This window comes from Chlamydotis macqueenii, chromosome 14 (assembly GCF_036417535.1).
Source record: "Chlamydotis macqueenii isolate bChlMac1 chromosome 14, bChlMac1.mat, whole genome shotgun sequence".
Classification (NCBI taxonomy): Eukaryota; Metazoa; Chordata; class Aves; order Otidiformes; family Otididae; genus Chlamydotis; species Chlamydotis macqueenii.
The window spans coordinates 2630552-2761138 of NC_141569.1; the positions used below are offsets into that span (position 1 = coordinate 2630552).

Consider the following 130587-nt stretch of genomic DNA (forward strand, 5'->3'; position numbering starts at 1 on the left):
ATCCCAGAGTTTTTGGCAGCCGGGGACTCCGGCCCATCCTAGCCGAGCTCCAGCCACCCCGCTCAGCTCAGCTTTCCTCGCCCTGTGGGGCCGTGGCCCTGAAATGTGCCCAGGGTGGGGGTGTGCACCCCCAAACGTGCACCAAGCGTGTGTAAGCACACATGGGAGCGCACCCAGCCACCTCCATACGCCGAAGGCTGGGCTCCCATCGCATCCCACAGCCCAGGAGGAGAGGGAAGGAGGTGAACGGCGTTGGACTGGGGCTGTGGGGCAGGCAATGCACCGGCGAGGAAGAGGAGGAGGAAGAGGTCAGTGCCAGCTGAGGTTGCGGTCACTGTGCGCACGGAGAATGGGTTGAGGACCGCGATGACGCCCAACAGGGAAGGCTCATTGCGTCTGCCAGGGCTCCCGGGGCCAGAAAACCTTTCCCTCGTTAGCCAGGACATGACTGCCACTCTCGGGCTGCTTGCATGACGCCCACAGCCTTCCTCCTCCCCACCACGCCCACTGTTGGCCTTGGAGTAACTAAAGACCCAACGACCTTTGCCGGCTGCCTGAGGCGCCGGAACACATGAACGGTAAACACCAGATTACAGCCCGGCTTGGCAGCCCCGCAAATCCCTGTAATGAGACATTTTGGGAGGGCCAGCAAGGTGCCTGGCTCATGATGGCACCTCAGCCAAGCCTGGCCTTCACTTGGGGACGACAGCACCAGTGGATCTTAGTCCCGACCCCATCTGAGTCCTGCTCCCAGCCAGGACGTTTATCCCTTCCGATCGCAATATCAAAAAAACTGAAAAAGCCCAAGTGACTGATGGGGCCGTAAGGACGCAAATCAATAGTTGACACTGCAAACGATGTCGCCGCTCATACTAGTGCCAAATTAAGCTGTTTACTCAAACTTTCCCCGCACAAGGAGAAGCCGGGGCCGGCGCAGGGAGCTGAAGATGGATGGCGTGCTCAGGGGCCTGGAGGTGTGATTTTTCTTGCCGTGACAGACAGTTTGCACCAACGACAGCCTTCCCCTCCTCGCCTTTGGCTTTGGAAGGTGGAAATGTGGCCAGGGGACTCAGAGAACACCCAGACAGTGGGACCCCATCCAGGCATGGTGACCGCTGGGGCCTGGGGCTCGCCTGAGCATCCTCCTGGCCAGAGAGAGCCTGATGCTCCTGTCCCCCTCCTAGGGACACCTGAGATGGTGGCAGGGGCCAAGGTGGCCCCAGGCTCCTCCGTGACATGTTGCAGGGACCAAGTGAACCAGAAAACAGGGAGACGTCCCAGCTGGACTCCCTCCCCAACCACCCTGAGCTGACTGCTGTCCCCAGTTGATCTGCACTGTCCCCGCGTGTCCCTGCCCCAGTGTCCCTGGGTGCCTCTGAAAGGGGACATTTATCCCTGGTGCCCCTGGACTCCCCTGCCCTGGGACATTTATCCCCGGTGTCCCTGCCCCGGGTGTTATTTTCCAGCATCCCTGTGCTGGGTGTTTATCTCCAGTGTCTGTGCCACGGCGTTAAGTGAATCACTGCTCCCACCTTGCTCTGCTGCATGGCTCCACTGCGCTGTGCCCGAGAGCCTGATGGCTACCCCAGCGCGCTCCAGGTCCTCTGGCCATTCCCTCCCCATGGCATCTTCCCCCGCTCCCCACCAGCTGGTGAGCTGATGGCCAAGCACACATTTCCAGTAAAATGTGAGGGAACACCAAAACGATCTGTGAATTCAGGTCAAATTCAGCCAGTACAGAAAGAAAGAAAAAAAAAAAAGAAAAACAGGGATAAAACACAGCAGCAATATTTTCCAGCCTAGTGCTTCCAACTTGGGTTTTTTCAAACTGGCCTTAATCTCTGGCTAGCAGAGCAAAAACCCACTAGCCAAGGCACGTAGCGCCCTGGACCCCCTCCATGCCTGGCATCGCCCATGCCCTGGGACGCCGGCATCTGGGACACGGTGTGACATACAGGCAGGATGGAGACCCAAGGATGGTGGAGCTGGGGATGCTCCCTCCTCCCGGAGCCGTGCAGGCGGAGAGAGGGCAGCGGGCAGAGGCGGGGGCCGGCAGCATCCACCTCATGCCTTTTAATAAAACATGAATTAGGTGCCAACGCGTATTAGATTCACTTCCCCGGTGACAGAAAATCAAAGGCTTCTCCCATCTTTTCTAGAGGCGCGTTCCTGATTGATCTGGAAGCAGCAGCTCAGCGCGAGGGAAGGAGTCTATACACACCGAAACAGCTCTTTAATTTCTTAATTTAATATCTGACACGTAAAGATTCTCATTAAGCCAGTCAATGAAGCCTGGAAATACAATTTTCGTGCAAACTGTCGCTATCATAACTTACACGAAACTTCAGATGGTGCCCTGTAAGCGGTGTGATTAAAACCATTCATCTTCCCTGTCAGTCGCCCGCTCCCACACCCCCCCAGCCGGCCCCCCGCCCCGCGCCGCCCATGCCCGCCGTGGCCAGCCGGGCTCGTGGGGCCGGTGGGCGCCGCAGTGACGATGGGCATCCGGCTGATGCTCTGTGCCTGCATCCCAGGTCAGATCCTTCGGGGGCACGTGGGCAGCGGTGGCTGGACCAGGCAGGCAGCGGGGCATGGGCGGCGTGCCAGGCTGCACCCAACCAGGCACAGCCTTCGCAGCGGGTCCCCAAACTCTGAAATCCCCCTACCAGGGCATGCGCAGGAAGGAGAGCTTCCCTAATTAGGCAAATTACTTCCTAGTGAGTCGCAGCTCTTCCCCGCCTTAGAAGAAAAAAAAAAAAAGCTACTTACTTCAGTGCTGATTAAACCCCAAATATTGAGACAGGGATTAGAGCTGAGACTGCTCCTCGGGGGGTGCCCCCCACCACGTGGAGCGGGGCCAGTGCTGCTCCCAGCAAGCGCCTGCCTGGCACCGTGCAGGACCAGGGAGTGCACGGGGCCACGAGCCATCGCCATCCTCGACGGACTGTCCCGTGGCACTGCCGATGTTGGGCAGAGCGTATGTTAACTGGGCTCGTTCCTCCCGCATGGGCTGAGGAAGAGGATGGCAAAGCTGCACGGGCGCAAGCCGGGCACAGGGCGTTAGGATGCTCTGCCATGGTGAAGCCTTGCAGAGACCCAGGGTGTCCCCTGAAACCACCCGTGAGAGGCAGCTGGGCAGGGCTCTCATCCTTGCCAAGACCTGAGGGTGGATTGAATGATTTCTTAGGCTTTTCTTCATCCCCCCCTCCCCAGTCCAGCCCTGCTGAGGCTTTCAGCTCCCAGAAACCTCCAGGAATTTCCCAGCAGCTGGAAACTCAGTGGTCAGCACCAAGCTGGGGGGGAAAAGCCACCCTGGGGACTCGGCAAACACTGGTAGATCTCACTGCGGTGAGACAGGTGGTGCACTGCACCTGGTGGGAGCAGGGAAATTGCTCCCTGGCAGCATTTCCCACCCAAAATCTCTGTCCTGGTTGCTGGTGTCCAACAGAGAAGAGCCAGCGAGAGGGGAGCAGAGAAAGGGACTCGTGAGCATCGCCGGATGCCTGGCCCTCGGGTTTCTGCAGACAGTCCCGCATGGGGCATGGCATCGTGGCCCTGCACAGACCCATCACTGGCGGTGCCTGTGGATAGTGTGTCCACTGTCCCCCCTCACCCAAAGCATGGAGCTGCCCCCTGCCTGCCCTCCCACTGTGGAGGGGGCACATCACTGTGTTGGGGATGGGTCCCCCAGGCACCCCAGCCAAGGTCCAGGTACCGAGAGATGCTGAGGCGAGGTGAAGGCTGGGAAGAGCCCCCAGCATATTCCAGCATCGCGATTGTCCCAGAGGTGCGTGGAGCGCTGGTGAGAAGAAGGTGGCCAGGTGGGCAGCAGGAGGATCACCCGCTTCTGCCCCTGTCCCGTTGGCTGCCAGCTTGGATGACTTTGACTCCGACCTCTCGCTAGAGACAGCACGGGCAGCCCCATGGCTCCAGTACCCAGGGCACCCCGATGCGGAGACCCCGCAGCCCCAAGAGGGCACCTTGTGGGTGGCACCCTTGGGGAAGGGCTCTGGAGGACACGGTGCCTGGTGCCTGCTCGTCGCGCTGGCAGAGCAGCTTTCCTTGTCTTTCTTCCGCGCGTTATCTCGAGACGTCGGAGCTGCCAGCTCCTGCCAGCGCTCGCGCAGCCTGACGTCGGTGCAGCTTGAAAGCGCGCGTGGCGTGTTTGATGTCAGGATTACCGGCTGGGTGTATTGTAAATGCTAAAATGAAATAAGAAGATTAGAGAAGAAAAGCGCTGCTCCGCAGCGTGCGCCTGCCGATTGCCTCCCGCTGGATTTTCTGCAGATGATGGGGGGCGCGGGGACCCAGCCTGGTGGCAATCATGCGGCAGAGGCAGTGGTGCCATGGAAAGGGTTAAAATGGGCCAAGCTGCTTCCAGCTCGCTGGGGCTGCATGCCACCCAGGCATGAGCGCAGCCGGAGCAAGGGGCAGGATGGACCCCTTCCCGGGTCCCCAGGGTGCCTGGCACGCCGATGCTCTGGCCCATGTAAGTATTCACTGGCTGCTCTGCCATCCCCCAGCCCGGGTCCTGGGGGTCAGTGAGCAGCCCCACATCAGCCCTGTCTCACCCAGCCCTGGGCTAGAGCGTGGTGGGGCAGCTGGGGCGATGCTGCGGCTGGGTGGGTACTTGCAGCCTCGTAGAGAAGCTGTAGGCTCTGCATCCCTTCCCTCCGTGCTGCATCCCTTGCCAGGGTGTGGTGGCACGGCTGCCTCCCAGCCTCGGGAGCTGGCTTTTAAGGGGGAGAAAGGCTTGTACCTCCTTGGGGGTGGGTGATGACACTCTGTACGTCTTGCCATGGGAATTTGGGAGTCTCCAAAGGGCAGATGAGTGCTCTCCTCTCTCCCACTCATGTGTCAGGACATCCTTGCCCATCCAAGCCCAGACACAGCAGCGGGCAGCTCCACACCTTTCCTGCATCTTCCCTCTCCCTTCACCAGCCTCTGGGAGAGGCCAGCAGGCCACAACGCCACAAACGAGTGCGAGACCCAGAGGGGGTGGAGGGATGGGGTCAGGCCCTGCCCAGCCACTCTCCATCTCCTGCTGACAGCAACACACCCCCTAGTATCTCTGCCAGCACCTCGGGACCCAGCCCCAAGCACACCAGCCTCTGTGCAGGCAGGAGGGCAGGGGGCACTGAATTTCAGCAGTGGCATGATTAGTCTTTATTTTCAGCTGTGCACTTGGCCTCCCTGATGGGATAAGTCCCGGGCTTGCGTCTCCTCCCAGTATGGCAGAGCATCCTCCCCGTGAATCCCTGATACCAGTGACCCCCACCCAGCCAGGGGACAGCTGGTCCCCCCAGGAGTAGTGCAGGGTCCCCTACCTACACCCCACCACAGCAGCACCCAGTCCCCCAGGACTGCACCCAGCATCCCGCATGCAGCAGCCGGGCGCATCCCATGCGCCGATGCGTGCCGTACCCACTCCCATGCTCAGCGCTGGCACGGCTGCCAGCCCGGGTGTGTCCCAGCAGCCCTGGAGCAGGCAGGGCAAGGGGACATTGAGCACCGGCCGCCTCCGGGGACCCCTCCCTTCCCCGCAGCAAGGAACCATGAGCAGGCTGGCGGCTGGCCCCGTGCAGTAACTGCGCGGGTACCTGCCTCCCCCGCTTCTCTCTCGCATCTGTTCTCAATCAAAGCAGCGTTTCAATCCGTTCGGGAGAAGGTTTTTTTCTCCCCCTGCTACCAAATGCTATTGTTTTTCTGAGGCGCAGCAGCTCGGGAGCAGCGGCTCGGCACCTGCCCGCGCCAGCTCTGCTCGGATGCGTGCGGGCAAGAGCCTCCAACAAACCCCTGCTCTGCTCCAGCCTGCCCAGAGCAGAGCTGATTTCAGCCCCGCAGCCAAGCACTGGGATGCCATTGGGGACACAGGGTTGGTACCTCCCAAAGGTGGTGGCGACTGGGGGCTCGACCACTTTTCTGATGCTTCTGACATCCACATGGGACTCCTGAGCGGGTGCCGGACAGCCATCGCAATGCCCATGCACGTCCACCATCCCGCAGGCGGTGCTGCCAGCTCCGGCATCCCTCCGGGCCAAGCTCAGCCCTGCACACCCTGGGGTGGGTGCAGACCCCCACTTGCCCCCCCCACGCCACCCTGGAGGCACCAGGGAGGTCCAGGTCTGGCTCCATCCCCTGCGGCGCTCACCCCCGCACGTTGCCGCAGGACCTCTGTTGCTTCTGCGAAATTAATGAGCTTTAATTGCCTGTAAACACATCCCCGGCAGCGCCAGAGCTGCCATGGGAAGTCGCTGGAGTCTGGAAAAGGGAATGAGAAAAGGGAATCGTAGCAACTGTTGCTACGGTTGGACTGACTGTCCCCCAAATCTGGCCGTGGCCGAGCGGGGTGGCATCATCGCCCAGCACCGGCCACAGCCCTGGGGACAGCAGCGCGGGGGGCACAGCGCTGTCCGTGTCTCCCTGCCCTTGGTGCCACCAACACCACTGCGCACGGTGCTGAGTCGCGCGGGGCTCAGCCATCCCACCGAGAGCCCCCCACGCTGGGATGTGGCCTGTTTTGGGGACGCAAAACAGCCCCCACGGAGGGGCTAGGCTGGCAGCGGGCTGGGGGAGGTGGGGAGGGGTCCCTGCCCTGGCCCTCCGCCTGCCCCCAGGGCTGGACGTGCGCTAATGAAGTTTGCAAAGGTCAGGGCGCTGGGTGTCGGGAGGCGGTTTCCGTAAATGCGATTTTCTAGCTCAGCGCCCTGTAACTCTCCCTGACGGTTGTGCTTAAATAAAACAAACTGCGCATTTTAATCACCCCCGCATGCCGCTCCCCGCGTCCCGCACGCCTCGCTGCCTCCCTGCCCACCGTGGGCCCTCTGCCATCTCCTTGGGCCCCATCCCGTGCCCTTCCCCAGGACAGGGTGGCTGGGGACCACCCACGGGTGTCCGGCATCCCTTCTGGGGGCTGTCCCCGGGACATCACTGCGGCACAGGGACTGATGTCACGCCAGCGCAGGAGTGGGACGCGCCTCTGTCCTGAGTGGGCAGGGCATCGGTGGCGCAGCGTGGGCTCAATGCCGCATCCGTCCCCTGCTCACCGCTCAGCCGGCCATGAGAGAGGTCCCGGCACACCGGTATGAGGCCACGCGTGCTTCTGTGCACATACATGTGTACGTTCACATGTGTAGGAATATGTGTGTGCACATGCAAGTGTGTAACCGTGCACACAGGAATGCATGTGCACGTGTGCAGATATATGTGGATCTATATATGCACATGCATGCGCACGTGTAGGCATGCGTGTATGTGTGTGTGCACTCATGTACAGCAATGTCTGTGCCAACAGTGGGTGTACAACACTGCACGTGCTTGCTTGTGCGTGCAGCTGTGCTTGCACACGCCGCACCTTTGCGCCCAAGCGCACACACGTGTGCGTGTCGGTGCGCACGCCACCTCCTCGTACCGTGCATTCGCAGCAAGTTTCCTCGCTGCCACCACAGAGGAGTTTTCCTTAAGCCCGGGTGAGGGCCGGGGCGTGGGAGCAGGGGGAGCAGCGGGAGCAGTGGCAGCCGGAGCGGCACGCGCCCGCGCTGGAGATAAGTTCCTGCCGCAAAGTTTTCTTTCCCTGCTAATTTTCTGATTAACCCCTGTCTGATGCGTCGGCAGCGGCGCTCCAAGGAGCTTATTCGAAGGCGGCGTAATCTTTCTAAGCAGCAAACAGGGGGCAGGGACGCTGTTCGGCTCCTGGCAGACAGAGCCGTGCGTCGGGAGGTAATAACTCTTGAGGGACGCGCAGGCGAGCGCTGACAAGCAGCCAGGAGGGCTGTGGAAATCCTTTCTGCGGATCAGCCGGGAGGATTCTCCCGCTATCCCCTAAAGCCTGCATGTCGCCTAGTCCAATAAAAGGCATTATCAGGAAGGTGGCATTTTGTTCCAGCGTATCTCAGGCCTCCAGCCCAGCCCCAGCTCTGCTGGCTTTGCATGAGAAGGGGAGGCTTAGGGCACGACGGGTGCTGCCTGCCAGGGATGTCCCCCCGCCAGCAGAGGAGTGGTGCCTGCTTTCCATCCTGCGCCTATGCTGGCCTTGCAGCACCCAGCCCTGCACGCACGGGCTCAGCATCTCCTGTCCCGAGAACAGCACCAACCACGCTGGATCTCATCACCCCTGCTGGATCTCACTCCCCTGTCTGCCTTCGAAGAGGTGCGAGGAGGAGGGCTGGGGAGTTTGGGGGGCTCAGAGCAGCTGGGTGGGCCCAACACCCTTGGTGTGCAGATGCCTCAGCCGCATCCTGGTCCAACCCTCAGCCAGTGGCGAGACTGGGCATCTAGGGGTATCCTGCCAGCCGTGGGGGTGCTGAGTACCTGTGGCTCCGGGAAGAGTGTCCCCAGGGCTGGGAAGAGCATCTGGAAGGGGGACAGCAAAGCTGTGCTGGGGGTACCGTGCCACAGAGAGAAAGATGGAGCTCGTGGTGCAAGAGACCACCCTGGGGTGGCCCTGGCCATCTCGTGTCCCCTGAATCCTGCTGGGTCCTGGATTCTACAGAAGCTGCCATCCCTGGAGGGGACACCGGCCCTAACCACTGAGCTAGCAGGGGGCTTCCCTGCTGCCACCTCTCCTGGCACAACCCCGGGGGGGGGGAGTCGGGGGGGCACCCATGCCTGCTCCGACCGGCTAATTTACTGAGCCGCTGCGCGCCGCGCTAGCCAATAACTTTGAGACGATGTGGAGATTTGCAGCCAAACCATCTCATAAAGAGATTTAGGAGGGTGACGAAGATAATTAAACATCCTTCCCCGAGTATTGACTTGCCGCTGAAAGGGGGAAAAATAACTACATTTTTCACAGTCCTTTTAAATCATCCTGATGCCCGGCTGGGGCACGGTGCAAACGAGCCCTGGTCTGCCAGCCGTGGGGCTGCTGGCACCTCAGCCCTGTCTGCCAAGCTGGGGAAAGCACGGTGGGGCAGAGCCGGGGTTCGGGCTGGCACAGGGCGCTGGGTTGGCAGCGGGCCGTGCTGGGAGGGAGGGACACTCCAGGGAGAACGAGGCAGGGGTGACACAAGGCCGGCTGCCACCCGAGCAGCTCTGAGCAGAAGGGTTAAGCTAAAAATAAGCAGCGTGAGGCAGTGGATAGCTGACACGCGTGTCCAGACATGTCATTGCTGTGTGATCTCCGTGTCAGTGATGGCTTTCGTGCTACCAGCTGGGTGGAGGAGTCACAGGTGCCTTCTGGAGGTCCATGCATGTAGCATGTTGCTGCTCCACACGTGTGTTTGCCCCATGCGACTCCGCATCATGCATGCAGTGTGCTGCAGCTCCGTGTGACCACGCGGTGTCCTCGGTGGGTGTGTTACATAGATCTGTGGGATGCAGGTAGCTGGAGGAGCATCCTGGGGCAGGACCTTGCCCTGCCATGACCCCAGTTGTAGGAGGACACTGGGGACCGGGAAGGGGCCCAGCGGGGCTGGATGCCCTGGCTGTGCTGGGTCCCAGCCTTCAAGGGGGTGTAGGGGCAGCATGCCCCCCGCCGCCCCGCACTTCTCCCTGACACCAGAAGCTCCCGAAGTGACAGGAGAAGCTCTGCACTGAAGCACGCAGGAGCTAGTGGTCCCCAGGTGCTGTGTGCCAATGTTGTCCCTGCCCTGTCCCCCTCTCTGGGAGGGATCCGGGTGGCCAAGGAGGCCACTGTGGATGGGCTTGGCTCTTCAGGCCCTGCCAGGAGCAGGAGGGATGCAAGGGCAGCACAGGGTAGGAGCAAGGAGGAAGAGGAGAATTTCTGGACCTTCATCCCATCCAAAGCATCTCAGAGTGGCAGGGGATGCCAAGCACAGCGGGGGCAAAGCCAGTGCTGATGCCACCCTGGGAGGGCACCTGGAGGAACGGCCAACACCCGCCAGGCACTGGGCTGGGGGTCCCAGCTCAGAAACAGCCCCAGGCCACCACCTCCAGCTGCGTGGGCAAGCTGGAGTGGAGCATCGGCGTGGAGCAGGGGGACACATCGCCTCTGCGGCTGGGGGCTGCAGGGGGGGCTGCTGCTCTCCCCGTCCCTGGGCCCGTCCCTTTCCCTGGCCCCTCCCTGCTGCTGCCCGTGTCCCCGTCGCTGTCGTGGAGCACGCGTGACACCCAGTGGGCAAGCGCCAGACTGCACGCGCCGGGCGAGGGGGGTCCACGGGCACGGCGGCCCTGGCCTGGGGATGTCACCCATGTGAAGGACATGTCACCGATGTGGGGGACACTGGGAGACATGACACCGATGTGGGGGACATCCCCCTCCCGCGTGGGATGGCGCGGCACTGCCCGAGGGAGCTGGGTTTTAACTCGATTGGGTTGGATGGGCACAAGGATGGGGTCACCCTTCACCCCCCAGGGTTCTGGGTCTCATTGGGGCCCTGAGGTCTCACCAGGACCCTGGGGGTCCCTACAGCTCTGGGGCTTTAGGGTCTTACCACAGCCGCAGGGCTCCCCGCAGCCCCAGGGCTCTGGTGTCACTGGGGCTCGGGGGGTCTCCCCAAGGGTCCCTGCAGCTCCAGTGTGCTCATGCTTTGCACCACCCCTGGACTGGGATCTCATTTTCCCCCATTTTTCTTGTTTCTCACTGTTTCCTTCAAAGGGGAGGCAACCTGGCCAGACCCAAGACAACCTGATGTCTCTCAGGGGCTTAACACCTTCCTGCTCCCATCCTGAGATGATCTTCACCTCCCAGCCACCGTGTCCTGATGCTGTGTGGCAACTGTAACCCTTCCCAGCTTGGGTTACTCCAAGCCAGGAATCCCTCAGCCCGTCTTTAGCTTTTCCTCCTAACTCTCTCGTTCATTCCCCAGGAGACAAACCCTGGTGGAAGGAGGATCTGAGGGGAGCCAGTGCTGCAGGGGGGGATTGGATGCTCTTCTCTGGCTCTGGAGAGGCTGGAAGCTCGTCCTGCTGAGGCATCCGAGCTCATTAACAGAGCCATGAACACCCACATGCAAAGTCCTGCAACCCCACTCTTGGTGTGTAAATCCCATATCCCAGCTCTAGACTCCGCCTTTCTTGGGCTCAGGTCTTGCTAAGGTGGCAGCTCTGATGCCTCCAGAGAAGCACCCCTTACTTCCTCACTCCCCACTGCTGAGCTCCAGCCGCTTCCTCCATAGAGGATGGGGAAGATGGAGCTGTCATACCTCAGGGACATCCCATGAAATGGAGATAGCCACTGCCTGGCTGGGAACTCAAGGTGGCTCCAGCGACAGGACGTTTGATATTCAATGTGCCTGCAGAGAAGTTAAATAAAATGTGACAGTGACAAGGCCACGTTAATCTGTTGCTTTACATTTACTACCGTCACCTTCATCTCCCTCCTTTGGGGTGTGCCAGCTCCCAGCAACATCATGCAGATCCGGATCTTGGGTCCAAAAGAGCCAAGGACTGTGGTAGACAGGGTTGGTTTGTGCCCTGGATGCTTGCAAGAGCAAATGGGTCACAGAAGCCCAGCTCAGCCGGTGATATGTGATGGTGACCAGCGAGCTTTCCATAGAATCATAGAATAGCCAGGGTGGGAAGGGACCTTCAAAGCCCACCCAGTCCAACCCCCCTGCAAGGAGCAGGGACATCTCCAACCAGATCAGGTTGCTCAGAGCCCCGTTCAGCCTGGTGTGAAATGTTTCCAGGGATGGGGCATCCACCACCTCTCTAGGCAACCTAGGCCCATGTGCTACCACACATTGTAAAAATTTTTTCCTAATATCTAATTTAATATCTAGATTAATATCTAATATCTTTTGGGTGCCTGCCCTGTTGTCGAGCTTGAACACTAACCCCAAGGCCTGCTTTAGAAGAGCAGAAAGCACTTTCTGTTCAAGTTTCCAGCCTGGCCCCCTGGGCAGAGAAATGCTCCCATCTCCCAGGTGCAGAGAGAAATGTGGCAGCAAGGGCCGGTTCCTGCTCCAGTGGTGCTGGGCAAGCAGTCTGCTCCTTCCCGCACCGCTGATCCGAGCTCCTCTGTCCCCAGGACTGCAGTGTCCTCCCTTCCTTGATCTCTAGATGCTCGCACGTGGACACACGGGCATGCACAAGCTCACACACACACTCCAGCAACGCCGTTTAGACAGCTCTAGACCATAAATCCATCCGGCCTTGCTCGCTCCCTGCTCCGCAGCCCCAAGGCCGCTCCAAGGTCTTTTCTCTGCATCATCCCCAACTCAGGATCTGCTGCTCCCTGCCCACTGCGGCAGCTCTTTAACCAAGCGTGGCGCGTGGCAGCTCTGCCTCACCCGCACCCATGGCAGCCCGAGCCGTGAAGCATGCAGCCCCATGACAAGTCGGTCCATCGTGCTGGCAGCCTTCCTCCCCAGACAGGACTTTGTGAGAGGCTCCAGACGCTTCCTGCTCTCCCTCCCGTGAGTTTTTGCCCATGACTTGATGCCTAGATGATGGCTGGTCCCAAGCAGGGTACCACGAGCCGTGTTCCCCATCCTCATCAGAGGGTCGGATGAGGAGACAACTGCACCCTTGCCTTGCAGGTGATGCTAAGCCTGGGGGAACAGGTGTGCAGCAAATGGCAGAGCCTCAGACCAGGTGGACCCCATGAAACTCAAAATTCTGGTCAACAGAAACCTCACAGACATCAACAAGATGGGCCAGATAAGCTCAGGTTTCATGCAGGCTGGGGATCGAGGGGCTAAGCAGGGTCCCAGTGAAAAGGACCTGGGATGAGGCCTCAGATAAGCTCCCTGGACAAGAGGGAGAAGCTGCCTCCTGAGCAACATGAGGAGGAGTGTGGCCAGCTGAGCAGCACCAGGGAGCCTGCGGCTGGGCACTGGGCTCATGCTGGCCCTCCCAGTTCAGGGAGAAGTGAAGGAGCTGGAGAGGGGCCAGTGGATGCTTCGAGCAGGGCTAGGGCCTAGGGTCTGCCAGCCGGGAGGAGGCTTGGGAGGGTAGGTGCAGAGGCAATAGAGCTGTGCTCTCTCCGTAGGGCACAAAATATAGTGAAGGACAACAGACATAGATTGCAGCTTCAGGTTGGACAGTAGGAATGGTTGGTTTTTTTTTCCTGGGGAGGAGGTGCAGCTCTGGGACATGCCACCAGGGAGGTGGGGTGAGACTGTCCTTCAAGACACAGCTGGGCAAAGCCACGGCTGAGCTCACCCTGTGCTGGTGGCATTTCTGCTCCAGGGAGAGTTCCCCAGGGGTCCCTTCCCACCAGCATCACCAGAGAGCCCAGTGGGGGGCAACCTCCCCACTGGCAAATCTTTTCTCTTCCCCACCCCGCAGACCCAGGACACCTTGACAGCCAAGGTCCTGTGCACTGGACCGCGGCCCCATCCCAGGCGTGCAAGGAGCCACGCTGGCCCGCATCCCGCTGATGCCTGAGCCCATCGCTTCCGATGCGCTGCTGGGAGGCCTGGCCGCTGCTCCTGGCAGGTGATCAGCTGATCCCGCCAGCGAGCTGGTGCCGCAAAGTCAGGCACAGAGATTGCCAGCGTGCTGGCGAGGGGAGAGCAGGGCCAGGGGGGACGGGGGGCTCCAGGAGCCGGGGGCAGCGCTACCCTGAAAGCCAAGCCACCTGCGCGCTGCGACCTGCTGAATAATAGAGGAGCTGCCAGCCAGCCGGAGAGAAATGTGATCCTGGTTATCCAGCCAGGGAAGACATCCGAGCTCCCGGCAGCTGCAATAGCAACTGCAGGCGAGGAGCCTTCCTCCCCGCTGCTCTGTGCGGCGCAGCGCGGCCGGGGGTGGCTGGAGGTCTGTGCCCATCACCGTGTGCCCGGGCGGCCGGTGCCCGCTCCAGAGGTGCGGGCTCAGAGCTGGGAGGATGATGTGAGCGGCGGCAGGCAGAGCTCAAGGGCAGAGCCGAGTTTCCCAGGAGGTGAGGCGGAAGGAGCCAGCCTGCAGCCGCTGCGCAGGTCTGGCAGCTCAGCCCCATGTCCAGAGGAGGGGAGATGGTTTATATCCCAGATGACTCCGACTTCAGCTCCTTCAGGGATCAGTGTGAGAGCCTGGAGGGCTGGCACTGTAGGTACAACAAGGCCGGCGTGACCGTGTGGAGTCAGGGCCAGGAGGAAAGCTGCGCCGTGCAGAAAATCAAGGTAAGCAGACGCCGACGGCTGCAGGACCACCAGCCCTTCCCTGCCCCAGCCACATGCCACGTCCCCGGGGTGCTGGCCCATCCTGGGGGTGCACAGCACCCTGGTCGAGCCTGCCTGAGGATGTTTCTGCTCCGAATCCTGGCAGGTTTGGTCCCGCTGAGGGGCGTCCCCAGCTGGCAAGCTGCTCCCCAGGCTCTCCCTGCCTGCCCCGCGGCTTTAGCCTCTCGACCCGCCGGGATGCCCGCAGCGTGCGGGCTCACATTGCAGCTGCCCTTGGTCCAGACACAGGCAGGAAGGCCCTGGGATCGATTACGTTATGGAGATGGCCTTGCTAGGAGCCCCCGGGCGTGAGACAGGCTGGCGGGATGCCTCCCGTGTGCCTCTCCCCCGGCCACACCGTGGGGCACATCACTCTCATCCTGCGCTGGACAAGCATCCCAGAGAGTTTAGGAGCCCCTGTGTGCTGTCCCGGGAGGTTTGTTTCTCACCAGGGGCCGGATCTGGGATGCTGCAGAGGGACTAGGGAGGTTCAGCCATCCCTCAGGCTCTTAAACCTTGGTGCTCATCCACGTGGCACTGCCAGGTGACCTTGAGTACGTCAAGAGTGGTTACAGGGTGCTGGTGGCACAGGAGCCCCATCACGGGGTAAGCCTGGCGTGGGAGCATCCCATGGATCAATGCCTGGCTCCACAGCTGGTGTGTGGGCAGAGCTTTGGGTTTTCCTGCCACCAAGGATCAGGACCGCTTGGTAGGGACGGGATCCCCCTAAGCAAGTAGGGCTAGAGCATCTTACCACCAGGACAGCCAACCCAGAAAAGAGAGATTTCAAGTGGGAGTGTTGGGAAAGGGTTACTACAAGCTGAAGAATAGGGGAGGCTTGGGGAGGTGGTGAGGAGGCACCTGGTCACCGTACGCTGGAGGAGGCTCTCGCACCGCTCTCCTGAGCACAGAGTGACCCACAGCTCGTCTTGGGTGTCTACATGCCAGTGCACACAGCTGGGGAGACACCAGGAGGAGGTGGGCACACAACGATTGCAATGCTGCCATGGACAGAGGCCCTTCAGGGCCAAGGTGAGCAGGAGGAGCGGTGCCCTCTGCGGAGGTGTAGCTGCAATACACACTGCCTTGCCACAGTGAGCCAGGGAAGAGCTTCTGGGCTAAGATCAGGGAGCGCTGAAGCCAGTTGGGCATGCACAAGTCCACAAGACCAGGCAGGATGCACCCAAGAGTGCTGAGGGGGCTGGCCAATGTCTCCAAAAAGTCCTGGTGATTGCAGGAGATCCCTGACAAATGGGAAGAGGCAAACATCACATCCATCTTCCAGAAGGGCAAGAAGGATGCTCCAGGGCACTATGGGCTGCTATGTCTCCCCCATCCTGGGAAGCTGATGGAGAACATCCTCCTGGAATCCATGTCCTGAAGGATAAGGGCAATGGGAACAGCAGACCTGGACAGAGTGGAGGGACTGGATGGCAGGAACCTTGTGATGTCCAGCCAAGTTCAAATAAGCATAGACCAGCATAGGGGGTGCAGTTATATCCCCCTTTGCCACCACTGAGCCCCATAAAGAGGTGACCCCAGGTGGGTCCTTGGCTGGAGAGGCATGGTGGACAGGCTTTAGTGGGGAATTTTGGGGGTGCAAGGCTGCGATGGCTCCACTGTGATAACCAGACCTTCCAGGAGCCCAGGAGGACCATGAGCTCCACCTCCAACTGAAGGCATCCTTCATCCCACAGCAGCAGCATCTCCAGACCCAGCTGGGAGGGAGGTGGCTGGGGAGGGGGAGCGGAAGGAGGGGGCTGGGTGATCCCACACTCTCATCCACAGTGCCCTGGGGAGCGCAGCAGATCTCCAAGTCTGTCTTGGGCACGAGTCCAACGTGCCGGGCAGAAACCGTCACCCAGGCCATCTGGGAAAGCTTGCCCGAGATTGATGGGACCTGCTACGTTCAGAGGGCCAGCTCCAATTACATGGCCCTGCTGAACACCTCATCAAAGATGCAAGGCCTCTAACGAGGAGCACATGACATCTCCTTCCTCCCGGCATTGAGAGGAGCAGGGCGACCAGCTCCATCAATAATGCACTCATCAGCGCTGCAGCTCCGCAGCTCCGGTTACAGTTGGGGCCCTGCCAACCTCCCCGGACCAGACCCCGCAGCCCAGAGCATCGTTCCAGGGCAGGAGCGTCCCTTTGCTCGCTCTGCAGGAACATGGGGTGAGGGGACAGGTCTGGGTGCAGGGTACCTAGGCACTGGAGCCTGGACCACCAGGCCACCCCATTTGAGGGGAGGGGGTCCTTCTACCCCCCTGCCCTCCTGCCTTTGCAGTGCCGCATGGCAGCAGCGGCGTCGGTGGCTCTGCCTGGGCTGTCCTGAAGCAGATGCAGGGACAGACCCTGCACCACGAGTACAGAGCATCCTCCATGGCTTTACAGCAGCACGGGGACATGCCACCGTGCACAGAAACTGCCTAAAGTCCTTGTTCCCAGGTGGGAGCAGCTCCGTGCTCTGGGGGTGGGTGCTGCCCCCCTGCCTGACTGCCCCTCTCCCCACAGACTCGCATCTCCTGCAAGGACGTCCCTGCTGAGACGCTTTATGACGTGCTGCACGACACCCGCTACCGCAGGAAATGGGACTCGAACATGATCGAGACCTACGATATCGGGCGCCTGACTGTGAATGCTGACGTGGGATACTACTCCTGTGAGCAGCCCCCGGGGTCCCCCTCCTCCACCCCACAGCCCCGGTGCAGGGATGCGGGGTCGTGGGGGCGGCAGGTTGGATTGTAACGGGCTGTCTCTGCAGGGAAATGCCCGAGCCCCCTGAAGAACCGGGATTTTGTCACCCTGCGCTCCTGGCTGCCACTGGGCAATGACTACATGATCATCAACTACAGCGTCAAGCACCCGGTGAGCCCCCGGCCAGCCCCAGCCCTGGCAGGGGTGCTGACTCCATGGGGCAGGCTCTGAGGTGCACGTCCTCTCTCTGCAGAAATATCCACCCCGGAAGGATTTTGTGAGGGCCGTGTCCCTGCAGACAGGCTACCTGATCAAGGCAAACGGTGCCGGCGCCTGCATCCTCTATTATCTCACCCAGGTGGACCCTCGTGGTGAGTGCCAGCAGAAGGGGATGGTGTTCCTCAGCTCCTACTAGAGGATGGGGTCCCATCGTACCCCCAGAGCTCACCCACTGTGGCTCTCCATCACCCAGAGGTCCAAAGGGCACTGGGAAGTGTGGAGAATCCAGGGAAGAAAGAGGTCCCATCCTAAAGAACAAGGTGGGGCAGTTGCCATCAGCCCTGGGGGGGCTCATTCTGGCATGGGGTGCTGCAGGCTCATGGTCCCTTCTCTGGGGCTGGCCCCAATCAGCTGAGTGACGGGGCTTTGGGCTCTTGCAGGGTCCCTGCCAAAGTGGGTGGTGAACCGCGTCTCCCAGTTTGTGGCACCAAAGGTAAGCAGGGCGCGTGGTCAGTGGTGGGATGTGCGGGCATCAGGGACGAGCTGCCCCAAAGCAGTGCCCTGGGTAGGGGCAGAATGGGTCCTGGGTGACCCAGGGCTTGCAGGATGGCTGCTGGGTAATCCAGGGCTCACAGAGCATGCGCTGGGCGTGCTGCTGGGGCTGTGTGTCCCAGCCAGGCCCCCGTTCCCTCCCAGCACCCTCAAAAAGCATACAATGAGGGAGCTGTGCCCTCAACTGGGGTGGCTTCATCCCCACTGGGGATCTGGGGCACTGTGAAGGGCTGGACTCACTCTGCCCACAGGCGATGAAGAAGATCTACAAGGCTGGGCTGAAGTACCCGGAGTGGAAACGCAAGCACGACCCCGGGTACAAGCCCTGGGTGTACCCGGAGCAGAACACGCTGCCCAGCGTCAGCCTGGCCGAGCTCTCGGTGCAGCACGCCGAGTCGCTGGAGAACATTGATGAGACGGGGCTGGCCGAGGACCACCTGAGCACCAGTGACCACGAGGCCTGAGCCCTCACCATAGCCCTCTCATAGGGGGATCCCCTCAAGGCTGCAAATCAGGGGACAAAAGCAGGAATTTGGCCCCCAATAGTCCCGTCTGCTCTTCAACTTCGTCATAGACCCCCCCTACCCAGGCAGCAGGGTAGTATCCCACGGGAACCTGCAGCACGGGTACTGGAAAGAGGGAGGATGAGCACTCCGGTCCCCTTGTACTGGGGCTGTGGTGGCTCATGGAGGTGGCCCCACGCAGGAGGTAGAGCTGGCAGTGGGAGCGGGTGCCCCAAAGAGGGACTAGGCAGGGCAAAAGAGGGGGAACAATGCTTCATGGGGTTGGAAGGAACTTCCCTGGCACCACGATATCCCTCCTAGGGGTGTCCCACAAAGATCTGGAAGGAGGGGGTCTATGGGGGTCTTGCCCAGGCTTTGTAGCAGCACAGGGCTTGAACTGACCCTCTCTGGCCCGAGGCCTGGCTTTGCCAGCCCCGCAATCAGGCTGGACTCACTGCAGCCCACCAAGCCCTCCCAGGCTTTGTGTGACCCCCCACACCTCAGAGAGACCCCTCCCAGGTCCTCTCCTGGGCAGCAGGCTCACCTCCATGGGCTGGCTCTAGCCCAGGTGGTTCTGGGGACCCCTTCCCCAGGTGGTGTGTGACAGGGCTCATCCTGGCTGTGGGGTCTCGGGAAGCCTCTGTCCCCAGTCTCTTGGTGTTTGCCGCTGCTGTGGTTTCTGGCACAACAATAAAGTGGTTGATGTGCGTGCGAGAGAGCTTCGGGCTGGCACGGGACGGTGAGGATGCTGGCGTCGATCCCACGCCGAGGCTGTCCGGGCGCTGGGTCCTGGGTCGGACAGGAGGACCAGTCCAGCCATGCAGCCCCAGCACCCAGAGATGTCCCTGAGTAGGGAGCGAAGTGGCCGGTGGTGGGGCAGGAGAGGCCAGTGCTGGGCTCCGCACACCCACACGTGTGTGGACAACGGGAAGTGAGTCTAGACAGACAGTGCTGGGGGAATATACTGACAAAGGCTGGATTTTCCATCTGCCCAGTCACCCCCACGCTCCGCAGCTGCCTGTGGCTGCTGGGCTTCTGCCCCAGACCGGTGTAAACGGGGCTGTTGCTGCTGGTGGTGCTGGGATGCTCAGCTCCAGACCCATCCCAGCAAGGTCAAGACAAGGGGACATGGCTAGGACGTGGCAGCCGCTCTCGCAGCCAGAGCTCTGCCCAGGTAGTGGTGGGGGACAACCCCCTGGCAGCACCCAGGGCTTGCAGCCTGCCCAGAGCCACCTGCCACTGTGGCTTTTGGGGTCCCTCTGGCCCCCCAGCCTCCCGTTCCCTGGTCACCCTGACCCCCATGGTCCCACCTCAAGCTGTGAGCGCTGCCGCACCTCCCCAGTTCATCCAGATGCCTACCCCAGTATCCCGGGCGTGGATGCTCACTGTCACCCTTTAGCTGTCCCATTAGGTCACCATGTCCCCTGCTCCAGCGGGACACCACAGTGCGTGTCTTGGGGGAGCGGACAGAGGACACCCACAGCAGGGAGGCTTTTACCTGGGAAAAGACACATCCCAGCCCCGAATTGCCCCCAAAACACTTTGCCAAAATTGTGGCAGACCTGGGCAGGGAATGGTGCCCAGAGTAAGGGGGAGAAACACCCCGAGGTGCTGCCCTGATGGGGCAGAGCCCACTGGCATCCCGAGCCCACTGGCATCTCAAGCCCACAGGATGGTGGAGGGAAACAGCCACAGGATGCTGTGGGAAGCAGCCTCGTCTCTTTGCGTTCCCCGGATGTTTCTCTGCCGCAGCCGGGCTGCGGCTCTGCCATGAGGCTATTTTTAGCCAGCCCTCAGCAGGTGTGCGGAGCTGCTGCCTCAGCACGAAGAGGCCGGCGGGGAGTGCCCGCTCCCTGGCCAACCCCAGGGAAGGTTGTGCTGGGATGGGTGACATCTCAGCCCAACATGCTGCCCAAAATGGCCGGGATGGCGGTGGCACCGGCTGCACGGGGAGGACAAGGGCTGCCGGGGTGACAGGGATGCTGGTCCTCATCCAGCGCTGGGCTGTGGCAGAGATCCTGGTCCCCAGCATCACCCTGGCCAGGGAGCAGGGTGGAACCTGTGGGGCTGGGGATGGGGGGCTGCCCTGGACCCCATGGGGTGCCTGGAGCCCCAGTGTGGTGATTTCTCACTGATGATGTGTCTCTGCTGGGTTTCCTGTAGTGCAAACAGGAAAGGGGCCATGCACCGCATCCCCTGAGCACTTGACCGAGGGAGGGGGCAGGCAGGGTGCGGGGGGACCGCAGCCCCCCGTGTGCCCTCATTGGGACGCTGGGGGAGCGGGTGGCCCACAGCCCAGCGGGGCGAGAGCCAGACACGCGGGAGCTGCGGCCCCGCACAAGAGCCCAGCTGGATGGCTTTTCCTGCCTGGTCCCAAGCGGAGAGGAGCCGCCCCGGGCGCACAGATTGGAAAGGAAACAGGAAGCTGCTGCTGGAGGAGAGATTAGTCCAGAGGCAGTGATGTCAGTCGGCACCCCGATGGATGGGGGGCAGGGGGAGCACGGCGTGGGCCCCCCCGTCCTGCCTGCGCACACTGCTCCAGCCCACCACAGTGCCCCCAGCATCAAACGTGCCCCGGCTGGGGGAGGATGTGACCCCATCCGCGGGCTCTCATGCTTTCCATCTCCTGAGGTCATGGATAGGTCTTGGGCTGCTCTTGCCCCTACCATCCAACGTGGCATTTCTCCTCTAGGTATGAGCCTGGAGTATCCCTCACCCTGTCCTGCTCCCAAGGGATGCTTCCCATCATCACTGAGCCCCTCCCTCAGCACAATCCAGCATAGGTAGGGCTGAAGGTAAAGCAAAGGCTGTCCCAGGGTGCAGCAAAGGCTGATGGCTAGGGATGGATGGATGGATGGATAGACGGATAGATAGATGGAAGAATGGAGGGAGGGAAGGAAAAACAAATGAAGGGATGGAGAGAAGAATGGATGGATGGACAGACAAATGGATGGATGAATGGATGGATTAGCAGCTGGACACTTGGGCCTTGAGAGACAGTGTCATCATGGATGCTGCCCAGAAAGGGGAAGGAGTGAAGGACCACACAGGACAATGTGTTGGAAGGATCCAGCCTTCACATTGACTTTCTCTTCCTCCAGCGCTTTCCAGCATCTTCACGAAGCTCAGTCCCTCAGCCCAAGGGACGTTTTCTGATCCCACCCATGTGCCTCCTCCAGGAAGCAGGCGAGACCTTCCTGCTGTGTGAACCCGTAGACACGACAGGGCTCTCTGCCTCTGCCCGTGGAGGCTACACATCTAAATATAGATTGCATCAGCAGGTTGGCAGACAACAAAGAGATCGAGCAGAGGCTTTGAAACCTGCACTGCAGAAAGTGGGCCGATAGGAAGCCCTCAGGAAACAACTCAGCCGCAGCACACACGTCATGGTTACCAGTGCTCTGCTGGTGCCCCAGCGCTCTGCTGTGCTCCGCTCCCCTCCGTGTTGGAGGCCCCATGCCAGCTGTCCAGCTCCATGGTGATCCCACAGCTGGGGGATGTCCCAGCTCAGGCTGTCCTCCCAGCTGGGATCTGGGAAGGGGTAGCCCTCATCAGGAACTGGGTGCTGGGGCTCAGCAGAGGTGCTTAAGCAGCAATTTTCTCCTTGCCAGGGGAACTGAGCCCCAATCCTGGCACTTAGATGACTGTCAAGGGAGAAAGGAGATGGGGAGAAGGTTTTCTGCACCAAACTGTCCCACCAGCAGCCATCAGGGTGTGGGTTGTCGGTGCTGGGCCCTGCTCTTGGGCACTCCAAGCAATCAGATGGGGCTATCACTTGCCACTCTGGGATGTCCCAGGGTGTCCCTTCTGCCCTTCGACAACATTTCCCTCCCCAGCTGCCCATGTCCACCCTCCCAGCACACAGAGAGGAGCACCTCGCCCAGCAGCAGGTTATCAGAGGTCTATGGAGATGCTGCAGGGTGCCAAACAGTGGTGAGCCAGGATCTGGCCCCACGCAGGAGTGTGCTTCACCAGTGCTAATGCCTCCAGCACCACGGGATGGAAATGATGGCACCCTGGCTGCCACCAGCGCTACCGGCACCCTTTGCTCTGTCCCTCCAGCCACTCACGCTGCGGACCTCAACAACCTTCCCATGTGTGGTGGTGCTTATATTTAGCCAAACAGCTTCCTCTAAGCAGCAGAGGTGGGAGTCCAGAAGGACAGCGTGGTCCTCGATGCAGGTCCAGAGGGTTTCTGTGCACCTTGAGGGTCCCCGTGTACCTTGTCTCCGTACCCCACCCGCAGGGTGGTCCAAGGGGCTGCCCATACCATCCCCAGCCCCCGGGACATGTCACCCACCACCGGAGCAGCCAGCAGGGAAGGGGGAGGAAGGGGAAAGCTTTGCAGGGCTCATGCTGAGTTCTGCTTCTGCTTTCCAGGAGCAAGGCTGTAACAAAGAGAAACTGCCTTTCCACATCTGGCTGAACTTACATGGAGTGGCCCTGCCACACCAGGGGCTCCCACCACTCCCAGCCCCCACAATGGCTTTTGGGAGCATGGTTGAGGCAGGGGAGGACTGGCCTGAGTTGGAGCGAAGGGGTCCCCAGGAGGCTGGACCCCCACAAGGCAGGGAGCAGTCATCAGCCTCGCCATCAGGAGCGGAGAAGGGCTGAGGGGTGCTGCGAGATACCAGCCTCAAACATCCTCCGTGTGCCGGGTTGGGTAACAGCGGAGCTGCGCTAACTGCCAGCCCAACGGCTCTTGCGAAAAGAATTGCGTCAAAGGCAGCTGGGTCGGCTGGTGGTGAAAGCACAGGCTTCTCACAGGAGAGAAACCCTCCCAGTGTCCCCCTGCCACCCCAGATCCCACTGCCTTCCTGCCCCACGGCTCACTCCACATCCCCCTCGGCACAGGGCACCAGCAGCTGGACGGGGTGCTGCACCCCCAGCATCCCTGGAGCGCAGAGGCGGTTTATGGGTTCCCAGCATTTCTCCCAACCAGCCCCAGTGGCAGCCCCAGCAAGTCCCCTCATCAGCATGAAAGTTTTAACCTGTTTTCTCCAATTTGGCAGCACCTTCCCAGCACCTGCACCCTGCAGTCCTGGGCCATGGTGGATGTAGTGAACACCTCCTCTCGCCTGCAGCCAGAGGCAGAAACAGTGGATAGATCCGAACATACCCAGGAACTTCAGAGCTCTCCCTTGGCATCACAGCCTTGGGGTGCGGGTCCCACGGCAGGCTGGTCCCCCCATTGCAGTGCACGTCCAAAGGCTCGTGGTGGGGTACCAGGACCTTTGCTGGGAAGGAGAGTGATGGGATGAGCAGGGACTATGGTGGACAGCCCGTGATGGATGGAGGAGCTTGCCCGAGGGGCAGGACACAGGGCAGCCGGGCCAGGGACCAAGCACGGGGCAGGGTCATGGCTGGGAAGGGGCAGAACGAGAGGGTGGGACGGAGAGAGGGACCGGAGGGTTGGTCTGGAGGAGGGACCGGCAGTGGGAGGCGTGGGCTGGGTGCTTCGAAGGCTGCCTGCACCCCCAGCAGTTCCTGCAGGGCTGCCTGCCCGTGCCCGCGGGCCGAGCCCTGTGCCCGGCAGGGACACCTTGGCATCACCCTGGAGCCCCGAGCGGGACGACCGCGGAGCCCGCAGCGGCACTGCCGCCCTGCTGTTCCACCAGAGCCAGCCCCGGGAGGCTGTGGACCGCGCTGCGGGGCGAGAGGTGAGCAAGCACCCCGAGGGTGGCAGGGTACGGAGGGGACAGACTTGGGGACAGGGGAGGAAGGGCCAGGACCAGGGCAGTCCATGCCCACTGCACCAGCTCCTCCGCGTGGGTTCGCAGGGACAGGGACGGTGTCCACCTCCCTGTGCAAGTGCCACTGCCCGTGGGCACAGCCGAACGGCCCCAAAGGGCCACAGCACAGCCTAGCACCCCGTGGGGCCCAGTGCCCACTGATCAGGCATGGGGACATTTCGGGAGCCAGGTCCCTGTGGGGGGCTGCCTGCTGAAGCCCCAGGCGGGGTAGGCAGCAAGCAGAGCTGGCGCAGATCTCTGGGGGCGATACAAGCACAAGAAAGGGGGAAATTGCCCCATTTCAGCCCCAGGCTGCTAGGCAGAAGTGGGGAGAGCCCTTTAACCGTGTGGCAGAGACACCCAGCCCACACTGGTACGGGACATCCCCCTCCGGGGGGGGATGGCCCTTTGTGTAGGTCCTACATCAAGAGGCAGCCTTCCAGATGCACCATCCCCATGCCCTCCTCCCCACACCCTGCTCTCCCACCTTCTCAGACAACTCCCGCTGTGACGATCCCTCCTCAATGCACACCACCACACAGTGAGCCCCCTGTCCACGTGAGCATCCCCCCCGACATCGTCCGAGGGACACCACCGCCTCCGCCAACGCGCCAGCCTGCCCTCACTTCCCCATGCATCTCATGCAACCCTTGCCCGCACAGGCGGCGGGCGGGAGCCGGCAGATGCCTGCGCGGGGGCGCGGGGGCTCGTGCAGTGCGGAGGCTGGCCCGGTTGCCGCTCGGCGGGTCGGGACGCGGCTCCCGCGGGAGGGGGGCAAGGGATGCGTGGGAGCGTGCAGGCAGCAGGAAGGAAGCCTGTGCTGAACAATAGAGGGAAATGGAGGAACTGGAAAAAGACCCAGCGGCAGCACAGTCAGCACAGATGGTTTAGTGTGGAGCGGCATGATTCATGGGAAAAAGGCCCTCAGCACTCCGCAGAGAGCCCGGCAGCTCTGTCCTGGGGCTCTGCCAGCAAATAGTTTGGGGATGAGAGTCCTCGAGGGAGTGGGACCTGGCGGGCGGGCACCGTGCTGAGCAGAAGCCTTGGGCCGCGCTCCTCCGTCTCAAGCCACTCGTGCTGGCGACGGAGCACGCGGGGGGCCCCATCACGGCCAGGGGTGGGTGGAAGGCTGTCCCCCCTCCGCTTGCCCATGAGTCATGCTGACCTCTCTCATGCCCTCACCAGCAGCAAGCGAGAGAGATTGTGGTCTGGCCCTTCCGGCCACAGAGCCCTCCCCGAGCTGACCGGCACAGGAGCTCATCCCCTGGGAGGGGCCCAGCTGCTTCCCCCGTTGTCCGCTTCAGGCAGCCCCCTTCCACCTCGGACACCCCCCGGCTGCACCAGCTCTTGTCCTCCTCCCTCCCAGCCCCTCGTGCAGTGGAGCCCTGGATGCTCCAGCGTGCAGCATCTGCTCGCCCACCCAGCTCCTCTGTGAGCCCCCCGGCTGCTCAGTTCCTGTCTGGGCTCGGGTCACGGCCTTGCCGACAGAAGAGGGCCAGGATCCGGCAGCTCCGGGGAGGGGCAGAGAGGCTTGGGACTGAAGGACAACAGGATGCCGGCTTCTTGAGCCGGGAGGTGAGCGACTCCAGGGAAAGCAGCGAGGCAGGGCGACCTTCGGAGCATCCTGCACTCCCACCCACGGGATCTGTGCCCTTCGTAGCAGCTGAACCCCCCCTCTCCTCTCTCTTCCTGCTGCCTCCTCACTCCCTTTCTCTCCTCCTTCCACAGATGATGGGCTGAGCATCCGTCGCAGAGGCACCCCAGGGCCATGAGCTCCCCGTGCAGTCCTGACTCCGATATTGCAGACTGGCTGGCCACCATCCACTTGCAGAGGTACCGGGACATCTTCAAGCAGCATGGCTACCACGTGGCCAGCGACGCCACCTTGCTGGATGGTGACCGCCTGCAGCAGATCGGCATCACTGCTACCGGGCACCGCAAAAGGATCCTGAACTTGGTGGAGCAGACCCGGATGCTCAATCAGTCCCACGGGGGACCCGCAGCAGGAGACACCCATCTCCGAGCCACTGAGGTCCTGGATGCCCCCCAAGTGGGTGAGGATGCCATGAAAGCACAGCCAGGAGGGGCTCCTGACGCCTTTGGGACGCAGCAGTGTGTCACTGCACCCACCCAGGCATCGGAGAAGGAGAAGGACCCTGCTCCTGCCCTCGTGAAGCCGGTTCCCAAGCCAAGGACGGTTTTCCCTCGTTCAAAGCCGGAGCAGAGCTTGGTACCCACGCCGCCAGCACGCACCACGGCGCTGGCACACAGCCTGGGCAGCGACGGGGCACCTACAGCCTTTGTGGTACTGGAGGGATTTGTGCCAGGGGAGAGCTCCACAGATTTGGAGAGCCCGGAGCCCAGGCCAGAGCCGCCAGCTGGCCCAGGAGTAGCCGCGGCCATGGGCATGGCCATATCCCGGCTGCGAGCGCGGGAGAGAGGTCTGGAGGAGACACGGCCGCCTCCAGCTCCAGATTGTGGGCAAACGCAGGAGGCATCAGAGAAATCCCCCTTGTCCGCCCCGTCTGTCCCACCACGGCACAGCCAGAGGGTCCCAGCAGCTGAGCCCAGCCCCAGGAGCGTGGCGGAGTGTCACCTCACCTCCAACCCTCCGCTGCCCACCGCAGCCCCCCCAGCCAGGAGAGATCCATCACCGTGCCCCAGGGCAGCCTCGCAGCCGGGCTTGGGGCAGGGCAGGCTGGAGATGGTGTCCAACATCATCTATGAAGGACTCAAGCAGCCGCCAGCGCCCGCTGAGGACTCGGGAGGAGAGGATGGGCCCCAGGGTGAGGCTCTCACTCAGCCCCCGGCTCCATCCCTGCAGGAGCTGACCCAGCCGGACGACAAGCCTGAGTAAGCTGATGCTTTCCCTCGCCTCGAGGAGCAGATGGGGAGTGCAGAGCAGCCAGAGTTGAGGATTTAGAGAGCCCCCCACCCCCGGGACCCCATCCCCTACCTGCCTGTAGGTGCTGACAAAGCCCCTTCCACCACCCTCCCCATGCTTTCTCCAGGCTCTGCATGGAGCGGTCCCGCAGGGAAGCTGGGATCCCTCTGAGCCAACAGGGTGGCCCTGGACCCCCGAATGGCTTGTTCTGCCTGGAGGGAGAAGCTGCTGCCTCTCCTCTGCCCCCGCAGGCAGCAGGGCTGGGGCTCACTGGCGTGGTGAGGGGGTAGCAGCGTGAGGGTTTCGGGGCTGGTTCATGCTGGGAGCAAGGCTGGAGATGCTAGAGGGGGGCGAACTGGGATGGGAAATGTTCGGCAGCCCCAGGAGATAGCCCAGCAGATCCCAGGGTGGGGAAGAGAAGGGAGCAAGGAGGGCACTGGGAGCAGGGAGGCAACGCTGCACATCCCAGGGGGACAAAGCCAGGCTCAGCCATGGTCAGGTGCAGTCAGAGGGGAAAACAAGGTGGAAAAAACCCACAGGCTCCCACCCTGTCCCGGCCACAGCCGCAGTAACCCCTCTCCTGTTTTCCAGCAGTCCAGGCTGGCCCGGTGGGGACCTCCCCCCAGTCCCGGAGAGACCCACCGACAAGCCAGGTGAGAGTCCCCAGGGCACCGGTAGGCAGCAGGGACCTTCCGGTGTCCCCAAGGAAGGAGGGTGAGGGGGACAGCTGCACACTCTGCCTTTCCCCAAGTCCTGCCCTGTGCTCCCGCTGTGCTCAGGGACCAGTTTGGCCCTGGGGCTAAGGCAGGGACCAGCCCCACAGGGATTTGGGCTGGTATCTCTGTTGTGCCAGATGCCCTGGATGCTGGGGCGTGCTGTGGTGGGCTCGGTGGGGGGGTTCCCCCTCCAAAGATGACAGTCCTAGCTGGTCGCTGCCCTGCAGCAGGCACCACTGACTGCCTTTCCTTCCCATGTCTCTGCCCACAGAGGTTGGGGAGCCACCCGTCAGCCCCTACAGCGAGACCATCTTTGGGCATGTCGCCCCATCCCGGGAGCAGAAGGTGAGAGGAGACTGTGGGGGTAGTGGCTGTCCCCTGCCACCACTCTGCATCCCACCAGCTGCTGCGAAGTAGGGAGCTGCAGCTGGTGAGACCGTGGTGCCCGGCAGTGCCTGGCTGAGTATCAGTGCTGGGGTGGGGGGCACAGGCTGAGCCCCCTTCTCAGTGGGCCAAGCAGTTTACGGAGGTCTGGGATGAGAGAGGACAGAGGGGAGAGGAGATGTGACCAATCTCTCCTCCTAGGGTGCTGGCATCTCCTCTGATCAGAGATATGAGGCGGTGTCTGAGCTGGACCCGGAGCGAGAGGTGTGCAGGTAGGCATCACCTCCTCTGGGCTGCAGGGGCTGGGCTCGGGGTCCGGGGTTTGCATGCCAGGGGGACAGGGGACACCCCTGGGGACAACTTGAGAAGCAGTGGGGGCTTTTCCCCCACCATAGAGCTGATCAGGAGCACCTGGGATCAGGTCAGCAGTCTCAAGAAGAGCCGATGGACTCAGAGATGAGGAGCCGTGCTGGTAGGTGACCCTTGGGGGGACAGTGCTTCCCAACAGATGCTCTGGGTGCACAGCTGGGGCAGTGCCAGTGGCACTGGGCACCTGCACGCTGAGCGGAGCCTGGATTTGGCCGCTGGGAACAGGGAAACACCATGGGGGACAGGGATTGCTCAGAAATGGGACGGCTCCAAGTTCCAGATGAAGGTATGTGCAACCCCTAAAGGATCCAGGTCATCAGATCAGCTTTTGTTGTTCTGTCACACCGTGGTGGACAGTGAGGTTGTGAGGGGCACCTTTAAAATGTTTTTGAAATGTACTTTCCATAACTCCTGATAGCATCTCAGAAAGAGGAAGGAAAGCTGCTCTTCCCATTTCAGGCGGGGAGGGTTCCTTTTCCTGTGTTGCTTAGAGAGGAGGCAAGCTGCAGCTCTGTGTCCTTCGGCCCTGACCATGGCCTTGCCAGCCAGTGTCCCCCCATGCCCCTGCCTTTCTGGCCCCGGTGTCCAGCCCATCTCCTGCTCTGGGGATGAGTCACTGCAGTTTGGCCTGATCAGTGTCACAGTCAGCCAGATGTTGCAGCCAGATGACAGCCAACGTGGGCCATGGGTGGGGAACTGCAAATACCTGGGACTGGTTTTGTAAACGGAAATACTGAGATCTGCCATGGAGCCTCTGATCCAGCAGTTCAGAGCAGGGCTGGATGCTGGCTCAGGGGTCGCAGTGTCCATCCAGCAGCTCCCAGGGAGCTGGGATCCGGAGCATCCCGAGGGCATCGGCCAGGCATTTGCAGCCCTGGACCCACCAGGGACTTTGCAGCCTGGTCTTGCTGAGAAGAGATAGGGTGCGACCATCAGCAGAGTGTCAGACGTTTGCAGGTTTTTTTTTTTCTCACACTGAGCAATAACATGGTTGAGGTGTGAGGAGTTGGACAAAAGACAGAAAAGCCTTTGAAGACCTTCTGCATTGTGCTCGTGGGTGTCCTCCACCAGCTGCTCCAACACTTTCCTCCCAAGACTAACCCCATCGGTCCAACCGAGATCCCCCTGGAGCAGAGCTATGCTGGCCCCCCACGGCCCCTGCCCCTGCCACTTTGGGATCTCGCGATTCTCCTCTTCAGCACTGATTTTTCTCCAGTTCAACCAGTTCCTCATCCTACTGACCGGCACCTGGTCAGTGGGGACAAAGCCAGCATCTCCTGCAGCTCACCAGCCCACTCATTATGGGAAATATTTCCCACTCCTAAACTTCAGAGAGGCCCTCCCACCCCTTTGGCACAATACCGTACTCCTATCTGAGATATCTTCTCTCACCCTGTTCTGGGGGAATTGTGCCTGGACCATGCTGCTTTCTGGCTTGGGATCTGGGCAGTGAGTATCAGTGCTGGAGATGGGCAGAGCCACCTCAGCCAGTGATGAGATATCCTCAGCAAAGAGGACGAGGAATGTAAAATTTCCCTTAAAACTAGGAGCTGCATCTCTGAGGGTTCAGCAAAGCCTGGATCCTAGGGTGGGATTCGCCCACTTTGACGCTGAGCACCTTCCTCCAAGCTGGCGATGCTCAGCCCTCTGAAATGCTGGTGTGGAGAGCAGTGTCTGCCCTACTTCAGCCATCAGTTTCAGCAGGAGAGAGACAGTGACACAGCAGTGCCCGTGTCACCCCATGGAGCTTGGAGGACTGGGTCAGACAGCGACTTGTCAGGCATCATGGTGAGGATGCTTGGTATCAAGGTCTGTGATAAGATGATCCTCAGGCAGATACCTACCTGGACTTCTCCCCACACCTCAAGGCATCTTCCCTGCAGGAAAAGAAACACTGGGAATGGTGTGTCCTTGACAACTTATAACTTATCTTCTTACCTACCTACCTCCAGGTGCCCACTCGCAGGTTGTTTGTCTGGCCAGTGACTCCCCTTTGATGTAGCCAGATCCATCAGCATCTCCTTGGTCCCCTTACCAGCATCAGATTCCTTTCTTCCATCACCCATCTTCCATCCTCCACCAGCTCTCCCATGTGAGCACTCACAGGCTGAGACTGCCCCAAATCAGTGCACCTCAGGCATCACCCTCCAGGCTCAGCTGACCTGGAAATACCCTCTCCTTGCCCCGAGGACTCATTTGGCCCCTCAGTTGTCTTCACTGCCTGACGTCAGCTGAAAACAGAGATGACTTGACCTTTGCAGACTTGTTCCTTGGAGGATTCCTCCACCAACCCTGTCCTCAAGGGCAGAGCTGGGAGTTGGCCTGAGTCTTGGTGTGTTCCTGGGATGCTGAGAGACCCCACTCCAGCTGGGCCGTGGGCTTTGCTTGTCCCTGCCAGATGCTGCTTGTCCTCCATCTCTTCCTGGTTTCAGTAGCTGTAAATCATGGCTCAGGAAGGGACTGTCATGGATTTTCCCCTTTTTTTCTCTTGCCCTGACTCGTTCAGCAGATCTGTTTCCCACTCAGCTCTGGCACTCAAGGCTGATGTCCGCCTACGATGTACAGAGTCCTCCAGCCACCCCGCTCCCTGGCCAGTCCCTCCTGAAGAAGCTGGACACTGGGCTGGGACTCCAGCCAGGCGAATCACCCCGCCAAGGCTCTGTTACTCTAATTAAACAGCAATTTTCGTTGTGCTCTGAGCCTCCATGCCACCCATGGCCATTTCTTGTCTCTCTTGCAGACACTGGAGCCAAACAAGCCATTTTTCTTCTCCATCCACCTCCTCAGCCCTATACACCATCCCACTTCTCTGGAGCCAACTCCTAGCTTGGGTGGCTCCAGCCCAACCTCCTCCCAACAGACTTCAGGTCTTGCTTCTGTTCCACGTTGTTCAGGGACATCTGGTGTCTGATGGCCTCGTAAGGTGCCTATCCAGGGTCAAAGCACAGGTCCATACAGTGCCTTGGCTCCTACGATGAGGCAGTGCTCAAAACCAGGTGTTTGGAGAATTTATGATGAAGGGAGATGTTTGGGGTTCTTCTTCTGGTCCAAAAGAATTTCTAGCACATGGACTTGTGCTAGAGGTGGTTTCTTACATTCAGTACCCCCCAGTGGGTTTCTCCTCCATAAATTTCTCCTTCTACAACATCTCGTGGCAAGGAGTCCCACAGGTCAGCTGCTCCTTTCCCATGTGGTTCTGCACCTTGCTTCTTCTGGCTTTACCTGATGTCAACCGGCACTTGTGACTGAAGCAGTGGTGGCCAGGAGATGCCTTTCTGCCCTCCTCGTGCTGGTCATGACTTCAGAAAACTATCTCCACCACTTTCCCCACCGGAGATGCCCAGCTTGCTCAAGTGCTCCTCAGGCAGATGCTGTGACAGGGCTTTGACCGCCCTCACCTTTCTTGGAGCCTTTTCTCCATCCTGGCACTGAATACCATGAGTGACCCAGTGGCATGGGTGCTCTCCTGCTAGTGCTGAGGTGTCCTGGCTGCCGTGACTCTCTTCCTGCCCATCACCATTGCACCTGGGCAGCTCCCCTGTGAGCTCCTGGGACTGTCAGACATTTTCCAGCACACTTCCTTTTTGGGGAAAGAAAAATGTTTGACTGAGAGGGCTGAGGGGAAGGGGCAGGCTTAACAGTTTATTTTTACAGCTTCCTTTTATTGTTCTGGCTGGACAGTCTCAGCAGGCCTGGCTGGGGGTTTCAGCATGGCTTTTCAAGGAAAGGAGATGGATGCAGGAGCTCCACTGGCCCGTTTGTCCGACCCAATCCCTTTGCAAAACGTTTCAACTGGACACAAGAGCAAGCGGGAGGGTGTCGTGGCAGAAGGACCTTCCCGGTGCTGTGAACACCGGAGGGGTAGAGGGAGAAGGCAGGCTGAGACCCCTGTGAGGAGGTGGCTGGGGTGGGGGTAGAGCAGGGAGCAGGACATGAGACTGGGGAGCTGCCTGACTTCCGTTTGCTACCTGTGGTGCGAAGAGGGGAAGGAGGCGATGCCAGTGGTTTGGAGACGTGGTGGCCTGTGTGGTATTGCCCAAGGTGGAGAAGTCTATTTTGCAAGCTACCCCACCACCTCACCATCGTGTAGGACTGGCTGCTGATGGCCATGGGGCTCATGAGCACTGAGCCATTGTCCCACCCTACTCATGGAAATGCAAACACCCACATCACTGGGTGCCCTGAGGAGCTCAGGATGGGGCCAGGAGCAGTGTGAGACATCCCCAGATGGGATGGCATTGACCAGAACCCTGCATGGGTGAACAGCAGTGCTGTCGCAGCTGAGCTCCCTCACAGCCCCATTTCTCACAGGACAAGCAGTGAGTGCAGCAGCGAGGGAAGGAGTGAGGACGAAGAGACCCGGTCCCGGCTCATCAACCGCATTGTCCAGAATGACACGGAGGGGTACTCCACCGTGGAGGCACCACGGGCTGAGGGTACCCCGTTCAGCCTGCCAGCCCATCTCTACCCGGATGAAGTCCTGGATGACCTCACCATCTCCCCATATGCCAGCTTCACATCACTCTCCGAGCCCCGACCCACCATGCTCAGCGGCTGGTTGGACAAGCTCTCCCCACAGGGGTACGTGCCCACTCGTGGGACAGTCTCCATAGGTAAAGCCCGCTTGGGCAAGGCTGGTGAAATGGGCACACTGGTCACCATGCTACTGGGGCAGACAGATCTCCCCACAGGCGGACCCTCTTGGGTGCCCCAGCTGAGGTGCAAGGGTCTCTGGGACAAGGGAGGGTCTGTGAGTAGATGGGAGGTCCTTGGGGGCATTGTCCCTTTCCCAACAGCCCTGTTTTTCTGCCATCCCAACAGGAACTATGTCTTCCAGAGGCGCTACGTCCGTTTCGACGGGAAGAACCTGATGTACTTCAGCAGTGAGAAGGTACGAAGGGATAAGGTGTGGGCAGGGTGGGGAGGCTGCACCGTGCTGCTTAAGCAGAGTGCCTTGACACCCCATGAGCTGCCGTATCCCCTTTGCCTCCCCTTGTCCTTCTGTAAGGAGCCGGCACTGCTTTACTATCGCCAGGGTGGAGCCTCTCCTCTTCCTGGAGAGCTCTGAACTCAACCTCACATCACAGGAAGCCCAGGGTAGCAACGGTCCCTCTGCCAACAGGGAGCAGCAGGCAAGGGGGGTCCTGCTGACTCACAAGCTCTGGGGCAGACTGCAAATGGGGAATTTCTGGGTCCCAGTCACGGCCCCATCCCCACCTGAATCTTCAGCTCCTGCCCAGGTCCTGGTGTCCCCTGGGCTGTGCTACAAGGCAGCACCCAGCCAAGCATCTGGGGGATCTGGAGGATGTGCTGCATGGAGTTTTTCTGGCTGTGGGTGCTAGCGCTGTGAGTTAGGTGTGTGGGATGAGGCAACAACCCTCTCCTGTTCCACATGTCCTTCCATGGGGGCTCTGAATGGCCCTGTTAGGCCTGCTGTGAGGTGCTGATGGCTGCCACGCCAGTTGGGGTGACAGGCCCTGATGCCCTACTCCCGTGGTACAGCCACAATTGCAGGAGCTTGCAGGCATCACTGCCACATCCCCTTACCCCTGTGGTTATGGTGCCAGCGTGCCTGGCAAGGCAGGTGCTGGGGTGGTCGGGTGATGGAGGTACCCCACAGGAAGGGCAAAGAGGGGTAACCCTGCCTGGGGCTCATTCCAGGAGCCCTACTCCAAGGGGGTGATCCCGCTGTCCGTGATAGAGATGGTTCGCTCCACCAAGGACAACAGGTTCCAGGTCTTCACCAGCCACCGGATCTTCGTCTTCCGCGCCGAGAATGAGGGTAAGTGAAAACCCAGTTCAGGGCCCGCTGGTCCCCAAGGAGCCATCCCTGCTTCCCTCTTCCAGCCAGAGCGTCCCAGAGACAGCTCTCACCTCAACCCTAAAACGTCTGGCCGTGATGCGCAAGGGGACTTCTTCCCTGCCATGGCTGCCGGGTGCTCTGCTCCATGCCAGGGCTGTTGGGAAGGGCTCAGACCACTCCCTCATGCCTGCTCCCCAGCCCAGAGGAACGAGTGGTGCTCCACACTGCAGAAGAAGCTGACAGACCAGCGCCTCGTGGGCTCCCGGCCCCGGCCTGCCAATACCGCCCACTGCCAGAAGTCAGGAATCCTGGAGCTGAAGGGCCAGAAGTCCAAGGTGTTTGCAGCCCTGAGCCTGCCGGAGATGTGGCTGTACAAGAGCGAGCAGGTTTGTGGCTGGACCAGACACCCCACTGGTACAGAGGGTCGTGCCAACGGCAGAGAGGAGCAAAAGGGATGCAGGGATGGAGGAACCTTAGCCAGGGCTGGTGCCAAGGGAAAGGAGAGAGGAAAAGGACAGGCAGGAGAAAGGGAGTGTGGAGCAGGAAGCTGGAGATCCTGCGCAGGGCAGCTGTGGTGGCAGCCTGGGCTTGGAGACACAGCAGGTACCAGGAGCTGACCCCCTTCCCAATCTCCTTGCTATCACCAAATTATCTTCATCTCTGCCCAGCGCTTTGGTCTGAGTCACATCAAAGTGCCCCAATCTGTCACAGAGCGGGTGGATCAACGACCACGGCCGCAGGGGAGGCAGCAGGTCTCTGCCAACCCATCGCCCCCTGCCCGCTGCCCATGGGTTGATCCTTGCTTTATGAGTGTGCCTGACTCAGGGTGCGCTCAAATCCTCAGAACAGAAGGATTTGGATGGCCGGGTTTTGGGGACTGTGAGCAGAACGTGCCTTTCATTTTAAGGCAGAACACACTTGCTGAATGCTTTATGTCAGCCCACATGAAATGGCTGAGGGATGTGGCAGGGTACCAGGTCTGACCGGTCCAAGAGTAGTAGTGATGGGAGTGGAGGTATCAGGTGCAGCTCCCTGACTCCAGCCCCAGCATCGTGGGGTGGTGTGTCCATCGCGGCCAGGGTGCTGCAGAGCCAACACCAGTGTCACTCTGAATTGCAGTTCTTCAAAATGGGCATTGGCATCTGCTTGATTGAGATGCGTGGCTCCACCATCCGCGAAGCCAAGAACCGCAGCTTCGAGCTCATCACTCCCTTCAAAATATTCAGGTATCCTGGGTGTCTGGGTGGGACGAGGCGCGGGGAGCAGCCAGGTGCTGATTGCTCCAGGTCCCTGAGTTTTGGCTGTGCTGGTGCTCATAGCTTTGTGGCGGAGTCGGAGCGGGAGAAGAGGGAGTGGATGGAGGCCCTACAGGAGGTTATAGCTGAGATGCTCTACGACTACGAGGTGGCAGAGAAGATCTGGTCCAACAAAGCCAACAAACACTGTGCAGACTGCTGGGCTCAGAGTCCCGACTGGGCATCCATCAATCTGTGCGTGGTCATCTGCAAGCAGTGTGCAGGCCAGTACCTGTCCCTGGGGGGCACATGGGGGTCCTGGGGGGTGTGGGCTGGGCCTGGCTGGGCAGACAGGTTGCTGGCTGGGGTACAGGTGTGGCTTGGGTGATGGTTCCTCTGGCAAGGTGCTCACTCTCCTGCTCCCACAGGGCAGCACCGCAGCCTGGGCTCCAATGTTTCCAAGGTGCAAAGTCTGAAGCTCGACACCAGCGTCTGGTCCAATGAAATCGTACAGGTAGTGGCACTCAGGGAAGGACGCTGGGGCTGGCACGGCATGCTCAGGGGCCAGGTGGCTTCCTTGGGCAGGGCAGCAGCCCCACAGTCTCCCTTGGGATGCAGGGACACCAAGCACCCTGCTCCTCCTGGCTGGCCCTGGTGCCTGCCATGACCATGGGACTCTCCTGCAGCTCTTCATTGTTTTGGGAAACAACCGAGCCAACCGGTTTTGGGCCGCTCGCCTCCCCGCCGCTGAGGCTCTCTATCCAGATGCCAGTGCCGAGCAGAGACGGGACTTCATCTGCCGCAAGTACCGAGAGGGTCGGTACCGCCTACCCCACCCCAACTATGCCACTCAGGAGGACGTGCTCCAGGTAGGGGCCACCTTGGGTGCAGGCAGGATGCTGGGGTGCTGGGAACCACCCCAGAGCTCTGGGTCTGAGATACCAACACCTCCTGCTTGGCCTTGTGCGCCTGCACCCCTGCACCAGACAGGCCCAGAGGCTCAGGTGGGAGGTAGTGCCCTGTTTTGCCTGCCTTTGAGCACCCTGGCAGTGGGCTGGGGGTCTCCAGGAGCCAGGACATGGTCCCTAAAGACTCCTTTTTTGTCCCAGGCACTGTGTGCGGCAGTGGCAGGACCAACCCTGCTCAAGACCATCCTGCAGTTCTTCTCATCCGCAGAGGCTGGGCTGACGGCTGACCCCACTGCCTGCGAGGTGGCCCCTGTGGCTGACCTTTGCTGGGGTCCAGAGACCAAAAGGCCTAGGAACCATTCAGGTAACGAGGACCCTCGAGCCCCATCTGGTTGTGATGAGGAGGCCGTTGCCTCTGCTTCTGACAGCACTCCCCAAGGCTGGGAGCAGCCAGGGCATCAGGCACTGCATCTCCATGGGGACCCACCTGCCCCACTGCACCCCTCTTTTGGGATGGAACAAGGCAGTGGGTTCCTCTGGAGCCCCTTTTCAGGGAGCTACGTGCCTGGCATACCCCCTTACCTACACCCACATGAGTGGAGTCTCCCTGCCCCTTCGGTGCCCACGCTTTGGTGAGCGCCTGCTCCTGCCCCACAGGGAGTCCCCGCGCACAGGAGCCAGGTCTGGAGGGTGTCTATAACGAAATCACACAGCCAGTGACGCACAGCGGGTACCTGTACCGGGCCACGGCTCCCCCTAAGCTGCCGGGCACCAGGAAGAGCAAAGAGGGTAAGCGTGGGGAGCACGGGAGGGCAGCCAGCGGGGACGCCCACCTCGGTGCCGCTGACCTCCCGGTGCTGCAGACTTCCAGCGCACGTGGTGCTCCCTGGAGAGAGCCCTGGTCTTTTTTGAGACGGAGAAATGCACCGAGACCCTGGGCCACATCGAGAGCGGGGACCTCATCTCCCTGGGTGTGAACAGGCCCCAGGCACTCGCTAGCCCCAGCCCCACTGAAAGGTACCCCCAGCCGTGCCCCACTGCTTGCACAAAGAGCCCGTGGGCACACAGAGGGCAGGGACCATTGCACCCTGCTTGGTGCGATGGTCTGGTCTGGCTCTGGGTGCAGGTTCGGGGCTGGGGGCCCTGATGGGCTGATTCATCCTCTGCAGGTTTCGCTTCACCCTTGAGCTCTTCCTCACCGGGGAAAAAGTGCAGCAGCTGGGAACCGAAGGCCCCGAAACGCTGCAAGCCTGGGCCAGTGCCATTGGCAAGGTGAGCCAGCCCCAGCCCCAACACCCCATGCCACTGGTGAGTCCCTGGGCTCAGTCCCAGCTTCCCTGTTGCCATTCCTCCCAGTTCCCTAAGCTCCTCATCCTCCGTGGGAAGCCCCCATCCTCCCCAGCACCCTGCCCCCATCCCCTTGGGGGTCTGCGCTTGGGGGCTGAGCTCTTTCTTTACCCAGCTCGTCTCTTGGTCTGTCCCACAGTGGTTCACACCCGTGAGCTGTCACTGCCTGCTGGGCTACGAGTTCCAGCGCGTGGGCCAGCTGCGCTACAAGTGCATGCTCAACCCGGAGCGGTGGCAGCGGGCCTTCTTCATCCTGCAGAAAGCCCACCTCTTCATCTGCCCCGCCGAGGAGGACGGGGCTGAGGACAGCATCAACCTTCGGCGGCTGCAGGAGCTCAGTGAGTGTCGTGCCACAGGCCGGGACAGGCACCGCGTGGTGGGTGGCCGTGCGTGGCTCTGACCCTTCTACTCCTCGCCTCAACACAGGTCTGGTTCCTCCCATGGAGAAACCAGAGAAGAAGGAGCTGCTGATACTGGTAGAGATGGGGAGGTGAGTCCTGGCTGTGGGAAGGATGGGGAATGAACCAAGCGAGCTCAGCAAAGGCACTTATGCATGGGTAGATGTTGATCCCAAATCCACAGTGAGGATGCTTCTGGGGCAGCAGGGCTGTCGCCAAGGGGCTTACAGAGTTCACCTCAGCCTGAGGTCTCTCAACAGGGTAGGGTGTCCCTTGGCTCAGCTTCGCTGTGCCCTGCTCCCTGTCCCAGGGCCAGGCTGTTCAGGAGGGGCAGGAGGGGATAACCCACCCCCTCGGCAACCTTCATTCCGTCTTCTCTGCCCTTGTCGTTCTCAGGACATTTTACCTGCAGGGCTTGTCGCGGGCGGATTCGGCGGCATGGTACGCCGACATCCAGGCATCAGCAGGGGGTCGGGGTAACGGGCTGCGGGACCAGCAGCTGAGCCGGGGGGACATCCCCATCATTGTGGACAGCTGTATCGCCTTCATCACGCAGTATGGTGAGTCCAGTGCGGCGGCGGCACAGCTGGACCATCCTCCGGCACACAGGAGGCACCAAGGGGTCCAGGCAGGAGGCACTGCTCTTGGGGCATCAGCCCTGTTGGGGACTCTCTAGGCAGGATTGGACCCTCATGACCCTACGTCCCTGTCCCAGGGCTGAGGCACGAGGGGATTTACCGCAAGAACGGAGCCAAGTCCCGGATCAAGGTACTCATGGAGGAGTTTCGGCGGGACGCCCGCAACGTCAAACTGCGCATCAGCGACAACTTCATCGAGGATGTCACTGACGTGTTGAAGAGGTTCTTCCGTGAGCTTGAGGACCCCGTCTTCACCCTGGAGCTGCACCCGCAGTGGAAGGAGGCTGCAGGTACCTCCTTCACCCACCTCTGCTGGGCTGCCTGCCAGGGACCCCTAGGGCTGGTGTCCCTCAGGACGAGGTCCTCCTACCAGCCCTGGTCCCGTGTCAGCTCTGTGTCTGCTGGACTCAGGAATGGTCTACAGCTCATTTTCCTTCCTCCAGCAATCTCCTCAAAGCCTCAGCGCCTGGAGAGGTACAAGCAACTCATTCAACGCCTGCCTCGCCTCAACCGCAAGACCCTGGCTGCACTGATTGGGCATCTCTACAGGTCAGTGGGCCACCTCCTCACTGGGTCTACTGGTCCAGGCAGGATCCCCAAGGCCAGCCAGCAGCATGGAGTCTCCCCGCTGCCCAGGGAATGCTGGCTCCCATCCCTGTGAGCCGGGAAGAGCCCAGTGCCTGTGCCCTGTGCTGTCCCAGCTGGTGCTGGGATCTGCTGGAGCATGCTACTCGGGGACACCCCAAATATTCCCAAAGTCCTCCTGCAGCAAGGGGGAGTGGCAGGAGGTCTGGGAGCAGGGGACACCCCCCTGTAGGATGTAAATTTCACCAAGTGCCCAAAAAAGAGGGAAAAATCCAAATTCCCATCCCTGACTCAGAGTATGAGGTGGGGCTGTTGTCTCATTTGGTGGCAGCTGGAAACAGGAATTCTCTAGCTTGAAGTTCCCAGTACTGGGGAGCTGGGGAGCAGGGCTGCTTTTCAGGAGAGTTTGTATGAGGCAGAGGAGGGTGGCTGGGGCTGAAGCTCCATCCAGAGTGGAACCAGCCACTCACCTCTGTCCCCCTTGTCCCAGGGTGCAGAAATGTGCGGACCTCAACCAGATGAGCACCAAGAACCTGTCACTGCTCTTCGCACCCAGCCTCTTCCAGACCGATGGCAAAGGGGAGCATGAGGTCAAGGTGATGGAAGATCTCATTGACAACTATGTCAGCATCTTCAACGTAAGCTCCCTGCAGGGACATTGGGAGCCCCTTACGTGCTGGTTCCGACCACCTCCCCTTGTATCCCCCCACTCTGCCTTCCCCTGCATCCCTCCACCCTGGCCTTGTGTCCTCAGGCCATATGCCACTCCACACTGACTCCATGTGTCTCCCTTCTCACCCCACGCGCCCTTCCTCTGGCAGATCGATGAGGATCAGGTATCCCAGATGGATCTGGAGAACAGTCTGATCACCACCTGGAAGGACACCCAGGTACTAGGGATGTGCTTGCCGGCCCCCATCACATCAGGGACCCCCAGGCTGGTGGGACTGTCTGAACGATGGGGCCAATCCCAGATGCCTGCCCTGGGTCCTTGCTATCCCAAACCAGATATCTGGGGAAAGATCTTCCCCTATTTGTCTCCCCTTCGCCCATCACCTTGAGGCACCTGCCCAGGAGGGAAGCAACCCCAGCTCCCTAGGACACCATCACTTCCCCTGGGGAGAAAGGATGTGCACAGCACCCATGCCAGCATGGCCCCAAAGCCACCCTCTCTTCCCCAGCTCTCGCAGGCAGGGGACCTCATCATCGAGGTTTATCTGGAGCAGAAGCTGCCCGACTGCTGTGTCACCCTGAAGGTGAGTGCCGAAGGAGAGCCATGCCCGAGGAAGGGTGGAGGGATGCAGGCTCCCAGCACAGCCTATTCCTGGGACCCATCCTGCCACCACCCACTGCAGCTCCCCATGTGTCCGGCCCCAGGTGTCTCCCACAATGACGGCAGAGGAGCTCACCAACCAGGTGCTGGAGATGCGCAACGTGGCGGCCAGCCTGGACATCTGGCTGACCTTTGAGGCCCTGGAGAATGGGGAGCTGGGTGAGCATGGTAGGGACGGCATGGGGGGATGCTCTCAGCACATCCAGGCTGGTGAGGAGGAGGTGTGGAGTACGAGGAGGGCAGCTTGCTGCTGGGGGCGGGAGGGAAGGGGACTGGCACCAGGGAGGGGACACAGCAGTGAGAGTGTCCCTGCCTCCCCAGAGCGGCCCCTGCACCCCAAGGAGAAGGTGCTGGAGCAAGCTTTGCAGTGGTGCAAGCTTCCGGAGCCCAGCACCGCGTACCTGCTGGTGAGGAAGGTCCCCATCGGCGAGGGCAGCTGTCTCTTCACAGGTAAGGCAACCCCAGAGGGTCCTAGCCCTTACGAGCATCCCCAGAGGAGGACAGCTCTGCCTCAGCTTCCCCTTGCCCCAGCCGTCGCCCTGAAGTCATCAGGGGCACATCCCTGTGACTCACAGGAGTGCCCCCAGCCCTCCTGATCCCCGTCTTCCCCACTGGGCAGGCGTCAAGTGTGAGACCCCGAAGTGCGGGCTGCTGAAATGCCGTGAGGAGCCCCCCAAGCTGCTGGGGAATAAGTTTCAGGAGCGCTACTTCGTCATCCGGGACCGGAGACTGCTGCTGCTCAAGGAGAAGAGGGTATCCAGGGGATGCTGCAGGGATGAGCCTGCACTCCGAGGCAGGGAGGGGAAAGCTGGGGACAGCGGTGGCACAATGGTGGCTGTCCTGCTGGCAGGGAAGCTGGCATGAAGGTGGGCTGACCCGATGGATCTCCTTCCCCAGAGTGTCAAGCCAGAGCGCGAGTGGCCCCTGGATGCAGCCAAGGTTTACATGGGCATTAGGAAGAAGCTGAAGCCACCAGCCCAGTACGTGGGACCTTTCCTAGCCACGGCCTTGGGGCACGCGTCCCTTGGTCCCAGCACCCTCTGGGATCATGCCAACCCCCACTGGGACCCAATGCCATGCCAAGCCTTTGGCCCGTGGTGCTAACTCAGCCCCACAGACCCCGGGCTGTGAGTTTGGGAGTGCTGCCCCACAACCCGTCTCTCCCTTTCCCCAGGTGGGGTTTCACGCTGATCCTGGACAAGCAGCAACTGTGAGTACCTGCCCCTGCTGACCTGGGACTGGGGGAATGTCGAAACCTATCTCCAGTTTTAGTGGGAATGGGACAGCCAGGGCCAGTGCTACGGGGCCCTGGGGGTTGGGGCAGAGCTGGTGCCAGGCTGGGGCATTCAAGGGACAGAGTGGTGGGGCCATGTGCTCCTTGGCAGAAGGTGGGGGCCAGGCTCCAGGGGAACCTATCTCTGTACACCCTTCCTACCTCCCCATCCACGTCAGAACCCCTTGGAGATTCATCTTGCAAGCACCCAACACCAGACTCCAGAGGGACCTGCCCACCCTGCCCAGGTCTGTGTGTCACCCGCACGGCTGTGCTGCCGGCCAGCCTTCACGCAACACTGCTCTCTGTCTCCATGCGCCCAACACCAGGTGCTCCCGCACCCCGCATCCCACCTCCCTGGCACCGCTGGGTGCCCGGGCACAGCTGTGCATCATCCTGTCCCCATTTCCCTGACGCCGCCGATGCCAGGGCAGCGGCTGGGCACATCGTCTGCTCCCACCATGGGGCTGAGATGTTCTTCTAAGGGCAGCAAAGAGACCTGAGCCGAGGTGGCTCTCGACTTGTCCTGAAGCAGTGATTTGGGCCTGCAGGGAGTTTTGGAGGTGCAGCTTCACCAGGTGTAGCTGTGCCTGGCATCCCTGGGCTTACAGACAAGGTGGCAAGGGGTCCTGGGTGCTGCTGGCCCACCTCCCTGGTAGCTTCTCATTGACTCCTCTGCAGGTACCTGGTGTGCTCAGGGCAGGCTGATCTGTGGGACTGGACCACCAGCATCCTCAAGGCTCAGGTGGGTGCAGGCTGGCCGTGCCCTTCAGCTGGGCTGGGCTGGGACAGGAGGGGGCTGTCAGGGCAGCCCAGCATGACCCCCCCCTCCCTGCCCTGTCCTTGTGCACAGCATGACGACCTGCGCCCCGTGATCATGCGCCGGCGCTCCTCCTCCGACCTGGCCAAGCAGAAGTTCGGCACCATGCCGCTGGTGCCCCTGCATGGGGACAGCACCGACGCCACCATGCTCTCTGCCAACCAGACCCTGGTAAAGCCCCCGCAGCTACCCCTATTCATGGGTGCTCCTGCACCCACCCAGCTCTGTGCGCACATCCCGAAACAGTGTGCCCACCCTGGGGCCCTGGAGGAGGGTGCCTGCTGCCTCGTGCTGGTGAATGCTTTGGGTGTGCGTCCCTGTGCTCAGCGGCGTGTGCGTGCTGCGTGCCGTGCTTGCGTCTGTGGCAGCTCTCCGTGCGTGCAGGGCTCCGCGACGGCACGTGGGGTGCCTCACCCCGCTGCCCGTCCTCTGTCTGCCGAGGCATCCGTGACCCTGCTCCACGCTGTCACGTGCTTACCTCTGCCCGTCTCCTCTGTTTCTAGTGCCGCCTGCACACGCGAAGGACTTTGTCCATGTTCTTTGTAAGTACCCGCACACGTGGAGCATGTCCGTTGCTGGCTTTGCACCATGCAAGGGCTTGCCTGCAACATCCCACCTCGGAGTCGTGTCCAGGCCATCCTGCCCACGCTGTACGGCAGAGGAGGGGGTGCCCATTGCTCTGTGTGTCCCACACCCGGGTTTGGGGGGTCCCTGCATGGTCCCAGTGTGTGCAAGCAAGACCACAACAGTCCAGCCCAGCTCCCAGAGCTTCTCCCATTGGGCGCACATTGCCCAGAGAGGATCAACATCAGAAATGGGAGGAAATAGGTTTGAGTCCTCCTCGCCATCAGGTTATTTCTGTGGAAGCCACCAGGCTGGACCTCACCTCACCTGGCTCTGGGGATCCATCTGCCGTTCCCACCCCAGGCCACCTCTGCCAAGGGGTGCTGGGCTGGTCTGACAGCCTGGTGGCACGGACCTTGCCTTGGCAGGGACTGAAGCGCTCATCCTCCATCAGTGATGGGGGAAGAAAGGGCAGCAGTGCCCGAGCAAAGAGATTTGATGGAGGGAGGGTCCCATGCAGGCGTCAGCCCCGTGGCGAAGGGGCAAGGCTCCCTGGGCAGCGCCTGAGTGCAGGGAGGGGAAGGTGAGGGGGGACGGAGGGGTACGGCTGAGCAGTGCAGGCAGTGCCGCTCACCCTGACACCCCACCCTCCCGCAGCCCATGAAGATGCACCAGGACTCCCTGGAGGAGCAGCAGGAGAAGGAAGTGGACCCCGATCCTGTCTACGAGGAGGTGGGCAACTTCCCCGAGCTGGCCGCGCTGGATCTGGGGCAGGGGCTGCTGGCAGAGCTGTCGGCCATGCCCACCGTGGACAGGTCCAAGAAGCCGGTGCCGTTCCCCGAGCAGCCCCCAGCCACGGCGCTGCGCTCCTCGCTGCCTGCCAGCCCAGCCCAGAGGGTGGCGGGTCCCTCTGTCACCAAAGCCCTGTCCCTCGAAAGGGGCTTGGATCTGGAGAGTGACAAAGCTCCAAGCCGGGAGCTCAGACCCACCAAAACTGCCTCTCTGGAGAGGAACATGGAGCCTTCCCTGGCACTGGCCAGGGACTGGGACCAGGCGGCTGCACCAGGGAGCAGTCCCTGCACAGAGACCTCCCTGGAGATCCCCAGGAAAAGGAACATGCAGCTGCCCTCGCCCATCAACAACAAACTCATCCAGGAACTCAGTAGCGTCATCCTCAGGAAGAACGAGGGCCAGTCACCAGGGCCGGGCCAGCCGCCAGGGCCGGGCCAGCCGGTGACATGACCCGCCGTGCCAAAGGGGCAGCCACTGACGTGGGGGTCAAGTCGCGCGGGGCGGCAGCAACAATGGGTACCCCACGCTCCCACACCGTGGAGCCCGCGCTCTCTTCCTGATCCCAGAGCCGGGCTGGGAGTGGGGACCAGTGAGGACCAGGGGACCAGTGGGGACAAGGATGCTGAGCCACGGTACCGCCTCTCGGGAGGGCTGGGGATGCTGCCACGCATACTCTCGCTCACGGGTGGTGCATCCGCCATCTGGCCCAGTGCTGAGGGAAGGAAGTAAAAGGGAAAATAAAAACAGAAACGTGGTGCCTGCATGTTTCAGCGGCACGGCACCGCGTCAGGCAGGGGGCCACGTGGTGCCTGCCAGCATGGGGGAACACAGCATGATGTCCCACCCTCAGTGCTGGGCCCATGGGGCAGGGTCAGGACGCCCAAGCCATCCCCCACCTCCCTTCTTGCATCTACCGTGGTATGTGGGGCAGGGGGTACCAGGAGCAGGGCCGGCCGTGTGTGCCTGGCTCATAGCCCTGGCGATGCAGGATGGCTTCTGCTCAGCGTGGGTATTTACACCTGTTCCTTCCACCAGCAGGGAGAAATAAAGGTTTATTTGTGCTCTGGAGGGTTTGGTCACTGTGGGAGGAGTGGTGAGGGGTAATGGGGTCTGGCAGGCGAGGAAATGGGGGTACCAGGGCCAGGCACTCAGCCGGGCAACCCATGGGATGGGGCAACGGAGCAACTGCAGAACTGGGGCAAAGTCCCAGCGAACTTCAGGTCCAGGGTGGGATTTTCTGCCCAAGTCTGCTGCCAGCCCGGGACGGCGCAGCCCTTCATGCTGGGCACCGAGCTGTAGGATCCCTCCTCCCCAGGGCAGCGGGACACAGCCCAGCACCACTGAGCCCTGCCTACGGCTGGCTCTGCTCGCTGGACCTCAGGGGCAAGGCTGCTTTCTCCGAGGACCTCCCCACCGAGGTCTTGAGCCACCTTGGGCAGCAGCTGCCCGCATCCCGGACCCAGCGCCGAAAATCCTCACAGATGTAGAAGTAGATGAAGGGATCGAAGCAGTTATTGAAGGCGCCGATTGGCAGGGCCATGATGTACCAAATGAAGGTGGGGTTGTGGCACCCCGTGGCCTCCAGCATGTAGTGGATGAAGAGCAGCACGTTGCTGGGGGTGAAGCAGAGGATGAAGACCAGAAGGACCAGGGCCAGGACATGCACCACCTGCCTATAGCGTCTCCCCTTGGCCAGCAGCCGTGCCAGGATGCAGCTGTAGGAGATGGTCATGAGCACGAAGGGCAAGCCAAAGCCCAGCCCCACCAGGGAGAGGAAATAGTAGACGAGGGACATGTGCTCCTCCTTTCCTAGGACATCGTGGCACGTCGTGATGTTCAGGCTCGAGACGTGATGTAGCTGGGAGCGCATAAGCAGAGGGCTCATGCCCAGTCCTACCAGCAGCCAAATGCCCACACAGATGCCCGCCTTGCCCCACGTCCAACTGGAGCCCTTCCACAGGAATGGGTGCACCACAGAGATGTAGCGCTCCAGGCCGATGCAGGTGAGGAAGAGGATGGAGCTGTACATGTTCCCGTAGAAGAAGGCCACCATGGTGCGGCACAGGTAGTCCCCAAAGGGCCAGTGATTGCCCAAGAGGTGGTAGGAGATCTTGAAGGGCAGCAGGAGCACAAAGAGCAGGTCGGCACTGGCCAAATTGAGCAGGAAGAGGGTGCTGGAACATCTCCTGAAGTTGGTCACCAGGACCCAGCAGGCCAGAGCGTTGGCCGGCAGCCCCACGAGCAGCACCACGGAGTAGAGGGCGGGGAGGAGGCGGGTGGTGAGCGTGCTGTTGAGAAAAGCTTCCTCGGAGGCGCTGGGGCACGTGTCCCTTTCTTGAGGAGTGAGGGGGATCAAGACTCGCCCTTTGCCATGCACTGCGGAGGACACAAGGCATCAGGCTCGGCTGAGAGCCCCCTCCCACTGCCCCTTCCCACTCAGGACCACGCAGGAGATGTCACCCCTCCCTGCAGAGCCACCAGCAAACACAGAAGCTGCCATCTCCCTGCCCCACGGCAGGGGACAGCCTGGGGCACGGGGCCCGTAACACCCTTGCCGCCCTCGCCGCGCGGAGCCGTGCCACATCCTGCGCCATCCACGCCGTGTGCCTGGCAGTGCCACCGCAGCTGCACCCTCCCGGCCGATGCTGTGCCCACAGCCCAGACGGGTTCTGCTCCCACGTGCCGCTGCGAGGACACGCGGCTCTGTCCGTGACGCTTTTCCCACTGAGCCCGGCACAACGGGTCAACAGGGATCGAAAGGGCAGACGGGAAACCCACACCAGGACAGGGTCGGGATGTGGCCACCCATGCTAGGATGGGAGATGTTGTCCCACCGGGGCTCCTCCCAGCCAGCCCCCTGCCTCGGCCCCCCACCGCAGCCTTCCTGCGGTCGGAGACTTTTCGCTGCACACTCAGAACAAAAGCGAATAACAGGAAGGTCCCGGGACATCAGACAAGCAGCTCCTGATCAAATCCCCTTTCTGGCTTGCTCAAAAAACGCAGCTGGGCTCTGCTTCCCCGCACATCACCCCCAGCTCCAAAAGCTCCACACGGGTGGTCCCCAGGACACCCAGCCCCAGGGAGCTCCGGTTACATCCAAGAGGTTTCCTGTGACCTCTGCCACCTCTCCGCAACTAGGGAACAGGGGAAATTCGATGCCAAAAGGGAAAGGGACAGCAGATTTTCTGATTTTCACTTGGATTTTCAACGTGGATACCCAGGAAAGGCAGCAGCATCCTGAGCTCTCACCGTGGCAGCCACCTGTCCCCTCCAAGTGTCGCAGGACATGGCGTCAGGATGTCCCAGTGAGGTCTCCCTGCCCTTCCCCATCATCCCCCAGACCCACCAAGGCACTTACTTGGGGACACCTGGGAGGCCGAGCTGAGCCAGGCACAGCTGAGCAAGAGGGTGACGCAGGCAGCAGCGTAGCCGAGCGAAGGCGCCAGGCGAGCCATCTCTGCGGAGTGGCCTGCGCACGAGCTGCATCCGCACAAATGTCACAGGCAGGGCTGGCCTCACCGTGCGTCACCACAGCAGGACAGACACCAGCCCACTCCTCGCTGGCACCCTTCCTCTTCCTCCTCCTCCCCCTCGCACCCGGGGACTGCCACGTCCCTGTGGTCCGAGCAGCCAGACAGGAGGCGGGGAGCAGGAGATTACCGCCAGCTGCTGCCGCCACCAGCACCCAGGGGACGTCACGGAGGCCGCGGTTATTTCCAGCTGCCGGCACGCAACGGCACAGCTGTGAGGAGGAGGAAGCAGACATAAGGCAGCCCTCAAAAGACATCGCAGTGGGGCCGGTGGAGCTGCACAAGTCCCAGGAAGGACACACTGGGCTCCTGGCCTGGTGACATGTGCCCCCACCCCATGGCAGCACTCCAGGGGCACAGGGCACCCTGCCCGTCCAGGACCAGATGTCCCCAAGGATCAATCCCCTTGGTCAGGTTGAAGGCTGACATCATCCTCTAGATGGGGCCACCCCACGTTGTCCCACACTGCCGTCACCATCCTGCCACCCAAGTGGCTGCTGGGTGGCCCTCGGTCCATTTTCCTGGCTCCCGCCTGTGGCAGAGGGGCCATGGATGGGAAAACCAGAGCGGTGACGGACCCCCAGCACAGCGTCACACGCCAACACACATTGGAGGAACCGGGGCACGTGCAACTGACCCCAAAACTGCTGGGGAGAGAGCAAGAAGGGGACAAAAGGGACAGCGGGGAGAGCCACGAGCTCTGCAGGAACCATAGGCAGGAAAAAAGCAGGAGAAAAAGAGAAGTGCGAGCTGAAGGGGATGGAGGGGGAAGGGAGGGGGACAGGGGGACAGAGGGACGGGGGGACAGACAAGGTGGGGGCCATCTGGGGAGACCTCATGGTTCCAGGTGCCCCACACCGACGGTACTGCCCAGCACTGCGCCTGCTACCCCACCGGCTCTGTCACTGGTCTGGTTTTCCCACCCATGGCCCTCTGCCGCAGGCGGGAGCCGGGAAAATGGACCAAGGGCCACCCAGCAGCCACTTGGGTGGCAGGATGGTGACGGCCAAGCTCTCAAGGGTCACTGTGCACGCTCCTCGTGACGTGGGACCCCATGTGTCCCTGTGCCTGTGGGCTGAGGCCCCAGTGCCCCACAAGTCCCTATACCCCAGACCCAGTGCCCAGCGCCCCACATCTCCCTGTGCCCCAGAACCAGTGCCCCAGCAACTCATGTGTCACCATGTCCCGGGGCCAGTGCCCTGTGTATCCCCACGAAGCAGGACTGGGCGCCAGCCCTCCCGGTGTCCCCATGTCCCAGCACTCTCCGTGTCCCCATGTCCCCCTACCCAGAGCATGGGCCCCAGTGCTCCCCACATCCCCATCTCCCCCTGTCCCCTTGTCCCCATGTCCTCGTCTCCCCCTGTCCCCACGTCCCCACCTCCCACTGTCCCCGTGTCCCCGGTTCCTCATGTCCCTATCTCCCTGTGTCCCTCTCCTGCTGTCTCCCCGTGTCCCAGTCTCCCTGTGTCCCACTCTCCCTGTTTCCCTGTGTCCCCATCTCACCATGTCCCCAGGTCCCCAGGTCCCCATCTCCCCATGTTCCCATGTCTCCATGTCCCCATCTCCTATCCTGCTCCCCCTCTTTCTCCATGTCCCAGTCTTCCCGTTTGCCCATGTCCCCATCTCCCCGTGTCTCCATGTCCCCAGGTCCCCACCTCCCCGTATCCCCATGTCCCCAGCTCCCCGTGTCCCTCTCCCCATGTCCCTGTGTCGCCATGTCCCCATCTCCCTGGGTACCTCTCCTCATGTCCCAGTCTCCCTGTTTCCCCGTGTCCCAGTCTCCCTGTTTCCCCGTGTCCCCATCTCCCCATGTCCCCATCTCCCCGTGCCCGTGTCCCAGCGCTTTGGCGGAACTTCCACTACCGACCACTAGGCGGGGCGGGGGGGGGGGGGGGGGGTGTCACCGAAGGGGGCGTGGCTTGCCTGGCGCGCTGGGCGGGGATTGCGGAGGGAAGGGGGCGGGGTTTACCGGTAGGCAGTGCTTTCCCAGTGGGCGGGGCTTATCGGGGCGGGACGCCCATGCGTGGGCGTGGCCTCGCGGAGGGCGGGGCGGGGCCGGTCCCGGCAGTTCCGGGCCGCGCACACGCGGGGCGGTGGCGGGGGCCGGGGGACGCGGACCGGTGCCAGCGGGGAGCGCAGCGATGCAGCCGCCGCCGCGCAAGGTGAGCACGGGGCCGAGAGGGCAGCGGGGCGCGTTCCGGTGCCGGGATGAGCCATCGGCACCGGGGAAGCGGCAGCTGCTCCTCCGCCGGGGCCGGGTCCCGCAGCGGGCATCGGGGGTCGCTCCCGGGGCTGGCCGGTGGCCGGTAACACCCGCGGTGGCACCCGGGGAGAGGAGGGTCCGGCAGCGGGACTGGCGGGAGCCGCGCCCCCCGCGCCCCCGCGCCTCCCCCCGGCGCTGAGCGGTGCCGTCCCGCAGGTGAAGCTCACCCAGGAGGTGCGGGTCCACCTCCTCGAGCAGCTCTCGGGCCTGCAGGGCAAGCAGCAGCGGGACACCGAGCTGCTGGAAGACATCAGGTAGGGTCCCCACGCGTGCATGTGTGGGTCACCGTTCCTCCTCCTTCCACGAGCTGAGACCGGCCAGCTCATCTCACATGTGGGGCCGGAGCCAGCCTGCCAGGCACGACTCACCTTGAGCCTGCCGCCTCGAGGTCGTGGGCTCCATCCCCCGCCAGGGCGGCCAACGGGGACATCCCGGTGCGGGGTGATGGCAGGGGTGGCTTGTGCCTGCCCCCCTGCGTGGGTCCTCACCTGCCCCTCTCCCCACAGGTCCTACAGCAAGCAGAGGGCCGCCATTGACAGGGAGTATGGGCAGGTAAGGAGGTGCCACCGTTTTTGGGACCGCTGGCCCGTAGGGGAAAATCTTGCGGTGGGAAGCAACCGCCGGCCCTGCTGTCTGCTGGGTCATCGCGGGGCTCTGCTCTGAAACGGCAGAGCCGGGTTCTGCTCCGTGAGATGTCCTCACAGCATCCTCTGGGGACACTCCGCAGCAGAGATGCTGCCACTGTGGGCTGTGTGTCCCCTCCCTGCTCTGGGGCACCCGTGAGGTGGACAGCCAGAGTGAGGGAGCCCAGTTCCAGCCCCAAACTGGGACAGCGGGGTGCGGTCAGGTGCCAGGCAGGGTTGGGAAGTGGCCGTGACGGTCGCTCTGTCCGCAGGCGCTGCAGAGGCTGGCGAGCCAGTTCGTGAAGAGGGACTGGCAGCGGGGCCGCAGCGAGGCCGGCGACTCAAGGTGGGCTGGGGACAGGGATGGGGATGAGGGGCTGCGCCCGTCCCTGGCCCTCCCAGCTGGCCTAATGCCAGCCGGGATGTGGGCATCCTGGGGATGCAGCCCTGGGTGGGACGTCCCCAGGGATGTGGAACCCAACTCAGAGGGGACCGCAGGCGCTGGGGTTGCTGGGTGTCCTGCTGGGCATCCCCGAAAGCTGGCAGGGAGGCAGAAGAGTACCTTGCCCTGTTTTAACCCCCGCACCCACAGGAGCGCGGTCGCTGTCTGGAAGAGCGTCATCGAGGGGACCGTGCACGCTGGGCAGGTCCGTGTCACCGCCTCAGAGAGCTACCGCGCCCTCGCCGCGGACGCCGCCCGAACCGCCCGCCTCTCCAAGGAGCGGATGCTCAAGAAGGTACCGGGGCGAGGCCGTGTCCCCTGTGCCTGGGCAGTGGGAACCGCTGTTCCCCCTCGTGGCTGACGCTCCCTTGCAGGGCATCGAGCGGCTGCAGAAGGCGCAGGCAGAGCTGCTGGAGACAGTGAAGGAGCTGGACAAGGCCAAGAAGCAGTTCACCCACCTGCAGCGGAGCAGCGAGGTGGCCAAGGACAAGGCGGCCGACGTGGAGGCTCGGTGAGCGGAGGGGACCACGGTGGGGGGCTGCCACACCTGCCCCGGTGGTGTCATATCACCCCCAACCTCTCCCAGGCTCCGGAAGAGCGACCGAAGGATATTTCACACCAAGGCCAGCCTGCAAAAACTCAGCGCCAAGGTCAGCAGCGCCGGGGGCCAGTGGGGTCCCTAAGCGCAGGGACGCAGGGTGACACAGGTTGGTGGCCCCCAGGCCATCACCAAGCCCCGCTCTCGCCGTCCCCGCAGTTCTCGGCGCGGCTGGCCGAGCACTCGAGGCAGCTCGCCGGGGTGCAGAACGAGTACGGCTTCGCCCTGGCGTCTGCCGCCGCCCACCTGGAGCATTACCGACGGGTGGAGCTGCCCGCCGCCATGCAGGTAGGACCCCCCCGGACCCCCTGCCACGTCCCCTCCCCACGAGAAGCATCAACCTGGTGCAGCGGGGAGGGCTCCGCCGGTGTGGGGACAGGGCTGGCTGCCCCGGGGGGGTCGGGGATGTCCCCCAGGGGATGTGGGCAGTGCCACGGGTGGGTTTCCCACTGGCCGTCCCCCAGGCGCTGGACGGTGACCTGTACAAGCGCCTGCGGGAGCACTTGTTGGTGGCCAGCCGGACGGAGGTGGAGACCTGCCAGGCCACGCAGGACTGGTTCCAGGGCGTCACGGAGGCATCCGCGCGGGTAACGGCACCCCGTCCCAGGAGCGGGGTGAGGAGGGGACGGATGAGCGCTCCCACCCCACGCCGCTCCCCTGCCGCAGGTGTGCCGGGAGCAGGACCTCCTCCTCTTCCTGCAGGACCACCCCGCCTTCGCCCTGGCCCCCGAGCAGCGCTTCCAGCTCGCCGGGTCGGACGAGGTAGGTGATGGGGTGGGGGGGACATCACAGCGGGGGTGGGTCTGCACAGCCAGCCCCTTCTCAGCCACCGCGGCCTCGCCCAGGTGTGCCTGCTGCCGCCGGGGGACGACGGGGCCAGCCTGGAAAAGGAGGCACGGCGCTGGGCCACGCGGGTGGCCCGGGACCACAAAAACAAGGCGCACAGCGAGGAGGTGGGTGCTGTCCTTCACCACAGAGCACGGGAAAGCTCAAGGAGGGGGCTTCCCCTGCCCTTCCATCTCCCAGCGCCCCGCTGACCTGTGGGTGCCCACCCAGGTGCTGCAGCGGCTGGAGGCCAGGCGGCAGCAGGTCCCGGAGGCGGAGGCTGCCGCCGTGGAGCGACGGATGGAAGAAGCCAGCGAAAACATCCGGAAGGCGGAGGTGGGTCCCCCAGGCAGGATGCTCGGAGCCATCTCAAGGTCTGTCACCTCCGGGGTGGGGGATGCAGAGAGGGCACGATGTGGTGGCAGGGGATGCTGCACTGGGGATGCTCTGCTGCCATGACCACCATGCTGGGGACCAGGAGCGACAGGGCTTGCTGGGCTGTCCCCCACCCCATAGGTGTCCCGTTAAGCCTTGACGATGTCCCCGCCGACGGCTCCCCCAGGTCAGCCGGGTGAAGGCAGAGGCGCGGCTGGCGCTGCTGCGGGCAGCGGGGCTGGACGTGGACTCTTGGCTAGCGGGGGCCATGGTGGGGGCGGGCGAGGAGGTGCCCACAGGGCTGGATCCAGCCGAGTTCGACGACTACGAGGACAGCGACGAGCTGGGTGAGGACGATGAGCCCAGCCCCCCTGCCCGCACCTACCCCTACACCTGCCGGGTGATCTTCGGGTACCAGGTACGGCCACGCTGCCCGCCCCTCGCCCTGCCTGCGGGGACCGGTACCCTTAGCCTCCCTGCCACTTTGTCCCCTGTCCCCTGCAGGGCTGCCAGGCGGACGAGCTGTCCATCACCCAGGGCGAGGAGCTGGAGATCATCGAGGACGGGGACGCAGAGGAGTGGGTGAAGGTGGGAGCGGGCTAAGCCCCCTTCTGCGGTGGTGGGACACGTTTCGGAGGTCCCCAGGGCTGTCCTCGCCCCAGGGGCTGGGACGGTGATGTGGTTGCTGTCCCCTCAGGCTCGAAACAAGGCAGGCCAGGTGGGCTACGTCCCCGAAAAGTACCTGCTGTCCCTGGGCGGCGAGCCAGGGGCTGGGGTCGGCCTCCCGGGACCCTCGGCATTGCACCGCCAGCTCTCCAGCATCATGGCCGCAGAGCTGGTGCTGGAGCCCGGAGGTGGGTGCTGGAGTATCCCCCCTGCCCTGGGGAGGGGGCGAGGACCCCAGAGGGTGCTGAGTCCCCGCCTCGTCCTCCCTGCAGCCTGGCTGGTGCGAGCCCTGTACGACTACGAGGGGCAGAGCCCCGAGGAGTTGAGCTTCCCCGAGGGGGCCATCATCCGGGTGCTGCCCCGCGCGCCCGGCGAGGTGGACGACGGCTTCTGGACGGGCGACTTTGATGGCCGCGTCGGTGTCTTCCCCTCCTTGGTGGTGGAGGAGCTCACCGGGGGCCGGGGGGCGGCCGGGCAGGTTGGTGGCAGGAGGGTCCTTGTGTCCCCTCGGCGTGGGGCAGCCCCCCATCTTGTGCTGGGGGGGATGACCCCCTTCCTGCCGTTCCCATCCCTCTTGTGTCTTCCCAGGAGCTGCCGTCGCCATCCCCACCGCCCTTCTCCCCTCCTGGCCTTGCGCCCGAGGCCAGCCTGGTCCCCAGCCCATCTCCTGAAATCATACTGGGAGGTGAGTGCCTGGGGGGGCCGGGGGGAGCATGCGGAGAGCTGGGCTGAGCTGGGGGGCCCTTCCAGGTTGCAGGCAGGATGGCACGGGCAGCGGGCAGAGCTCTCCAGACCTGGCAGCCACCCGCCTCCGGCCGGTAAGCCCCACCACAGTGATGCTGTGCCCCCCCACCCCAAAACCTGCTCCCAGTGCTCCCATAACAGGGGACGCTGCTGCCCGCATGCGTTGAGGGGGTCTGGAGGAGGGCGAGCGGCCTCGGTGTGTTGGCACCGCTTCTCCTTTCCTCTCTCCGCAGCTCCGTGCACCCCCGCCACCGCCCGGCCGAGCCCCTGAGCCCGACCCCGAGCTGCACTTTAGCTGACCCTGCGGGTGCCCCCAGCCCTCCCTGCTCCCCAAAACCTTTGCCCCAGCAAACCGCTGTACCCCTGTGGGCTGCCGTCCCGGCGGCAGGGGCTGGCGCTCCCCCGGCACCCTGAGCTGGTCTCTCTGGGGGGCTGCATCCTGCCCCCGCGCCGCTTCGGTCCCTATAGAGCACAAGGCGCCCTGGCAGCAGCTTTTTTCGGGGCGCTCAGTGCCGTGGCTGTGCCCCATCTCACCCAGCCTGCTACCTGGCATCGCCCGTGCACCCGTGCTGCAGCTCTGGTTCCTTGGGGCGGGTGGCTCAGCCCATCACCCCAGCATCTCCCGCCGGGCAGGAGCAGACAGGTGGGGACTGCACCCCAATAAAACCAGTTGACTCTTCCGAGGGGTTCAGCAGCTTTAATGGTTTTAGCTCGTCTATGTACAGTGCGGTTAGACACCAAAGCTCGCCGCCAAAGCTCGCCGTGGGCACCAGGGCTGCCCGCTGGCCTGGCCAGGGTGTCATCCTGCCCCCCAAAGCCGGGTTCCGGCCCCTCCTGGGCCAGGATGGGGCTGGAAGCTCCTCTGTCCTCCAGCATCTCCCAGGGACTTGCGGGGTCCCTCACCGGTGCCGGATTTGTGCCTGTGACCGCTCTGCGTGGTGGGGGTGCCCAGGGGGGCTGTGCTCTGCGGTGAACATGCCAGGTGGGGGGGGGGGTGCTGCCCCGCACCCCATGGGGGGCTGTAGCCACTGCCTTCATCCCTGCCCCTTGCCGCAGCCCCCTCTGATGCATCCGTCCCCCAGCGCTGCAGGTGGGCAGCGGGGACTGGGTGCCGTCCTACCCCTGCCAGGCCTGAGGGACCCCTGGGGGGGGTCGCTGGCGGGGGGGTGTGGTGGGTGGGAGTTGGGTACCTATTGCCAATGGGATGAGGTCTGGCGCCAAGGGCGGTTGTCTGTAAGGTTGGCGCGTCGCTCCGGCCATGCCAAGCGCGTAGCTGCTTGCCCAGGGCCGCCTGCCCCGCAGTCCCCCCACGGCAGAGCCCCCAGCCCGGCGTGGGGGCCGGGGGGGCCGCGTGCCTCCTGTCCGTGCTCCAGCCGGGAGCAGAGAGGAGCTGCGGGGAGAGGGGCAGGATGAGGCTCGTCTCCGCAGCCATGGCATCTCCCACCTGGTTGTCCTGGCCCCGTGTCCGCCCGGAGCTGGCATGGTTGCCCGCTGGCATCGTGGGTGGGCACGCGGGCAAGAGGACCTGCCTGTGCAGGACGCAGTGCATTGGGAACTGACCCCCCTCTCCATCACCAGGCTGTGACCCACCAGAACAGGGACACCGCCGGTGCCTTCCCCTCCCACCCCGGCCATCGCCCTGGGAGCTGGGACAGGCACTCACGTCACACGGTTGCTCCTCGGTCATGCACCGCAGCGCTGGGTTCCTGTGGGATGGAGGAGGGATGTGGATGTCGGCGCTCCCGCGGGACCTGGGGCCAGGTCTCTGTTGGCCACAGCAGCAACGCGTGGGCCAGCGAGCAGAACCTGACAGCTGACTGCGGCCCAGGAGCCATCTCTCTGCCCTTCCCCACAGGACATGTTGAGCTAACACCCCTCGTGGTGGCTCCTCCTGGGACCGAAGGGGTGGGGGAGTGTCTGAGTGGTGCCAGGACTTGGTGACAAACTTCCCAGTGAGCTCCCATCACCGTTCTCCTGGGACCTGGTGTCCTGGAGTACACCAAAGCAACATCCCAAAGCCTGGTACCACGGAGGGGACAGACAAACAGGAGGAAAATCGCCATTTCCCTGGGCTTGCCCTGCACAGAACTGCTTCCCCTCTGACCAGAGGGACCACAGACATAGTGGGCTGTGGGAGGAAGGAGGACTGTCACCACATCTCCAGGTCTCTGTAGAAGGGCTACAGCCCATCATCTCTGTCCTGGGTGGCTATCCTTCTCAAAATGGCTCAAACCTTCCTACGTGGCCACCAGAAACCAAAGAGGGAAACACTAGCGGGTTCCTGCTTTTTCCTTAGGCGGGCTCTCCCACGCTGACCCAGTTGCATCCCATCCCACCTCCCTGCCAAGGGCTGTTGGCGTGTGCCGTGCCTGGCCTGCGGAGCTCCAGCAGACCCAGCCCCAGGGAGCATCCCTGGCTTTGAAGCACACTGGGATTTTGACCCAGATGATTTGCTTCCTTTTTCTTCCAAAGGCTTTGCTCTGCATGCCCAGGGGCTGGTTTTGTGCAGTGAGTGGAGGCCAGGTCTTGGGGCTGCTCAATGCAGGCAGCCCCGGTGGGGTGACATCAGCCCAGCTGACTTCCATGAAAATCATCTTTCCCCAACTGCAGAGTGAGTGAACGTGTTGGGTTGTGTGCTACCACCGCCGACAGCCTCATTTGGTCAGTGGTGACAGCCCGAAGGCAGTGGCTGGGAGCAAATCCCCCAAATCGCGGACCATGGATGGTCAAGCAAACGGTGTTCTCACCAGTGCTGCACTGGGACTCTCTAGCACTTCCAGCAAAGTGGTCAGGTGGGAAGATTGGGAGATACCAGGGTTCTGGGAGCTCCAGCCAGGGTGGGCTGTCCTCCTCTCTGAGCACATCCAGCCCTCTGAGGCAGGGCAGAACAACCAAGAAATGACCAATTGGCTTCACCATATCCTAGACTTCAAGGCAAGAAAACCTCCTGGAGACATCTGTCCCCACCTGTACGTTGCTGGTCCTGTTGAGCCCCAGCACTGCAGTGAGGTCACAGATTTGGAGAGACAGGCTACGTGCAGCGGCAGAGCTCCCCCAGGTCAAGAGAAAGCAACCCGAATGGATGCCCCTAAAGAGCCCAACCACGAAGGAAAACGCATCCCTTGCCCAAGGGGCAGCTGGCAGCAGGTCTGCAGCATCTCCCATACAAGTCAACCAGTGACCTGCCTTTTTCCCCACAGTGGAGGGTGGGAGCTGCCACGGTGGCTCTGCATGCCCCAGATGTTAGGAAACGGATGGGAAAATGCAGTCAAAAAAAGGTAAGCAGAAACAGGGTGGGCAGGACAGGGCAGGTCCCACACCGCAGTCAGCCCAGCGCAAGCCTCGGCTCGCCTGTCCCTGCCACACAGCTCACACCACCACGCTTGGGCTGGTCGATGTTATCGGCCGCGGGACTTGGGCTGCTGTGCCACAACCCTTCAAACCCTCCAGCCCAGGGGACCACACGGGGTCAAGGAAGAGGAGGAACCTACCTGCCTCCCCATGTCCTCTGCTCCAGGCTGTTTTCTGCTGCTGTCGTATCTTCCCAACTCATCAGCCGGTTCGTGCAGACTCAAGCTCCCGTGAATATCCGACACTTCATCTGCTGACCCCAGTCCAGTCTCCTCCAAGTAGATGCTGGCTCCTTCCTGCACCAGCTCTCCCGGGATGCTGGGACTCGACCCTCCCAGCAATCGATGGCTCAGGAGTTTCCGCTGGCGGCTCACGCTCCCGGGAGCAGTGCCAGCATCCTGCAGCGAGCCCGCCGTGCCGGAACCCTTGCCCGCCCGTCGGCCGTCGCGAGCGCTGGAGCTGGCTGGTGTGTTGGTGGCTGGGGTGGTGGAGCGGCTCTGCTCCCCGCCTTTGCTGCTCTGGGTGCCCTTCTGAACGGCTCCGTTCTGCAGGCCGCCCGTAGGGACAGTCCCGTTCCGAGCCCGCTCCCGCTGGAGCCGGTCGCTGCTGTGCTCCAGCTCCTCCGTGCTCGGCTCCTGGCTGCCATCGGGCAGGGGACCGTCCTGCTGCTCGTGGAAAGTGGGTTTCTTCCCGATGTGTGTGACACGAAACCTGGAATGGGGGCAGGATGGATCAAAATCCCATCCTTCCTCTCTCCTGGCTGTATTTCCAGCTCGTCCGCACCTTCATCCTGGTGCAGATCTCCAGCCTTTCAGACCCATTCAGCACCACTGGCCCCCACTCTAGCCATGCCCCTCGCTGACTTGATCCTGTTTTTCCCTTCATTTTTGGCAAAGCAAACGGAAAGAGAGGGAAGAAGGTCAATCCAGATATTGGCCGATGCAGAACCTGCCAGCCTGTTGTCCTGCAGCAGGATGGGTTGCAGCTCTTGGAGATACTCTGAGGTGCAACCTGGATGAGCTCGTACAGAAGCTCAGGTGTCAATCCGGGCAGGAGAAATGCAAACTGGCTGAGCCCAATGATGAAGGGACGGCCATGCAGAGTGGCATGGATCTTGCACCCAGTGATCATCACGGGAACAAGAGCCAGAGTTTTCGGAAGGCGATACACCCTGGGTGAAGGCAGGACCAGGGTTTCAGCAGGGCAAGCTGTATTTGAGTAGAGGGATCAAAACCTAGGAGTAGTTTGGCTAAAATCTGCCAGAGCACGTTGTGCGCCATTGTTCTGGTTTTTTTAGTGAGGGGGCGCCTAAGGTGGCAGCTTCTGTAGGAAACTGCTAGAAGTCGCTCCCCTTTGTTCAGGGGACTTGGCCGGGCCTAGAGCGGACCTGCTGCTGGCCAAGGCCGAGCCGATTGGTAGCAGAATGTCCCGTGATAACGCCTCTGCGATAACGTATTTAAGAAGGGGAAAAGAAGGGGGAAAAAAAGGAGAAGAGGTGAAGCAGCTGAGCAGGGACAGAGAGGGGGAGGTGTGAGCCTTGTGGGCCTTGCATCCCTCACCCTCTGGCCTCCCACCGGGCGGTGACTGGGCCCAACTGGGCCCTGCCCGGCTGAGAGAAGCGGAGAGGAGATGAGAAGTGAATGAGATCTGAAAAGATCCCGAGAGGCGTCTGCCAGCCTGTTGTTAAGAACTTTTCTTGTGAAAGGAATGGCTGCAGACACTAAGGTCAGTGAAGAAGGAGGGGGAGGAGTAATGCGGCTCCTGGCCAGAATTCCCCTGCAGCGTGTGGTGAGGACCATGGTGGAGCAGGTTGTCCCCCTGCAGCCCATGGAGGTCCACGGAGGAGCAGCGATCCCCCTGCAGCCCGGGGAGGACCCCACGCCGGAGCAGGCGGGTGTCTGAAGGAGGCTGTGGCCCGTGGAGGCCCCGCTGGGGCAGCTGTTCTGGAGGGGCTGCACCCCTGGAAGAGATGACCCACGCCGGAGCAGTTTCACGAAGGACTGTGGCCCGTGGGAGGGACCCCACACTGGAGCAGTGGAGGAATGTAAGGAGTTCTTCCCCTGACGACGAAGTAGCGGCGTAAAACAACACGTAATGAACTGACTGCAACCCCCATTCCCTCTTCCCGCCCTGTGCCGCTCGGAGGGGCAAGGTGGTAGAGATAATGTTAAGCCCGGGAAGAGGGAGGGTGGGGGGAGGTTATCTTGTTCCCTGTCTCATTCTCCTGCTAGTTTTAGAAATAAATGAATAGTTTTCCCCAAGTCAAGTCTGTTTTGCCCATAACGGTAACTTTAAGGGTTTCTCCCCGTCCTTATCTCAAACCTTGAGCCGTTTTTCTTATATCATCTCCCCCTGTTCTCTCGGAGGTTGGGGGGAGTGAGAGAGACACTGTGTAGTCTGGTCCCGATCAGGGCTGAACTACAACAGCCATCCCCTGAGGTTCCACCTCAGATAACAGCTCAGAGCTCCAGGGCAGGCAGAGGAACAGCTTCAGAAGCTGGTCTGACGCCCACAAAGGGTGCGTTTATAATCAAAGGTGATGCAATAGTGCAGCCTGGGAGACAACAGAAGTTAGGGATCTACCATAACTTTGAGATTTGTGAGTGGTAACGCGTAGGCAAACCCTAAAAGTCTGAACTGCAAGTGAGCTGGTTGTGACTAACGCTGTGACTTCTCTCCGTAAGCAATGCAAGCCAGTGCTGGACCAGCAGACAGGAAATCTCTTCCACAGTGTGCTGGCGTCCACCAGGCAAAGAATGCTGATCCCACCATAGAGACGTCATGCAGCCCATGACTCACCCATCAACCACTCTCCTTTGCTTGTGTCACACACAAAGCTGCAGATGGCCCTGCTGAGGCTCAGCGTCGTGGCAAAATACAATTTCGGCAACACAGCTCAAGCACTGCTGGGGTTGAAAGAAGAACAAGACCCGAAGGTCAAGCCAATGGCCAGTCCTGAATGACTGAAGGAAGAAGCTGAAGAAGGAAGATCCTGAAGGAAGAAGCTGAGAAGAAAGGTCTGAGAGATAAGAACAGACACCAGATGCGATGGCAGAGATGAAGGAGACTGCTGCCAGACCGAGAACTGGCCTACAGCCTGTGGACAGTACAGACATCGCAGTTGGAAGTGCTGCTCATGACTGGAAGGGTCAAGAAGAGAAGTGCTGCAGCTCTGGATGAGGTATCCATAGAACTGCTCGGGTCAGGCTGAGCAGCAGCAGATGTGACCTTTCAGGTCTACCCAGATATTCGGAGATGTGGCACCAGCACTGCAATTCGGGAAGACCAGAGAACATTCCAGTCCCGAAGAGGGACAGAGAGGAGGCATGAGTGGCAGGATCATTTCCTGGGGATGCCATTGAGCAATATCAGCCTGGAAGAACCAGGAACGGATTCAGAGGAGCAGGTCGGGTTCAGAATGGAGGGGGCACAAGAGGTAACGTAACCAACCTGTGGATGGTGAAGGGGAAGGCGTGGGCTGTGTGCCTAGTCAGCATCACTAAGGCGTTTGATTCAGTAGGATGTGACACGCTGTGGCTGGTGGGGCTAAGGATGGCGGGTCAGACACAGATGTCTTGGTGGATGAATTCTGCCACTGGTAGCAACTGGTTTAGGGAAAGCCCTAAGACAAATGGTAAATTGTTCAATAATATAAGAGTATAGATATATAAACCTGACTAGCTCAGAAGTACAGAATAATTTAGGTGGAAGAGCCCTCAGGAGGTCTCCAGTCCAACCCACTCAAAACTGGGTCAACTTCCACCCTCAATCAGGTTGTGCAGGGCCCTGTCCAGTCAGATTTTGGAACTCTCCAAGGATGGGGATCCTTCCACTCCTCTGGGCACTGTCCCAGGGTGAAATAATTTTTCCTTACATCTTTTCTGGATTTCTCTTGTGGCAACTGGCAGCCGTTACCTCTTGCCTTCCCCATGCATCTCTGGGAAAAGTACAGCTCCATCTTAATTCCTCCTCCCACCCATTTGAACAGTTTTAAAGAGCAATTAGGTCCCCCTCTTTGACTTCTCCAGGCTAAACAAGCCCTTTTCCCTCAGCATCTCCTCATGCCACGTGCTCCAGCCCCTGATGATCTTGGTGGACCTCCACTAAACTCATTCCTTTCCACTCCTTCAGCTACAAGCCAGCGCCTACCAGATAGGGACCAGACTCGGTCAATGAGCTGTAGGTGATAGGAAAGGGGGCTGGACTCAACCACTGTGTCCAAGATAAAAGCAATAGCAAAAAAAAAAAAAAAGAGAGGAACAAGATCTGAGGATTGCAACTGAAGAGGTGGGTCAGTCATTAATCAAGGTACTTTGTGCAATCAGGGTACTCGTGGTAAATAAGACAGCAAGGGCAGGCCCAGAAAAGTCACCCAGGATCTGAAAGAGCAAAGGGGCCAGCTTGGAAACGAGAACCAGAATTTGGAGGTAGTTTTGTACCTCTTGGGCACATAGGCCATTAGCAGTTGGACTTCATACCAAGGAGATTCAGGAAGTGGAAGCTTTTAAAATATAACCTTGGAGAGATGTGATGACTGCCCCATGGAGAAGGCTGATGTGACACGAGATACTAACTATAACGAGAGGAAACCGAGATTTGAGGGAAGATGCCTTTAGGAAAGAAAACCACCTTCTCCAGCACTCAGAGGTGAGTGAGAGGAGACCAAGAAGAGCACAGACAAAGGACACAGAGGAGCGTATGGAGCTGGGCACTGGCCAAGGAATGAGATTAGCCATGAGTATGCAGTTGCGCAGAGATCTGGCTTACCAAACACCACCCTGTAGACCAAGGGCAGCTGACAGCAACAAGCAAAGAGAAAGCCAGAGGCTGTTGGTCTCCAGAAGGTGGGATCTCAGCTGGAGTTCAGCATGAGGAAGCCCAGCATGTCTTTCCCCTTTACCAGCTCCCCATAAAGCCCCCAATTCACCTGCCTGCTGAGACTCGTAGCTGCAACAGTAGAAAAACCCACACCCCCCGATGCCCGCTCTGGCTCAGCATCACCATGAAAGGACCATCCCTCTGGACCACAACATGGAGCTTCATCAAGGCTTAGGGCTTCATCAAGACTGCAGGTTGTACTAAAGGTTACTGACTCCACAGACCACAGGCAGCTCGGGAAGTCACTTGAGGTGAGACCAGGTGAGAACTTGAAGAGTACTTGTGGGAAGTACTGGGTACACTCGCCTCTGCTTGTATTTCTACCGTGGTATCTAATTACAGATATCATTGGAGGCAACGACCTGGGGGAGCATAGCCACCCCTTCATTCTGACCGTGGTGCGTGGTAACTTGCACTCGGGACCTGCTGTCACCTCCTCGCCTTCCTAATGAGATCCCTAAAACTGGGGTCACTGCCCCCAGCAGCGCAGCAAGAGCCCTGCTCACGCGTAGCAGGGACAGCAGGCTTTGAAGGGACATGGGTTTGAGGCTGTGCCCAGCGCTGAGTCAGCAGGACAACCCAGGCTTGAGTCACCTTCCCAGAGAAGGAGGAGGGAAGGCAGCGGTGTGTCATGGCCTGCCACATACCACAGGCATTTCCAGGTGCAGGAGGCACCTCCTTCCTCAGGACTCCAAACTGCAGAGCTTCTACTGGGGCATGTAGATGGGGAAGAGCCTGGCGTGGGGCGAGTGGAAGGGGAAAGGAAGAGGAGAACTGAGAAGACTCTCCACAATGGTTGCTCCATCAGAGCAGGTGGACCCTATCTGGCAAAGCTCATTTAAGTACCTGCCCACTGAGAAGACGGTGGTCTCTCCAGGATGCATCCTGCCCTTTCCATCCTTGGACCGTCCTTGCCGATGCAGTGGGTGCCTCTTCCTCTTGCTGCAGTGGATGCAGGGGGCCTGCGTGGAGCCCAGATGCACCGTGTGGTGATGTGGTGGGCCCCCATCCTGGCTGTTACGGTGGGGACAAAGGCTGCAATAGAAGGACATGACAGGTCATGTTATCTGGAGGAGACTTCCCAACCTTGGTGCAGCCTCACTGCAGCAGTCCCTGAGAAGCAGCAGCTCTGGAGGTGACCTCCTGTGAGAACAGGAATGAGGAGGGGCTATTCCACTTGACAGTGGGGTGAAGCACTCATCGCAACCCTTGGGGGAGCAGGACTTCTTGTTGGGAAGATGGTTCACAACAAGCTGGAAAGGGGCCGGCCAGACAAGGTGATACCCAAACGCTGCTTCTCCCTTACTCTGCAAAAGCCAGAAGCTGGTACAGGCGTCCCTCACCTGGGCACTGGCACTGGAATGTCCCCTTCATTGTCCCCCAGCATCTCCTTGAGAGCCTCTGCATTTGCTGAGGAGAGAGGAAAAAGGGAATGTGTCAGCCAAAGGGGTCAGCACATCTCCAGGCCAGCGCTAGGAAATGCTCACCTTCGTTTTGGATGATGCATCTCACAATCTTCTCCACGGTGTCCTCATTCAGCTCCTCCTCTTCATCTGAAAGGAGAAACCGTGGCATTCAGGACTGGGATCCAGAGACTCAGCTCTCCAGTCCCTCTCCAGGAGCAGCCACATTGACAGAGAGGTTGGAGAAGCCTTGTGTCCCCCATCACATCAGGAAGCCCACGGGGAACACCAGATCGCCCTGGAAAATAAATGATTAAAACAGCAACCACGTGTGCAGGGAGAGGGGGCTTGCTCCTTCAGAACTGGGGAGCATCATGTGAAACCAGTGGGAAGCAGGTTCGTGGGAAGCGGGTTCGTGGGAAGCGGGTTCCTGGGAAGCAGGTCCGTGGGAAGAAGGTTCTGAACAAGTTGAAATAGAAGGCTCCTCCTCGTGGGGACAGTCCAGCCCTGGAGCCCCTGGGTGCAGGATGCTGTGGGTGCTAAAAGTCTCCCAGGGTAAACAGGACAAGTGCACAGAAAAGAAATTCACTGAGGCCTGTTAAATATGGAGAAACCATCTCTGATGGAGAAAGCCCCAGAGCTACACACTGTTAGAAGAGTAGAAGAGTACGCTGAGGAATTTTTGCTCGGTGTCTGCTCCATTGTGGTATTCATCCCCATCGCAACCTGCTTCTGGCCGCTGTTGGAGGCGGGAGGCTGGGCTGGCTGAACCTGCAGCCCAGTCTGCAGTGTTCCTGTGAGCAGGTCGGAGTCATGGTCTGGTAGGTAGCTGCCTCAAAGAGCATGGTCAGCAGCTGCCACTGTGCTCCTGGAAGCCCGCAGAGATGTTTCCCTGGGCTGTGGCAACTCCAGTGGGCAAAGCCAATCCTGGAAGGTTCAGGCACTGTCTCCACATCATGTGCAGCCAAGTCATGGAAGGCAGAGGAGCATATCCAAGGATGCTGGAAGCTCCCACTGCATCTGTGGGCAAGCTGAGGGAGCCACCTTTCCCTCCCGTGCACAAGAAGTGGCAGCGGGACCTGCTGACCCTCCTGAGCGCTGACGGTGGCACCTTTGGCTGTTTTCAGGCAAGGAAGCAGCCGGAGGAACATATCTTCTCCATTTCAGCCGAGACTCATGAAAACACTAAATGCCAGAGCTTGCTTGGACTGAGCTTTGGCTTGCACCCACTCTCGATGCTGCAGTGACTTCCGAATCCTACTACCCCAGAGCTGCTTCTGATGGCCTAAAGCGATGGAAAAATCCCTAAAGGTCTCCTTCCAGTGTGGGGCAGAGATCCCAAGGAGACATCGCTATTCCTCTGGCCTCTATGAGCACAACGGGGACCAGAAGAGGACATGACCTTTAGCAAACACCATGGTGGCCCCATCCTAGACCTCCTAATGCCAAAGGGACAGGGGGACAGCTCTTGCCCCAGCTTGGGGATGCTTTCCTTGTAGGAGACATGGGCCATAATTCAGGTGCCGGGGATTCAGCAGGTCCTGGCTGTTTATCAGAATTATCTTTTGGTGATAACGCTGTTTTGGGAAGGTCCCAACCCTGGTTCCCACCTCCCTGGCACCACCAGCCTTCACCAGCTGATCAGAGGGCTCTGAAGGCCACACACTCCTGATCCCTGAGGAATACCGTGCTACTCTCACCGCCCCAACCCAGCAGCATGTGATGGGTGACCCTCCCACCCCCGGCCCACACCCCAGAACCGTGTTTAAGGAGCTCAGCAGTGCCCGAGCCCCCATTGCCCCAGCACTCACTGGCCTGGAGCTCCGCCAGCACGTCTTTGTTATCTGGGTCAAGCTCGTCCCGGAAAGTTCGGCACCGGTAACCCTTCTTCTTCAGGACATGGCAGATCAGGAAACCCACCAACCCCATGATGAAGAAGACAAGGACGAGAAGGAAGACCATAGACAGGCTGTGCTGGGGGTCTGACTCCCCATCGTCGGTGCTGTTCTGGTCTGACATGCGGATCTAGGAGAAGGGGGAAGGCAGATCAGAGACCCTGGTGCTCACCCCTTGCCAGGCTCCCCGTGCCCATCCTCCTCCTCCTCCTCTTCCTCCCATCTGCCTCGGGCTAGAGCCAGGTCCCAGCTCGGGGTGGGCTGCCAAGGACTCATCTCTCGCACTGCAAGGTCTGGCACGGTGGGGGGTCCCGCAGAGGAGAGGGCAGGCTGGAGGTGGTTCAGCGCGGTCTCCCAAGGACACCGCTGCCCCGCTCGCACCCGGCAAGGGGCATCCCAAGGGCAGCGAGGGCGGCAGCAGCACCCCCGCAGGCCTGCCCAGCCCCGGGCTGCAGCGTTCCCCTGTCCCTTGCAGGCGGCTTCCCAAGGGCACTGGTCCCCCAGCCTTCCCCGGACTCTGCGGCAGGCGGCATCATCCCGCTCGCCCTTGCGAGAGGATGAGCATCCTCGCTGCACCGACCCGCATCCCTCGCTACTCACGGCCGAGGGCCTCCACCGGGAAAAGGCAAAGGCAGGCAGCGGCAGCAGCCGGGCTGACGGAGGGCCGAGCCGGCTGCCAGCTCCCGCATCCTCCGTTCGCAGAACCGAGCTCGCTCCCTCTGCCCTGGCTCCCCTGGGCTTTCCCGTTTCCCTTCCCAGGCTCGGCCGCCCGTTGGCCAGGCTCTGCTTCCCGGCGTAGGCAGGGTGTCCCCCAGCCACCCCCTGTCCCCGCTGCGGCGGTGGTACCTGGGCCTGCGGTCCTCCGCAGCGCTCTCCTCTTCACCTTCACCTGCCTCCTAGCAACCCCGCATCCCTGCGGCTGGGGACGGCGGCGAGCATCCTCCAGCCCCCCGGCTGCCTGCCTTCCTCGGGAAGGAACCGAGCCGCTTCTGGCTGCCTTGGCAGCCTGCTGCGCGCTGCCAGCGAGAGCACTCGCCTGCCTCGAGCTCGGGAAAAAAAAAAAAAATTCTTTCCGAAGCGGTTTCGGCGGATGAAGGTGCAGGGAGAAGCTCAGGGGAACGCCGGCAGCTGCAGCGGGGAGCAAACAGGAATGCCGCTCAGGGAAGCGGGAGCTGGCAAGCTGCTGGCCCCCCCCCGGGGCAAATAACCTCACCCGCATGCAAGCCAGCCCCCCGATTGCCCCGGCATCCTCCTTTCTGAAGCTCTCGGCGGTTTTTGGAGGGATGAGCTGGGGTGACAGGAGGGCAGAGGGGTGGAAGTCGGGGTCAGCGAGACCAGGACTGGACCCACACTGGCATGTGCGGGGGGAGAGGGGTGCAGACACCCACGCTGTGACCACAGCACCGGTGGAAAAGGATCCCTGAGAGACCCCGCAGCCCAGCACCCTGTCCCAGGACAACTGTCTCTCCCTCCTTCTTAAAAAAGGGACGGCTGAGCGGTTTGAAATCTCCGGCCGTGGTGGTCCCCTGACCTCCTCATCTCCGCCACATTATCCTCACTTTGGGAGGCTTCACCAAAATCTCCTTTGCTACCCCAAATTAGACTTGCTCCTCGCAGTCACCTGCCAGCTCTCCACCCAGACCCTGAAAAGCACGGGCGACCCTTAAAATCCCTCCCACCCCACCTCTACTGAACTAAGCGTCTGTCTATATAAATATTAATTTGTGGGAATTATCCCACCGCACTTCCTGTTGCTGTGAGGCAACCTGCGTCTCCAGGCTTTCAGCTGTGTGAGGGTGAGGGCTGCTGCCCCTCTCCGCAACCAGCCGAGAGCCAGCTCCTGGGAGCCCAGGAGCTTCCTCCATCACTGCGACTTCAGGAGGTGGCCACATCCCAGGTGCCACCCGTCTGCCCGTCCTGGCAGGGAGGCTGGCCCTGAGGTGGACCAGCTACGGCAAGAAAAGACCTCGGGGAGCAAGGCTTGCTGCTCCTGCATTGCTGATGCTGCAGGAGATCAGAAATCTTCTGATGCTGGACCATCGTGTGAGTCCTGCTGAAGAAGACCTTAAAGGCTGTTTGGTCCTTGCCCTTATTTCTTTGAAGCAGGGAACTTCAGAGGTCTGTGTGGCCCCGAGGTGATGCACTCATGGTGAGCCTATTCCCGTTTCCTGGTGCCCACGCACGCTGTCCTGCACAATAAATCGCTCTTTCTCTTCCTGGGCGTTCCCACCTGCCCAACGCATGGCTGCATCGCTTCCAGCCTTCAGCCGTGCTGGGTGAAACAAGCCTGCATTGCGCAGGCCTCGCCGCTTCGAGAGAAGATTCCCATTTTCCCACGGCCTCTGGTGTCGAAGCATTTCCACAGCCCAGGGGGCAGAGGGAGGACGGCGCGGCAGCCCGCCTGGCGACAAATCCTGTCCCTGCATGGGGTGAACCAGGATGAGGAGGGGGCTCCACTGCCATCAAGCTGCTCCCGGGGGTGGGAACACAGCCATGGGCATTTCCAGAGGCTGGGCTCCGCATCCTCTGTCCTCGCTCCGTCCTTCTGTCCCCAGCCCGGCTCCTGTCCCCATCCCGTGCGACTCCAGCAGCCAAGGCAATGCAAGTGGAGACACCATGGCAATTTGGCTGGAGCTCAGCCTGCCCACTGCGTTCACCACCGCTGTCTCCCTGCGTCTCCTCCCCGGGTCTCCCATGTGGGGCTTCCCAGTGGGTGCGGGCGTGAATCCTGGGTGTCCTTGGAGGTTCCAATCCCTCTCATGACGTTGCCTGGAAGCCCTTAAATTTTAAGCCACTGGGTCTGAGGTGGCCAGGGAGGGAGGGGACAGAGGAACGAAGGAGAAGGTGGAGGGACAGCACCATCCCGCACTGCCCCATCCCGCAGCCGGCTCCGATCCCAGCACACTGCCACGTTACCTCTCGTCCGCTCTCTTCCCGCGCCTCCTCCGCAGCCATTACGACAGACGTCACCCCGCGAACACTGTGAACGCGCCCGCTCGGGGGGGGGATCATCCGCCCTGGCCCCGCTGGTTGTCCACGTGGCAGCTAAACCGGCCAGATCGCCCGACTCTGGCAATCCCGTAGGCAGGCTCCTGCTGGGGTCTCCGCTACGATGCTTGGCCCCAAAATTGCCATAATCTCTGCGAAAACGCTGCATCCCATGGTGTCAAACCTCTCCCTCAACCTTCAGCCCTTATTCAAGTTTTTCAAACATCCCCAGCAAGCTGATGGCCTTTAAACCACAGCATGTTTTTGCTCTCTGATCACAAAAGGCATCTAAAAATATCCCTCTCCTACTCTTTCTTCTTTTGCCAAGCCGCTCGGGCGGCTCGGTGGCCCCGGCCGGATGCTCCCTGGCAGCGGCACCTCGCGGAGCGGCAATGGGGCGATCGCCACGCCGTCGCTCGCCGAGAGAGCAGCGCGTTTGCTGCTACACCCTCCTTGCTCAGCGCATTAAAAGCCTGTTTATTTACGACGGCTGCTGGGCTCAGCGTGCGCAGAGCCAGGGATGGCAGCTCTGAGCAGCCCTGACCACGGCTGCGCCCAGAGGGTCTCGGCATCCCCCGGAGCATCCTTGCTCCGCGCTTGGGAGCCGGCATCCCGCAGGGAAACACCTCCGGAGGGCACGAGGAGCAGTGCGGAGGGAGCTTTTCCCCATCCCACCCCTCCAATCCCCATCCCACGCCCCCCAGGCCAGGCACGTGTGAAGCCCCCCTTGCTGCATGCCTCCCATGCGTTTATTACCCAGCGTAAAAATCCCATCACCGTGACGTCGGGGAACGCCCTGGCGCCCATCGGCCGTGGTGTCCATCCTTAGCCGCTCCTGGCGGGCCCCTCACCAGCTCCTCTCTGACACCCCGCTTTGCCGCAGGTGCTTTGGGCAGCCTGCCTCCGGCGCAGCACCCTTCATCCCCAACCTCCTGCCTGCAGGAAGCAGTGGGGCAGGAGACCGGCAGGGCCAAGTCCTTGCCGTCGCTGGTTTTGGAGAATTCGTTTCCAGAGCCTTTGGGCAAGACGGCCTGCTCCTTTCATCCTTTCTTCCTTCCAGCTCATGGGGAAAAGCTTTTTGGCGCCAGCATTAGCCGCAGCACAGACCCAGCCCCGTCCCTGTCCCTCGCCAGTGCGGTTTGGGGTTTTTCCCCTGTTCCCCATGGCCGCTTTCTTTGCACGTGGCAGTTTTCCACCTGGCTTTTGTTCTCCGCCTGCTTGGCCGTACCTCCCTGCCCTCGCTCCCTGCCAACCCCAGCAAGTGATTTTTCGGACGCTGCCTCCTCAAGAGGACCTGCATCCTGGCAGGATGGGACCTGGGAGGGCTCCTTGGCGGGGTGACAGGTGACAACGGCCGTCCCCGCCCCTCACAGCTTTGGGGGGCTGGCCCCCAGGTTTGAGGCCCCACACGCTCACTGCACCCCAATCCCACCAGTGCTCACAGTCGGGATGTGGGGTGGGGGGGGTGGGGGTTGCATTCACATTGTGGGGATGAGAGCTGACTGGGGGTAGCTGGGGGCCAAGGGGGGGGTAACTGGTGAGCAGCTGGGGGTGACTGGGAGCAGCTGAGGGTGGGGGTGAGGGCAGCTGGGGGTGATGGGGGCAGCTGGGGGTGACGGAGGGAGACTAGGAAGAAAGTGGGAGTAACTGGTGAGCAGCTGGGGGTGACTGGGGGCAGCTATAGGGTGACAGGAGAGAATCCAGCAGACGACTGCGATCAGCTGGGAGTAACTGGGATCAGCTGGGAGTAACTGGGATCAGCTGGGGACAACTGGGGGTGCTTGTCGGGTAGCAAGGAGTGACCGGGCTGCAACTCGAGATGACTGGGGAGAAGTTGGAGGTGACTGGGAGCAGCTGCAGGGTTACAGGAGAGAATCCATTGGGCAACTGGAAGCGGCTGGGAGCAACTGGGGGCAGCTGCGAGGTGAGTGGGGCAGGCGCTAGGACCGCGGGGGCGCCGCAGCGACGATCGCCCCGCCCCGGTCCCCGCCCCTCACCCCTCTGGCCCCGCCCCCGGCTGCCGGCGGCGCTCCGGCCGGCGTGGGCTGGCGGCGGCGGTCGCGGCGTGATGACGTAGGCGGGAGCGCGCGGCGGCGGTGGCGGCCCCTCCGCCATGTCGAAGACCGTGGCCTATTTCTACGACCCGGACGTGGGCAACTTCCACTACGGTGCGGGCTGGGGCGGGCGGCGGGGCCGTAGGGGGACCGGAGGGGCCGGGGCGCGGGGTGCGGCCCAGCCTGGCCCCGGCTCCCGTCCCCCCACCGGCTGGGGGTGGCTCGGCGGGGCCGGGCCCAGGCCGCAGGGGTGGCTCGGCGGGTGTCGTGTCCCACCCCCCCCCCCCCCCACCCCTTCCCCGGTGACTCCCCGTGTCGTTTCCCTTCCAGGAGCCGGCCACCCCATGAAGCCGCACCGCCTGGCCCTGACCCACAGCCTGGTCCTGCACTACGGGCTCTACAAGAAGATGATCGTAAGCGGCGCTTCTCCCGGGGTCCAGCGGGCTCCCCCCCGACCCAGGCCGCGGGGGAAGGGGGGGCTGCGGAAGGCGGCTTTGGGCAGGCACCCGCCAGAGTGGGCAGTTTAGGCTTCAGCCTGTGTGAAAGGGGCCGGAGTGCTGTGTGCTGTCCTGCTGGCTTCCCACACTAGGCATGTTTTTCGCAGCTTTCTTGCCTCTCCTTCAGCTCCCCTTTTGGCCCAGCAGGTAACAGAGCTGTTGCAGACGAGGCTTTAAGCAGCCTCCGGCATTCTCACCCACCGGGGCACCCGTTGTACCACCCAGAGCTGGCTCACACCCTGAGGGAAAGGTGCCGTCGCTGGTTGTGAGCGTCCTGTTCCTGGAGCTGCAGCAGTGCCGCTGGGGACTGTGCCTGAAATTTTTGTGTCTGTAGCCCCTTCTAGGAAGGACACAGTGACTGCTGTGCACTGTCTGATCGTAGAACAGTAAAACTGGGGGGAAAAAAAAAAAGCCTCAGGAGGGTTGCTAATTCACCTTGACGCCTTAATGGGGTTTACTAATGCCATCTCGTACCTGGGCAGCGACTGTCCAGCCTACTCTTCAGAGGCTTTGTTGCCCAGCCAGCTCAGACGACCTAGTCCAGTGCACTCAGATTCCTACTGTTAGAAAGACTTTTCTCTTCCTGAAATCTAGCCTGTGTAAAACATCATCGGCATGTAGCAATAATCAGAAAGAAAACTTAAATCTTTGTCTTTTTGAGAAATGAGCTAGTTTGGGGATGGTGGAATATCGCTATGGATGTAGGGTGCCTCTCTTTTGAAGTATTTCATTTCACCTGGTGCAAGCAGGATTGAACCATGCTCCTTTCCCTGGAATCCATGTTCACTTTCCTGCCCGTTCTTGCAGCGCAGGGTGAATGAAAAGCTCTCAGGAGCACAGGGCGCGTAACTTAATGCCTCACGATGCAAAATGAAGGCAGGAATGGTAAAAGTATTTTACCGTTCTACCCCTTTTGAGGTGGCTTTTCCCCATTTTGACATGCAGAACGTGCTGCCTGCTGCTGCTGATCGTTTTGAGGCAACTTGTTTTCTCTCCTGTTGGCTTATTCTCGCTTTCGGTGCGGCGAGATTGTTTCTGAGCTGTTTCAGACGGTTGAGTGATTCAATTCCTGGGCTGACTGGGGCGGTTCCAGGTTGTGCTGTCTGATCCAGAGGCTGGGTGTAGCTGCTGCCTGTTGTCTCTGCACCTCTGCACCTGTCTGATGTGCCCTGGGGAAAGGCCCCTACCAGGAATGTTCCTCTAAATATTGTAGGCTACAGTTCCAGGTAACTCTGGGTTTGTGTATGTATATGGAATCACAGAGTGGGAGGGACCTTCGAAGCCCACCCAGCCCACCCCCCCTGCCAGGAGCAGGGACATCTCCAACCAGATCAGGTTGCTCAGAGCCCCGGCCAACCTGGCCTGGAATGTTTCCAGGGATGGGGCATCCACTACCTCTCTGGGCAACCTGGGCCAGTGCTCCACCACCCTCAGCGTAAAAAATTTCTTCCTTATATCCAGTCTAAATCTGCTGCCTTCTACTTTAAACCCATTACTCCTCGTCCTGTCACAGCAGGCCCTACTGAAGAGTCTCTCCCCATCTTTCCTGCAGCCCCCTTTGGGCACTGGAAGGCCGCTCTGAGGTCTCCCCGGAGCCTCCTCTTCTCCAGGCTGAGCAGCCCCAGCTCTCTCAGCCTGGCCTCACAGCAGAGCTGCTCCAGCCCTCTCAGCATCTGCGTGGCCTCCTCTGGACTCGCTCCAAGAGGTTCACGTCCTTCTGATGTTCAGGGGTCCAGAGCTGGATGCAGTTTGTATACACACGTGTGTACATATAGGGACATACATGCGTTTACTGTGTCTTTTTGTGGGAGTTACCTCGTTAAAAGAGGTGAAGAGCGCTTCTGTCACAGTAATTACTGTGCGTTGCTCTGATCTGTGAGGGATGTTGTGACTTTCCCTCGTCCTTCCTCTTTATGCTTGTGCGTCCCATGTGCTTTCCTCACCCTTCTGCAGTCGAGCTCCGCAAACCAGCCGCTTCCCCTCTTACTCATGAGCCTGAACTGAGTGACCCCACAAGTTACTCAAAGGTACATAGAACTCTGTCATAGACTGTTGCTTGCAATTGTAGAGGGTTGCAAGTAACTGGTGATGGTTGGGCTTATTTTGAGGCAGTGGAGGAGAAAGCGTGAGCAGCTTGGCTTGGTGACGTGCTCTCACATCTGCAGCACGTTTTGGGGGTTAATCCTGAGCTGCTGTGATGGTGCAGAGCTGTGAGATAATTACCTTCCCAGGCTCCTTGTCCCCACCGGTAGATGTTAAACAAAACTATAACCAACCCTCAAAGGCCTGACTAAATATTTAGTTGTGATACCAAAAAAAAAACCCTGTCCTTAAAGGTCATTTCTCAAGCACTTGAGAGTTGGGCGATGTTCAAACCAAAGCTGCATCACCGTGAGCACGCGAGAGCAGGATTAGAGCTGTGGATTCCGTTCTGGCGTGTTTACGGGGTCTCCTCCACTGTTTGGGCAGGACAAGGCGCAAAATGCACGCGAGTGTGACGGCAGTACAGACTTCCTGCTTTTTATTTCTTGAGGAAAAGCTTGAACAGCCAAACTGATCCAAGTGGGGCAGAGGGAGAAGCTGCGGTGACGTGCTGTTGCACTGGCAGGGGGATGCAGTCCTGCCACTCGAGCCAAGTGGAATCTGCAGAATTTTTCTTCCAGATTTTTCCTGTAAATGTGAGTTTGTGTGAGTAACTTCCCTAGAGCTGGGATTTTTTTTTGCAGAAGCAGCAAAAAGCACTTTCTGACACAACACTGGTAAATGTCGCATCCGTGTCTGAATGAGGCAGGAGGCAGAGCTTTGACACATTTTTAGTCCTGAAACCCTTTTTAGGGGTTATATTTTCACAAGATGCCGTCATGAAGCTGAAAACCACAGAGGAAACTTCATCCTGGGCAGTCAGTGACTGGCAAAGTTACGAGCAAATAAAAGCAGGGGTTATGGCCAGCGGTGGCTGTGCAAGGCCCTGTTAACTTTGTCTGGTGGTTACAGCACTATCCGCCCTCTCTGCCCCCTCCAAAGAAAGACCGCTGTCCTGTCGAGCGGCGTTTGCCTCTTTGCACCCTTCCCAGCTTATCTGGGAAAGAACGCGGTGAGCCAAGGCTCAGTGTTCCTGGAAGAGGGATGGTTGTCCTGCTGCTCACCTTCTCTGCTGCCTCTTCCTGCTGCCTTTCTTGCGCTGCATCCAGAAGCTGTTGGATCCCTGCGTGAGCCAATGCGACTCAGGAACTCGGCAAAGCTGGAAGAGTTTTCCGTGGAGTTAGCAAAGCGAGGCAGCGGGCAGAGGGGGCTGGGTGCCAGAGCTGGCTTAGGAAGGTGGCTGGGATTGCTGGGAGCAGGGTGAAGGGTGGAAGGAGGCAGGTTTCCTCTGCCAGGAGCTGTCAGGCTTGAAGGTTTTGGTCTTTTTTTTTTTTTTTCCTTCCCTTTCTGTTTTCAATCACACATCCCTGCTTTTTGTTGTCCAAGAGAGCCTCTGCATATCCAGTGAGAGCTATTTCTTCTCCCTGATGACTTTTTAGCATTGTTTTTGGTCTTGTTTAATTTAATCAGCTGCCTGGATTCCTGGGAGATACCCGTGCAGAGCCCGTGTGGGGAACAGGTCTTGCCTTCGCCCATGGCGGCTGCGCTAATGGCTGGTGCTTGTGAGTCTCCTCATCCTCCTCGTTCGAGTTGCCAGAGGCAGCAGCCCCCAGGAAACGCTGGACCCCACGCATCCGTGTGGGAAACACCACACCACGTGCAGATCAGTTCAGGAAAGGAGATGAGGTGTTTGTTAGGGTATCTTGTGTCTCTGAAAATGGACGTGCTTCCTGCTGAGCCCGGGAAAGGGGCACGTTGGTGCGGTCAGCCTGAGAAATTTTCCCTGTGGAGACAAGCTCGTGCATCTTACTATTTTCTTCATGTTTCACTTTTTCTGTAAAGTGCGTGCTTTAATTAAGAGGAATCTGGAAACACAAAAAAGATCTCTTATTGATTTCATTCCAGCTTTAATTGTCTCACGCTAGGTATGTGGCGTTAATTTTTAACTTCCTATAGATTGAGGTATGCGCGTTAAGTCCCAAACTGGCAAGCCTGTGTTCTCACAAGATCTTTAACTTGAATCCATCCAGTTCCCTGGCTGGTTTTTGCCAGCTTTCCAAAGGAAAGAAAGCTTTTGCAACTCCTCCATCTGCCTGTGAGCTTTCTCCTATAACTTTTGAACCAATCAGCCCGTTACAGGCAAATCTGACAGAGGGACCGGAACCACCCTTGTATCAAGGTCTTAAAATTGTATGAAAGCTGGTGACTGAGAAGGGAATAAGTGAAGAAAAACCTGTGGTTTGAACTCGGCTGCTTTATTCTGCCGCCTTATCTGAGGAGGGGTATGTGTGCAGTAGGAGAAGGAAGACATCAGAGAGTATATGGCAGAGCTGCAGTTGTGATGAGACACAGGAGACAGGTTTGTGGCTAGAAGAGGGAAATCAGTAGGAAGGCAGGCTTCATGGAGCAACTTGTTGAGTTTAAATGGACACAAATGTCAGGAACCCAATGTGTTGGAACACTTTCTGATACACCTCGCGCAGGTCGGTTGTCAGTTAGCTTGAGATTTCTCACAACCAGAGCAAACCTGAGTTTGGAAGGGAAATAAGTCTTGCCTTTCTCTCTTGAAGGTTTTCAAACCGTACCAGGCGTCCCAGCATGACATGTGCCGATTCCACTCCGAGGACTACATCGACTTCCTGCAGAGAGTGAGTCCCAACAACATGCAGGGCTTCACTAAGAGCCTCAACGCCTTCAACGTGGGCGATGACTGGTGAGTGTGTGGTGCCTCCTGCGAACTCACAGCTGGAGAGGGTGCCGTATCCAGAGAGCTCCTTTTGAACCTCTCATTTCTTATTTGTAACCAGAATGAGGTGCACGTCCCTCCTGTTTGTATCAGATTACTGCAACCTCCTCGATTCATCGTCCTTCTCTTTAGATCTTACAGTCCTTTTTAGATCTATATTTAGTCTGTAAGCTTGTTGGGTTAGAGAATGTGTGTCTCTACTTGTTCTTGCAGAGCCTCCAGTTCTTCTGGAATATGCCAACTATTTTTTTTAAATAGTTACCCATCATTTTAGCTAGCTTAATACATGCATGTTAAATTCAAGACAACTTTGAGAGCCTGATTTTCAGGTAGAACTAAGGAGGTACTGATGCTTCTGTACAAAACTACATGAGATCATAGAATCATAGAATGGTTAGAGTTGGAAGGGACCTTCAAAGGTCATCTAGTCCAACCACCCTGCAAGGAGCAGGGACATCTCCAACTAGATCAGGTTGCTCAGAGCCTCATCCAGCCTGGCCTTGAACGTTTCCAGAGATGGGGCCTCCACCACCTTTCTGGGCAACCTGTTCCATTGTAAAAAATTTTTTCCTAATATCCAATCTAAATCTATCCTCCTCTATTTTAAAACCGTTACCCCTCGTCCTACCACACCAGGCTCTGCTGAACAGCCTCTCCCCATCTTTCTTGTAGGCCCCCTTGAGGCACTGGGAGGCCGCTCTAAGGTCTCCCTGGAGCCTCCTCTTCTCCAGGCTGAACAGCCCCAGCTCTCTCAGCCTGGCCTCACAGCAGAGCTGCTCCAGCCCTCTCATCATCTGCGTGGCCTCCTCTGGACCTTCTCCAACTGGTCCGTGTCCTTCTTGTGTTGGGGGCTCCAGAACTGGACGCAGTGCTGCAGGTGGGGTCTCACCAGGGCAGAGCAGAGGGGCAGAATCCCCTCCCTCGACCTGCTGGCCACGCTTCTCTTGATGCAGCCCAGGATGCGGTTGGCCTTCTGACCTGCAAGGGCGCATTGCCGGCTCATGTTGAGCTTCTCACCCACCAGCACTCTCAAATCTTGTTGTGAATATTCAATTCCAGTGTTTAATGCTCGTAAGAGATGAACGAAATGTGGGTGACTGAGGAAGTAGCAATATGCCTTGCCTGCTGAGGATTTGAAGGACTGTCAGAGTAAGATTGTTCTTACATATTCTGTGGAGGGGAAAGCTGCAAGTCCTAGCACAGGAGGAGTTATGTTAGCTAGAGATCAGGGTTATCCTACGAAGACACTAGTATAGCCTGTTTTTTAATATTCAGGCTGAGCATCAGAGGACTGTTCTGTAACCTTGCTGCTCTGATGATCAGAAATGAAAGGGGAAATACAACCCCGCAGGCTCTAAGCCGTTGCTTGTCCGTGAATGAAGTGTGATGAGAAGCCAGCGAGCTGGTGACACAGGGGCTCCACGTCCTGTGTTTCTGTACTCTCCTGGTGCCCGGGCTGGCTCTGGGGATGGGATGGATCAGACCTCAGTGCTGTCTTAAGAGCAGCGTTCCTCTCTGGTTGCAGTATAACCACATGCTGGGAAGCGGAGTTGAGGGCAGGGTTTTCCAGATAGAGGCGGGGGGAGAGGAGCAGACCAGTCCTCCCCTCTCCTGGTGCAGTGTCTCACATCACGTCCTAGCTCTGTGCACACGTCAGCAGGGCCGCAGGACAGACGCTGGCACGTGATGTGAGCAGGGAGCCTTTTCAGGACTGGCTGGGAAGCTTTGGGAGTCGTTACCAAATTTGCTGAGTTTCCTATTGTGTTTGCAGCCAGGCTGCTTGCCTGCTGGTACTCAGTGAGTTCCAGGCAGGGTAAGGGTGATCCCAAATTAACTCCTCCACAGAGAGTGAGTTTTGATCTTGCTCAGATAATGTCCCTGGACAGTTTTATTCCCGGCTTTGCCCTGGTGAAAGGAGAAGGAATGAGAAGTTGTTCTGTGTTTGAATCCTGGTTTCTTTTTCAGCCCAGTGTTTCCAGGCCTCTTTGAATTTTGCTCTCGCTATACTGGGGCCTCCCTGCAGGGAGCCACGCAGCTGAACAACAAGGTAATAGAGCTGATGTGCTTGTCTTTTTGAAACACAGGCATAAGCCAGCTGATTTTCAATTTAACGAGAACCTCATGGATGCGGTTTGTGAAACAGCGCGGCAAGCGCTGCTATATTGCAGTGTAAATACCTGGCGCTGTCGGACTGTGAAGCTTGAGACCATTCCTGTGCTGTCAGAGGGAACTATTCAGGAGGTGTTGAAACCAGAGGGAGTCACAGGATACTAACACCGCACGTACGGAAGTCACAAAGCACTCTCAGTGCTGTAGAACAAACCTGGGGCCTTCAATGAAACCAGCTGCTGGGAGACCTCACCGTTGCTGCTGGGTCTCTGCTGTGGAAATGCACTAAATGAGGTCCTGCAGAAGGTCTGAAGAAGAGGGTCCCTTGGGAGGGCATCAGATAAAGTTACAGTGGCTTGAGTCTTTTAGAGACCTGGGAAAGGTCTAACGAGCGTAAAGAAGTGCAGGAACAAACTGTATGTGCCAGGTGCTCCTGCCGCTGACTGGAACGGGGGCAGCGGTGGTGGGAGATGGACCTTTTCTGGTCCAGGAACGTAGAGCACAGGGCTAATCCGATATGGACATGATGTGACCAAAACTGTTAGCTGGGCTGACGACCAAGGTGGAGCTGGAGCTTTGAAAGGCCTCCGTAGGAGAGGAAAAGGACAGAAGGGTGTTTGTGGGCCCCAGGGCAGGCTGAAGCGGGTGCAGTGTTGTTGTTGCCACGTTGTCACGTTTAACTAACTTATCTTCCCTTTCTTAGATCTGTGATATTGCAATAAACTGGGCAGGGGGCCTGCATCATGCCAAAAAGTTCGAGGTAATGAGGCACAGCTGTGGCATCTCTGTCTTTTTGAGGCCCAGGCTTTATGTTGGTCCGGTTCTAATGCTGTTTGGTTTTCTCTGTCCTGCAGGCTTCTGGGTTTTGTTATGTTAACGACATAGTTATCGGCATCCTGGAGCTGCTCAAGTAAGTTCATGGGGCAGGTGGTGTCTTGGCTGGTGTGTGGTTTCCCTCTGCTGTGTCGTTGTTTTCTCTCTCTGTTTCCCTCCTTGTTTGCCTTTCTGGCGTCCAGCAAGGCCAACAACTTGATTTTTGTCCTGGCCTCCTCTTCAGACATGAGAAATGGAGCTTGAGAATTGGAATATCTGACTCTAGTTTTGTTGCACGCAGCTCAGGGGATACGGAAGAGTTCTTCCATTCCCTTTCTCACCCATCTGTGAAGTACTCATTTCAGGCTCTCCTGAGTCCCAGCATGTTTGCTGCAGTGAGCCTTTTGTAGGTAAATGGGAATTATGGCTCACTGGAGGCCGTGAAATGACTTGAATCTTTCTTGATTTGCTTGAGTGGCTTAAGAACAGGGCTTCAGCAATACATGGATGATCAAAGGACACTTTTTAGAAAAAAAGAAAAATAAATTCAGAATGGGAAGAAGAGTTACAGGGATACCTTCTATTTCTTGTATTAATCTGTGATTTTTTTCTTTGTTTTTTTCTGCTCTTGCATCCCCTCCTTGTTACTGAATCTGAGACAAGATGTTATAGAATTTAAAAAGATTGAGGGTTGACCAGTCAATAGTTACATGACTGGTGGTTTGCTCCCAAAGCAGGAGTTTCTTGTTACCTCCTTCCTCTCTGCCAGTCTTCCCTGAGAGGCTTCAAATCCAGCCCAGTTACCTCTTGTGGGAGATTATAATGTGTCCTTATTTTTTGTTACGTCTTTTCAGGAACCATTTCTGCAGCAGGTGGCTGCACACTTGACTTTGCTTTCCACCATGGAAGTACTGGGGCGTCTCTGCTCTTGGAAGGTTCCTTTCTCCCCTTGCAAGTGTGCAAAGGCTGTGTGTACTCATCTCCTCTTTCTCCTTGCTGTCATTTGTCTTTGGGACAAATAATCTCGACTGTCTTAAATAGTTTGTCTCTCTTGGGAGTCTGAGGCAGGGTCCTGCTCTGCTGATCTGCGTGGATCAGCACTGTCAACCAGTTTGATCAGATCACTGCAGACACACTTGAAGCCATGGTTCCAGTGCAGATGGCACAAACCACATGCTCTTCCTCTCTGCTTCGATGTTGTCTTGTTTTATCAGGTCCCTCCCCGGTCCCCTAGGATTTTGGAATGGCTGCCAGCTCCCCTTTTCTGTGGGGACTGACCAGATGCGGTGTTTCTTTGCGAAAAGCTGGAGAAGTTCTCTCCAGCCACTCAGGCAGCTGTAGAGCTGGCAGGCAGGGATGACTTAGGGCTCTCCACATCAGCTTTGACTCTTACCTCAATGTATTTGCTTGTGAGATCTCCCCTCCTTCACCCTCTGTCTCTGTGACCCAGCAGGCTGCTTCTCCAGTAAATTTAGTCCAGCCTGGTGTTCTTGGTGCTAGCCAGCTGAGAAATAGTGCTACCCGTAATCTGGCGTGTGGAGGAAGTAAGTTCTCCTACCTCCTCCTTGGCCAGATTACTTTTCACTTATGCATGCAGTTAAAAATCATTGGAGCTCTTGAAGATCAACTGACAGCAGGTTGTTTGTAGAAAAAACAAAGCCCACACCTTTCTAACCCGTATGTGGTTAAAATAGGTTTTATTTATCGTACGCTTTCAAAGGTATTTCTGGCCCCATGTGAAGACTTTTTATTCTAATATTTATTTTCAAGAACATCAGAAGAAAATGTTATAGTGGTGAGACATGTTTGTATACAAAATGTCACACATTTGAATTCATCTGATATGCCTGGGGTGGGACGGGTGAGCTCTTTTGGCAGGCGGGCTTGTGGGATGTCGGTGGTGCTTTTCAGAGCTCTGAGCGATACTGGGGCGCGGTGAGGGTGGGTGCGGTACGGCAGTGATGTTATTTTTCCTCCTGTATCCCACAGATACCACCCACGTGTTCTGTATATCGACATCGATATCCACCATGGAGATGGTGTGCAGGAGGCTTTCTACTTGACGGACCGTGTCATGACAGTGTCGTTTCATAAATACGGGAACTATTTCTTTCCTGGCACGGGTGTGTATTTTCCCTTGTGTGAACCTGGCCTCACTTCAGAATCCTTTGAAAGCTCTGCTTTCTGGAGTATAAAATCACAAAATTGGAGCTGCAGGGAGAAATGATGGAAGAAAGAGCGTGGAAAAGCAATTAGAGAGGAAGAGAAGTCTAGTCATTTGTAAGAAAGGGATCCTAGCTAGGTTGAGAGATTTGAACCCAGAGCAGATCTGACCTTTCTGCGCCGGCTCTGCTGTCTCAGAGCTGTTGTGACTCTCCTGTCTTTCCCTGGCCAGGTGACATGTATGAAGTTGGCGCAGAGAGCGGTCGTTATTACTGTCTCAACGTGCCTCTACGAGATGGCATTGATGACCAAAGTAAGTCGGTGTTCCATGCCGTTTCCCGGGACACTTACTGGTCCTTCTGCGGCAGAGCCGTGACTAACCTACCTTTCTCTCCAAAGGTTACAAACACCTCTTCCAGCCGGTCATTAATCAGGTGGTAGATTACTATCAGCCCACGTGCATAGTACTGCAGGTAAGAAAGCAAGCCTCTGCACGCGTCCATCTTTTTCGGAGACTCTAGGATGGAGGGGCGCACTTTCGATGCGTTACCTTCTGTTCCCAGCGGGTCAGGGTTGATGTGTCCTAGCTGACCTTCCGTCTGTCCCCTCTGGTGAATGAGGGTGGGTGGAGACGCTGATGTGTGTCTGGAAAGCAATGTCTCTGTAGCCAAAATTCAGTTGTTCTTTTTCTGTTCTCCAGTGTGGTGCTGATTCTCTGGGTTGCGACCGTTTGGGCTGTTTTAACCTCAGTATAAGAGGACATGGGTAAGTACAGCGGGGCTGGGGCAGAGCCATTAGTTGAAACACCGTCCTTTAGTCCGAAGGGCTCTGATGGGTCATCTGTCGTGAGGCTTGAGCTTTGACTTTGCCCTTCCAGCATCACTGCCGGTTTTGGGGATTTTTTAACTCTGTGTGACAGGAGGGGTCTCAGAATGAGGCTTTGTACAAGGTGCTGCAGAGCGGGGGTTCACAGGGTAGCACGTGGTTCAGGCTCCCGGGGTGGAGGCCCTGAGCTCCAGGTGTATCACACCAGCCGCGGTTGCGTTCTGAGTGCATGGTGGCGTTTCTGACATGTGAATGTGTGCTGCAGTTGACAGCTCTGACGTTTTTTATTTGGGGTTTCTAGGGAGTGCGTGGAGTATGTGAAGAGCTTCAACATCCCCTTGCTGGTACTGGGAGGAGGGGGTTACACAGTCCGCAATGTGGCGCGGTGCTGGTGAGTCTCTTCTCTGCTTCTTGAGGGCCACTGGTTAAGCAGTTGCTGCAGGCTTTGTCCACGTAGCTTTCTCTAGACTGAGCTCATCTTATTCCATGTTTTCAGGACTTACGAAACGTCATTGCTTGTAGATGAAGCGATTAGCGAAGAGCTCCCCTACAGCGGTAAGTCGGAGTTCTGCTTTTTCCTCATTAGCTGAGCTAAAGTACCTGTTACATCAGCTGAAGAATTAACACTTCTGTTCTGCATTGACCAAAGATAAGATAAGACCAGACAACACTTTCTGATCTTAAAGGTGGCCTTGGTCTCCCACCAGCCACTTGTGGGCTCTGCTGGGCAGACACACCCTTTCTGTGTCACGTAACATTTAATTTGGATTGTTTCCTATTCAGTGACCTGAGTGTTATTTATCTTCACTCTGTTTCATGTAACTCCTTGCAGTTGCAGAGCTGCACATCACCATGCTTTTTAGGGTCTCATCACCCCTAGCAAGGCAGTGAGCTCTGCTCTCAGGGTGAGCAGTGCAGCTGGTGACCAGCTCCCTTGCCTCTGTGCTGTAACTGTCTTCCTCATTCCATCCCAGAGTACTTCGAATACTTTGCCCCGGACTTCACCCTCCATCCTGACGTCAGTACGAGGATTGAAAATCAGAACTCCAGGCAGGTGAGCGCTTGCAGCCTTATGGCGGTGTTCAGTAAACCCTGTGGTTGATGCTGTATCCTGTGAAACCAGGTGGGGCCCAGGCAAGGATTTCTTGTGGGCCAGAAAGCTGATGAAGAGCAAGCAGAGCCTTTCAGTTGAGATGTCAGAAAGTTTTACAGTGCTTGAGAACCTTGCTGGGTCATCTTACTGTTTTCTATGTGCTTGAGTCTCATGATTGAATTAAGTTCCCCACCTCCTCTGCTCTGATAAATAGCTTTCTGCACAAATATGTGTCTTGTGGCCACCACATAGATGTCGCGGGCAAGTAGCAGTGCTGACAGCTGTGGCTCTGTGCAGACTGCCAGGTCTCACTGTGGTGATTGCTTTTTTTTTTTTCCGTGTAGTACTTGGATCAGATCAGGCAGACAATATTTGAGAATCTGAAAATGCTGAACCATGCTCCCAGCGTGCAGATCCATGATGTCCCTTCTGACTTGCTCAGCTACGACCGCACAGATGAGCCTGATCCAGAGGAAAGAGGCTCTGAGGAAAACTACAGCAGGTACCAGCTCTCTTGTCCTGGAGAAATGGGCTTCCCTTTCCCTCTCTGCTGGGATGTGACCTGGGCATTCTTCTCTGGCCCAAGAGTGTCAGGGCTCTCCTCACTGATGGTGATTCTCTTTTCCCCCAGGCCTGAAGCTGCCAATGAGTTTTACGACGGTGACCATGATAATGACAAAGAGAGTGACGTTGAGATCTGAGGGCTCTGGTGTGGGGCTCTGGACTATGGGGGGGGCCCCCGCGTTGGACCTTGGTGCAGTGAACTGGACCACGTAGGAGCCGGTTAGCCCTCCCTTCCTGTTTGATTGCATGTGGTGGCAGCAGAAACAGCACCGCTGCAGACTCGTCCTACCTGGAGAGGCAGAGAGCAGTGAAATGTGTTCCTTACTTTCCACCACGTGTCATGGTTCCAGCTGTCACCGCTCTGGGAAAAGGAAATTCAAGTGGCACTCGAATTTGTGCTGTGTACTGGCTGGCAGCCACGCAGCTGCCTTCAGAGCCTGACCCGTGCTCCTCCAGTCACCCTTGTAACTCCCGTGCAGGCTTCTGCCAGCGAGGTGGGAGCTGGAGCAGTCATGGCTGGGATCTCTGCCTGTAATCAACAGCAGCACTTGATACATCCTGCTCTCCCCAGCTCAGGTACCCAGTCAATTGTCCTCTGAAGCCTGCACTGAGGGTTGCTTCCTGATGTCCGTTCTAACCATCTGGTGCTCCACAGCTCAAGAAAAACCATTTGAGAAGACAAGGCCAGTTGTGGGATAGGGGTTGGGAGCGTCCCGGGAGCGGCTTGATGGAGCAGATGGAGGAATGTACGCAGAGCGTAGTCTTGTTTGTTCCCCCCATACTCAATTTTGCGTTTGCAGACAAGTACTGCAACACTTGCTGAGTTGGACCTAACTTCCCTGTTTTCTTTGTTCTTGAAGAGGCTAAAATCACTGTGGAATAGAGGTTTGGCAGCCCAGGTCAGTACATAGTGTATCATGCGCCTCTGATGTAGCTTCCAGCTGTGTTTTCCAAATTGACACGTGGCCCTTCTGTGTGTTAGCAAGAGATTTGGGCTGCTTGCTCGGGGTGGAAACCATTCCCTCTTGACTGTGCCCAGGAGACATTGCTCTGCTTGTGGCTGAGGGAAGCTGCTTTCTCCAAGTCCTGTCTTCTTTCCCTCACACAGCAGAGATTTCTCTTGGCCATCCCTCAGATCCCAAACTCTGCTGCTCCTTCTCCCGAGTCATCACCTGGTACCTGCTGTGGTTTGGAGTGCGCTGTCTGGGGAGGCGGGCGGGGTTTAGCCTCTGTCTGTACTGTTCTGTTTGTTTACTGATGTCTTTAAACATTAAATGAAGAGGCGGTATTTTTCTTACCTGACCTGTTGTTCGTCTCTTTAATGCTCGTACCTTTTTGACTCCTGTCCTCCCAAGGACTGAGAACAAGTGGGCTGGTGGACACTCCTGCTTATGCCTCTGAGTACAGTAAAAGCTTTGCAGGAAGCTGCAGAGCTGCTTCGAGGAACTTTTCCTGCAGTTGTTTTAGATACCACAGTTCCTTTGAGTTGCTGTTTCCATCAGTCTCCTCTTTGCAGTCTCACTTTCCTGAAGCGGTTATTTTTCTTTGTTCCTAGACCTGCCGCTATCTCCACCTTCACTCCCCGTCCCCAGGTTCGTGACACTTGTCCTTTACCAAATAACTCATGCTGGCCTGCGTGGATCGATGTTCTTTCATCATCTACTCTGCACAGCCAATAAAGCTGTGGAAAAATGAGAGGTAGGAAAAAAAAAGTGTCTGACATGGTAGGTGAGGGCCAGAGAGAGACACCAGCTCTACCAGATCTGTTGATGTGTTCATAGGCCATGCCTCTTCCACTTAGGATCTTCACACAACCGCCAACCCAAGCCTTCAGTGTTGCGGGGAGGAGGTAATGCCTGGCCACACGTGAGCTACAGTTCGTGTACTGCGGCGTGAAGCAGGCAGGCAGTGTTACTCCCACTGGGTGCCCAGGGAAGTACATTGGGGTACAATTAGACTGGGTGTGGAGGGGGACGATCCAAGGCCTAGCACAGCTCCCCTGTGAGGAGTGACTTCACCGATGAGGATTCTTAGCTGGGGAGAGAGAACGGAGGTGGGAAAGGGTTAGCAAGGTCTATAAAATCACAAGTGTCAGAGGTTTCTCCCAATGTTTAGATAAGAGGAGCATCAAATTAAACTAGCAAGCAGCCAGCTTGAAAGACAGAAGTTGCTTTGCACACACGTGGTTGAGCCGTGCAAGCTTTTGCCACCAGGTGCTGTGAATGTGGGGTCAAAAGGGGATTGCGAGAAAAAACAAAATTAAGTTACGAAGACACTTCTGGGGGCAAATTATTGGTGACTGGGTGAGAGCTCTGGAGAGGTGTTGCTGTGTGCTTACCCTGCTCCGCTGAAATCCTGCGTTTGCTATTTGGCTGCTGCAGATCGGGCATGGGGCTAGGTGGACCTTACTCTGGCCCCTGTTTGGCCAGCTGTACTTTTCCAGTATTGTGTAGCCAAGAAAACGTCCTTTGCAAATCAGAAGACACAAAATGCTGCTCCAGTGACTACCCAGACTTGTGAAAAAGAAGATAAACTTGTTTTATTCCGGCTTGCCGTCTCACCTGGTGTCAGAGAGCTGCTGTCGTCACCCCCTGTAGCAAAACTGATTCACAGGGGAAATCCAGGCTCCTGCCTTGGGTAGCGGGCACTGTTTGCTTTTGGGAAGGGGGAAAGGAATTCCTCCTCTTACAACTCTCTCTTGCCTGTGAAAATGGGAATGAACTTACCCTGCAAACCCCGCAGCCAATTCTCTCCACCGGCACTACCCTGGCTTTTTCTTTCCAGAGCCCTACCCTTTCCTGTGTTTTGAAACAGGGCTGGAAATTTAGAGTATCATCTTACCTAGGTTTCTAAAGGTGAATTTGTTTTGGGAAATGGCTAGGGAACAAATTTGTCTGTACAGATTTCCCCCCCCCCCCACACACACACACACACAGCAGCAGAGCTGTCAGAAATATGAAAGTGTGCACTACACTTACTATGGGATATTGCAGGGCTACTGGAGTTGTGTCGGACCAGCGTTTATCCCCAGCATCGCCCAGTCCCGGATGCTGGGTGCTGACATAAGACCCAGCATGGACCTAGACACAATCCCAGGTAAGGTGACAAGCCTGCACCTCCTGGCTGCTGGGCTGCTCCCTGAAACACAGGAGGGGCTGGCAATGACCGGAATTAAACGAGGCCTGGTTTAATGATGCTTGCACCGCACTGTACAGCAGCGGTAGTTTGAGGTGCAGGGCTGGGCTGAGTTGTAGTGATGGACGGGCAGCAGGGAAAACTGTGTTCTCATTCTTACCCTTTAATTTTACATTTTCAGGAGACTCCAGAAATACTGAGTTTGGCCCCCGGGGTTGCTTGGTTTGAGTTAACACCTCAGCCTGGGTGTCAAAAACCAGAATTGGGGAGGTGTTTACTCTCCTCTTGATGGCTGGGGTGCAAATCTGCCCCAGGAGCTGCTAAAAACCCCAAAAATGATGCTGGGGGCATGTGTAGCACATGAAGTTGCACTTGTGCATTTTGATACTCGAGTCATGCTGTTTATTTCCAGGTTTTGGCAAGTGGACGGTCCCGAGGCGTGGGACCTTTCTGGAGCTGCCGTGGGGAGCAGAGAAGGCAAAGCCTGGCTCCGTGGGGACCGAGCGAGGTCCTGATCACAGGTCTGTGGCTTCTTCGTGCTGCTTCACAGGCTTTGGAGCAAACGAGCGTGGTTTGAAACTGCTGATTTTCCAGGCAGCGCCATTATCCTTTTGTCCCCTCCAAGGAGGGGAAGAAATATTAATGTCTGATCTCCTTCTCTGGTCTCCTGTTCGACCTGTTAATTAGTGAGAAAATCTCTTATCTCTTGCAGGAGTTTTCTCTTTGCTGCTATTCCCATTATTGACGTTATTCCCATTATTGCCACTTATTCTTCCTCTCCCCAAGGGTCTCAAGTCCTGAACTCCAATGGCGTGTGGAGGATTTTGAGTGCCATGGCCTTTTTGTTTGTTTTGTGTTTGTTTAATTGCTTTTTATTCGCTGTGCTCTGTTTTAAAAGCTTGTTGTAGCTCTTTGGGTTTCTGTCAGTAGATTAGGTAGTGTTTTGCAGATGAAAAGAGAGGAAATTATCTCGGATTTCTACCCAGGGGTAAGATATCCAGCAAAAACTGTCCTTGCACACTCTTGTCAGCCTTCAGCCTAGTGAAATATTTAGCGTATGTTTAACAGTAATGCCTCTTAAACGCTCTGCCCTTGGTCCTGCTCTGCCTGGGGGCTAATTCCCAGCACTATGTTCTGCTGTGCTTTCCCAGTTTAAACAAATAAATAACCAGAAATGCCTTCCTCAGTGCCTACAGAGAGCGAGAACCTGCAGCAGCAAGAGCATCGACGCTTTTGGGCAGCTCCAGAGCCCAAATTGCACTCAGGTCACCAAACCTATCCCTTGGTTTGTCCACAAGACTCCGCGCTTGCTCAGTGGGACAAAACTTCTTCTGGATGGAGGTGGATGGAGTCAGCATCCTGGCCAGGCAGCTTTTACAGAAATCAAAAACTGCCTTCAACTGGAGCTGTATGTCTTTGAATGCTTGTTGCCTTTTCCTTTTTCCAGTTTGGTGCAGGCTATTGGGGTAGGGAAACTCGCTAATCCACCTCAGGGTTTGGGGTCCTTGGTGGAGGCTGAACTGCTGAGGAGGATTTTGCTGGTGTGGCTTTTCTAATTCTGCTCCTGGGTTTTCCCATTAATGTTTGCTCTTTGGTTAATTTACCTTTACAATATTTCATAAGTATTTTCTGTTCATAGCTCCAATAATTTATTTATATATTTTTTAATGGTAGGTAAACTGCGTGCTCCTTTCTTTGGCACCTCACAACCAGCTTTGGAGGAGGAATTTGGATGGGGTTTAGGGAAAAGAGGAAAATTGCCTCAATGTGCTGAAAGCAAGTTTGGGTAGAGCCACATCTCTGTTTCTATCAGGATGGATTTTGTCTTTCTAACGAGACTAAAATCCGACGGGTATGCGATAAGCTTAATGGTAGTTGTGTTTGCACCACACTCGTGTTGGAAGCGGTGCTCTGCTTTGCTGAACTCGCTCACCCCACAAGCGTGGGTGTTTAAGAACCGCTGTGCTTTTCCTATCCAGCTGGAGATGAACCCGAGCAAGGAGACACAGCAGCACCCGAGGGAGAAGGACGGGATGACCTGGAGAAGGTGGTGTGCTCCTACCTGTACGTGTCCGGCGCTGTGAGTATCTGTGACCCTCGCTGCTGCCTCTGCGCTGGGGTTGCCGGGAGGAGACACCCCAGGCTCTGTAGCAGCTGCGACGCAGTAACTCTAGCCTGGCTTTTATATACAAATTCCAGAGCTGCTTAAGTTAAAACAGGACCTAAAACCACAGTCGCTTGAATAATTCAAAGCAAACTTACATATAGCTAGACAGTGAGTGTTAAACCTAGCTGGCAGTAGTGTATCGCACCACAGTTCTTTATTTGATCGCTTCCTGAAGCCTTGCAGGAAGCTTTCAGGGAAGCGGTTGATCAGGCAGTAATTAAGCCAATCTTAAATTGTAATAAGGGTTCAGCTGTCCCTTGTTTTGCCATTTGATCAGCTTCCATAGCTTGGTTTTACAGGAACACGGGGAACCATGGAGTTGTGCAGGCAGTGATGGCATCTTTTATTTTAATACAACTTTCTGAAAGTTCCCGAAAATGCTCTTTCTAATCACACTGGAGTTTTTGCTATAAAGAAACCCTTGATGCATTATAAATGTTTTGGGTATCTCTTGATAGGTTTAAAAATGTCTCTTTACAAGAGAGAAAATCAGTGAAACTCTGATTTCAGAAATATGTAGCTTTTATGTATTAAAAAAAATAACGAGAAGCCCAATGACAGACCCACTTGCGCATGTTTAATTTGGGATGAAGCCCCCTGCTAGCTGTATGCAATATCTTCTGCCCTAAACCCAAATTAAGCCTTGACTGCTTTGATATCCTTTCAAAACTTTGGCCGGAGATCATTTCTGGGGGGAGAGAGAAAATAAAACTTTCCGCATTTCCCTCACCCATGTTCTCTGAAATCTTGAAGTTATGTAACTTTATGCAAAGTCAATGACAAATATTTCATTGTGAGACCTTTCCATATTTGAACCCAACTGCAGGAATATTAATGCTTTGTCATCTTCTGCTGCAGACCTCACAATTACAAGCTGGCTGATGAGTGGGTCTCCCAAATCCTAGTGTACAAGAAGGGAGCTGACCCCGACTTCAAGCGCAAGCACCATGACGTGAACTCTGGGTGACAGATAGGTAAGCCCTTTCACTGAAACCAGCCCGATCAGATCCTGATCCTAGAGCAAACCTTGTCACTTCATCCCTGAGCCCACTGAGCTGTTGGCCATCAGAGCTTCTTGCTTTTCTTTCTCTCCATGTTGTTCCTTGAGCTGAACTGTCTTCTGGTGTTGGTTTTCAGCACACCTGCTCCCATCCCTACCCCACATGTGGGATGGGGATTGAGACTGAACTTCAAGTCTTCATCTGGGGCACGTGTCCATTGCTTGGGCGCAGCGATTCCATCCATCTCAACACCAGAACGCTGCAGTGTTTGGGCAGGGGCTGCTGCCAGGATTCAGTGTATTTACTGACAGCAGCTGCCAGAAAGAAACGATTACTCTGTGGTGTCCTCCCTAAAAGGAGGACGTGTCAGTCCTCAGGGAGAGGTTTTCTCCAACCAAGGTGGAGAAAATTGAAGCAGAGTAGTGGAAGTGGAGAAGAAGATTTTTTTTTGCTGATGTGGTTGGGTAACAGACAGGTTAGCAAGGCTCAAACCAAAGCCTGTTCTCCCTGATGCTGTCACTCACTTCTGCCTAATTGATGACCGCTGTACATGCTGTGCTTTCTGGCAGAGCGTGTGCTTACATCTTAATTAAAAAAAAAAAAACGTTGCGGCTGTCACAGCAAAAACGTTTGAGCTGTGGGCATGGGGCTCACCTACCCCTTGAACTTGCAGGCAGGCAGTCCCCTGCAGTTCCTGAGTTTGTGTGGTGGGAAATAATGGAAGCTGTGATGGGGTGGAACTGAAAAATGATGTTCCCACCACTGCGGTGCAAGCAGCTGCCTCCAAACTGTGCCAAATCTGCAGTGAAGCCTTCCCAGCGAGAAAGGCGTCGCTGCTCGTGTGTCAGTGTGAATGTGCACGCTGGGAAGCGTGTGCTGGGCTGGAGACGGGCTGTTGGGAGGTTTTTCCTCTTGGGTTAGACAGAGGCATGAATTTTCATGTCTGGCTGTGTGGCATGAGGGTGGTCAAGGTTTTGAGATGTTTTTAGGACAAGAAAGGACCCCCTCCATCCCTATATATACACATACTCCTTGTTCGTCCTTGCCTAGCCCATGAGTTTGTTGCCTTGCAGTTGCACTCAGAACTGACTGCACGGAAGAGCTGCAAATTGAAATAAAGACGATGAAAAGGGACTTTGAGGAGAAACTGCTTGATGCACGTGGTGAGAAGGAGATGCTGGAGATGGAGAAGCAGCAAATGACAGTGGAGAAGCAGGAGCTGGCAAGCAAGGTCTCCCATCTGAGTGAGGATGTCCTTCTGGGGCTGATGAGTTGGGGACAGGTTACAGCAGGTCAGAAACTTTGTTCTCCTCAAAGAGCTCTGTCCCTCGCTGGGGAGAGGTGACACTGGAAGGAGGAGAAACAATGATGAGAAGCTCCCCTGGTCAGAGATTTGGGGCCCTCAGGGGGCTCTGAGCTGCCTTTGCTTAAGCAGGTAGAGACAGGAGAAAGATGAAGAGGCTGAATGGCACTGGTGCTGCTCTGGCTGCTCCCTGCTAGCTTTTTCTCCTGGCAGGAGCCATAGAGCTGAGGCCAGCAGGATCAGCCCACAGATGATGAATTTAATTTCTCCCTAACCCAAAAGTTGTCTCTGGATCAGCTTTCCTTGAGCTGATTCTCATCCTCTCTTCTGCTCTGCAGACAGCTCTGGTGTTTTGTTGTGCTCTAAAGAGGTTTGAATCTTGAATTTAACATGAATAGCGTGTCTGCCTTGAATTTTTCTTCCTATATTTTGTCCAACATTCCCCTCTTGTGCTTCTTTCAGCTCAGCATCCCCCAGATCAGCCCTGGAGAGACCTGGCTTATGTGGGACTGACCCTGGAGCATCTTGGCTTTTCCCTGGACACACGGACTACTCCTAGAAGTTGCTAAGTATATTCTCAGAGTGACTTTTTTTGCGTTAACCAAAGTGTGGGGCAGGAAAAAGCAGCAATGTGATGGTGTTTTTCAGGATGCTCAATGTACGCTGGCGTCCTCAGTTCAAGCAGTCCCCTGTTGCTGCAGCGAGTGCCGTGCTCTGCCTGGAGCCCAGGTGGTCTGCACGTTGATCTTGGAGAGCAGCACTGAACAGTTAAGGAAACTTTGGGGTTTGAATGTGGACGTTTCTGCTCCTAAGTCTGATAGAATAGAAAATGCACAATGGTTTAGTTTTTTTATACATATTGAGAAATTTATCCCTGAGAAAAATAATAAGAGAGTAAGATAAAGCTTCTTGTGATGTTTATACAAAACAAACAATCTTGAAATCAAAATTATATAGAAATCCTTTTTTTTAAGCATCTCCTCTGATGGAGGAGCTCCATTATTGAGCTTGCTCCCTCTGGCTGTTTACCTGTGTCAAGTTCAGAAAGCACAGATCAGAGGGACAGAAACATTCAACTAATTTTGCTGCAGTTTTTGGGCTGCCTGGGACTGGACAGTGGGTTGTGGCAGCTCCTGCTCTACCCCTGTCCCATCACGAGGCAGGAGTAAGCTGAGCAGGGACACCTCTCCTTTCTGAGGCTGGATACCGTGGGCAGGAGGTTTCATCTCAGCAGGCTTGCGCTGGTGCCAGGGTCAGGTCAAAAGCTGAGAGAGGAGGGCACATGGTGAAAAGGCATCGTGCAGCACAAGAGAAAGTCTGTCAGGTTCTCTGTAAGTCCCCAAAATATCGTTCAGGTCACCTGCTACGCTGCTGCCATTTTTAAGGATTTTTATCACAAGATGCTGCCAACTCATTTTTCCTTGGCAAGGGAAGGTGGCAGCATCTTGTGAGGGGAAGGATGGGAATTTGATAGGCCTGATCATTTGGGACATGCTTCAGGATGGTACCCCGTTTGGTCTGAGCAGCTGGGGTTGCTGAGCAACTGACCACCAGCATTTTTTTTTTTTCTGCTTCAGATGGAGAGGCTGAAAGAAGAGCTTGAAGGCACCAAGACACCAAGAAAGAAGTGGTTGCAGGCTCCTCTTCCCTGCCTACAGCTTTGCTTCCAGGCACTGAAGGGAACATCCAGCCACCACCACCCACCCACTACCAGGGATTGTTTCTGAAGACATCCCACCACCTCCTCTGCTCCCAAGTTGTTCTGGCATCCCACCACCTCCTCCAGGAATGGAGGAACCCCTCCTCCTTTCCTGTTCTTGGCTTTGAATTCAGAGAAGCCTGTGCACCTCAACTGGTTCCATGTGGGTCGTCTCCGAAGAAGACTCTCAGCCAGCCATACAACTGCGAAAACCACACTGGGCTAAGGTAGGACCTACATTTTAAAGGCCACCTTACACCTCATTCTTTCACCCCAGCAAACTTCTCTGTCCCTTTGTGTCTCATCTCCTCACATCACCCTGGCTGAGGGGTTTCATGGTCCTGCTTTCTGTAGTCCATAGAAAAGCCAATTTTCTGCAGAAGGAGGTGATTTTATCTTTGCCTTTGCGTGTAGAGAGGGTAGGGCAGAGCACACAGGGACCTGAAATGCGTGGTTCTCAAGACACCGTGCAGGAGCCCTGGCTTGCAGCATGCTGGCACGTGTTTTTCCTGCCTTTTAAGGCTCCGGTGGACTGGAAGGTCTTCATCGCTGACCTGGGGTGTCTCCTGTGTAAGCTTAGTAAGATCTCGTGAAGATCAGGAGGCCCTCCCAGATGATGAGGCCCTCTTTAGCTACAAGGGGAGGGAAGGATCTCCTTGCTAAGCCACAGCCGCACAATGCCTGCGTCTCGATGTGACTTGCGAGGCAGCGCTGCGTGGGCTGTGGGCAGGGATTGTGGTGGTGGCAGGACGTTGCACGCTGTGGTGTGCTGCTCACCAATGTGCCGTGCATCCTCTTGAGTATGGATACTGTGCTTCATGCTTGCTTTCTGCACTGTCCCTCTCACTTCTGCTTGGTTACCTGTCCCAAAAGTTGTGTTAAGAGTAGGCTGCTTGGCAGAAATATCTACTTGGCACCACATACAGCCAGTTAGGGCTTTTCTCACTGGTTTTATCCCCTCTCCTTCCTCCTGCATAACCAGTTAGATGTTGGGGCTCTTGTCCCCCATCTCTGAGTGCTCTCTGTAACATCTCTCCAACTCTTAAACCTGGAGCTATTTCCCCACCTTTGTCCTCGAAGCAGGAGAGCAGCAGGACCTGGGGGCTGTGTGTGTGCATTGCCTGGGGAGAGGGACCGAAAAAATACAGGACTTTTCTCAAGGTCTGTGCTGCTGTACTCCAACCTGCCGGTGTCTGGGACAGGTAGGGTGGCACTCAATGTCTCTGCAGCAGAGCAGGGCGCTGCTTGTCCCCATGGTGACATTATTGACATTTTAGGTTCCAATTTTGCTCTTTCTCAGGGATTCGGGTCAGGGTGCAGAGCTGCTTTTGCACACCAGGTGGCAGATGGATCTCTTGGTTTTGCAGGGAGGCTGCGTCCCTGCTGCAGCCTGCGTTCAGAGCCTGGCAGAGGGCACTTGCCGGGCTGGCTGGGGATTTCTGGGGGGGAGCAGAGCCCTGGCTGTGCTGTGGGAGAGGTGTTGGGTGCCAGTGCAAGGCAGAGCCCCTCAGAAGCCGGTTCCAAATCCTCTGCTGGCGACAGTGTGGCCAGCTGAGCGACCAGAGCAGTGGCCAGGGTGGCCCTGCGCTTGCTCCACACTCACTCCAGTGGCAGGACAGTCCTGTCACCCAGAGGTTCCCTCCGTGGGAGCAGATAATTTTCTTTCTTGTTTTCTGTGATTCTTTTCAGGCTGCAGCCCTGCAGAGCTGAGCTGTGCCCAGGGGCGATGCTGCCCTGGCTCTGTAGGTATCACACTGCAGCCTGGGTGCTTCCTTCCCCCCCGTGCTCCTCCAAACTTCTCTCATGCAGTCATTTTCTCTCCTGGGTTGTTTTCCATGTCAAACAGCCTGTGGATAAAGTTCCTTCTGTATTTATCTGGTTTATTTTCTGGTGGGTGTAACCTAGAGAGGCAGGAGGTGGTGATATCAGAGACAATGGAACGGTTTGGTTTGGCTTGGTTTGGTTTGGAGGGACCTTCAAAGCTCATCTGGTCCCAGCTGCCTCCCACAGCCAGGGACATCCTTCACCAGACGAAGTTGCTCAAAGCCCCATCCAGCCTGAGCTTGAACACTTCCAGAGACAGGGCATCCACAACTTCCCTGGGCAGTGTTTCTAGTGTCTCACCACCCTCTTTGGAAAAGATTTCTTTCCTTCTCACCAGTCTAAATCTGCCCCTTTTCAGTCCTGCTGCAGGCAGACCCAATTGGAGCTGAGAGTGGCATGGAAAGGTGCTACGGTGGGCTTGTGCCCCCCACTATGGGAGCTGTGCCAGGCCTTTTGCCCCTTCCCAGCCCAAAAATTCAACAACCCAGAGTTAATTAACCCAGCTGCAGCTTCTCCCAGCCCTCAGGCTGTTCTGGAGGAGATGTAGGATAAGGTGGGTGATGATTTGTGTGGATGGGAAAATACTTATTGCTTTGGGGCTCTGCTCTGCCATTTACTCCTGTAAATACTGGGCCTGTCTCCTGTGGACACTTGCCCAGTTTTCAGCTGCACTGGGATGGGTCCCTTGCAGTTCCATCCTGCCTCGCTTCCCCTCCTCTCAGTTCCCCAGCGCAGACCCAGGGTGCGGGGCTGCTGAATGCACCCCGCCTGAGTGAACAGCGAGGGGAGGAACTCTGCGATGGGGGCCAGAGATGGAGTTAGGGGATGTGAGGAGACGGCTTCTGGAGCGGGGGGAGCATTTCTGTACCAAATCCTGCTCCTGGGACCTGGTGTTGGTGTCAGGGCAGAGCAGTGGCTGCTTTTACCTTGGGTCCTGCAGCGACCAGAGGCTCGTGGTTGATGTTTCAGAAGCCGTTAGGGCAGCCTGGCCTAAATGCACCATGAGAGCTTCAGGAAGAGACCTGGAGATGCTGTCGGTGCTGATTGTCCAGCCCAGGTACCAGGACAGCTTTGGGTGCTGTCCTGAGCATGGTTTCCCCCGCAGAGGACGCCCAGCCCATCTCTCTGAGCAGGGGGAGCTGCAGCCAGTGCACGCTGACACTGGCAGGAGCTGATTTTGGGATGTGCTGCCCAGCCAGGTCTGGCTTTCACCCCCCTCAACCATGTTCCCCATCTTCCCCACCCCTCGAAAGAGCAGGGGACCAGGAGGGTCTCCAGGCACTGGCACAGCCCAGGCTGGGTGTTCCACAGCGTGGCCATGGTGGTGTCATCCTTTCCCCTTCTCTGATCTTTTAGGGACTGGGAGTTTGGGGAGTGGAGGACTGGTCTGAATTCATCTCCCTCCCTTTGTGCTGAGTGAAGCGATGACCTGGCAGACAGCAACCCGCTGGGCGAATTACCGCTACCTGTGTCGGTGGTGATTCTGGGAGAGCTGTTTGTGCTCCCCAGCTGCCCTGGTCTCTGCCCCGCTTCTGGAGAGAGAAGCTGGGGTTTGAGCTGGTTGGATGCTTTCTCCAGCTGCCTCAGTTTCTCCACTTATTCTGCTTTTAAACTGCTTTTGTCTCCTTCCTTTAAGCAGCCTCGGTGCTTCCTCCTCCCCTGTGCTCCTCCAAACAACTCATTCAGGAGTGTACAGTCACTTTCTGGTCTGGGTTTTCAGTGTTAAACAGCCTGTGGATAAAGTTCCTTCCCTATTTATCTGTTTTCTGGTAGGTGTAACCTAAAGAGGCAGGAGATGGTAATGTCAGAGCCAGCGGAATGGTTTGGTTTGGAGGGACCTTCAAAGCTCATCTGGTCCCAGCTGCCTCCCGCAGCCAGGGACGTCCTTCACCAGAGGAGGTTGCTCAAAGCCCCATCCGGCCTGAGCTTGAACACTTCCAGAGACAGGGCATCCACAACTTCCCTGAGCAGCTTTTCCAGTGTCTCACCACTCTCTTTGGAACATTTTCCTTATGTTCAGTCTAAGTCTTTCCTCTTCCAGTTTAAAACCCCCATCCCTTTTCTTGTTACAACAGGCCCTGGAAAAAAAGTCCCTCTTCATCTTTCTTATAAGCCCCCTTTATAGATCTAAGGTGCAGTAAGGTCTCCCTGGAGACTTCTCTTCTCCAGACTGAACAGCCCCAACTCTCTCAGCCTCTCTCCATAGCAGAGCTGTTCCAGCCCTCGGACCATTTCCATGGCTTCCTCTGGCCTGGCTCTAACAGGTTCATGTCTGTCTTGTGCTGGGAACCCCAGAGCTGGATGCAGTGCTCCAGGGAGGTCTCACCAGAGCGGAGCAGAGAGGGAGAATCACCCCTCGACCTCCTGGCCACGCTGCTGGTGATGCAGCCCGGGACACAATTGACTTTCTGGGCTGCAAGCACACATTGCCGGCTCATGTCTTATTTTTCACCCACCGGTATCCCCAAGTCCGTCTCCGCAGGGCTGCTCTCAATCCATTCATCCCACCATCTGTATTCAAACTGGGGATCACCCCAGCCCATCTGCAGGACAGAACAGACCCTTATGTGACACCACTTGTTACTGGTTTCCATTTGGACATTGAGCCTTTGGCTGTAACTCTTCAGAAGCAGCCATCCAGCCAATTTCTTACCCATCTGATAAGATCCAGGGCTTTGCTAGAAATCGGTGACTCCTTAGCCCCGGAAGGCCAGATCCAGAAAGGTGTTTAGCTCCTAACGCGTGGAAATCTAAGATGCTAAGGACTTCATACACCTGGCTAAGGGTCTGGGCCCTGAACACATTGTGTTTCTCTTGAGATTAAAACCGTTTTTTTTGCCTGAAAATGCTGCCCAGCACTGGAACTGCTGGTTAGCTGTGCCCTCCAGGTGCTCACAAATGCATTGAAAGCTTCCCCGCATGCTCCTCACACATGTTCAGATTTCCAGGCTGCTGGGAGGTGTCGTTTCCTCTTGCTTACAGGGGTCCTACTGCAGAGACCCCTGGTCCAAGTGTCTCCTCTGTCCGATACCTCCCTCCCTTTTCTGTTTCCAGCCCAGTGTCCCCAGCTCCATCACCTCTCTCTGGCGAGGCAGAGGCCCTCAGGATTCTGCAGCTGTAGCTTCTCTCTTCCTTGAGCATCCATGCAGTGAACAGGGACAAAAACATCTCTGTTCCTCAGGAATGTTCAGGGACAAAATAAGAGATTCTGTCGGCAAACCTGGGAGCTGGTAAGTCCTGGTTCACGAGCGTCTGCTGAGGAGAAGGAATAGGGGGAGCTCACCAGGTGTCCTTCCAGCATCACAGAACGATTCTGATTCAGAGGGTCCTCTGGAGGTCTCGGATCTGTCCTGCTCCAAGCAGGGCTCACCTAAAAGCTGGAGATTCTTCAAGGCCTTTTGTATTCATGTGTTTGAGTCTCTTCAAGGACAGAAACTACCCCAGCTCTCTAGACGTAACTGGACTCCCTCCTCCAGCCCTTCTGAAAATAATTCTCCTTCTATCAAGTCAGGATTCCCCTTGTAGGAGCTGGTGGCTGTTATCTCTTAACCTTCTCCCTCCCCTTGCTCCCACTTTTCTCCTGGAGTGCTGTTAGGGAACACACGCTAACAGCATCGGTGTACTTTGGCAGGGCTCTGGAAGCAGTGCTGGTGGGAAACTGGGTGTTTGGTTTTTTTTTTAGGGGAAGCAGAACCTGTTTGGAGCGCTTTCTCCCTCCATCTTGTAAGTGTGTCATCTCTGCAGAATACGTGGGGTGTCCAAAAACCTAACAGAGGGTTTCAAGCCCTGTTCCCTGGAGTTTCTGCAAACCGAAGTCGCTCCTCATCGCACGTACGCAGTCTATAAGTGCAGGTACAGTGGTGGCTGGTCTGGGAGGTGTTTGCACCTTCCCGTTGTTCCCCACCTGCGTGGACCAGAGTCTGGAGAGAAGAACCACAACCAGCCCTGAAACTTTCCATAGCGCAGCCGTGTATTTCAGCAGTCGATGTTTTCGTCTTGCAACAGGCGATGGTGTTACCTGCATGGCTCACGCTGACCTGTTCTTGTGCTTTAGGGCGAGCAGCGCTTTTCCTGCCGTTGCAGTGCCATCCCTGGGGCGCCTGGCCTGGTTCAGCTGCAGCAGACATCCTGGTGCGGATGTTTTGCCGGGTGGAGGTGGCGATTCTAACAGAGGACGCGTAGAAAAGTACGTGGGAGCGATGTCGGGCTGTGGCCCAGGGCTGCCTCCTTGGGACTGAGGAGTCCTTGCTGTCCCCGTGGGTGCTGGCGCTGCTGGCGCCTTTGCCTGGTGGCAATCGGCCGCGCTGCTCGCTTTTCGGGGTGTCATGGGGTGACAGGTTCGCCCAGCTCTGGAAGGCAGCTCCTGCCTGTCCCAGGCTGCTGCTGCCACGAGAAGCACTTGGGATGTTACTGGTGGGCTGCGTGCAGGGGTGCGGTGCTTACTGGGAGGCACTGGGAGCTGGATTTTACCTGTAGCACCCATTACACTCGTCCGTTGTGTTCACACTGGGGTGTCAGCGCTGGGCAGTGATTTTTATTTGCAGTTTGAGCTTTGAGAGGCCCCTGGGTGAATCCCAGGATAGGGCCAGGGGTGCCCTAGGGTTTTGCTGGCCTCGTGTGGCTTTTGGGATCTCCTGGCTGTGAAAACCGGGGGGTTTCCCTGTGCCCCCCTCGCTGGGTGTGAATTTTTCCCAGGTCCCCTGCAGTGCTGCTTTCATCCGCCAGATGTGCGCAGTTGAGCCGCGTTGGCTCGGTTCCTGGGAATGAGGTCAGAGGATTGGGATTGGCCGAAGGGATCAGCTGCTTTCCTGACGAAAGGCTGACGCAGCCCTGCATCCTCCCCTGCATCCCCCCATCTCCCCCCCCCATGACCTCCTTTTCCAGACAAAGACGGGAAGTGCTGGCTGCGCACGCATCCTGCCCTGCATCCCCCCCCTCCTTCTGCTGTGGCCCCCCTCCTTCCGTCCCCGCTCTGAACCTGGAAAAAAACAGCTCAGCTCCTATTTCAAGGAGCCTTTGTCCTGTCAGACAGGCTTCTTGGGGAGATTTGTCTTTTTTTATTTTTCTGCCTGTGACAGGACCATAATTGGGAAGGGGGTCTCCATCTGCTGCTGGGGGGAACGGGGGTGTCGCAGGGACAAATCAGCTGCCCTGCTGCACAAAGGCATCAGCAGCCTTTTGGGTGCTCGGTTAGGAGGCAGTTTGATAGCAGGGGCAGGGATTAGCGGTGTTTTGTGCCATTAAATGAACCGGGGGGGTCTCTGGAGCGTTGTGCAAGCCCCTCTCTCCATCCCTCTGCTGTGGGGCTCCCCACATCTCTCCCAGCACACCTTACCCCTGCCCTGTGCTCTGAGCCATTGCTGCTGTGCTGGTGTCGTGCTTTTCTGCTCCTGCACCCCCCAAACCCCCTTCCCTGCTGACATTACAGGCTCACCCCGCTCCTGGGCTGCCCCCCAGCTCTGCCCCTCTCCATCCCTCCTGCCCCACGGCGCTGGGGCCCACCCTGATGTCTCACTTTCCCAGCACTCTCAGACTGAGTCACCGAGGATGTGCTGGGAAAACACCCGTGTTTAGTAGCCCCAAAGCTACATTTTGCAATTTTTTTTTCAGTCCCCTGTTGCTCACAGGATGAGGGGTTCCTGCACCTCATCTTTTGATGCCCCTTTTTACAGAGCAGCGCTGCAAAAATGCCCGCATCATGATGCTGATCCCCCTGCCCTGCCAGCCAGCTCCGACCTGCTGGGCTCCCTGCTGTCCCAGTGCCAGCTTTGCTTGTCCCCTGCCATGCAGGGGAACATGCCCGTGGTTTTTTTGCAGCTCCAGAGAAGACAGTAAATTGAAACTTCCCCGGGTGTCCCATCCCGGATGTCCTGCGTCCCATCTGTGCCCAGGCGTGCTGCTGCGGCAGGAGCATCACCACAGAGCTCCAGCTCCGGCTCAGCCTCGCCCTGATCCCACAAAAAGGACTGCTGTTTCCCAGAAAAGGCCCTCAGAGGTATTTTTGTAGTTATACAGCCAGCAGGACTTTCTGCATGCAGCTTCACAGCGTTATATACTGTGCTGGCACCCCAGAACCGGCGTTTCCCGAATTCTGTCCTTACAGGCTGAATGTGCGCAGTTATAGTGCCAAAATGTGTGCTGGGCACCCTGCTCCTGGCTGGATTTAACCCTTCGGTGCCAGGATTTTATCTGCAGTCACCTACATAACTGCTTTCTCTCCCTTTTATATTCAGGGGGTTGTTTTTGTTTTGTTTTGTTTTTTTTTTAACTCCTTGCTTTTCCTCCTCATCCTCCTCAGTGTTTAAGTTACTGCAAAGGACTTGGGATCCTGGATCTATTTGTGGTTTTTGTCTCATAGTTGTGATGCTTTTTTACCCTTTTTGGGCTGATCTTGGGAAAAATTCTAGTGAGATTTACATGGGAATTTAAGCCTCAGATTCAACTTTATTTGGCCCTCCTGGCTTGAAAGTTGGATGCTCAGGGAGCAGCTTGCAAGGAATCCTTGTGTGCTCATTTTGCACGTACCCTGTGGTCCCTGAACCTTTCCTAGGGACAGCATCTGGTCAGCCTGGTTCAGGTGGGTGCTGGTTCTCTCCCCCCGGCCCCGTGCCCCTCCTCAGCCTTTTCTCCCATCTGTGCACTTGGGTGCGTTCCCATGAGAGGTAACCCCAGGTTTTGGACACTCACCCTGGTGTGGAACTTAAAACAAATGAAATGTGGTGATTTTTGTCAAACTTGGAAAAATATACGGATGTGGAGGGCAGCAGCGCTAGTTGTTGGGAGTAGTATGTGTGAAACATGCTGGTTTTAATGCAAAATCCTGACTTTTTCCTAAGGATTGTGAATGTTACACAGTGAGGGAAAGCAGGGTGGTGGGGAGAGGCAACCAGGAGAGCTCAGGAGGTGGCAAGGCTGCTGAAGTTTTCTAAGCAAATATTTTGTCCATAACAATTTAAATGAGCCAGTAAGGGCTGGTTGGGGTCTTTTTTTTCTGCCTAGAGCATGTGGGGCTGCAGCAGGGCTGGAGAGCTGGTACCCCCCCCAAAAGCGTCTCGTTCAGCAGCAGAGGGTGCTCGTGCACTGCCGTGCGAATCCTCCTTCTCCCTCAGCCATCTTAGGCAAAGCGTTTTCCTTCCCTGCAGTCTCCATTTTATGTTTCTGACGCAGAAATAAAAAGGTTGGCAAAGGGGGGAGGACTGGGGGGGGGAGCGGGAGATGCCAAGGCAAAGCTTGGCGGCAGCTTTCGGGGCGCCGGGGCAGGATGCGGGGCTGGGGGAGGCAGCGAGCCCTGCCTGGTACCCGGGGGGATGCAGAGCGAGGGGCTCTCGGGGAGGTGGAATGCCAGAATTGGTGACGGGAGGGGGGGGGTCTGCAGAGAAAGCTGGTATTTTGGATAAAATGTTGCTTGGAGTCCCCCCTGGCAGCCCCCAGGGCTGGATGGTGCCCCCCCTCCCTCCATCCCTGGATGCTGTGGCGGCAATATGGCTTTTTTTAGCCCGCAGCTCGGCAGGAGGCTGAGCAGACCCCACAAACTGCCTGGAAGCAGGATGGAGCTAAGGTTTCACTGCAGCGCTGCTCTCCTCGGGGCTCCCCAGACGAGAGGGACTTTCCTGTTTTCATTGTTCAGGACGCTGCGATCTATTCTTGCTCATTTTTTCCTTCCTGCCTGTGTGTGTTGTAGGGGGGTGAGTCGTTGCCCCAGGTTCGTTACCGACGAATCCTGGCAGCAGCACCTTTCCCAGCTGCGCGCAGAGCCCCAGGGGAGCTGCCAGTGTGCGGAATTGAGTAACTGTTGTCAGCATCTCTGCCTGCAGTACACATTTTTGTTATTTGTCACTGCGTCCTTCATGTTGCGCAGCGGAGTGCTTAGGGGCGAGCAGGCATTTCCCAATCCAGGATTATGAAGCAAGCCAGCGATCCAAACTGCTGGAGGCTTCTCCAGCAGTGAACTTTGCTGTGAACCAACAAAACAAGGATGCTGCAGGCTCGGAGACGGGCTCGCGCATCGGTGGTCCACTGCCGGTCACTGCCTCTTTGCAGGCTCTTGCTCTGCAGTGAGCACAGCTCATCCCTCACTTCCATGAGAGTTGGCAGGAGACAGTTTTGTAGGGCTCCTGGGTTTGTTGGGTTTTTTTTCACAGACTAAGGAGTGCAGTTTAAGGATTTTCTCTTGTGGCATCTGTTGTTCCAGTACCTGAGAACCAAATTGCCAGGTCCTTACCCCTACAGGTATGTGCACAGAGAGAGGAGCTGGCGTAAACGCATCCACCAATTTCACACCAGCTGAAGCTGCCAGCTCCAAAACCTGCCAGGTGCAGATTAAATGCTTTGCAGTTTGGTCTGAGTCCATCAGAAAACTTGAGCAAAAAGCCCTGGGAAAGCTGCCTTGTTTAAAGTCTGGTCAGATGAGTCTGCACAAGCAGCTCACCCATTGGTGACAGGGAGGTGGGGGACATCCCTGCGGGGCTGCCCAGCCCCTCCTCATTATAGAAATTTGTTCCTTCCATGTAGGGGAGTCCTGGTTGCTCTTGTGCTTGTTAAGTCCTAGGTCCAGTTTATTCTCAAATTCTTGCATCCCTTTCTGTTGCTTTCCTAGAAATGTGATTTTGCAGCTTAATGGAGCTTTTTGTTTTGCTTTTACAAAACTACTCTGTGCTTTTTTTGTTTCTTTTTTCCTTCCCACAGCCATGCATAAGGATGCTTCTGAGGAAGATAATAAACGTCAGAAGAGCCGCTGTGGTTTCTGGGGACAGTCAGCTGAGTATCTTTTCCTTTAAATATCCTAAGCTGAAGAGCCCTTTGTTTGTGATCTTGTGCGTGCCTGCACATATGAAAATAGGTCAGTGATTCTGTGCCGGCTCTGCTCGCTGGCCCGGGGCGTCAGCGCGTCTGCGGGAGGAGGCACGGAGGAGCGGCACAGCTATAGGTCAGCTCCAAGGGAAGGATGCTCGTCGTCCCCTGCCTTGTTACTGGGCAGCGTGCTGCCTCCGAGACTGGTGAGCAGGGGCAGGGGGGCACTGCTGGGGGTCCTACAGGCTCCCACAGCCCCTTGCCCAAGGTGATGAAGCACGAGTGCTTTGTGGAACGGGTCAGGGTTGGGGTTTGCTGCTGCTTCTCCCCATGGTTGAGGTACAGCAGGAAGGGGTGTTGTGGCTTTCATGGTCTCCCTGGGACAGGCGCAGACCCCCCTACTTGTTCCAGCCCACGATGGAGCAGTGAGTTCTCGGGCACCGAAGCAGTTGGGGTGCCTCAGTCACCTCTCTCATAGTGTGGAGCTGGCAGAAGCAGTTGGAGTCGCAGGACAGGGTGCGACTCCTCTGCGCGAGTCCTGGGAACGTTGGTGGGACTGTTCATGCTCCCAGAGAAGGGGGTGTCCGTGACAGCCTGACTCTGGTGTGACACAGAGGGGTGAGAAAGTAGGAACGGTGATGATGTTGGGCATCTTTCAGTCACTCTTCCAGCACCAAACGTGCAAACATGTCTTCTGAAATGCTTCCCTTCATAGAATCATAGAATCACAGAACGGTTTTTATTGGAAGGGACCTTCAAAGCCCACCCAGCCCAACCCCCCTGCCAGGAGCAGGGACATCTCCAACCAGATCAGGTTGCTCAGAGCCCCGGCCAACCTGGCCTGGAATGTTTCCAGGGATGGGGCATCCACCACCTCTCTGGGCAACCTGGGCCAGTGCTCCACCACCCTCAGCGTGAAGAATTTCTTCCTGATGTCCAGTCTGAATCTGCCTCCCTCTATTTCAAAACCATTACCCCTTGTCCTGTCACAACAGGCCCTGCTGAACAGTCTCTCCCCACCTTTCCTGCAGCCCCCTTTAGGTACTGGAAGGCCGCTCTAAGTTCTCCCCGGAGCCTCCTCTTCTCCAGGCTGAACAGCCCCAGCTCTCTCAGCCTGGCCTCACAGGAGAGGTGCTCCAGCCCTCTGATCATCTGCGTGGCCTCCTCTGAACCCTTTTCAACAGGTCCATGTCCTTCTTATGTTGGGCTCTCATGCCGATCCACAAATCCTTTGGCGTTCAGCGTCTCACACTGAGCTTTGATGTGCAGTGGATGTTGTCAGGCCTGAAGTCTCTGCATTAATTTAGGGCAAGAGATGTCTCTAGTGAGCTTATCTCACTCTCTGAGTCACCACTGTCCACGAGCACCAGGGAGAGCAGCGCTCTGATCTTTCCCTACCCCTTTGTAAAGATGTTTGTTGCATGAGGCAGCCAGAGCTTTGGTCCTCATTAGGAGGGCAGTTCTACTCAGCTGTTATGTGAAGAAAAGCGTGGTTGCCCAGGGGATAACTCCTTCAGCAGCTCCTGGCTTACCCAGGTTGCTGCACTCAGGAAAGACAGACCAGGAGGGTGAGAGAAGAAAGCACCTCAAAGAAAAAAAAAAGGGAGTTGAGTTTGGACATTCCTCTGTCAGTAGGACCAAGGCAGAAACAGCTTCCCTTTGGTGCTCGTCAGGGGTTGTTCCTAAAGCTTGAGCCGTGCTTCTTCTGGGCCCTGGCAGATGTTTTCCCGGGTTTTCTCCTCTTGCTTTATGAAAACATCGAGACTGTGGTCCTGGAGCTGGGTGGGACTGTGCTAGCGTGGTGCAGGTGGGCTTCTGCTCCTGCTCTTTCGTGTAAGGATGGGAGAGGCACAGAGTCAGGGAGCTACTTGTGCTCTGCATCTCGTGGACTTCGCCCTGGTGCGGGTCCAGGCAGCTCTGTCCCACTGGTTTGGGCGCTTCTCTCACCGAACTGGCTCAAGCTGCTTCTGCAGGTGGGGAAGCTCAGGAAAACGCAGATCTGGCACAGTACGAGCAGTCTGGGGTTCTGGTAAGTGACTTTTCCTCTAGTCAGACAACTAGAGATCACATCAGCATCTTCCCCCAACAGGAAAATTGCCTTTTTCACTGCGTGATGCCCCGCACCACCTCCTGCCTCGTGCTCCTTGCAGCATCTCTGCATTTCCCCTGTCTGGTGTTGCACAAAAGATGATGAGATGGGCTAACACACAGATTTATTCTCAGAATCTTGCACTAGCGGTAAACATGAACTACAGCAGTAAAAATTCCTTTCTGAGGTGTGGGGAGGGAGAGAAAAAATAAAAATAAATGGGAGAAAAGAGCGAAAAGGGAAAGGGAAAACTCTTGCCACTAACCACCTGGGATGAGAAGCAGCAGGACTCTCCCTCAATAAGCACTTTCTCCAGGGCAGCATGCACATATTTTTCCTGCAGTGACTCTTTGGATCTTACTCCGTCTCCCCGTGCTGCTCCTCGGGCTGCCGGTGTTGACTGGAGCGGGCTTTGATGAGGTGCAGATGTTGCCGCGCTAATTGCCCATTAAGCTTAGCGCTGCCCATCACCGGGCGGTGTTTAGTGATGCTTTAATGAGCCCTGTCTCCTATTGTTGTCTGCTGTGGGTACAGGGATACAGCTCCCAGCACAAAGCCAGGGCAGGGAAAGGAAGATCTGCTCTCCCATCAGTGGTAATTAATTGTTCCTACCTAATTACTTCCCTCTGCAGCACCCAGCACAACAGGCCTGGGCTGCGGGGCTGATTTAGGGGAGATAAGGGAGACGTTTCAAAGTTCTGCAGGTTACAGCACTGTGTGGCTCAGGGCTAGTCCTAGGTCTGGTTTTGGAAGCCGCTAGGCTCTCAAGGGAAATAAAACTGGGAAGTCTCCTCTGCCTGGGCTGTCTGCTGCACAGCCTGGCTGGAGGAGGGACTTCAGTTCTGTGGTCTCCTTTTCTTCTTCATTCTGCATCCTGTTAATATTTTTTTAAGCATCCTTGTAACCAACCAGTGATAAATTTAAATTCTGTGCTTTTTTTTTTTAAAAAAAAAAAAAAGGCTACCGATGTCTTTAACTTTCTTGGACAGCAGTAATTCTCTTTGGGCTACTTAATTAGTACCAGCTTTATTACAAAAATTTCCAAATAGACTCTCTCTTCCTGTGGGGAATGGTGTTTATAATTTCACTTTAAGAGTCTAGATGAGGAAATTCTGGATTTGGTGGATTTTTAAGATCCAAGCAATATCTGTCCTTACATATGTGTTCTAGAAAATCGATGCTCCCTGTTATCATTCCCTGTGTACAAACTTTCCTAAATTCTGGTTGCTTGGCTTCACACCCCCATCTTTCTTTTTTTTTTAAAGACAGGGAAGAAAAAAAAAAAAGTTAAGAGCTCCCTATTTGTCTTCCCAAGACATCTTGAGAAGGTCTCAGTTGCCCTGTTTTTTTTTTTTAAGACACAGAACTCTGGCTTGTCCATGTAGAAATCTTGTGTTTGAAATGCAAAAGCAGCTGGTAAAACTCCGACAGAACAAGTCATTTTCTCCTGCCACGTTTAATTAAAAAAAAAAAATTAAATTTGACTGTGTGATGCCAGTAGGAAAATCCCGTTAGGAGTTTTTTTTCCCCCCCTTTCATCAGTGCAAGAAGTCTTCAAATTATCAGATCTCCAAAGCCTCCCTTAGCAGAACCATTAAGTTTTCACAGTCCAGTTCAGCCTTGCTGTGGGTTACTGGGCAGGAAGAGACCCAGGTGGGAAGGAGAAGAGCGGGACTGCAGGAGGACAAGCTCTCTGGGAGTTACAACCATGACCTCAACTGAGAGCGCTGCTGCTTTTCAGAAACAGGGGAGTGGAAAATAAATCTGATCTTCTTACTCATGCTGGAGCCTTGGTGAAGTCTGAGAAGTACAGAAAGGATGAAAACCTTGGAAATGCCTGCTCCTGTCATTTTTCACTTTTATTGATCCGAGTACTATTTTTACAGTTAAGATGCACTTGGGGCTTAGAAGGACCCTTTCTGTGAAGGATGATTCTTCCATCACTCAACCCTTGCCAGTGCTCTTTCTGGAAGCATCTCCTCCTGTGCCTAGCTGTGCATAACCTCTCCAGTGTCTGCAGCCTGAACTTAGTCTACTTCCTCCTCCTCAGCTCCTGGGTAACCCTACAAACCCATTCCTGGCCAGGGTAATGAACACTTGGTCTGAGGTCTTCTAAAGAAGGTGGAATTAGATTAGATATCAGGAAGAAATTATTTTCTCTGAGGGTGGTGTGGCACTGGGGCAGGTTGCCTGGAGAAGCTGTGGAAGCCCCATCCCTGGGAACATCCAGGGCCAGGTTGGATGGGGCTTTGAGCGACCTGGTCTTGTGAAAGGTGTCCCTGCCCAGGACAGGGAGGTTGGAACTGGATGATCTTTAATGTCCCTTCCAACCCAAACCATTCTGTGATTCTTCTTCCCAATAGCTTTCCCAAGGATGGACCTGCCTGCTCAGGGAATTGTTCTGGTTGGTGTAACGGGTTGGGAAGCAGCACAAGCAGTGAGCAGCTGGTTTTCAGTAACTACCTGTATCCAGTCACGTGCAAAGCTGAAAAGTAGAATGTCCTGCCTAGAAAACTGCTTCAGAGACCTGCCCGTGCTGCTGCAGGGCCCTGTGGCAGGGATGTGCTCAGTGACGGGCCCTCGCGACTCAGTCGGTGGGTGCTCACCTTGGGAAGCACCCCTTCATCTGTGCTTAAATGTGTCTTTCTGCGTTATCCTCCTGCTGATTCCTGTGCTTGTCGCTGGCTTGGACTCCGTCTTGGGTCAGCAAGAAACAAGTGCTTGACAGGGCTCTTGGAATCACTGTAATGCTTTCTCCATTTGATCTTGCAAGTACATGGACCAGTTGGAGAGGGTCCAGAGGAGGCCACACAGATGCTGAGAGGGCTGGAGCAGCTCTGCTGTGAGGCCAGGCTGAGAGAGCTGGGGCTGTTCAGCCTGGAGAAGAGGAGGCTCCTGGGGGGACCTTAGAGCGGCCTTCCAGTGCCTAAAGGGGGCTGCAGGAAAGATGGGGAGAGACTGTTCAGCAGGGCCTGTTGTGACAGGACAAGGGGTAATGGGTTTAAACTAGAAGGAGGTAGATTTAGGCTAGATATAAGGAAGCAATCTTTTACCCTGAGGGTGGTGGAGCACTGTCCCAGGTTGCCCAGAGAGGTGGTGGATGCCCCATCCCTGGAAACATTCCAGGCCAGGCTGGACGGGGATCTGAGCAACCTGATCTGGTTGGGGATGTCCCTGCTTCTTGCAGGGGAGTTGAACTGGGTGGGCTTTACAGGTCCCTTCCAACCCAAACCCTTCTGTGATTCCATGAAGTAGGAGCTGGCAATGGCAAAGAAAAAGATTGCTGCCTGCCAGTCCTGGTGCTTGCACACGTCCTGCACCTACTTGCTTCCCTGCTGCCTCTGGCACTAAGACTTAATTTTTTTTTATTTTTTTTTTTTCACTTGGTAGAGCGGGCCTGAGCATGATCCGGTGTGCGGACTCAGTCTCTTCAGCTAAAAGCAGGAGCTAAGGCATGGGTCTCCAAGGCGGGGGTTGCTTTGGAATAGCTTGGGGACTCTGGAGCGGGACTGTGCAGAACTGGAGAAATTGGCTGTCTTGCAAGGCGAGGACTTCTCTGTGGGGAGCTGGTTGGCACCCTCTGGTTTGATTTCCCAGCCACTTGCGTGTGGGTGGTTGGGAAATACATCCAGAGGATTTCCAGTACCTGGAGATACCTGCTGGCCAGGCTTTCAACACTTGCTGTGCAGTCCTGTTTTCCTGACTGGTTTTTCTCATGACCGGCTCCCAGACACAAAGTCCTGTGATCAGAAGTGCTCCCGGTGAAGGCGAGGCGTTTGCTGGGCCTTGGGGACAGAGCTTTGGGTCTCAGCTACTCTGAACAAAAACAGTTTTGGCTCGTTGCTGTGGCTGCAAAGCCTGAGGCTGCATACCGAAGATGCTTTATTTGTGGTGTTACAGCAGAAGCCTTCTCCCTATTAAAGCCGTGGCTGTGCTGCGCTGCGCAGGCTGGCGAAGGAAAGAAAAATCAATGAAACAAGCGGATGCGATGCCTGGAAGGAAGGCTACCTATTGTTTTGTCCGGTGATAAAAGGCTGGCGGTGCTGAGTCAGTGGCCAGGGAGGAAGGAAAGCCAGAGGCAGCCGCAGGATGCGGGCTGCAGATGTATCCGTCCCTTGAACGGGGGATGAAAGCTGAGTGCCTGACTGCCACCCCCCAGCGCTCTGCTCTGTCTTACATTGATCCGATATCGACCCTCAGCTAATAAGCTGCCTTCTGACATCCGGTAACATCTCCAGTATGGCTCTGTCCCATCCCTTATCCCAGGCTGCTGGACAGGTCGCTTCATAGAATCACAGAACGGTTTGGGTTGGAAGGGACCTTCAAAGCCCACCCAGTCCAACCCCCCTGCAAGGAGCAGGGACATCTCCAACCAGATCAGGTTGCTCAGAGCCCCGGCCAACCTGGCCTGGAATGTTTTCGGGGATGGGGCATCCACCACCTCTCTGGGCAACCTGGGCCAGTGCTCCACCACCCTCAGGGTAAAAAATTTTTTCCTTATGTCTGGTCTAAATCTGCCTCTCTCTATTTTAAAACCATAGTGTCTTTGCTCTCTTCTCTGGGGCTGTCCAGCTTTAAACAGCTCTGACAGGTCCAAAGTCACCTTTTTATCTCATTTTAGAGACTGGGGATCGTGGAAGGATGCAGACCTTCCCTGTCGTGTCCCATCTGTTGCCAAAATACTCAAAAAACCAAAGTAGAGGGGACAGCCTTGGCGCTGGCTTGGTGTAACTGGGTTTGTATTCACATCATGGAGCTCTGCCCTCTGTGAAAAGCACACCAGAGTATGGACGAGCGAGCTTCGCCCTTGGCCTGAGCGCACGCACCGTCCAGGAGCAGAAAGGACCGTATTTCCTGGGAAATCTGCTGTGGAGGGAGCATGGAGGGGTTACCTGGAGCAACTGTCAGTGCATGGGGGTGATTTTCACAGGGGTGAGCCACGCTTCTGGCAGTGAGGTTGTCAAAGGGGTTCTTGGGTTACGTCTGGAGTCCTGATGGTGGTTGCAGGGTAGAAACTGTGCTCCTGCTTAAAGCAAATATTTTAGGAATGTCCTTCTCTATTTTTATGTTGTCATCTTTTTTTTTTTTTTTTTTTTTAAGTATCTGCTGAGAGCTTGAAGAAAAGTTTCAACATGACAAAGGGACAGATTTTGAGTGTGCAATGTAATATGCAGAACTTTCCAGCCAACACAGATAAGAGTGACAAATTAATGGGGGGGAAAAAATGACAATATCCTGTTGCTTTTAGGAAGAAAAATGTTTCTAAGTGGATATGAGCTACAGCAGAAGGGATTCGTGGCTCTGGGCAAAGCTTGGAGAGGGAAAGAGCAGAAGGGTCTGGCATGCGGGAAAAGGCATTTCTGTCACGGTGTGGACCACGGAGCGTTCCTCTGCAGCTGCAGGGGCTCTTGCAGCACTGCAGGGATGCATTTTGCCCTCAGCAGCAGTCATTTTAAGCCTCCTTGACAGCTTTGGGTAAAGGGATTGCTGCTCTGTTCAGTTCTTATCTAAAAGTGAGTTACCTGACAGCGTTTCTGGAGTTTCTGGGATCCTTGGCTTCTGGGTTTCACAGTTTTAAGGATGCCAGGACACAGTACGAAATCTGGCAAATGATGTACTCAAACACAGAGGGCCTCTGTGTGGTACTGGGCCAGTTTGACCTCTAGAGAATGACAGCTGATAGCTTCTTCACAGAACTGGGTAACTTCAGAAACCTGTTTCTGGTGAGCGAGACGCCCTTTCCTCCTCTTAACCATTTCCTTCACTGCTCAGATCTGCCATGCTTCTTCCAAAGAGGGATGTTATCTGCTTTTGTGCATTCCCCCCCCTCCCTCCTCCATCCTGCTCCCCCTAAGCAGCTGCTTCTCCTGTTTTACAGCAAGCTGCCAGGGAGAATCAGAAGCAGCATGAAACAGATGATACGCTGAGCAAAGCTGGGGAAGGAGAAGACAGAGAAGGAACACCGGGAGCGACGGCAGCAGAGAGAGCAGCTGATAGGCACAAATGCAGGTATGAGGTGAAATTGGGTGTTTGGGACAGCTGAAGGTTTGGGCTGGCTGCAGAGCACTACTGGTGATGTGTGCAGGGAGAGAAATGCTGTGGAGTTGGGTTCCCAGGGACCGAGGGTAGCGTGAGTGATCTTCACTGAGAGGGTAGGTCCTGAGAGCAGCCATTTGTGGGTTTGCCTGCAGAGCTTTAACGCAGGTGTTGGACAAGTAGTGGACCTTCAGTGATGTGCAAAGGTGCAGGAAACCTTGCCAACCCTGAGGGCCTTCCTGAGAGGCTTTTTGCTGACATAAAACACAGCAATTTGTGTGGCACACCAAAAACCATTCAGCGCTGTAGTTCTGTGTTCCATCTCCTCCCTTGTTTCCTTGGGAGGCTGAGTGGGTATTCGTGTCAGAGCTCTTCTCACTGCTTCCCAAACCGTGATGCTGTGCTCTGCCAGCGCAGGAGCCTGGCATTAGGCTTCTCTCTTCCAACCAGATATGGTTCAGATTTCTGTGCAAATGTGTTTTCAAAGGGGGAAGAGAGGCCGTAAACAGTTGCATGAGCTTTCCTAGCGCTGTAGCCTGAACCTGGGAGCACCTAAACCAGGCGCAGCTCCGCGGGATAACCTTGCGGTGATCGTGCAGACTCCGGTTCCTCGTTTATCACCCTGCCTGTGCCCTTACCTCTGGGTAAGCGAGTCCTGCAATAGCAGGTACTCCTGCACCAAAGCCGCTCTGAGAGCGGAGCGGACCTGCCATCCCTCCTGGCACCACGTGATGAGTGGCAAACCATGTACTGATGTTACTGGTGTCTACTTTCCTTCCCAGCTCCCTACATGTACATCTAACCCTGTCACTTTGTAATAAAACAGCCATTTCCTTTTATCTTTTTGCAACATTAACTGTTACATTAGGACATTAATGAGTTTAAAGCTGGAAGTCCCCTGAGCTGCAGGTACCACAGGGGCAGACCTGAGAGCCCACACCAGTGACCCGTCTCAGCGGTTGTGGTTCGTTTGAATTCAGCTTTCTGCCTGGTCCGGGAGGTTAACGTGACTCTGCCAGCGCTGTGCTGTCCCCACAGCGTGGGCTTTCTCCCTCGGTCTGCTCCCTGCTACCAGATGCATTCTTTGCTTCCAACATATGGCCTCAATTACTGGCCCTCTCCCTTGATTTCCTGCCTCTCTGGGTTTCCTGAAACGCATCCCCTTCTCCTGGCAGCTTGAACTCCCACCACGAGATGCTGTGCGAGCTCTCGCATTCCTCCCCCCCGCTGCTCCGCTGCCTCTGACGCAGCGGTCCTGATCCAGAGCACGTACATAAGGCTGTGGGCCCACGCTGTCGCTGCGGCCGAGCCCAGGACCCTCGAGGGCTTGGCTTCCCCCAGCTAAACGCATGTTCGGGGACTGGCAGGGCTGTGTCTCAGCTCCTCTTGAGGGAGGTCCCCTCCCTGCCTCAGTATCGTTCCTAGGTCACTCTGCCATTTTCAGCCAACTGTTTAATTTGCAAGACTTGAGGCTTTTTTTTTTTTCTATTCCTTTCTGAGGCTGTGGGCTTTCCGAGCCTCCGTGCTTTGAAAGGAGCATCAGGCTGCCCCGGGTCTCTCCTGGGTGCTGTTTGGCTTCTTTCCTGGACATCATCTCTTGCAGAAAAGCTGTGTGCCCATGGCCTCTGTCTTGATAAGCATTTGAGGAGGAGGGGAGAGGGAGTCCTTCTTCGTTAGCGGTTCTCTCAACCCCTGCCCGCTGCTCTAAGGGAGCCCCAGGCACTGCAGCATGGGGGTGCTGGAAATCTGAAGAAGTCTGCGCTCATTTAAGGGGCAGGGGGTGATGGAAACGGTTAAATCACCCAAACGAACAAGTTAATGATTTCCATCCCCTTGCTGGCATGTTTCGGTTTTCAGAAGGGGGGTCTGGCCGGCAGCTGTGCCAGCAATTGTAGCTCAAAAAGAGTGTTTTCTTTCTGTGTCAGCTTTCATCCCTGGCCCCTTTGGATTCCCCTGACTCCTGCAGATGCCAGAGTTTCCAGGGCTCCTGCTGCTACAAATCCCTGTGACTGTTTTCCCTCCCATACCCAGCGATGGAGTTAGATGATGGGGGGCGGGGGGAGGGGGCGTGAAGAAGGCACTGTTTGCTCCCTGCCCCGTCCTTCCCCAAGCAGAGGAGAGGCTTTTTCCCAGGTTTCCAGTGACTCAGCAGCGCTTGAAATGGAAGGAAAAGCTGCAGCTTCGGCACCTCTGAACCCAGAAATGCAGGAGAACCGCTTGAGGTACAGCTCAGGGGAAGATCCCACAAGCAGCTGCAGCTCAGCAGTCCCACAGTCAGCTTCAGATGCAGGAGCCTTAGTGTATAATAAGGCTTACATATTGTTTTATATATATTTATGGCTTATATGTTATTAGATATTGTGTAATAAGCTGTATTATAATAAGCCTGCACCCTGTGTGTCCAGATTCTGGCATTTAAGGTCCCTGAGCCCCAGTAACAGTCACATGGGAATGCTTGACCCTGTGGCTGCTCTTTGGGCTTCCCCTGAGGGATGGTGCCCGTTCTCTCCTGGACCACTTCCTCTGTAAGGAGTAGTGACTCCTGAGTGTCACAGCCCTGTTTGCCCAGTACCCAGGGAGCCCTTCGTGTCATGCCAGACTGAACTTGACGCTGCTTTTCTTGCCCGCAGCAGGAACACGCTGGTTGAGCCCTGCCATCAGGAGCATCACCTTCAATGTGTCCCTGCCTTCCTCCTCACCTTCTCCTGATGCGTTGTCCTATTGCAGGCAGTGGTGGAAGCACAGAGAGGGAAAAGCCTGAACTAAAGTGGAAAGGGTGTTTAGAAGTCCTTGAGTATGCTAAAGCTGGAGGGAAGTAAATGAAGCACAGAGGTGAGGCAGGGACCCCAGCTATCAGTACCCCAGCATCCTTCCTCAGCCTTCCAGTCCTGTTGTCTGGCTTGGGCTGAGTTCGGTCTGAAGTCCCCGTTGGGCCAACACCCTGTCTTATTCTCGGAGACCCTTCGCAGCAGCCCAGACCCTCACTTGGGCTTGGCACAACCAGAAAGCCCTAAAGGATACCGGTGACTTGCTGCTGTCACTCAAAACTTCTGAGAGCCCCCATGGGTGAATTTGGACTGGTTTGCTTTGAAAAGAGCATCTCTGCCAGCCAAAATCACAGTGATGGGTGTTGTGTCCCTCCTAGCAGCCCCCACAAGGCTCTGGTGACTCATTGGGTGTATATTCACACCCTCAATTCTCACAGGCTCCCTTCTCTAGCCCAAAAGCCAGGTCTGGTAGCCAAGCTTCGTGCCCTAGGCTTCTTCCCCAGCAGGCTAGTGCAGTCCCTGCTCCCCTTAGCCGTGTTTTTGGGGTGCCGGACACCCCCGGCGTGGGCGATGTGGCGAGTGGGGGGTTGCCGGCAGGTGGCAGCACGGGCAGGGTCTCGCAGATGTTTAATGGGATTTTCCAGCTCTGGGTTTCATCCGGAGCTGTTGTCACGGAAACGGAGATCCGCAGAGAGCCCCTCCGCTCGGCGTTAACCGCCTCGGTGCCGCGCCGATGGCCGAGGGAGGATGCGCAGGGGCCGAGCAGCCCCTAGCCACCTCCGCCCGGCTTGGCAGGGGCAGCAGGAATGCAGTTTTATTTATGATTGGGACTTTCATGGCCTTTTAAAACCTGCTCCTGTGCTGTTGGAGCACAAGAGGGGGTGCCAGGGTGTCCCAGCCCTCTCGTTTCCAAGCGTGGGAGATTCCCACACAAAGAAGAGGGAACACGAGGTGAGGACAGGTGCAGTTCTCCTAGGTTCCAAGTTTGGTGGGGAGGGGGACAGAACTGTCTTACCAATGCCTGGTCCCAGCACATCTCATTCTACGCTGCGGCTCGGGCAGCTCCTCCGGGTCTGTGGCTGGACAGGAGAGGGCACCGGAGCTGCGCTGCCACTGGGGTGGTGGCACCGCATGTGTCACGCCTGCACATGGCTGTGACATCCCTGTTGCTAGGGAGGGCGAGCAGCTGAGGCCAGGCTAATCTCCTTAGCAGCCTGAGCACCATCACGAGAGTGAAAGGGAGATTAGAGGGCAGGGTGGCATTAGCAACCCGGGATGCTCATTGGAGAAGAGCAAGGAGACAACCCAGCCAAACAGAGAGGGAGAAGACCCCGCGGGAGATCAACGGAGGAGCCAGAGAGGCAAATAACCCAACAGCTGGGGTCTCTGAGGAAGTGAAAGGGTTTTAGACAACACGCTCCAAAATCCTGGCGGAGCCATCCTTGCTCCCTCCTCTCCAGGGGGAAGGTGTTGCCAGGCAGGCTGAGTCCTAATCCATTCACTTCCATCCAGACAGGGGGAGGTGGATGCCTTCCCCACCCCCTATCGTACCCACAGGGCATGAAAACGTTCCCTTGGAGCATATACAGAGGGAAGAGAAAACCACCAGATTTTACCCCATACCTAAGAGGCATGGAGGAACAGGACGTGGACTATTTATCGTCCTTTTCCATGATACAAGAGGCAAAAGATGCTGTTTTCTGTGGCAGAGTGTGAGGCTGTTACTCACAAAGCCTCCGTGAAGAGTCCAGGTGCTGGGCTTTGTTCTGGGTGTCACAGGGTCCTGTGTTTTCTTGGCAGGCAGCTAACGGAGCCAGAGTGATGGATGTTTTGCAGAAAGGTTTGCAGGCCTGTCCTGCCAGACCAGGGGAGCGTGACAGTGTAGGTGCTGCTCGCCGGGCTGTGCCACCTCTGTGCTCCATCTGGCAGGGAGCTCCAGGGCTGGGAAGGGAAGGAAAAATTGATGCCTACTGTTACTGCTTGGTGTTTGTTCCTTCCTCTCAGCTATCCAGGAAACCATGGCATGGTTCACGTACCCACAAACCAGCTGGTATTGCTGCAGTTGCTGACGTGTTACGTCCTTTTATTCCGTAACCAAAACAGCTTCTCCACCCCTCCATTAGTCCTGGCTTCCACAGCACCCAGTGATGTGGACTGGAATGCCAGACATTTTCTTAGAATCGCAGAGTGGTTTGGGTGCGAAGGGACCTTTAAAGGCCATCCAGTCCAACCCCCCTGCAAGGAGCAGGGACATCTCCAACCAGATCAGGTTGCTCACAGCCCCGGCCAACCTGGCCTGGAATGTTTCCAGGGATGGGGCATCCACCACCTCTCTGGGCAACCTGGGCCCGTGTTCTACCACCCTCAGCGTGAAAGATTTTTGTTATGTCCAGGCTGAATCTGCCTCCTTCTATTTTAAAACCATTACCCCTCATCCTAACACAACAAGCCCTTCTGAAAAGTCTTCTTCCAGGTTGAGGAAGCAGAATCACACCTTTAATGTGTGTGAGTGTGGTCAAGACAGGACAGTTACACCTCTGCCAGAAAGACTTGCAAAGAGATGGAAAGAGTCAAAGTGGTAGTGGGATGCATGGCGATACCCCCACGTGCCAGCAGCTACATGAAAAGATAGAGAGACGGGGCTTGTGCCATGTTAGGGGCAGAAGGAAGAGAGATCAAGAGGGTTTAGAAAAGGAGACAGCTTGGAAGCAGGTTCAGAAACGACAGGTTTTGAGGGGAACAGTGTGAAGAGATGTTAGAGCAGCTTATGTGCTGCTGAAAGTGGTCGCTGTAGGGAGATTCTGGGTAGAGGGGGTGTGATACACTCAGGGTGGAAAAGAAAGCAGAGAAAAACAGGACCCAAAGTGAGAGTGAGGACACGTGGTGTTAGATCTGTGCCACGGAAGTGGCCGCAAGCTGGTAACCAGGCCAGAAGAGTCGGGGAGGAAGATCTCTTGGCCAAGCATTTGGAAAAAGAAAATCAGAGTAGAGATGTACAAGAGATGAAGCTACAACTTTTCTGTCTCAAATATAGGAGGAGGAGCTGGTATGTATGCCCACAGCACCACGTGTGCTTCTGAAAAGAGGAAAAAAAAAAAAAAAAAGGGGAACACCACCTCAGCTGTTGGTGACAGTGTGCCCTGTGTCCTATTGACATCTCCCCAGCTTGGTTTCACCCCTTTGGCCCTTTCCCAGAGGAGCACCGTGTGCCCTGGTCGCAGGAAGCTCTTCTGCTGTAATCGAAACCCTGAGGGGATGCTTCCTGCCTTCGCAGCCGTTTCAGCCCCAGCTTCCCTCGGAGGGGGAGGATTTCCCTTTCCACACCTGCAAAACAAGGGGCCCTGACTCACTGCCTGAGGGTGCACGCGCCAAGAGGGCTCCCCTTGTGCCACGCTCACGGGGAGGACACCAGGCACAGGAGCCTGAACTCTGCCTGTCACCCTGGGATGTCCTTTCCCTGCTCTCTGGGTTTTCCCCCTTTTTTTTTTTCTTTTTCTCATTTCAGAAGGTGATCTCAGTACAGTGCAGTATCTGTGTGGTCCTGTCATGGTGTTGCCTCGGTGGGCAGCCTCACACCGCCCGCCGCTGAATGGCTGAACACCTGCCTGCCGATGGGAAGCGGTGAATGAGTTCCTTATTTTGCTTTACCTGTTCAACCAGCTTCTCCTCAGCCCTTACCGTTCCGGTTCTGCCCCCCATCCCGCTGGGGGTGAGTGAGTGAGCGGCTGTGTGGTGCTGAGCTGCCCACCAGTGTTAACCCACACCAGGTCACAAGCCATATGGTGCTCCAAGAGCCCATGTTTGCAGCACATCCTGCCAGAGCTGGTGCTTCTCCAAGTCCTCCTCCTGCCTGATGCTTTGCAGTTCCCCAGCAGCTCTCCTAAGCTTCTCCATCCCCCCACCAGCAGTTGTCAGGACATTTCTCCATCCCCTGTCACAGCTGCCGAGGAAAGACGGGAGCTCAGCATGTGAGCCATGTCAGCTCTGATCTTCGACTCCCGTCCTGCCCAGGCAGCTGTGTCTATTCAGACACGAGCAGCTCCATCCCTAGACTGTAAAGGAATGGGAAAAGCCACTGGGCTTCTGCTTGACAGCTTAAAGCACCCATTGTGAGGGAGCGAGGTCAGCGAAAGGGGGGTGCTGCAGCCAGCTCAGAGACACAATAGCTCCGTGTCCTCCTCCAGCCTGGCTCGGTGCTTGTCCTACCCTCAGAGCTTCAGCCAGATGATTCAGAATTGGTTTGTGGTTGAAGTGACTCAATCGGTGTCCTTTTCAGTCGCCTCAACATCACCCGTGTGCCAGCTGCTCCCCCCCACGCAGCAAAGCGAAGGCAGAAAATCCATTGTGAACCCATCCCTCTCGCCCTGAGTTCGCTGCTTGCCTGGGTGCCCGAAGGAAAGAGAGCAAGGGCTGAGCTGGGCTGGCTGCACAGGGATTCTTCTTCCTCACACAGGATGAAGCTGTCATGTACAGAGCCAGACGCGTTACCCCTTGGCCCACTGCTCGGTTTGCGGGAGGGAGGAATGTGCTTTAACCCAGTTAAACCATTTATAACCCAGTCTTTAACCCAGGTGATGCTGACCACAAACTGAGCCAGGGGAGCAGGGCAGGTTGCAACCTTGCCACGGCAAAAATCAGGGTCTGCTGTGGGAGGAGGAAGTGATTTCTGAGCCTTTCTGAAATGTTTTGCCAGCCCCCCGTAGAGCCACTGCAATCTCAAATCGGGTCTGCTGGGGAAGACCAAAACCGGCGTCTCTGGGCGTGGGTTTCCAGCCCAGAGATCCCTTGGCCAAGCCATAATTACTCATTGCCCAAAATTCTATTAATGTTCCATAGCTCCAGTGTTTTCCTGTTGTCCTGCTGATGGTGATGATGGCAAGAGAAGCCAGCTGATAAAGCCCACCTAGATTTCCAAAGAGGTCTCTTGCAGTCTCCTAAAGCTATGCTCCCGTGGGATGAGACTGCTAACCCTTTATTTAACAGGCTAAAGAACAGGAAAGAAAATCCATCAGGAACACTGGGAATAGTAGGAATATTTCTGACAATATTTCAGTAGGAAAAAAAAAAGAAAAAAAGACTGTGAAGGATGACCTCACTTAGATGCTTGGTGGGATCTCAAAGGGGTTGTCTTGCCCTGTGTGCCTCACCCTTTTTGTGAGTAGGGGGCCCCTCCAAGCTGACCGTTGCCCCTTGAAGCGAAGCACGGGGTTTATGGGGTGTCCATGGCAATGTCAGCCCAGTGCTCTGCCACAGCTAAAACCCCAAATCCCCAAATCTAGAAATCCCTGGGAAAGGAAGGAGAGGAAGGAAAAGCAACCACAGCAGTGGCTTTTTTTTTTTTTATTTTGTTTTAAATGTGCCTGCAGTTCAGGTTCCTCTGCCTGAGGAGGGACATTGTAAGCTAAATAATGTATGGAGGGAGGCAACAAGGATGCCTGGGGCTGCTTCATCCAGAAAAGGGGGCATGAAGGTGGTGTATGGAATTATAAATGAGATGTCTCTTCCACAAGAGCTTGAATGAAGCTCGGAGGGACAGGCTTAAATGCCAGGTTGTCATTTCACAGCCCTCCTCTTCACAGGATGTTGCGGATGCTTATGGCTTACACGGGTTAAAAAAAGCAACGAGATACATTTACGGAAGAAAAAGGTGGGCGGATGTGAGCAAATTCACCGGCTGGGAAAGAGAAGAGAGCGGCAGTGGGGGCGTGAGGGCTTATTCAGGAGCTGTAAGGAGCAGAGGTGGAGAGGAGGGAGGGAGCGGTCAGCTGGGGTTGTGCTGTGTGTTGGGAAGGAAGTTGGGTTGGGGGGAGCTGGGCAGTGGGGGGAGGACAACTCTGGCCGAAGGAGCGAGAAGCTTCTGTGCGTTGGGGCTTGGGAGAGGGGTTGGGGGACGTGGAGAGGCTTTGCTGAGGGATGAAGAAGACAAGAAGTGCATTGAGTACAGGCTCCTGCTTGTTTTCAGCTCTCTCTAGCTATGCTACGGTCCAACTGGCAGCTGGGGGGACATCTCTCACCCCCCCTGCTCCTTTCTGCTGTAGCCCTGAGGGGATCTGTGCACAAAGCCTGGCAGCTCTGAATGCTCCCTGTGTTGTCTGCGCAAACTGAATGCTTCATCCTCGCTCGCTGACGGACCGAGATGGGCGAGCAGATCTCACACAACCCGGCAGCAGGAACCCGAGACCACCCGAAGGGCCTGACCCAGCCAGGGTCCACACACCAGGGTCCAGCACCAAAATGCCCAGCCAGCACCAGCAGAGCTGGAAGGGGATGGGAGACGGTTGATGTCTGGGTTTGGAGGCTGTTGGTCCTGTCCCAGACAGACTCTGCACTCTGTTGTGCACGGGGCAGAAGTGCTGTCCTAGCCATCTCTGGTGCTCAGCCCATGCTTCTCTTGCTTTTCTGGTTTGGGGGTGAGGGACAGACCCATAAGTGGTGTCTCCTGCCCGCTGTGCCACTGGGGAAACGGACACTGTTTGGGGCTGTGGATGGGGAGCAGGGCAGGGAGAGGCAGACACGGCAAGAAGAAGTGAGGGATGGTTTCAGGGGTGCTCCAGGGTGCGGAGAGAGTGTGAGAGGGGTGCTGAGTTCATGATAGCTATTTAGCAGAGTCTTCAAAAAGCTTTTAAATCCCACACAGGAGCCTAGAGTTTGTCTTCTCTGTGTGGTTTCGTGTGCCTGCCCTTGGTATTTCAGAAGCTAGGGTGAGCGCATGAAGGATTTTCGGTCCTGAAAGAGTTAATTTCTCATGCCTGCAGCGTCTGGGCAGTAATTCAGCTGCTGCTTTGTATTCCTGAACCTGTCTCCTCCCTTCTACCATCCCCTCCCAATCGTAAAAAAAAAAAAAAAAACCACAACATATTTTGAGATACTGAAGGCAGAAGGTTGTGCAGGCAGTGCTGCGTGGCTGTGCCGGTGCCCATCCCAGCGTGCCAGACCTGCGGCGATGCCAGTAACGGTGCTCAGCAGTGGCTCTAATTCAGGGCTGCTGGCTTGAGCGCAGCGTCACGATCTGGATGAGCTCAGGCTTTAGGCTATAACGGCTTCTCGAGGGTAGGTGCCATCTGGGCCTTGCTGTTGGGATCCAGGGATCCAGATGGATAAGGCCAAAGTGTGGAGTGTTGGGGGATTCGGGGAGCCGTAATGCTCTGCCAACACAAACCCCTAAAAGCCTGGCAGGCAGTACCCTCAGTGCTGCTGTCCTGCCCCTGGAGTGCATGGAGGCCTCTGAAGGAGGTTGTGCTCTGAGGCGTGGAATCCTGTTTGGGTCATGGTGGTGCCCATAGAGGAGCTATGCTGGTGGTCTGGAGTTGGGGTGAAGACGGGCAGAGGCCTGAACCCTTAACGTGGTGCATTCTGCAGCCCTGGACCCCATGGTGGGAACCTCTCCGTTCCCCAATGTCCTGAGGTTGGGTAGCTCCTCCAGCCCAGCCAACCACTGCCCCTGAGGAAGGGGGTCTGTACTAGAGCTGCCCTGGAGGTGCTCCTGCCCCCGGTTTTTTTTTTAACACCTTGTTTTCAGAACCAACCAAGACCAGCAAAGCCAGCAAGATGACAACAGATGGAGGCATCCTTGAGGAAACCGTGGAGATCATCAGCTGCTTGAGCTAGATGTTGCTCATGGACAAAGGCAGAAAACTGCTGGACCTGCGAGAGCTTCCAGTAAGTAAAATAAGGCTTCACTCTGGGATCTGTGCATGGCTATGAAGGGTAATTTATTTTTCTTCTTACTCTTTGTGCCAGTTTTTGTGTCATTTTTAGCTCTCCTGTCCAATCTTTGGTCTGCCCCTGTAGACAACTGAAGGGTCAAAGGCTTCAGGCGAGGCGAGGAACATCGTCTGCAGTTCTTGTGCTGGGGCAGGCTGAGTGGAAAGGCAGGGACGGTGCTGGCTCTTGGTGCAGTTGTTTATGGTGGGAATGGCCCTGCCTCAGCTTGCAGTTTCTAGGAATTGAGTTGTTTTCTTGTTCTAATTTAACTTATTTGTAACGTTAAAGTAATGGAGTGATCCATACCAGCATCGTCTGGGATTGGACAGCTTGGCTGCCATTGCATCCCTGCGGGAGGAGGCAGGCTGATCCCAGCCCAGGCAGGAGCTGGGGTGCCAGGAGGGTGGAGAAGGGAATAGGGTGGCTGGGAATGCTCACAGAGAGAAGGCAGCTTGGCCCACTCCGATCTGGGCGAGCCACACAGGCAGGCTCTGGCGGCCTTTCAGCACGACCGGGGCCATCCAGCACAGGGCAGACTCTTTCCTGCAGTGCCTGTGCCTGCCTGAGCGCTACTGGGAGCACTGGTCTCTCCTGCCCCTGAAAATAGGTCACACTGAGACCTTACAGCTTGTGGTTTAAATGCACTTTTATGTTCAATAATAACACAAGCCCATTTTTTAAAAAAATTTTGGATGTTTCTGGGGCTTGTTATCCCATCCCGGCTTGGAAGCGCTGATAAAAACCCGGGAGCGCTGAGGAGAGCGCGCGCCCCTGTGCCAGGTCAGCCCGGTGCCACACGTGGCACGGCCGCCAGTCCCCTCACAGCGGTGGCTGTGCTCGGCAGGGGTCTTTGTGCCGGGCACGATGCCTGCTCCCTCCTTCAATAGACTCCGTGTCTGTTATCTCGCTCTCCTTCCAGGTGCTTGGCTCAGCACACAAACCCAGCGGTGCATGAACCGGAGAGAAGAACAGCGAGCGGCTGCCGAGGGGCCCTTGGGAAGAGGTAGAGACGTGCCTGTGTGCGAGAGGTTTGTGCTTGAGAGAGAAAAAAACGCTGATTGTAGGACGAGAGAGGAGATGCTGCAGTTCAGCCTCAAGCAGCTGGTCAGGCAGGATGGTACTGACCGCAGTCATCCGTGCTCAAATCTGGGTGAACCAGGACCCCCACAGAAGCCAGGCTTGACCCCTTCCCCTGGCATCCACCAGCTCCTCGTCCACAGGAAGGGATGAGGGAATCAAGAAGGGCAGGTAGGACAATTAAGGTCCTTCTGCCTTCTCAATGCCTGGAGCATCAGAGGGCTCCTTGAGGGGCCAAAACCTGCCACCCTCACATCAGGGTGGTTGTGGGCTGGTGACTGCAGGGAGGAGTTGCCTTTGCACGGCCAAATGCCCGTGGTTGCATTTAGCAACCTCAGAAAGCTGCAAAATGAAAGAGAAATCAGGATAGGTGAGCTGTACCCGTGCCAGCCTGGAGCTGTGCATGAGAGCTTTTATTTTCTTGTGATGACTCCCTTAATACAAAGCCTTTTCTCATGGCTTTGCAGCTTTGGCAAATGACGCTTTGGTAGGACCTTGTATGTACGAAAGAGGGAGAAATAAACATTTTTTGTACAAAAAATGTGATCTTGACTTTCTTTGCCCCCACATCGTAACTTTGGTGGTGTGGAGATCAAACTGGAGGTTTGTGACACTGAGCTGCGGGGACATTGTCAAGGCTGCGGTGGGCTGCTGGGGGGCTGGAGCAGCATCGCAGTTGCCTGTGGTGGGCTGGGTGCCACCACCACATCCCGCGAGGAGGATGAGAGTCCTGTTCCCTGCACGGAAAATCCACCTCGGCAACCCTGCTCTGGTGCCTGAGAGCCCAGACATGGAGTGGGCTGTGGGGGATTGAGGCGTCCCCCCTGCCCAAATGTCACCTGGGCTGAAAGCCAGGTGGGTGGGAAGATGGCAAAGATGAAAGCCACCCCTACTAGCCAAATACTTGCCATGACGGATATTCACTAGGCATAAAACACTAAGCAGAGCCCTGGTCAAACTGCTCGAGCCATCCTTGTCCCCAAAGGTGTACGTACCCATGTGACAGCAGTGTCCCTCCTGGTGACCCCGCAGAGGAGTCCTCCTGCCCTTGTTCTTGTGTGAGCAGCAGCAGCCTGGCCGCCGGCTGAGTTTAGAGGTCGACCCAGCCAGAAATGGGTCAGGCTGCAGCTCCCTGCTGCTCTGCTGGGATGAAGGACGCTTTCTCCCAGATGGCCACTTCAGAGGGACAAATGCTTTGCCACGTGCTGGTGGCCCTGGCTTGGTCCAGGAAGAGTTTGTCCTTGCGACTGGTTCTGTGCATGGGGCTGGAGCTGAGGGTGAAAGGCTGCGTCCTTCGCACATGGACAACCCAGCCTGGGTTGTTGCTCATCCCGGGGCCAAGCACACATCACAGCAGCAGTTTGGCTGCTGGAGCCCTGCTGGCATCCCATGGTAGGTACCCCATGGGCTGCCCAAATTCCTGCTGTGGGCAATCCCATCCCGTCCTGCCTAGGGCGGTGGGGAGCAGCCCCTACTCCCTCTCTGCCACTGTGGGTTTAGAAAGGGGATGGTGGGATGTCATAGCTCAGCAGTCTCTCTCTCACTCCCCCCACCCTCCCAGGGAACAGGGAGAGATAATGTAAGAAAAAGGCTCGAGGTCTGAGTTCAGCACAGGGAGAAATCCTTAAAGTTACCTTTACGGGCAAAACAGACTTGACTTGGGGAAAACTATTCATTTATTAATCAAAGCAGGAGAATGAGACAGGGAACAAGATAACCTCCCCCCACCCCTCCCTCTTCCCAAGCTTAACATTATCTCTACCACCTTCCCCTCCCGAGCGGCACAGGGGGGAAGAGGGAAAGGGGATTACGGTCAGTTCATCACGCGTTGTTTCACGCCGCTGCTTCATGGTCGGGGGAAGAACTCCTCACATTCCTCCCCTGCTCCAGCGTGGGGTCCCTCCCACAGGCCACAGTCCTTCGTGAAACTGCTCCAGCATGGGTCATCTCTTCCACAGGGTGCAGTCCCTCCAGAACAGCTGCCCCAAAATGTCCTTGCCTCTTCCCCAGCCCCCTCTCTGCTTCAAGGCATCCTCATTGCCGCAGCACGTGCGGGATGGGGCCGGCCAGCCAGTGCTTGCTCCATGGGGCTTTTGGGAGCTGGTCCCTGTTGGCAGGGATGCTGGGGACTGCAGGGGTAATTTATAAACGAGGACAGAGACCTGATTATTGCTCTAGTTTGTGTCAGATCTCCTTAGGTCTTTTTTTTCTTTTATTTTTTTTTTAGCAGCCTTTTGATAAACTCATCAATGACAAGTCATTAATTGGGGAGCAGGAGGCCCTGAATTGGGGTGGTGGGGTGGTGAGCGGGGTTTCCCAGGGCGCCTTATGGCTCAATTCGGGAGCATTGCCCCGTGAAAAGCGGGGGGAAAAAAAGAGCCACAATAAAATGATCTTCTAAATCTGGCGCTGGGCCTGACCAGAGGGAGCAGGGGGATGGAGCAAAGCCAGGCTGGGGTGGCCTCAGAGGGGCATGGGACCGATGTTTAATTAGCACTGTTTGTTAAAGTATTTAGTCATTTATTGACAGTACAAGAAATATTTTATTCCCGCACCCCCATGGACTATCTCGTGCACCCCACTTTGGGGCCACAGGGTTGGAAAAGCACACCCCCCACATCTGGCACTCACAGGCCTTCTCCATGGCCCCCCTCTACCCCGATGCTGCCCTACACAAAGCAGCTTTGTCTGCCTCTTCCTCTTCCTCTCCTCCTGTCTGGCTGCTCTCCCTCCCTGGCGCCCATCCAGTCTCCCTCTGTCGAGCCAGGACCCTCCCTCTCTTAATTATCCCTGGCAGGGGGTCCAAACATCCCTGTTGCCCTATCTCAGCCCTTGGGGTCCCCCTAGGCAGTGCCCCAGTCCAGAGGTGACAGGGATGATGGCAGGGTCCCCATCCCACCGGCCCTGGCACCCATCCACCTCCTGGGAACCAGCCATGCAGCTGCCACTGGGGCAAGCGGTGGGTGCTGCTCTCCAGAGCTGGGGCGGCAGGGGGAGGGGGGACCATTTTGTTCCAGTACAGCATGGCTTCACCAGCTGCTTTCCCTTCGCCATGCCAGTGGAGCTGTATCACCTGAGGTCCCCCGAGGAGGGCTCCCCCCGAATCCCATGGGCCCTGTGGGAGGGGAGATGCCCAGGAAGTGTCTCTGCTCCCCAGCTGAGAATTGGCAGCATCTTCCAAACCTTGTCCAGCGGGATGGGCCCGCTACCATGCCATCCGTGTCCCTGCCCCCTGAAAGGGGGACGTGCCCCAATACAGCCATGTCCAGTCCATTCCTGCTCCCAGTGAAGCCCTGGGTAGTTCAGCTGAGCATCGCTGCTCATTCGCGTGGAGAGGGTGCCACAAACCCCCTCCTTATGACAGGCACAGCCACTTTTGGTGTGTGCTGAAGGGAGAAGGGCTGGGTGGGCAGCGCTGGGGACGGGCAGCCCCTGTCCATTGCTGGGCACGCTGCTGGAGGGACATTTTGGCCATGAGTGTCTTTTCTTGACTTTTTTTTTTTTTTTGGCTGGGGGTTTCCCAAAGTGCTGCCTCTGCCCAAACTCCCTGAGGACCGATGCAGGGCTGGGGGCATCCACGAGGGAATTAGGGAATTAGCCCTGCCTGGCTGTGTGCCCCCAGGGACTCCCCGGGGATGGTTTGGGGGGGCAGCACTGGGGTTTGGGGGAGCAGAGGCGGGTATGTGACCGCAGAGGTAGCACCAGACCTAGAGATCAACCGCAGGGGGCTAACTCCTCCACCAGCAGCTCGGTGACGGTGACAGGTCCCACTCACAGCATCGCAGGACCACCAGCGAGTTCCAGTGGAGTGTGTGGGCTCCTGGGGTGGGGGACGGCAGTGTCCCCTTGGAGAGGAGCCCCTCTGGCCACACCATGACCCAACAGCAGTGCCAGCAGCATCTCCCCACTCCGCCCAGTTTGCCTTCATCCCGCCTTGCACCCTCTCCTTCTCCTGCCTGCCCCTCCCTTCTCACTGGCTCCATGACTTCAGGTCTTGGCTGCCACTGCTGCCGGCTCCCCAAGGCCAAGCTCCTTGGGCATCTGGCCACCATCACGGCCGGGGCGAGGGCTCTGCTGCCTCTGCCCTGTGAGGGGGGACAGACAGACAGAGTGGGCTCTAAGCAGCTCATGCACAGCCAGCGCAAGGTCACACAGGCTGCGAAAGGGCAAAATCCCACCACATTCTGCTTTTGCCTGGTCCCCCACATCCTGGAGATTGGACGAGCTCCAGCCCCGCTCCTCCGCGTGATGGATGAGCTCTTGGCAGCCACCGCGCCCCGGCGGGGCCAGCGAAGGGCAGGCAGTGCCGTCCCTCCGCCCTCTGCTTCACCACGGCCACGTTTCAGCCAGCGAAAGGCAAATTTTATTCTGTCCCTGCACATTGGGCTGCAGCTGTTAAATAAGTAAATAAATAAATAAATAAAGAAAGAAAGAAAGAAAGAAAGAAAGAAAGAAAGGATTAAAGTGCTGGGAAGTGGATTTATGAAGCAGCAAGGGATGCCGAGGATGGTGAGACACCTCTCACTCCCACTCAGGAATGTGAGGCTGTGAGAGGAGCCGGCTGCGTCAAGGGGGAAATAAAATCCCGGGGGACGTTATGGCGTGGGGCTGGCAGGGAGCCGGGTGGCGCGGGCTGCGGGAAGGGCTTTCCCAGGGCCAGCACCACGCCACCCTGGACACCACTCGCCTCGTGTGGGCAGTTTGCGCCCGCTGCCCCGGCGAGGTCCTTTTGGACCTTTTCTATCCCAGGGGCCAAGACTTCCAAGTGCTTTTTGACGGCATCTGTTGCCCTCCCAGCTGATGCGGTTATGGGAGGAGACGCTGCTTCTGCCCAGGGCAGGCTCAAAATCCAGCTGCAAGTTCTTAGCACGGGGATGCACAAAGCCCCGCTTAACCCTGCAGTTCCCAGCATCTCTGTCAGACCCGAGGCAACCTCCCGACTGCCTTTGGGGACGCCGAAGGAGTGGGCAAGAGAGATTTGCATGAAAATTCAGCTTTTTGGTGATTTTTTTTTTTTTCTCCCCTCGGTCTTGGCTGGGTGAGGTCACGGCTGGAGGAGCTGCCCGTTGGGACTCAACCCATGACCGCAGCCTGATGCCAAGGAGCACGTCAGTAGGCGGGATGCCAGCTCTCCACCCAGCCCTCCCTGGGGCCACGCAACCACAGGTCAGCTCAGCTCACAAATCCACTGGAAAACCGAGTTTGCTCAATCCCTTTTTTAAAATTTTTTGCTATTTTTTTTTTATTTTATTTTCAGGGTCAACTGCCCAAAAAAAAGTGATTGCTGCGAACAAGGGCCCTGCAAGCTTGTGGCATGGGGCCGTCACTGCCTGCATACCTGCAGGCTCCAGCCCTGCCAAGAGCAGGTGGTGACTTGGGGACAATCCTCAGGGGAAGGACAACAGGGTCTCCAGCATTGTGTGACCTGTTCCTGTACCACCAAGGGCTTTCTGCCTGCGGAGCAGCCTGAGGATCCCCTGGTCCCACACCATGGACTTACCTGGGAGGGTGACAAGGGACAGCGGGGATGGGGGGAAGAGGCACTGAGCTGCTCCCAATGAGGGGGAAAGGAGATGATGGAGGAGGAGGAGAAGCAGATCAAAGCAGCGGCAGGAGGGCACCAGGGTGGAGGAGGACATGAGCCCGTTCTGGCTGTTGAGGGATGTTCAGAACATCCCAGCAAAGACCCTTGCATGCCTGATGCCCCAGCCCAGACCCCAGGCCCCCTTCTGCTCACCAGCTGAGCCACCTTGAGGAACAATTCCTCTAATCCCCAACGGCTGCTCAGCCCGCGTGGCTGGCGGGGGCTCGGCCTGGTCACCCTCTTTGTGTCCCTTTTGCCAGGGCTGTGATTGGGGCTCTGTTTCTGCTGGCCTCCCTTTTCTCACTACCCCAGCTCCATCAGCTAACCGTGCTGCAATGAACATGTTCCAAATCCCGTGTGTCCCTGTTAATTAGCGCGGCTGACCCGGTTCCCTCCATCAGCACTAATTAGCCAGGGTTGTGCCTTTCCCTTCCTGGTTTTCGCAGTGCCCTTGGGTGTTTTAGTGCAACAGAGAGGAGAAATAAAATGAAACTAAATACGCATCCTTGCACGGCACCCATCCTTACACTGACACCAGCAGCTGGGGACACAGGGACACCTCAGGGCTCAGGGCCACGGGGAGGCTGTGGGCTCCTGGAGCCAGACCCACACCCATCTCTTTGCTCCCCACCAGTAGTGACCATCATTGGACTGGGGACCTGCTTCCTTGTCCATCCCCTCTTCCTCCGCCCGCAGACCCCATCACCTGGCTCCAGGTGCCCAGTGGCATCACCGGCAGAGGGGGTGGCGGGGACGATGTCACCCATGGGTGGCACCGCCACCGCCGATGCTCAGCCCTCCTCCCCATTAGCAATGGGTTGATGTGACTGGTCCCCATCATCAACCCTCTAGAGCTGCCCCTAATGCGCTCCAGGTGCTCCAGCGTGGGAGGGACGGTGGCCCCGGGGCTGGGGGCAGAGGGCATGGTGTGACAAGGGCCTCACAGCCCTGTCACCGTCCTGACCTCCTTGTCCTCCCCTAAGCTCTGGGACCACCTGCCCCAAAGGAGAGTGCTCTGGTTGGAACCCCCTCCTATGGGCACGCATATGGGTGTGCACACGCGTCCTCATGCGTGTGCGCGTGATCAGGGCTGTCCCTATGCACACAGGGAGGGGAGGAAGGTTGGCTCGGTGGGGTGCAGGGGGAATTTGGCAGGGTGGAGGGTCCCTATGAGAGGTGCATGGGGATTGCCAGGGGCTCTGTGGGAGTGCAGCAGGATTTAGGGGGAGGGTGCCTCTGTGGGGCACAGGGGAATTTGCGGGGTGTCTGCTGGGCTGCAAGAGGGTTTCAAAAGGTGATGTCTCTGCGCGGGGGCAGTTTCGAGGGGTGCTGTGGGGCAAGGTGGGGGTGGGGGCCATGGAACTGCAGCCCAGATGGAGGCATTGGGGGGGGTGCATGGGATGGGAAAACGTGGAACGGGGGCTGTGCCCTGTGTTCCTGGAGCCTCCTGCATGCTGCAAAACAGCCCCAGCCCCCTCTCTCTCCCCGCCTGCTCCCCCTCCCAGGCTGTGTCTATCTGTTTCTGTCTCCCAGGGGTGCTCTGCCCTCCCCCCCCCCACCCTCCCTCACACATCTGGGCAGCAGCAGCGTATTTTTTCCTCCACGGTTGCGACACCCAAAGTCACGGGATGCTTCTCCCAGGCCTGTGTCAGACCTCTCCACCCCAAGCAGGGAGAGGGCAGCGGGCTCATCCCGGCCGGGGGGGCCCCGAGCACTGCACCTGACCCCCCCTCATTGGTCTCCCGCCATGTGCAGAGAGGGGAGCCTGGGCACCACAAAAAGAAAATCTCCCTTGGGATTGGGGAAGGATGACTGGATCTCTGCCAGTGCTGCTGAAGGGTGACTGGATCCCCACTGGGTCTGAGGAAGGATGACCGGATCTCCCCCACAGCCCACCCCCCCCACCCCGGAACTGGGGAAGGGTGACAGGATCTCTGCCAGTGATGAGGGTGACCAGATCCCCTCTGGGTCTGGAGAACGGTGACCAGATCCCCCTGCCCCGGGACTGGGGAAGGGTGACTGGATCCCTGCCAGTGACGGTGAAGGGCAACTGGATCCCCTTGGGCCTGGGGAAGGGGCTGTA

The 130587-nt window shown here is 57.4% G+C and overlaps 6 protein-coding genes and 1 long non-coding RNA gene across 11 annotated transcripts; 5 read left to right on the forward strand and 2 right to left on the reverse strand.

Moving 5' to 3' along the window:
• The first annotated feature begins 13624 nt into the window (after nucleotides 1-13624).
• LOC104479301 (START domain-containing protein 10) lies at nucleotides 13625-18733 on the forward strand. Its single transcript, XM_010119911.2, has 6 exons — nucleotides 13625-14009; nucleotides 16563-16710; nucleotides 16813-16916; nucleotides 16999-17116; nucleotides 17405-17457; nucleotides 17768-18733. Exons 1-6 carry the CDS (start codon nucleotides 13845-13847, stop codon nucleotides 17978-17980), a joined length of 801 nt encoding a protein of 266 aa, XP_010118213.2. The 5' UTR covers nucleotides 13625-13844; the 3' UTR covers nucleotides 17981-18733.
• Nucleotides 18734-23499: 4766 nt separating this feature from the next.
• Nucleotides 23500-44868, forward strand: ARAP3 (ArfGAP with RhoGAP domain, ankyrin repeat and PH domain 3). Its single transcript, XM_086758758.1, has 34 exons — nucleotides 23500-23679; nucleotides 25480-26604; nucleotides 27227-27288; nucleotides 27623-27696; nucleotides 27937-28007; nucleotides 32416-32685; nucleotides 32926-32995; nucleotides 33766-33886; nucleotides 34106-34293; nucleotides 35027-35133; nucleotides 35227-35426; nucleotides 35571-35656; nucleotides 35829-36011; nucleotides 36252-36414; nucleotides 36708-36839; nucleotides 36914-37067; nucleotides 37220-37322; nucleotides 37537-37735; nucleotides 37824-37887; nucleotides 38192-38355; nucleotides 38511-38723; nucleotides 38877-38982; nucleotides 39509-39656; nucleotides 39840-39908; nucleotides 40200-40274; nucleotides 40396-40510; nucleotides 40673-40801; nucleotides 40971-41104; nucleotides 41249-41331; nucleotides 41526-41561; nucleotides 42306-42369; nucleotides 42478-42615; nucleotides 42948-42986; nucleotides 43666-44868. Exons 2-34 carry the CDS (start codon nucleotides 25520-25522, stop codon nucleotides 44248-44250), a joined length of 5430 nt encoding a protein of 1809 aa, XP_086614884.1. The 5' UTR covers nucleotides 23500-23679; nucleotides 25480-25519; the 3' UTR covers nucleotides 44251-44868.
• Nucleotides 44839-47461, reverse strand: LOC104481835 (proteinase-activated receptor 3). Its single transcript, XM_010123149.2, has 2 exons — nucleotides 47159-47461; nucleotides 44839-46176 (listed from the first exon to the last, which is right to left on the reverse strand). Exons 1-2 carry the CDS (start codon nucleotides 47253-47255, stop codon nucleotides 45152-45154), a joined length of 1122 nt encoding a protein of 373 aa, XP_010121451.2. The 5' UTR covers nucleotides 47256-47461; the 3' UTR covers nucleotides 44839-45151.
• Nucleotides 47462-49412: 1951 nt separating this feature from the next.
• FCHSD1 (FCH and double SH3 domains 1) lies at nucleotides 49413-54544 on the forward strand. 2 transcript variants are annotated; one of them, XM_086759089.1, is made up of 19 exons: nucleotides 49413-49492; nucleotides 49750-49847; nucleotides 50100-50145; nucleotides 50489-50562; nucleotides 50809-50953; nucleotides 51033-51169; nucleotides 51245-51308; nucleotides 51416-51544; nucleotides 51721-51843; nucleotides 51923-52018; nucleotides 52102-52209; nucleotides 52313-52417; nucleotides 52644-52874; nucleotides 52961-53044; nucleotides 53154-53310; nucleotides 53395-53600; nucleotides 53711-53807; nucleotides 53873-53940; nucleotides 54100-54544. In XM_086759089.1, the coding sequence occupies exons 1-19, from the start codon at nucleotides 49472-49474 to the stop codon at nucleotides 54163-54165; spliced, it is 2055 nt and encodes a 684-aa protein (XP_086615215.1). In that variant the 5' UTR covers nucleotides 49413-49471; the 3' UTR covers nucleotides 54166-54544. The 2 variants fall into 2 exon arrangements, with proteins under 2 accessions (XP_086615215.1, XP_086615216.1); XM_086759090.1 differs by having other exon boundaries at nucleotides 51959-52018.
• A 4-nt stretch (nucleotides 54545-54548) lies between these two features.
• On the reverse strand, nucleotides 54549-66555 carry RELL2 (RELT like 2). 3 transcript variants are annotated; one of them, XM_086759093.1, is made up of 8 exons: nucleotides 66240-66555; nucleotides 65310-65523; nucleotides 63583-63648; nucleotides 63439-63505; nucleotides 62942-63130; nucleotides 57358-57928; nucleotides 55530-55572; nucleotides 54549-55395 (listed from the first exon to the last, which is right to left on the reverse strand). In XM_086759093.1, the coding sequence occupies exons 2-7, from the start codon at nucleotides 65515-65517 to the stop codon at nucleotides 55531-55533; spliced, it is 1143 nt and encodes a 380-aa protein (XP_086615219.1). In that variant the 5' UTR covers nucleotides 65518-65523; nucleotides 66240-66555; the 3' UTR covers nucleotides 54549-55395; nucleotide 55530. The 3 variants fall into 3 exon arrangements, with proteins under 3 accessions (XP_086615219.1, XP_086615217.1, XP_086615218.1); XM_086759091.1 differs by having other exon boundaries at nucleotides 54549-55256; nucleotides 66240-66554; XM_086759092.1 differs by lacking the exon at nucleotides 66240-66555 and adding an exon at nucleotides 65775-65820 and having other exon boundaries at nucleotides 54549-55256.
• Nucleotides 66556-70447: 3892 nt separating this feature from the next.
• Nucleotides 70448-84629, forward strand: HDAC3 (histone deacetylase 3). Its single transcript, XM_086758866.1, has 15 exons — nucleotides 70448-70549; nucleotides 70766-70848; nucleotides 75585-75727; nucleotides 77726-77807; nucleotides 78573-78629; nucleotides 78724-78779; nucleotides 80672-80805; nucleotides 81078-81158; nucleotides 81245-81318; nucleotides 81546-81610; nucleotides 81972-82061; nucleotides 82167-82225; nucleotides 82645-82724; nucleotides 83108-83265; nucleotides 83395-84629. The coding sequence occupies exons 1-15, from the start codon at nucleotides 70495-70497 to the stop codon at nucleotides 83462-83464; spliced, it is 1287 nt and encodes a 428-aa protein (XP_086614992.1). The 5' UTR covers nucleotides 70448-70494; the 3' UTR covers nucleotides 83465-84629.
• Nucleotides 84630-109876: 25247 nt separating this feature from the next.
• LOC147598934 (uncharacterized) lies at nucleotides 109877-123461 on the forward strand. Of its 2 annotated transcripts, XR_015260159.1 has the most exons (4): nucleotides 109877-110267; nucleotides 111214-111344; nucleotides 121659-121846; nucleotides 122763-123461. It is a non-coding gene; the product is annotated as an uncharacterized LOC147598934 (long non-coding RNA). The 2 variants fall into 2 exon arrangements; XR_015260158.1 differs by lacking the exon at nucleotides 109877-110267 and having other exon boundaries at nucleotides 110280-111344.
• Nucleotides 123462-130587: the final 7126 nt, after the last annotated feature.

Bases quoted from the DNA above. Each gene is read 5' to 3' on its own strand.
- ARAP3 (XM_086758758.1), top strand. From the start codon at position 25,520: ATGAGCTCCCCGTGCAGTCCTGACTCCGATATTGCAGACTGGCTGGCC. The intron at 33,887-34,105 runs GTAAGTGAAAAC...CCTGCTCCCCAG, and splicing joins CTTCCGCGCCGAGAATGAGG to CCCAGAGGAACGAGTGGTGC. The intron at 40,275-40,395 runs GTGAGTGCCGAA...GTCCGGCCCCAG, and splicing joins ACTGCTGTGTCACCCTGAAG to GTGTCTCCCACAATGACGGC.
- RELL2 (XM_086759093.1), bottom strand. From the start codon at position 65,517: ATGTCAGACCAGAACAGCACCGACGATGGGGAGTCAGACCCCCAGCAC. The intron at 63,131-63,438 runs GTGAGGGACGCC...CTTCTATTGCAG, and splicing joins ATTCCAGTGCCAGTGCCCAG to CCTTTGTCCCCACCGTAACA. The intron at 57,929-62,941 runs GTACTTAAATGA...CCCCCATTCCAG, and splicing joins ACCGTCTTCTCAGTGGGCAG to GTTTCGTGTCACACACATCG.
- FCHSD1 (XM_086759089.1), top strand. From the start codon at position 49,472: ATGCAGCCGCCGCCGCGCAAG. The intron at 51,170-51,244 runs GTGAGCGGAGGG...AACCTCTCCCAG, and splicing joins GCGGCCGACGTGGAGGCTCG to GCTCCGGAAGAGCGACCGAA. The intron at 51,545-51,720 runs GTAGGACCCCCC...GCCGTCCCCCAG, and splicing joins AGCTGCCCGCCGCCATGCAG to GCGCTGGACGGTGACCTGTA.
- LOC104479301 (XM_010119911.2), top strand. From the start codon at position 13,845: ATGTCCAGAGGAGGGGAGATGGTTTATATCCCAGATGACTCCGACTTC. The intron at 14,010-16,562 runs GTAAGCAGACGC...CTCTCCCCACAG, and splicing joins GCGCCGTGCAGAAAATCAAG to ACTCGCATCTCCTGCAAGGA. The intron at 16,711-16,812 runs GTGAGCAGCCCC...CTGTCTCTGCAG, and splicing joins TGACGTGGGATACTACTCCT to GGAAATGCCCGAGCCCCCTG.
- LOC104481835 (XM_010123149.2), bottom strand. From the start codon at position 47,255: ATGGCTCGCCTGGCGCCTTCGCTCGGCTACGCTGCTGCCTGCGTCACC. The intron at 46,177-47,158 runs GTAAGTGCCTTG...TGTCCTCCGCAG, and splicing joins GGCCTCCCAGGTGTCCCCAA to TGCATGGCAAAGGGCGAGTC.
- HDAC3 (XM_086758866.1), top strand. From the start codon at position 70,495: ATGTCGAAGACCGTGGCCTATTTCTACGACCCGGACGTGGGCAACTTC. The intron at 80,806-81,077 runs GTGTGTATTTTC...TTCCCTGGCCAG, and splicing joins CTATTTCTTTCCTGGCACGG to GTGACATGTATGAAGTTGGC. The intron at 81,159-81,244 runs GTAAGTCGGTGT...TTCTCTCCAAAG, and splicing joins AGATGGCATTGATGACCAAA to GTTACAAACACCTCTTCCAG.